This window comes from Hippopotamus amphibius, chromosome 6 (genome assembly GCF_030028045.1).
Source record: "Hippopotamus amphibius kiboko isolate mHipAmp2 chromosome 6, mHipAmp2.hap2, whole genome shotgun sequence".
NCBI lineage: Eukaryota > Metazoa > Chordata > Mammalia > Artiodactyla > Hippopotamidae > Hippopotamus > Hippopotamus amphibius.
Window position 1 is genome coordinate 9,904,150 of NC_080191.1, and position 103,351 is coordinate 10,007,500.

A 103,351-nucleotide genomic window follows, 5' to 3' on the forward strand; every position below is an offset into this window, starting at 1 on the left:
TTATGGTATGAAGCTTTCATTGACCAGTAAAGTGTTCTATTATGTTGATATATTTCTATCTGAAATTAAAACGTATGAATACACAGCTCTGACCCCAGCTGTGAGCCAGGAGCCTTGGTGAGATGTCAGACTCCATGGTGAATGGTATTGCCACAGGTGGCAGGTGCACTCTGTGGGGGCAGCATTGCACCAGGTGCTGTGAAGAGCATGGTGATAGGCCCTTGGCCTCCAGGGATGGACAGAAATCATTTATGTGCATGAAGTGAGAAAACTATATAAACCATCATTTAGTCAGTGCCTGCTGGCACTGCGGCACAGGTAATCGGTGGTGAAGGAGTGGAGAGAAGGGAGCGATCAGTATGCGGTGAAGGGAAGGTCTCTGAAGCAGGAGGGCTTGGGGCACCTTGGAGAGTGGTTGAATTTTAGATAGATGCCAAGGCACATCCTAATTGCTTCACATACAGACCTAAGCAGGCTGGGGAGCCATGGTAATTAGGATGTGTACGAGGCTGCTGGCAAAAGAATGACACTAGAGACTCTGGCTTAGGGTGAATTCAACATGGTGCCCCAGAACGAGAGAAAATAGGATTCCAGTTGTATTTTTTTTAACATTAATTTTTATTGGCGTATAGTTGCTTTACAATATTGTATTAGTTTCTGCTATATACCAAAGTAATTAGCTATATGTATACATATATCCCCTCTTTTTTAGATTTCCTTCTCGTTTAGGTCACCACAGAGCATTGAGTAGAGTTCCCTGAGCTATACAGTAGGTTCTCATTAGTTATCTATTTTATACATAGTAGTGTGTAAATAGCAGTCAGTCCCAATCTCCAAATTCATCCTACCCACGCCCCCCTTGGTATCCGTAAGTTTGTTCTCTATAGCTGTGTCTCTATTTCTGCTTTGCAAGTAAGTTAATCTGTACCATTTTTCTAGATTCCACACGTAAGTGATATTATATGATATTTGTTTTTCTCTTTCTGACTTACTTTGCTCTGTATGGCAGTCTCTAGGTCTATCCACGCCTCTGTAAATGGCACTATTTCATTCTTTTTTATGGCTAAGTAATATTTCATTCTATATCTGTACCACATCTTCTTTATCCATTCCTGTTGATGGACATTTAGGTTGCTTCCATTGTAAGTAGTGCTGCGATGAACGCTGGGGTGCACGTATCTTTTTGAATTATGGTCTTCTCCAGATATATGCCCAGAAGCGGGATTGCTAGGTCATATGGTAATTCTAATTTTAGTTTTTTGAGGAGCCTCCATACTGTTCTCCATAGTGGATGTACCAATTTACATTCCCACCAACAGTGTAGGAGGGTTCCCTTTTCTCCACATCCTCTCCAGCATTTATTGTTTGTAGATTTTTTGATGATGGCCATTCTGACCAGTGTGAGGTGATAACTGATTGCAGTTTTAATTTGCATTGCTTTCCTAATTAGTAATGTTGAGCATCCTTTCATGTGTTTGTTGGCCATCTGTATGTCTTCTCTGGAGAAATGTCTATTTAGGTGTCTGCTCATTTTTTCATTGGGTTGTTTGTTTTTTTTTGATATTGAGCTGAGTGAGCTGTTTGTATATTTTGGAGATTAATCCCTTGTGGGTTGCTTCATTTGCAAATATTTTCTCTCATTCTAAGGGTTGTCTTCCAGTTGTACTTCTAAAATGACAGTGAGAAAGAGCATGACATCAAGGTCAGGAACCCATCCCATGCAGTGAATAGAAGGAAATAATTTTGAGTCCATTACGAGGCTAGAGAGCCTTGTAACTACCACCTCTTGATTCTTTTAGAAACAACAGAAAGCCATTGGTGCTGCCTCCAGTCTGGCTGGCCCGTGCCTTCTCCATGCACCTTCAAACATGCCTGCTTGTACCTGCTCTGTTGCTAGCTCTGTGCGTTTAGCTTGCTCTGCCTGGAAAATCCTAGCTCTGATGTCACCTTTTTGTGCTTCTTCTTCCTCCACTCTTTCCAACCCTGTTAAAAGAAATGATTTCTTTTCTCCTTGACGTTCTCATAGTATTTCATAGGAAACCTTTGTTATACCATCTACCTCACATATTATTGCCTCCTTAGTTGTGTGCTTATCTTAGGAGATGTGTCTTATTTATTCTCATCTGTAATCCAAGTGCCTATGCACAATACTCGACACACTGCATATTCAACAGATATTTGTTGGATGTATTAATAAATGAAAGAGTGAATGATTGAATGGATACATGAGCACTGCCTCAGGATTGAATTAGGTGACTCAATGGCCCCATGGTATTGGTGTATGCTTTGAATTTGGTAATTCCTTGTTCTTTACCTTGATGAAGCACCATTAGCCAGGATCTTGATTTATATCTATTAGATCTGCAAGGCAAACAGGTAAACTGTCATCCCCAAGTTCATGGACCAGATCTTAGTTTTTCTTGGTTTCAGCTATAGTAATTCTAGCCAAGCCTTTTTTTGATAAGAAGAGGGAGGCTTAGGAAACCAGCTGCAAATCACTTGATTTAACATGCTGTCAGGATTTGACAACCACTTAAAGGTTATAACTTGGAGATGTATAGACTTGAATGTTAGGTTGTTCTAAGGACACGATCTTTTAATGTTTACTAAAGCTCTTTGCTCTAAGATGGCTTCCAATTCTGAAGTGAATTGACACAGTCTGTATTCACCGAAGTCCACAATTGAAAGCAGAGAAATTCAGAGGTACCATAAATATCTTGGGATTTTGATAGTTCTCAAATGATTTATATAGTTGGTTGTATCAAATTATGTGTCCATGGCTAGGATGTCCTTGGGGAGCACTTGAGGTCTTTGAAGGTCTTTGGAGATGAGTGGAAATCTTTGAGGGAAGGGCAATAACCCAGCTGCCAATTGTGTGGAAGAGCCTGCAAGGAGGTGGTATCAAGGTGGGTAAAGGTGGTGATCTGGTTCTCTCAGGGGCCCAGGCAAGCACCCCTGTCCACCATCTGCTTATGGACATTCTTCTTAGCTCTGAAACAACCTTCTCCATATTATTGGTTATAAAGTCTTTTTGCCTTTTTGTTACAATTTATTTGAGATGTTAAAGCAGTGGCCAGTGAAGTCTGTGACTCAGGAGCCAAAACCATTAGAAAACAAGAAAACAAAAGGCCATCTAAAGAAGCACAAATTTGTAATAGAAACTTCCAGAGAGTGAGAATTATTCCCTCATTGTTTATTTTCCCTTTATACTATTTTTCTACCTATGGTTTAAAAATTCAAATAATGCAAAATGGTACAAAGAAGAAAGCAAAATCATCTTGCAATATTTTTCTGCCCAAAGACAACTACATCTGCCTTTTTTAAAAAAATTAATTTCTTTTTATTGGCTGTGTTGGGTCTTTGTTGGTGCACATGGGCTTTCTCTACTTGTAGCAAGTGGGGGCTACTCTTCATTGTGGTGTGTGGGCTTCTCACTGTGGTGGCTTCTCTTGTTGCAGAACATGGGCTCTAGGCACTCGGGCTTCAGTAATTGTGGCATGTGGCCTCAGTAGTTGTGGCACATGGGCTTAGTTGCTCTGTGGCATGTGGGATCCTCCTGGAGCAGGGATCGAACCCGTGTCCCCTGCATTGGCAGGCGGATTCTTAACCACCGCACCACCAGGGAAGTCCCACCATCTGCCTTTTTGATGATTATCTTTCTCAGACCTCTTTCTATGCTTAAGCATATGCAGATTTATCTCTACCTGTATATATAAAAGAGATATGAATAGAACCATACTATAAATGCTATTTTGCAATCTTTACGCATGTATGTATGTATGTATATACACACAAATTACAAAGTATTCAATTTTTTTTATAGGTTTATTTTATCATTTATGTATTTATTTATTTATTTTTGGCTGTGTTGGGTCTTCATCGCTCTGCACAGGCTTTCTCTAGTTGTGATGAGAGGGGGCTACTCTTCATTGTGGTGTGCCGGTTTCTCACTGCAGTGGCTTCTCTTGCTGTGGAGCACGGGCTCTAGGAGCACAGGCTTCAGTAGTTGAGGTGTGTAGGCTCAGCAGTTGTAGTGACGGGCTCAATTGCTCTGTGGCATGTGGGATCTTCCCAGCCCAGGGATCAAAGCTGTGTCCCCTGTGTTGGCAGGTGGACTCCCAACCATCGCGCCACCAGGGAAGTCCCATGTATTCCGTTTTATGAATGTGAAATAATTTAGTAAATGAAGACTGCTCTGAGAGGGGCATTTTGATTGCTTTCAGTGTTTTACTATTATAAACAATGTTTGAAGAATATCCTTGGCCATCTATCTTTGTGTTCTTCCCAGATTATCTTCTTAGGATAAATCCTTAGGAGTGATACAGCTAGATTAGGTAGTGTGCATGTGTAAAGTTTGTAAGTGATTTTCAAATTGTCCTCCAGAAAATTTAGCCAATTTCTACCTCAACCAACACTAAATGGGAATTTCCTCTACCCCCTTACCAACATGGAGTATTGTCAGGGTTATTCACATTTATCAATCTGATGTGTCAAATGATATCTCAGTTTACTTTTTGGGAGGTTACCAGTGGAGTTACTAGAAGTTTAGAATCTTTTCTTGTAATAATTGATCATTTATTTTCTCCTCTCTCTTCCTCCCTCCCTCCGTCCCTCCCTTCCTTCCTTTTCTTTTTTCTTTTTTTCTTTCTTGTCTTCTCCAGCACACCCCCTGCCTTTTGTGAATTGTCTGTGCCCTTTGCCCATTTTTCTATTGGAGTGTTAATTTTTATTTTAATAATTTGAAGGAGTTCTTTGTATTAAACTTCTGTTGGTTCCATATGTAGCAAATAGTTTCCTCAGATTTTCATTTACTTTCTACCTTATTCATGATTTTATTTTTGCTGCATGAAAGCATTTATGGTCATGTCTATCAGTCTTTCCATGTCCGTTTCCTGAGTTTTCCATCATACTTAGAAAGTCCATCTCCATCTCAAGAGTCTAAAAATGTTGACATATATTCTCTAGTATGTCTTAATGTTTCCTTTTGTATATTTTAGTCTTAGATATCTCTAGGATTTTTTTGCTGAAGTATAATTAAAACTTTATTGATTTCTTATTGCTGGTTGTCCACAAATTATTTACTGAGCTATCTGCATTGATATGAAATGATCCTAAATTTCAAACAAATGGAAACTTAATATATGTTTAATTTCTGGACTAACTTTTCCATTGATCTGATTGCTTATTTCTGTACCATACAACTGCCCTTGTTATAGTTTTATAACACATTTTAAGAACCAGGAGGGCAAGTCTGTCCTGCTGGCCTTTATTTTGTCTTTCTTTTCTTAAAATCAGTTTGGATTTTTAATGTGATTACGCTTAATTTATAGAATAATTTAGGTGAAAATTATAACCTTAAAATATCCATCTGTCCAATGATAGATTAATCTTTTTGTTTACTCAAGTCTTATTTTAGGGCATAAGTAGAATTTATTTATTTATTTACTTACTTACTTATTTTTGGCTGCGTTGGGTCTTCCTTGCTGCATGCGGGCTTTCTCTAGTTGTGGCGAGTGGGGGCTACTCTTCATTGTGATGCGCAGGCTTCTCATTGCTATGGCTTCTCTTATTGCGGAGCACAGGCTCTAGGTGTGAGGGCTTCAGTAGTTGTGGCTTGCGGGCTCTAGAGCACAGGCTCAGTAGTTGTGGCACACAGGCTTTGTTGCTCCGAGGCATGTGGGATCTTCCCGGAGTAGGGATAGAACCTGTGTCCCCTGCAGGTGGATTCTTAGCCACTGCGCCACCAGGGAAGTCCCACTAGAATTTCAAAAACTATTATTTTCTTCAAGTGAGTCCTTCCACTTCTTATTAAGTCTATATGAAGAACAGAGAAGGGTCTGAAGCTTTATCCTCGGCAAGCAAACAAGTTTAGCCTATCCTGGTGTCGTGGATGCTGGCAGAAGAAAGATGACTGCTAGGTGAGAGGCACAGCAGGTGGTATTCACATTCCCATCTGCTCCTCTTGCCCAAGTTCCATTGTGGATGCTTTGCATGCAGTAGTCACAGCTGAGGAGCTCTAAGCTTGGGAAACCTAATGAGAACTCAGGGTGAGTTTCCTTGAGCTAACTAATGAAGAATGAGGGAAATAAGCCAGAGCAGGAGGAAAGAACATTGTAGGCAAAGGCCCTGTGATGTGAGAAAGTGTGGCAACTATAAATATCTGGAAAAATGGCCACCATAGTGATTCCATTATCTTCTGGCTAACAGTGCTGAAGACAGCTAGCCTGTTTATTTTTCTTATTGTAAATGACCAGTTTGTTCTGACTAAATGCTTAATAGATATTTTTCCCTTTGTTTTTGAATGTATAATTTTTTTTTTTTTAGGATTCTTTTTGTAGATGTTTTCCTCCAGGAACAAAAGAATCCAGCTTAAAGATGACTGTTTTTCTTAGGAAATTATTTCTGGCATAATAGAAACTTGGGGATAGTGAAATGTAATTTTGAGTGATACAAATTCTTAGGATAATGTGCTAGTTTGTTACCCTTGCTTTACTCTTCAAAACCTATTCAACAAGAAGAGTTTTATGAGGGAATGTCTCAGTAGAGTATCCCAACTCACCAGGGAAGGAGTGCTGCTAATGGACTCTTCCAGAGGACTCACATTTTCATTAGAGCAAAGAAATTCAGTGCTTTCTCTGATGATGGATTTTATCTTGTTGACGTTTGATGCTGTTAAATACATTGCTGACCTTCTCACTAGAGGAAAGTAGACGGGTAGAGAAACATGGCCTAGACTAGCAAAATTCCTGTTTCCAAAGTCTATAAAGATAAACTAATAATGAAGCAGAAATTTGATCATGTTAGTTCAAAATGGGACTCAGATAAAGTTTCACATAGCAAAAATCTTACTGAATAATTTTTTGTGGTGTTTCAGTGTTTTTAAAAACCTCTCTTTTGAAAATCAATATTTGGGTATTTTTTGGCACTGTAGAGTAGTGACACTAAGTCTAGAAATAATCTAGATGTTTACATATTTGTTTACATACAGGTTTATCTACATTGACTGTAATTCCTTGATTCTAAGATGTCTTTAAATATATCACACATCATTATTTAATGTACCACTAAGAAAGAAAAAATGCTCCCTATGGAATTCTAAAATGCTTACAGTGCTTTAGGGTGCATCCTGATTTCAAAGATGTTAATAGGTGAGAAAATATGCATCTTAGAATGGATGAGATATAGTATTTTTCTTAATCTGACAAAAACAGGGAAAATTGATATCCTTAATAACTTGTCCATCTATCTGAAATATTTAACAATACAGTCAATATATTTATGCTTTAAAATTCTATTTACTAGGTATGATATTTCCAAGGACAATCAAGATTATTGATAGAATACCATTAATATTCAGAGAATTGACCAAGTGACCTTACATCTATAGATGATCCACCCCAAATTTCCCCTGTCATGTTTTTAAGAATTCCCACAATTTGATATTTTCCTTCCTGAGCAAAGCTATCTGGTCCCCACAGTGCTGCCCAGACCAGGGTGTAGGGATTGCTTCTATTGTCTCTCCCAACTCTTTCTGCAGCCTTTTGAGAAAGAGCCTCTCATTTCCACACTTAGGTACCACTAATGCTCAGAAATGAATTTTATCACCTGACATCACCCCTGAATTAAAGTCTAAAGTTCTTTCCCACTTGCCACATTCCTGAACATTCCAGGAATGTGATCCTTGAGCTCATAATACAGCTGTGTTCTCTGGGTTGGGGTTGATCAACTACCTCTTGTTGCAAGATTTAGCCAACTTTACCTGAGAAGCTTATTAGAAGTATTTTTAATGCTAATCATATTATAGTCCAAGGGGGAAAGGATTTGTATGTGGTGGACAATTACCCATAGTCCCACTGTCTTTGCCATTGGCAGCATTTTAGCACGTTTCCTTTCACTTTTGCGCCACGTAAATTTTTGCGAGTTGAAATAACTTTTATGAGCAATTCATGTGATGCTTTTTCACTCAAACTCATGTTATTAAAAAGAGTGTTGTTAAAGGCTTATAACTACTTGATTGCTGACTGTTTTATTCTATAGATATAGTAACCATTCCCCTATTGCTTATTATTGGGCTCTATCCATTTTAGTTTTGCAATTCTGAATCTCGTCAAAATGCGCATCTCTGTATGCAAATCTCTGTCCAGATTTTTTTTTCTTTTTTTTTGGGGGGGGGGTACACCAAGTTCAATCATCTGTTTTTATACACATATCCCCGTATTCCCTCCCTTCCTTGTGTCCAGATTTTGATAGAAGGACATAATCAACTTTAGTACAATTGATTTGTATTGTTAAATTTCTTTCATAGGAAAAAAAAAGTCATAACAATTTGTCACCCAACGAAAGGGTGGGAGTGAATATGAGGAAATGGTTGTGTTTATTTAATACTATTGTTATTTCAGTTCAAAGTTGAACTAACTGGGAAACTGAGACACGTAGATAAAGTTGTCTCCTTGCTGGTGACACTATCAGTTGTGCTTGTTGCTGGGACTCTGTTGTCCTCTCCAGCTAGCCAGTATCTGCCCTATTTCACTATAGTCCCATGGAAATTCACTATCCTTGAAATTATATCAGGAGCCCAACAGCACTTTAAAAGCTCCTACTGGTGCCTGGCTCTCTCATATTTGGTCTTTCCCTCCCTTAAGGGGTAGGTATGGCCAAAATCACCAAACGAGCTCCATGTTTGCCTTGCAAACCAAACAAACACTTCTGTTTTTGTTTTGCTTTGTGTCTGGACTAATTCTTAGCACCTCTTCTGCCTGTGAGCGATTTGTCACTTCCTTCTGTAAGACTGGCACCAGCAGAAATGCAGTCTCAGAGGATCCCGGGGAGAAAGCGAGGCCGACCCCCACTTCACTCGACACCTATGAAGATGGCAGTTCATAACCTTTATTCTGCTTCAGCTGGTGCTTTACCAGCAGTGAAGATCCCAAAGAAAAGAGGGCGGAAACCCGGGTACAAGGTATGGCTCCATCATCTCCTTTCTCCAAAGTGGGATTGGGCTGGGGCATGGTGTTTGGGCAGAACTCCAATGAAAAAATGTGATGAGAGATTGGAAGCTGGGTAAAGACAGGATGAGAAATAAGTTTCTCTCAATGAAGCATGTGAGAGACGAGGCTTCATTGTTGCAACATGGCACACAATACATGCTGTCGCTGTCATGTGCATTTTTACAAGTGGAGCAAGCAAATTACACCAGATGGGGAAAGTTGTAAGGCGAGCAGATTTTAGGGTCAGAGCTAAACACACATTATTAAGCCTCGCATCTCAATTAGCGTTTCAGACACTGAGCTTTCCCCTGACTGTTCTTATGAGGGCGGCTCTGGAAGCCACTTTCCAGAACTCATTAATTTTAGTAGAAGCAGATGATGTTCTTGAGACATTTAAATTAATAATGCGAGCAAGCTAGTGTCAAAGGAGCCTAACAGAGTTTTCCCTAACAGAGCCTCAATCAGGGGACTCATCATGAAAATTCAGGGTGTTAATTCATAGTTTCCTGCTTACAAAAGGCGCTGACGTCAAGTTTGGCTACAAAGAGGCATAACAGGCAAAATGAAAATCCTGTTACTCTTTCAAGAATTAATGATTTGGCGAGGCTGGGGGGTGGAGAATAAATTCTCTGATGTAACTGAAATCATATAAAACAACCCAAACCCGAGGGAGAGCTTCTCCTCTAAGATGTTTTTGAAGAGTCTGCTGGAGAAGAAAGGCCATTGAGTTGTTTTCCATGAGCCTTTCGGGCATTAGAAAATGAGCTTCAGAAGGTTTCCTTCATCTATTTTTCTTGAAATAAAGAGCTTATGTTTCCATCTTGAGATCCGAATACTCAAACCAAAATGCAAATTGGCAATTAACTTCCATATATTTAGGAAAATGTATGGAAATTACTTCAGGTCAGCAGAGTGACAAAGCTTCTGGAGGAACTGGTACTGAATTCAACTCCTATCCCTTTGATTCTCCACAGTTCTTCCAACTGCTGGAAAATAGACACAGTAGGTAGGGGGACGGTGACTCAAAGTTATTTGGGGGTCACTGGTTTTAGTGAAAGAAGCTTTTACTCAGCCAGCTCTTAAAGCAAAGTCTTCTGTCACTGGTTATTTTTTCTAACAAAGAGAGCATCCTTTTTCTCATGGGTGCACCGGTTTCAGAACTGTGTTTCTGAAGCTGGCCCAGGGCAGGTCTCTGTGCTCATCTACCTGTGCAGTTGCTGGGGTCTGGGGATTGCATCTGAAAGGCTGGAGCAGGGCAGCCCTTCTGTTTATAGAGCCAGGGAGCAAATCCAGCATCTGAAGAAACACACTGAAAACTTTTTCTCTCCTATTTGGCCTTTCTCCTGCTCCCCTGGGAGCTGTGACCCAAGAATGAAAATTACCGACAGACACAGCATTTCTGGGGCCAGGAAAAATGGAAATTCACTCTGTGGAATGAACCCAACTTTGCAATTTTCCTGTCTCTTGAAAAGGGCAGTTTTTAGTGCTCCTAACACTCAGAGACAGCTCAGGGCAGGAAGAAAGTTTTGGGGATGGTTAGCTTACATACGGACCCTGCACGTGGCAGGTGGATCTTATTCCCATGCCTCCCAGGGTCTCTTTTCTGGGAACAACGGGCCACAGCTCTTCCTTCAGTCCACCTCCCGTATATTTGAGGAAATTGTGGGAATTATTTCAGACCAGCAGCTCCCAGATAGCTCCCTAAGCCATGGGCTTTTTACTCAAGAAAAACAGCTCCAAACCAGGTGTCAGTCTGCATGATGTCCTGACCTGCTCATGGTGACAGGAGAAAAACATTTGAAAGTCTTTGCTAAGCTAAAATGATTCCACCTAAAGGACCGCCCTTAATTCTGAAATATCTGCTTCCTGCTATTTTGGTGTTAAAGTTTATTAAGTATCATATGTTGTGAAGGTTTGGTAATCTTAAAAAAATGTCCTTATTTGGCAAAATAAAGTTAGCAACCTATTAAGTCTCTCCGGTTTTGTTTTGACAATTTCTTAGACCCTGAAGCCCCATTTTACTATTAATGAAATGCTTTTAATTGTGGAGAAGCCAGCAAGGATACTGTACTGTTTGATTGTATTTACCAAAAGGCCACTCATTTGGCAACTTTAACTATCTGGGAGCCAGAGTTCTTCAAAAAAAAATCCTGAGCACGTGAAATAAGATATTACTTGATCTACTCTTAAAGATCTTGTATTTTATTACTAAGAAAATGCTTCCAAACCCTCCCTCAGAGTCTGTTTACCTTTATTGTAGACACATTCCTTACAAGCTTATCACAGTTTAATAGCCTTCGATTTGAAGGGGAAAATATTTTGGGGAGAAGATTGCACACACAGCTGGATACTGAAAGTATAATATGTGTATGATATCATATTAATAATTTAGAACAGTAAAATGTACATTAATATTATCAATGTTATAAAAGAAAAATAACATAACTTTATGTCAGTACGTTATTATTATATATTTATATTAATAATATTATCATAATCAAAATTATAATAACCATATCAGTGGTAAGTGTTGAGACTTTGGCAGGCTCCTCCCCAGGAGATTCTAAGGATGCCTGGTTGTACTGACTGTAATCACAGGTTTGTGCTGGTTGACGTTTGTCATTTGTTGCCTGGTGCTGTCCCAAGCTGCTCTGTTAATCACTTCTGTGTCCCCGCACATGTGGAGACGCTCTCTGGTCCAAGTATGGATACAAGCCTCTCCTTTTAAGACCCAAGCACAGCTAACACAGGCAGTGATATTTAACCCCTTCTCTGAATCTTGACAATAACATGAGCAAGTTCCAGGCCGGAAAGGAAGAGTTAAACTGGCAGTCAGATGTCATTGCTCCAGAGTTCATGGGTCATCCCTCCTCCCAGGGCCCATCTGGCCACGCCTCTTGGCCCCGGTCAGCAGCCACTTTGTGGGGGGCATGCCTGCTGCTCTCAGAGCATTGTTTTATGGCCTTACTGCCCCCTTCTCGCCCCAGTTAAAGGAAGGAAGAACCTCTTAATGTCATATTTTCTCCAAAGAGCCATACTCTGACTGCCATGAAAACAGCCTTCTTCATTATCAAACAGAACTTTTACATCTCAGTTTGAAGAATCTGCTGTTGATTTAGGTTCTCAGTTCAGAGACTCCCTAAGGTCAACAGGTAGATTTTCCTTACATTTCATGACTACAAAAGACCATCGAGGGCTTTTTAAAAAGATAGAGAGGGTCTGCACCAGGGACAAACCCTAGCTTCCATTCTGTAGACGTAGCTGATTATAATGGCTCCAAATAACGAGATTTTCAGCTTCTGTGTCTTTATGATTTAAGCAGGAAGAAAAAAGTGCTGGTTTTTTAAGATAGCCATCTGTCCCCAATATACAATAATAATACTAATAGCAATAATAGTTATAAGTAACACTTACTGAGCACTTCTACATTTGAGTCTCTGGGCCTAAGCACTTTCCATATATATATATTTCTTATATATCCTTGCTAATTTGATAGTGAGAGGAGTCAGAAAAACTGTAGGAATTGGGCATGAATTAACCACACCCCACAGCCCGAGGCCACATACTGGCGGGCCAGCAGCCCTCTCCACCTCAGCAGTCTCTTTGCATTATTGTTCGGAGTAGTATTTACGTTTCCTAATTCAAAAAAGAGTAGATTACTTTCTGTCTGCTCTGTTTAACGAGCTAAGAAAAGTGTAACATGCTCTAGAAAGAATACCATCCCTGAAATATTAAAAGCAAATCATTTAAATGTTCTAAAATGTTAATAATGGTGTCATTCAGCATACAAATTCAGCTGCTGTAACAAAGGACAAAGAACAGTGGCTTAAAGAAGATAGAAACTGACTTCTCTCTCATGTTACTGTCTGGAAAGGCCATCTGGGGCCAATCTGATGGCTCCACGGTATTGAGGACCCAGACTTTTATTTTATTTTATTTTATTTTTTTGAAGCAATTTCTCTCTCTCTTTTAATGTTAGCTTTATTATGGTGCACAAACATACGAGCTTCCAGGGTTTCTCTTTTTTCGTTAACAGATCTCTTTTTCTTCCACTGTCACTTTTTTTTTTTTTGGCTGCGCCTGGAGGCATGTGGGATCTTAGCTCTTGACCAGGGATGCAACCCGTGCTCTCTGCATTGGAAGCTCAGAGTCTTAACCTCTAGACTGCCAGGGGAGTCCCCCAGGTTCCTTTATATTGTTGCTCTGCTATCTTAACACACAGTCTCTACCTGGTGCTCAAAGATGGCTCCTCCAGGTCCCACGATCCCTCAAGTTCAGCAAGCAGAATGGGTAGAGATGGTGGAGGGCACGTTGTTCCCCTTTAAGGATGAAACCTTTAAAGTTGCACACACCCTCACACTTGCAGCCCACTGGCCAGAACTGAGTCACTTGGCCACTCTTAGCTCCACTGGAGGTGAGAAAATGTAGTGCTGAGTCACCAAGTGATGGGCTAGAATTCAGGGATTCCACTGATATATGAAGAAAGGAGCGTGGGTATTTGGGAAGAACCAGCAATCTCTGCGAAGAATTTAAAGGACTGTCTTCCATTAACTGGAAAATTAACTTTATAAAGAAAGTAATTTTCTAAAGAACATGGGTAAATGCCACATTTTGTTTTGTTTCTCCTTTCTTATTGTCATCCTTCCCCCCCGCCCCGAAAAAGTATGTGTTCTTGGCACTGTGTAACAAGGACGTCAAGTTCACAAAAATCTCAATTAAGAGAATGTTCAAATTTAAAGTAGAAAGGGTTTTGTTTGTTTGTTTCAACATTTGTTTAAAGCCTCTTTCTAAAATGTGTTTTCACTATAACTGTTGAATTGGCTTCAGTGCTTTGATTATCCAGATCTTGCATTGCCTTGAGTCACAGTTATGAACAAAATGTAGCCTAACAGTATGGAAGGGAAGAATTGATATCTAACCCTTCCTGTGCCTATTTTCAAGAAGCCCCTTCACAGGTGTGAAGTACCACCTGTGGCCCTGGAGGCAAATGACTACACAGGCACAAGGCAGGGACCATTTCCTTGGGCTGAACAGTATGCAACACCTAGGGTGGGGACTGTTTCTCCTGGGGTTTTCTGTGACCCCTCCCCCACTGGCCATCACCCCAAGGGCTGGAGAAATGGTAAGGGGTGAGGCTCAGCAGTGGGTCTGGGGCAGTGGTATCTGGTGAATGTTTCTGAGCAGCATTCTGAGCATAACTCAGACATGCATGTTTAGTTGGTATTTTCACTTACGTTAAGGAGTAAGAGAAATGGAAACAGCAAAGTTGTATGTTGGAATTTCGCTCATTTGTCAAGGATGTGATTGACTTCTTTGCTGAATTGGATAATAGCTTGTGAAAACAAAAAATACTTGTTTTTTCATGCTATTCATTGTGTAACGGCTACAGACAAGACACACATTTAAGTTTAATTTGCATTTTTAATATTTTCTCCATCACTCTCTTAAGCCTATAAGTCAACAAAACGATATATCTAGCCCTATTTGTAGCATTTGCCAATTTCCAAGGAATAAATATTCCCAGCATGGCCTATTTCAAGGCACCAATGTGACATTCTCAAATGTGGAGTTGGTAAAAGATGTGCTGCAGTATCACTCTTGTAACCATATTTCTACACAGATACAACAGTGAAATAATTAGAAAGTGGTGAGTTTTGAGTATCTATTACCTTTTTAATATATTTTATTTAATTTTATTTAAAAATTTATTTTAAAACTTACTCTGTAAGTGTATGCACTTTAATTTTTAATAATTACTATGTTTAACAAACAACAACATTGCTGAAAATTTAACAATCATCTCTTGTGAACAGATATAAGCCGCGCCATCTCCCCACCACTCTGAGCTCCGCTATGCACAGAATACCCGTTGCATGTTTCCCCTCTCATCTGCAGGGCTGACCCCACGCCTGCTGATGCATAGAACTTGGCTCCCTCGCCAGTTTCTGTAAGGAATTCAATCACAGCAAGCTTTCCTTGAAATGTGCGGTCTCTACTAAAGGTTGTTGGGGTCACAGGGCAGAATGGACATTCCATTAAATACTTCACATGGATGAATCTGTTTTTCTGAATTCCACTTTGTCCAATGATGGTTGTTTTTGTTTTCCTTTTTCTTCCTTCTGTCTCCTGGTACTTATGGAGTACTGACTTCATTGTCTCCTCTCTTGACTCTCCTCAGCCAGGAGGAAATTAAGCCATTCTTCTCAGCCCCACCCAGGCAGAATAGTAGCACCACCACCACCTCCTCCCACACCCCCTGCCCCACTGCACTTCACCACTTTCACCACTTCTCTAGGCCCAGAGGATAATCTGAACCCAACAGAGTTGGTAGGAGAAAGCTCCAGCATCCTCATACTACCCCACCCCATTTGCTCCTCTGAAAAGCACAAGAGAGCTGGACCATCACCCTCCCATCTGCAAGCATCCCCTTCTGTCTTCATTTATTATGCAGGCAGTATATTGTATTGGGGTAATTTTATTTTCCTTGAGAAGTTTTAGTGCAAAGATCATTTAACTGGGATTTCAGATTTGACTAAAAGGCATGTTGCCAAAGCCGGCCTCAAGGCCAAAGGATAATGGCCCTTCCATCCCTTGCATGTTTAATTCCTCCCAGGGGAAAGGAGAAAAAGGTGTGGATAGATCCAGAAATAGGCTGACTCCTCAGAATGGAATTAGGTCATTGGCCACAAACTTCTTGTTGTTGGAGCTGATTTGCATTTCCAACAGGCAAGTTTTTTAGACTAAAGTCTGAGGTTAAAAACAGTGAGGTATTCAATTTTCCCTAACCCTGCTCCCTGCGTCTCCACAGAACCCTGAGGGAGTTTTGTGTGAAGAAAGAGAGTGAGCCTGAAGGAGCACTGTGCCCCCAGGGAAAGCTATGGGCAAGGACGTGGACAAAGCTATCCTCGAATGGGGTGGGAGAGGAAGGAAGGGAGGGAAAACATGATTTTAAAAAAATAGAATCTGGTATATTAGTTTCCTAGAGCTGCTGTAACAAAATACAACAAACTGGTTGGCTTAAAAAATACAAATTTTTAAAAAAATTTATTCATTTTTAACTGAAATATAGTTGATTTACAATGTGTTAGTTTCAGGTATATAGCAAAGTGAATCAGTGCTATATATATATTCTTTTATATATAAGAATATATATTCTATATTATATAATTATATAAAATATAGAATATATATATATTCTTTTTCAGATTGTTTTCCATTATAAGTTATTGAATATAGTTCCCTGTGCTGTATAGTAGGTCCTTGTTGTTTATCTATTTTGTATGTAGTAGTGTGTATCTGTTAATCTCAAATTCCTAATTTATCCCCTGCCCCTTTCCCCTGTGGGAACCATAAGTTTGTTTTCTATGTCTGTGAGTTTATTTCTGTTTTGTGTATAAATTCATTTGTATCATTTTTTTAGATTCCACATAGAAGTGATATCATAAGATATTTGTCTTTCTCTGTCTGACTTACTTCACTGAGTGTGATAATTTCTAGGTCCATCCATGTTGCTGCAAAAGGCATTATTTCATTCCTTTTTTATGGCTGAGTAATATTCCATTGTGTATATACCACATCTTCTTTATCTAGTCATCCATTTATGGAACAATAGAAATTTATTGTCTCACAGTTCTGCAGGCTGGAAATCTGAGATCAAAGTCAGCCAGGTTGGTTCCTTCTGAGGGCTGGGAGGCAGGATCTGTTGCAGGCCTCTCTTCTAACCTCTGGGGGCCCCAGGTGTTCTTTGGCTTGGGGATGGCATTCTCCCTGGATCTTCACATTGTCTTCCCTCTGTATATGTTTGTCTCTGTGTCCAAATTTCTCCTTTTAATAGGGACACAGTCATTTTGGATTAGGGCCCACTCTAATGAGCTCATCTTAACTTGATCATCTGCAAAGACCCTATTTCCCAATAAGGTCACATTCACAGGTACTGGGGGTTAGGACTTCAACATCTTTTGGTGGGGGGGACACATTTTAATCCATAGCATCCACTATAATAATCTTTATCTTTTAACTAGACATTTGGTCCATTTTTATTTAAAGCAATTATTGATAAATTTGGGCTTAAATCTGTATCTTATTTTATATTTTCTGTTTGTCCCACTGATTCTATATTCCTTTTACTTGTCTTTCCTGCCTTCTTCTGGATTTTTAAGTATGTAATTCTTTTCTACTCCTTGAAAGTTAAGCACTATGCCTTCTATTGTATTACTAATTGCTCTAGAAATTACATCATGCCTACATACTAGAGTTTTCTAAAGTTAACCTTACCTTTGCTTCTTCCTAGATAATAAAAGTACCTTAGGACACTTTAACTTCATTTATCTCCCCATTTAAATATCATTGTCATCACACATATTAATTCTTTTTTGCTTTTTTTAATCCCTCAAGACAATTATTTTTGTTATGTACAGTCATTTTAATTTAGATTCACCTCCTTATTTACCACTTAAAAAAAGTCTTCATTCCTTTTTACATATCATACATTCCACCTGAAATTACTTTCCATTTACCTGCAGTACATCTTTTAGAAGTCCCTTTAATGTAGATCCTCTAGTGATGAATTCTCTTAGCTTCTGTTGTCTGGAAGTATCTTTATTTCATCTTCACTTTTGGAAAAAATATTTTTGCTGGGTGTAGAATTCTAGGTTGTTATTTTCCTTGCAGCACATTGAAGGTATTATTCCATTTATCTTCTGGGGCCCATTGTTGTAAAGAACTCAGCTATCCATCTGACTTATTTTAGTGTTCCCTGGAAGGTTTTGTATTTTTAAGCTGATTTTAAGACTTTTTTCCTTTGCCTTTGGTGTTCTACAATTTCATCTTATTGTGTCTACCTATGGATTTCTTTTTTATGCATCTTATTTAGAATTTGTTGGGCTTCCTGAATCTGTGGATTAAAATTTTCATCAGCTCTGGAAAATTCTCAGCCATTATCTTTTCAAATATAACCTCTGTCCCATTCTTTCTGAAACCCTAATGTTAGAACTTCTCATATCTTTTAACCTTCCCACCATAGTTTTTATCTATTTGTCTCTATGCTACTTTTTGGTGAATTTCTTCTGACATAGTATCATAGTTGTTTTTACAATCTAACTCTGATAATTGAAATTTCTTAAGTATTTCTGGGGTTTTTTGTTTTGTTTTGTTTTGTTTTGCTGTGTTTTTATTGCCAATTCTTGCTTTAGTTGCTTGCTTCCTTGTGTATTTAGGCTGTGTTATTCATTGTCTTTGAAAAATTATTTTGGAGACTTCTTTGAGACCTTTCTCTAGAGATGATTTGTGTTTGTTTTTCCAGGTAACCTGGGAACACTGACAGATTGGGTAATTTTTAAACTAACTTCACAGCCTGAAGTTTTCTTGGTTGCCCAGATTCTGTGAATTTGGGCTGCAAATCTATGTGAGCTCTGGCTTGTGGCAATATCTTCCCAGGGATTCTGCACACCCCCTCCCTGGTGTCAAGGCAACTTTCCTTAGAGTCAGGTGTGGGTGGGGTAGGGCAAGACAAGTTTACAGCTGGTTTGCCCTTACCCTGAGGTTGTAACCTTTGGGGCGAGCCCTTGGATCTATGGCAATTCCAAGGCCTAGATTTCACCTATATTTGGGCTCAATTATTCTTTATATTATATATTGTTACCTCCTCCATGCTTTTACGAATCTTACATTTTATCCATTGTTGGTAGTTGTTTTCAATTGATCCAAATAACATAGTTTTTTATATTCCCAGAAACAAAACTCCAAAGAAATTTAGGATGCCACATAATTCTCCTAATCAACATTCAAAATATGACACTGATACTGGTTTTATCTCAAACTGTTTAATGTTTTCAAAAGTAGCCTAATTAAAGATATAGACACAACATTACAAATTGAAAGAGAACTTAGAAACAAACAACCTGGGACTTCCCTGGTGGTCCAGTGGTTAAGACTCTGTGCTCCCACTGCAGGGGTTCAATCCTTAATCGGGGAACTAAGATCCCACATGCTGCAAGGTGAAGCCAAAAAGAAAAAAAGAAAGAGACCAACAATCCTACCACCACTTAATGGCTTTGGAAGATGAAGCCCAGAGGCAGTGAGTGGGTCATTCAGAATCCCTTGTTAGTAGGGGACAGAACCAGGACTAGAACCCCAGCCCTCTCTGAGTGCTATGTTCTCACCACTCCCCTGCAGCTCACTGGGCAATGTGAAATCATGTCACGTCTCAGTGTCCATTTCCCAGATGAGGAAATGTGGATGCTCAACTTCTTTTTCACTTCCTCTCCCAGAAGCTCTGCCTAGAACCTTTCCTGGTTCCAAGGTTTATTGCTTGAGTATTAAAGGAGGAATGTTTTGAATCTTATAGACAAGCCAGTATTATGGCTTCCCCAAAGTTAACTAAATGAACAACAAGTAAAATGCTGATGTTTTAAACTAATGTAATAAAAATGTACTATCAAAACAAAGTTTGTGTGAATAAATCTAGAAGTTATCTTTGGGTTTGCACTTTGTCTCTCCCATCACCTTAATTTCACCTCCAAAGTACACCTGAATCCAACCAATTCTTTCCGTCGTCACTACTTTCACCCTAGTTCAGCCACCAATGCCTCTTGCCTGGACCATATGATAACCTCCTCACTAGTGTTCTGTTCTCTATTTTGACTCCCTCCAACCATTCTCTGTGTAGAAGCCATACTTAACTGTATAAAATAGAAACTGGGTTGTGTCTTTCCTTGCTTAAAATTCTCTAATTGTTTCCATAACTCAGAATAAAATCCAAACTTTTTAGTCTGACTATATTTATTTACCAGGGCTGCTATAACAAAGTACCACAAACTGGATGTCTTAAAACAACAGTTCTGGAGGCTAGAAGTCCAAAACCAAGGTGTTGTCATGAAGACTAAACAACACTCTACTAAATAACCAAGAGATCACTGATGAAATCAAAGAGTAAATAAAAAAAATACCTAGAAACAAATGACAATGAAAATACGATGACCCAAAACCTATGGGATGCAGCAAAACCAGTTCTAAGAGGGAAGTTCATTGCAACACAATCCTACGTCAAGAAACAAGAAAAATCTCAAATAAACAACCTAACCCTACATCTAAAGCAATTAGAGAAAGAAGAGCAAAAAGAATCCCAAAGTTAGCAGAAGAAAAGAAATTATAAAGATCAGATCAGAGATAAATGAAAAAGAAATCAAGGACACAAAATCAAGGTGTTGGCAGAGCCATGCTCCCTCTGAAGTTTCTTGGGTAGGATCCTTCCTTGACTCTTCCTATATTCTAGGGGTTGCCTACAATCCTTGATGTCCCTTGTTTGTAGACATATCACTCCAATCTCTTCCATTGTCACATGGCTTTCTCCCTGTGTGTCTGTGTCTGTGTCTGTGTCCGGATTTCTCTCTTCTTATAGGGCTATCAGTCATTGGCATTAGGGCCCACTCTAATCCAGTATGGCCTCATCTTAACTTGATTACATCTGCAAATATCCTATTTTTGAGTCAAGTCCAATTCACAGGTACTGGGGGTTAGGACTTGAACACTGACTTAGAAAGCTCTTGATTGGGCTTTGACCTCCTGGCTAACCTCAACTTGCATCATTCTGCCTCTTGCTTACATTTCGAGCCACCCTGGCGTCCTGGTTCTTTGAAGAAGCCAAGCTTTAAGAGGCTTACACTGACCACTCTGTCTGCTTGGAAACTTCTTTCCCCAGGCTCCCTCTTGTCATTCAGATCTTGATGTAGGTGTCACCTCCTTATCAGCCTACCCTGGTCACCTGGTCCCTTTTTGTCACATCACCATATTTTACTCCTCAGAGTAGTACTTATCACAGTTTGACATTTTTGTTGTGTCTTGTTTCCTCCTACTATGATATTAGCTCATCAAAAACAATGACCTTTTCTCCCCCATTCACAGCAGTATCCTCAGCACCTAGAACAGTTTCCTGCACACAGTAGGTTCTCAATAAATATTTGTTGCGTAAATGACTGCCTCATGGAATGAATTTTTTCCCCTTTTTTAGACTTAGCTTAAATGATGAAACTTGGAAAGGGCAGCCCCTGCCTCAACAATACTTAGGGACCATTGCAAAATGTATTGGGAACATGTTTCTTAAAGGGGATCATGTGCAAGGTATAAGGTAGGAGGTGGGTCTTCAAAGGTTTGTGAAGATGTGATCCTAAGTGGCTAAATATAGGAAATGTAGATGGGTACTAGGATAAAAATGGGCAATTTCCCTTTCCTGCCATGACTACATGAACAAGAAATTTGGATCTCATTTGTATTTCTGGAATTTCTAATAAACTTATAATACTAGCAGTAATAATGGTAATAAACATTTACTGAGTTCTCACTTTGCACTAGCCCTATGCTAAATGTTTACACTTCATTCTTGCAACATCCTTGTGAGAAGGTATTATTATCCTTGCCTTACAGGTGAGGATAGGCAGGCTCCTAAAGGCTAAGTAACAAGACTTAGGACACAAGCTGAGCTGGGCTTTGAACCCAGACCCAAAAGCTAGTGCTCCATTGTATGTGCCTAGTGCTACCCTGAACTTATTTTTGTTTTGCTTCATTGCTTCAACCTCTGCTGATATGCAGGCAGGCTCTATACAACTTTATACTCCCCCAACCGCATTCTATATCTTTCAGTTACCAACCTCTTGTTAATCTAACAAATACTGTTTAGTTAGTACTTCTGTTTCTGCCACACTTGCATATTTCTAGAAAAATACTTGGATTTTACATCAGCTGACCCCTTCTTCTTTAGTGTGCCCTGGCCACACATTTCAGTTTGCAAACAAATCCTCTCCTAATTCTTTGCAGTGATTTTCTAGCAAATGTCTTAGAGAAGATCTTCCCCTGAAGACAGCGGGAGCAAGAAACTCTCCAGGCCCTTATTTTGGATCTGTGAATGGAAAAGAAAGATGAGCTGATTCCAGATTCCCCAGCCCCTTTGGTGGAGACTCCAGCTGGCAGGGGCAGCCTCTACCCTTCTGCCTCATCCTACTACGATACTTTAATAAGGCAGAGCACAGCCATTGGCAGCCATGCCCTGGATGAGGAGTCGCCACACCCGTTTGATTGAGGTTTTGAATTTCAGGTAAAGGTGCCAAATTTGCCAGCATCTGTACGGGGCTGTTGGCTTTGAAGGCCAAGGATTAGCTCCTGTATGTAGAGCAAGGCATCCTGGGCAGCAAATCTTCTTCCAGTCTCATGCTGCCAAGAAAGAGGCCTCTCTTCCCTCCTTCTTCTTTATTTTACCCAGTTTATTCTGCCAGATTCTGTTTTTAATATTTTTAAAATAAACTATATTTTAGAACAGTTTTAGAGTTAGAGAAGAGTTGCAAACATACAGAGGATTCTCATATATCCAACGCCTAGTTTCCCCTGTTGTTAACATCTGACATTATTATGGTACATTTGTCACAGCTAGTGAACCAATAATAATAAATTATTGTTAAATAAGGTCCATATTTTATTAAGATTCATTAGTTTTTCCCTATTCTGTTCCAGAATCCATCCAGGTTACCTCATCACATTTAGTCATCATGTCTCTCCTTAGGCTCTTCTGGGCTGTGAAAGTTTCTTAGACTCTTCTTGTTTTTGATGACATTGGCAGTTTTGAGAAGTATTGGTCAAGTATTCTGTAAAATGTTCTGCAGTTTGGGTTTGTTTGAAGTTTATCCCATAACTAAACTGGGGTAATGGATTTTTTGGAAAGAAGATCTCAGAGGTAGGGTGCCATTCCCGCCACATCATGCCCAGGGTGTGTACTGTTGACATGGTTTATCACTGCCGATGGCGATCTGGAGCCCCTGGCTGAGGTGGTGCTTGACCGCTTCATCCACTGTAAAGTTACTTTTTCCGCTGTTCCCATCCTGTCCTCTTTGGAAGGAAGTCACTATGTGTGGCCCACACTTAAGGAGTGAGGAGTTATGCTCTACAATAAAATATTTGGAATTTTTATACATGGGAGCTTTGTCTGTTCTCCCCATGTATTTACTTAGTCAGTCATTCATTTATGTAAGTAGGGAGTCCTGGATATTCACTGTATACTTTGAATTATAATCCATCACTACATTCTTTATTTGATGCTCATGTTGCTCTAGGTTTGGCCATTGAAAGCTCTTTTAGTTGACTCCTGTGTCCCTATGAGCAACCCCCTTCATTGTGTGTGTGTAGGTGGTTTTTTAATTTAGTACTTTCTTACTTTTTGGCACAATTAGATAATCCAGGTTCATCTTGTATTTTTCCTGCCCTAGTCCTAGAATCAGCCATTTCTCCAAGGATACCTGGTTTTTTTTTAATTGAAGAATGGTATTAGAAATCAAGATAGCTGCATTCTATTTTATTTTGTCCATTAAAACAAAAGAAGACAAAACAATTTTTTTAAAAACCCAGTAATGAAAAGATAAATGCCTTGCCAGAGAGTAGCTTGGATGAGTTGAGGCACACAGGGAGCTCCTCACTGCACACATGGGAGAGGCACTGACACACAGGGCCCCACATCACAGCAAAGGAGTGTTTCCAGCCAGTGGGCTCATATCTATTTTAGGATCTTTCTAAAATCATGGGTGACTCCCTTTTCTAGGCTAGGTTACTTTTGATTCTTTATATTGAGCAATGAGATAGAAATTTCAGAATGCGCAGTCACAGGATATTCCTACTGATGATTTATCCTCTTACCAGGATAGCTGTTAAAAGTCATATACCACCCACAGTTGCATGAGAGTCCTTCTTTGTCCAAAAGCCCCATAAGGTGTTTTACAGGTTGAATGACTATGTAAGGTTTTTTCTGCAACCAGCTGATTTATTCTAATCCCTTTATTTGCTTCACCTGGGCAGAAATTATGGGCAGAGCTAACAGCTAACTGTATTATTTCATTGGAGGTGGGTTCAATGGACAGATCCCTCTCTAACAAATATCAAAAGAGTGAGCAACTATTAAAGTCAGGGTCATTATGAAGTTTACACGAACAGTAAACAGGTCTGCTCTCTAAGTCTCAGCTGCCATCACCGTCATCCTCATCACCATCCATCCCGTCATCCTTGTTGCCATTTTTCTCAGGAAGGATCACATAGATCTTTGTGTAATTTACTTAAATGCTACAGGGGGGAAAATGACAATTTACTAATCCTGTTTTTTCCCCCACCAACATTGTTATTTGTATGCTGGGCATGGGAGGGCTTTAAGCCTGTAAAGGAGGATTTAGCCAAGGCTTTTCCACAGCCTGCTGCCCACAGTCCTTGGGGACTGTCACCACCAGCCCCTCCATCACAAGCTGTGCCTGCCTATAGATACCATTCCTAGAGAGACCACCAGGGGAGCTCTTGGTGCATGACCTGGGAGAATGGGCAGGGTGGCCACAGCCCTCTTCATACTTGGCGGGTGAGGAAACCCTGACAAAGTCATGGTGACTGAGTCACAGGAGGTTTCCCATCTACTCTGTTCCACCACTAAGTTTCTTTTAAATTATTTTTATAATATTTAGTAGAGTATTGCTACATGATGAGCCTTTAATTTTTTCAAATGCTAAACTCAAATTAAGATGAAGTATCTGTTGTTAATCGCTGCTTCTGATTAATACAGGATCTCTTGTAAGAGCCCCAGACTCTGCACCTATACAGCCCTGTGCAGCCAACGTGCTCACTTCTGGCCTGTCTCCTTTTAAATTCATTTCAGTAATTTAAATTCACTTCCACACATCCCACTGTGCCCTCAGTGCTGCTCAGCAGCCACATTCCATTCCCTCCCACCCTCCTAGTTCATTAACACAACTTCCTCTACCCTCACACGCAGTTTCCAGCATCACCGAGAAATTAGAAGCCATTGGAAAAGGCCTTCTGTAAGCTCCCACCTCCACATCCACCCAGATCCAGACTCTCAAATTCCTCCTTCCTTCCTATTGAAGTAGATGAAAAGTCCTTTTTTCTCTCTAAGGCCATAGCCCAGTTCATTAATTCTCATCCTCTCTTACCTTTTCAGAGTCTTGATGCCAGCAGTTCTCCACATACTCCCCTGTATCATCAGTTTTCCTCTCTCTACTGGGTCATTTCCAGCAGCATTAGAACATATTTCTCCCTTCTTAAAAACAAAACAACAAAAAAACTTTTAAAAATTAAAAAAAATAATTGTGATAAAAACCACGACATAAAATTTATCATCATAACCATTTCTAAGTGTACAGTACAGTAGTTTAAGTATATTCACGTCGCTGTGCATCCAATCTCCAGGACGTCTTCACCTTGCAAAACTAAATTCTGTGCTCATTAAACAGAGGCCCTCCATTTCCCCCTCCCTCCATCCCCCGGCAGCCACCATTCCACTTTCTGTTTAAATGCATTTGACTACTCTAGGTCCCTCACATAAGTGAAATCATACTGTAGTTGTCTTTTTGTGACTGGCTAATTTCACTTAGCATAATGTCCTCAAGTTTCATCCATGTTGTACCATGTGTCAGAGTTTTCTTCCTTTTTAAGGCTGAATGATATTTCCTTGTATGTATCTACCACAGTTTGTTTATCCATTCAACTGCTCATGGACATTTATAGTTGCTTCCACAAGGACTATTATGAATAATACTGCTATGGACATGAGTGTACAAATATCTCTTGGAGACACTGCTTTCAATTCTTTTAGAAGTGGGATTTCTGGGAAATTCTATTTTTAATTTTTTGAGGAATGCACCATTTTACATTCCCACCAATAGTGCACAAGCGTTGCAGTTTCTCCACATCCTTGTCAACACTTATTTTTAATTTAAATCTTATTTTTTTTATAGTAGCCATCCTAATGGGTGTGAGGTGATATTTCATTGTGGGGCAAAAACCTTTCAGTCCTATTTTTCCTCTGCTATGACTAATTGGCCACTCCCCTTTAAGACAAGAATCCTTGAAAGAGTTGACTTTATTTCCTGATCCCAGTGCCTCTCTTCCCATTATTTCTTGAGCTTATTCCCATCAGGTTCTCATCCCACTCATTGCACCACAACCTCTCTTGTTGAAGTTGCTACGTGGCCACTGCTAATCTTCCTTGGCTGATCAGAGCCTTTGACACGGTTAATCACTCTCTTGTCCGTGAAACACTTTCTCCATTTTGCTCCTGCCACGCCACACTCTCCCAGTTTTCTTTCTACCTCACTGGATATCTTCCTTGGTTTCTTTTGCTTTTACTCCTCTCTCTCCAACTTCTTCATGTTGGAGTCTTGCACGTTCAATGCTTGGGTCCTCCTCTTCTGCAACTACACTCAGTTCTCTGATGAGCTCATTCATTATCATGGCCTTAAATATTAACTCGCTATTGATGATTCCAAAATTAAATCTCCTTTTAGACTTTCCTCCAGAACTCCACAGTCCAGTATACACACCTGCCTACTTACCATCTCCTCTTGGATCTAAGCATCTTAAACTTGATAGGTCCAAAATCAACCCCTGATCTTCCCTGGTTCTCTCCACTCTCCCCTCCTCCTTCCTCCACCTGCAGACTCCCTGGCCCAAACCCTTGGAGTCATCTTTGACTTCTTTCTTTCTCTCACACATTACATCCAGTGTGTCAGAAAGTCCTGCTGGTTCCACCTTCAAAATTTGTGCAGAATCTGTCCCCTTCTCACCACCTCCACTGCTCTCACCCTGATCCAACCTACCATCATCACTCATCTACTCTAAATTAGCGGTCTTCTCACTTTTGCTCCTTTAATCTCTTCTCAGCACAACAGTCAGAAAGATTGTTAAAAATGTCAGTTTAGATTCTGTAGTTTCTCTGCTCAAAAGAGCTCAGAGCAAAAGCCACAGAACTTACAGTGTCTTACAGAGCCCAGTGGCTTTACCACCTCTCCAGTCTTACTCTTACCTCCTTAAAGTTGCATAAACACTCCTGGCATGCTCCCGCCTCAGGACCTTTGCACTTGATATTCTCGTTCACTGGAATGTTTTTCTCTTAAGCACTGGTATGAGTTGCTCCCTCACCTCCTTGCAACCTTTATGAAATATCACCCAAGAAGTGCCTTAACTGTCCTCTTTTAAAATTTCATCCTGAAGTATAACTCTTCAGCTTTCCATGTTCCTGCCCTCTTTTTTTTCATCCTCAGCTTTTACCATCTGTTAACATATTATATCATTTTATTGTTTTATTCTGTTTATCATCTTTCCCCCCAGTAGAAAGTCAGTCCCATGAGGACAAAGATGTTTCTCTGCTTTATTCCCTATTGTGTCCCCAGCAATGGGAATAGTGTCTGGCTTGCAGTGTGCACTCAGTACATATTTGTTGAACGAATAAATGAACGAATGTAGAATGGTTGGATAACTAGCAGTAAGAATACTATTTCTCCATGACTACTATTATTATTACATCCTAAAAATCCAGGAAGCAAGTTAGGATATGGATGGGGACTGCATATATATCAACAACAGAATGTACTATCTTGCTACTCAAAGTGTGGTCCATGGACCAGCAGCATCAGCACTGCCTGGGAGCTTGTTAGAAATGCAGAATCTCAGGCTTAACCCCAGACCTCCTAAATCAGAATCTGCATTTTAATGAGACACCCCCCCCCCCCAGGTGATTGATTGTACTTTAAAGTTGAACAGCACTGGTGTTGAGCAGAGGTCCTTCATCTTAACTATGTATTGGAATCGTCTGAATATCTTTAAAAACTCCTGATACCTGGGTCCCACTCCCAGAGATTGACGTACGTGGTTCGGAGCGGGATTGAGACACAGGTCAGTGGTGGAGAGGTGAAGTGACTGACCTTATTTTAGGGTGGAGAGCTGAGGTTAGAAACTTGTCTGTCAAACCTTGGTACAGAGAGTAACTTGCTGGTACTGACATTTGTGATTTCAAGTGAGTGACCTTCAAGGCAGCTGCTTGCCACTGCAAGAGAAGGCGCTCATGTCCACTCTCAGGCTGCCTTTGGTGGTCTCCACTGAAGGAAATAAACCCTGAGAAGCACGTCACCCCTTGAAAGAATGGCTCCTGCTGTCTTTCCCAGCAGGACCCAGTGATCTTTGTGAGCAGAGAGCTCAGCAGAGTGAGCAGAGCTCCAGGGTTGGTCACTGGGTGGCTGTCGGGAAGGCCCTGTCCACAGGAACCTCAGGAGCACGGGGGCTCAGACTGGCAACTGTTCCCCGCCCCCCCTCCCCCCCCCCCCCGCATCCTGCACTCAAGAGGCTTATAGGCTTCAACTCCTCACACCTCTGTGTGTCCCACACCCACTGACTGACACAGTCATTTCCTGGGTGGCTCCACTGTAAGGACGGGGTACAGAGCTGACCTCTGGGTGTGACTCAAACTTGAATCTTGATCGTGAACTTGAATCTGAAGTTCAGCCCCCAAAGTTGCGCAATAGAAAGGTGTGGAAGGATGACAGAGTAGCAGTGGTTAACTGAGCCCAGGAGAGATCGTGGGAAAGTGTAGAGAGTATCTTCAGATTTTCATTGACTCCCTGGGTTCTCTCTTGCAGCTCAAGTCTCGGGGTCTCATGACTCCTTTAGCCCTCTCACCCCCGCGGAGCACGCCGGAGCCCGACCTCAGCTCCATCCCTCAGGATGCAGCCACCATACCCAGCTTGGCAGCTCCACAGGCTCTCACAGGTAGGTGAGGTGAATGAACTCCACGGCTCTGATGGCCTGCCCACCAGTGAGTTACTTTGTGAACTAGAGAGCTGCCACTGAGGTCACTTAAGTGAAGGATTTGGAGTGTTAGTTGGACAGTAGATAGGATGACCAAGTTCTCTGAGAACAGGAGTTTAAGTGTCTCACGGCTTTGATTATTTAAAGTTAGTTTTCAATGCATCTTGGGTTCAGCTTGTGGCTATGGGTGGGTGGGGGAATAGAAAGAGTGATTGCTGGCCCAATTTTTTTATCTTCAGAGCCAGATTTACCTTGCACCAAAGTTGAGCCTACTCACCTTGAAGAGTTTCTATCCCTGTGTTTGTGCTTCCAGATCTCCTAAGAATCCTAACGCCCCTCAATCCCACCCAGGGCCTCCCAGTCCAGGTAGGGTAGAGCTTGGCCCAGTCTCTCTCGTGGGGCATCCACCAACCAACAGTTCAGTCCTAAGAGTAACAGCAGTCGGATGTGCACTCACTCTCTCTCTCTCTCACACACACACACACACATACACATACACACCCATAGTTCCCCCTTATCATAAACCACCCCCAGCCCCATCCCACTTAAACCCCTCAGTGCCTTCCTAATGCTGTAGAGTGAAGACCAGATTTTGTAGTGTGGCCAGCAGGGCCCTGCTCTAGTCTTTAGGGCCCACCATAGGATTGTAGCATGTTCTCTTTTCTCCTTCTGGAATGATCTTTCCTCTGATCAACCTATTCCTCCCTTGTACTCGGCTCAGGTACCTCCCTCCAGAAAGCCCTCACTGACTTTCCTGCCAAGGGTCCCAGGACGGGCTCTCCTAGCACCTCCCTAATGTTTCTCTCAGCCAAGGTCCTGCGTCACTTCCTGTGATTCTCTGAGTAGATCTGTCTCCCCTTTTGGGCCCTAAGCGCTTTGAAGCCAGGGATCGTGTAGACTTGATTCACCATTTTCTCTGTAGGGCCTAGCACACTGCCTAGCATGAAGGTCCCTTATCAATTAGATCTTCCTTAATCATCTGGAATTAGTAGAAGAAGGAAGCCTAGTGGCATGAAAAGAGGACAGGCCATGATATCAGAAAGACGTTATTTTGAATCCCTGTTGCACCATAATTACACTTTCTGAGCAGCCACCTAACCACTTTTAACCTCAGTTTCTTCTTTAGTAGAATTAATAATATTTATCAGGCTTATCTTGAGAATCAAACAAGATAAAGTATATACAGTGCCTGGAATATAGTAGGTGCTCAATAAAAACTAATTTTCTTCAACTTTGTTGTTACTGTTTAATCCTTCCAAAATTCTATTGGTCTCCTCTTAAAGTCCCTCTTCAACACTCCTCTGCACAAGTGACCCCCAAGGTAAGATGTTCATACCTGAGGTGGCGGCAGAGGGAAACATAAGAGGAGTCATTAATGTGTGGAAGAAAATATGACACCTGCAATTAATATTTCTCTTTATTTCATCCTTTAAAGTTTTCTGTTTTTTTTTTTTGGTTATGTTTGTAAAATGTAGGCAATACATTAATATGGTTGAGAATGTATATAACCTACAAATAAATAAACACATGTTGGGGCATATGCTCAAAACGTTTTTCCTGGTGGGGTATATTACTTTAAAAGTGCAGGGACCATAGGGTGGCCTCACCTAAATGGACTGCTGAGTGTTCATTATCCCTGAGGTTGTAACTAGAATTCTCTTTAGAACTTCATCAAATATATAGTCTTTGGAGTGATTAGCTTCATGTTGATTTTTTTTTTTTTTTAATTTACTGAAGGTTAACAAAAAATGGCAAACATTGATAACTTTTGGGAGGAGAAGGGAAGATTTTGTGTATATTCCCAGCACATAAATACACGTATACACATGGTCCACAATTGTCCATAATTGTCTACAGTTCAGACTTGAGTGCATCAGAGGGGACACACCTATTTATTTCTTCCCAACCAGGAGGCCCTCTTGAGAGCAAGCCTTGGCAGCTGGAGGTGATTGCCTCTATTGCCTCTTTCAGTTGGGAAGAACGTGTCCCACTTTGGCCTTTGCTTTCCCAAGGCCAGGGCCAAGGAGACATGGCTGAGGCATCCCCCATGCACACGGGAGCCACCCCTGGCCTGATGTGCTTCGATGCTGAGGGCTTTGTGGGTCTGTTTCCACAGTCTGTCTCTACATCAACAAGCAAGCCAATGCGGGGCCATACCTGGAGAGGAGGAAGGTACAGCAGCTCCCCGAGCACTTTGGGCCTGAGAGACCATCAGCGGTCCTGCAGCAGGCCGTGCAAGCGTGCATCGACTGTGCCCACCAGCAGAAGCTGGTCTTCTCCCTGGTCAAGCAGGGCTATGGTGGCGAGATGGTGTCAGGTAAGGCCCTGGGGCAGGCTGTACGAGGAGGGCCGTGGGTGTGTCTCCAAAGAGGAAAGCGTCTGTAATCAGGCTTGAGGGACTGTGGCCAGGGTCTGTCTCCATCTTCTGGGCTCCAGCGTCCTTAAATGAGCCTGTGTGCCGAAGGCGTCTCTTGGGGCTTGAGGAAAAGATGCTTCCAGACCTGGATAAGAAGACTGCACACCTGAATCCTCTCCCTTGGCTTGTCTCTTTCTCTCACCTCCCACGTCCAACCCATCAATTCATCCTATTGCTCTAACTTCAAAATATATCCAGAATCCTTTCATGATTCTGGTTCTTTCAAAATCTAAGTCAGATAACGTCCCCCCCTGCTCCAAACCCTCAGTGGCTCCCATGTCACTCCAAGAAACAGCCCACATCCTTACAAGGGCCCCCAGGCCCTATGTGACCTGGTCCTGGGTACTTCCTTGATCTCCTGGTCACTTCTACTGAGTCCCCACTCTGCTCTGGCCACAGTGGCTTCATTCCTGTGTCCTCCAACCATGCTCCTCCTGCCTCAGGGTATTTGCACCTACTGTTTTCTCTTTCTGGAGTGCTCTTTCCCCAACCGTCCATGTGACTTGCTCCTGGACTTCCTTCAGGTTTCTACTCAAATGCCAGCTTATCAAAAAGCCCTTTCCTGATACCCTAACATATCAGCCCTTGTCACTATTTATTCTCCCTTTCTCTGCTTCATTCCTTTTTCATAGCACTTATCACCATGCAGGGAAGAGGGGAGAGCTTATGGTCTCAACCCCATCTCACAGGATATGTTTGTTTTTTTTTAACAAGAACCTTCAGGGTCAGGCCCATCTCCCACTGTTACTACCCTCCTCCAGTTTCCACCCTGATCCAACAGCATCCAGAGAGAGTGGAAATTGTCACCACAAGTCAGAGGCAGAATTGGAGCTCTGCTCCCTTCAAATGTTTCCCCACAGAGGTTCTGTCTCTCTTACCCGAGGCTCTCCGCATGCACAATGGTTGTCACCACCTGTCCTTAAGTCCTGGAGCTACAGGCCTTTGCAAGATGCTTTAACTCCAAAGGGACACCCTGGTGTCTTCTCTGGCCCAGCATCATGGACACAGCCTCCATATCACCGGGGAAAAGGAATACGATTCCCCAGCCACAGGCCAGCACGGGTGACCCTGCTGGCTGGCTAACAGAGGGTCGGAGAGAGGAGCCTTTAATGTGGCTGTGTCCTGAAAAACCAAAGCATAAGTGTTTTATTTAACTCCAGATCGACCCCAAGGGCTTGCAGATGGGGAGATGTTCCAGCACAGCTTCACCAGCTCTGATTGAGTCAGCCCTCCTCTGGAGTTCCCTCTGAGTAGAGGAAGCTGGGTCTGATTTGCTGGTAATTGATTAAAATAGAACTTGGCAAGGTCTGGGTGCATGTGTCTGACCCAAGGTGACTTTTAAGAGACTTCAGCAGATGTGGGCAGAGACTGGACGAAGAAGTACTGTACCAAGAGGGGCCAGGAGGAGAGTCCTGCTGTCAGGCCTCTGAGAGCTCCTTGGCTGTTCTTCTCCTGGTTTCTGTCTGAGAGCCAGCGTCTCAATCCTGGACTGCCCTCTGAGGTTGAAGGCCTTGTCCTTTTCCTTGCTAAATAGCAGGGCTCAAGACACAGACCAAGTGCTAAGAGGAATCTCCTCCTGTATCATGTGCCCCTGCTCTTGAGTGAATCCCATCTGAGTTCTTCGTGGCCCCCGCCCACTGAGCCAGGAGAACTGACCCCATTCTCCCCGCTCTCCTGCTCAGCCTTTCTGTGCCCTCAGGGGCCTTGGAGCTGGGGAGGAGGCTCTGCAGTGCCTGGTACCAACACACGAGCGGGCAGAGCCCTGCCAACTTTCCCTTGGCCGAGGGATTCCCAGGAGGGCCAGAGCTGAGTACTTGGTCTTGGAGAATGCAGTGGCGCTGAGGGGCCTCCTCGTGTGGCCTCCTTGAGGTTGTGAAGTGGCAAGGTGGTCTTTCATGTTTCTGATGGTGTTGTGGAAGCCCAGCAAAGTGGTGATAGCTCCAAGGTGGTTTAGGGAGGGACTCAAGGAGAAGTAGCCAGCCTCTCCCACTTTCCATCTAGAACCTGATCCTTAGGGCACTGCTTTCTAAACATCCCCATGGCACAATGTGTAGAAAATGGTGAGCCTGGTGCTGGCACCATGGGCTAAAGGAACTTAAACTGCTGTGGATGGGCCTCGGGCCACCCCAGAGGCTAAGGGGGAGCAGCAGCGCAGTACCCACCACCCGCTCCTAGCACACCTGCTGCGATGCCCTGCCTTGGTCACACTCTCCCAGAGGGACAGATTTTGTAACCTCACAAATTCCACGTCTGTTTTCAGGAGGTGGAATTTTCCTATTATGTGACCTTCCAGGCACCTCTGGGAATGTATACACACTGACATGGCACAGGCCTGATGCCCCAGACCCTCCTTCTGTGGGTTCAGTTTCCATCACACCTAGTCTTTTAAGGAGGCAAGCAGCAGTGCCCCCTGAGAGGGAATTTCCAGAGTGTTTGAGTGGCCAGGATGACCCCTGTACTGAGATCTAGGCAGCTCTTTGCTGGCTTTCCCAATCAGAGTCACCTGGAGCAGTAAAGTGACAGGCAACTGCTACTTAGAGGCTCCATGAGCTGGAAAAAACCACTCCGGGCCTTCTCCTCAGTTTCCTCATCTGTATTATGGGATCATAACCTTTTCTCCACTGTCCTCACAGGATGGTCAGAAGGCCTAAACAAGGTGAAAGATAAGTTGTCAAACTAGAAAAAACTACGCAAATGAGATAGATTCTTTTGATTTCTAATTTAAATGGGTATGGGGTTTTTTATTGTTTGTTTTTTAGCTCTGAAATCATAATTAGCTGTGTTCTCCCTGCCCCAGCCTTTGCAGTGTGCCAGCCTTTGGGAGATATAGTATAAAAATCCAGGCTGCCCTCCAGGTGTTGGTGCTGAGGGCAGAGCCCAGGTGGGAGCAGAATGTTCTTCTGGGGACCTTCTTGTGTGTTCCCCACACTGGAGCTGGTGTGCGAGCTTCATGGGGCAGCAAAGGGCAGTGTGGAGGATTACAGAAAGAAACACGCTCTGGGCTGGAAGAAACTGGTGTTTCTTCTAAATTCTGGGAACCCGAGAGAAATTGAGTTTCATCTAGAATTACTATGGAGAGATTATTGTTCTTTTATAAAGACTCCTCCCCAGAAGGCTGAAGGAACCCTGAACGCTGTGGTGCTGGGTTCGTTGAAGACCTCAGTATGAACTCAGGTTCATTTGAATATACCTATATATCTAGATCTAGACGTATCCTTCTAGACCTACCTATTGACCTAGATCTGTCTATCTAGAGTTGCTTAAAAAAATGAGGGTATGTCATGGGGGACACAGGAGTCCATCCAAAGGCTCCCAAAGACAAAAATTGGAATAATTTAGCAAGATGAATAACATATTGGACAACTCACAGTACAAAATACATATGTTGAGTCTGCACTGATATTAACGAATAAACAAATCAATAAATGGAAGATGGGACAATTCTTCCTCATAGAAGAATTCCAAATGATGTAGAGAGTCTTCCCTCTCCAAGAGAAGAGCTTAACCCCCTCCACTGCCCTTCAGTGTGGGTAGGACCTTGTGACTTATTTCCCAGGAAGAGAATACAAAGAACACAGTGGAGAAATGTGGCAAACACTGTCTTGGCCAGGAGATGAAGGTTAACAGCCCAGTGATGTCATGTGGCTGTCATGTACACCCCCGCCACCCGCCACCCCCCACCCCGATGCAATTAGAAGGGCACTTCGCCTCTGTGGTCTTCCTCCTCAAAAACCCATACCCCCAGTCAAATCATGTGAAAGACATCACACAAACCAAACTGAGAGACATTTTACAAAATACCTGACCAGTACTCTTCAAGACTGTCAAAATCATGGAACGCAAGAAAAGACTGTGAAACAGTCACAAACCCGAAGAGACTGGGTCCACGCAACGGCTACACCCGGTGTGGTCTCCTGGATGAGACGCTGGAACTGAAATAGGACATTAGTGAAAAAACAGGTGGAATCCAAATAAAACTGAGTTAAAAACGACATAAAACGGAACAAACCAAAGCCTCTTCCCCGGGGCTGACCGGCTCGGCTTTCTCCGGAGTCCCGTCCTGAGTTGGTGTCTGTGCTTTTCCAGTCTCCGCATCCTTTGACGGGAAGCAGCACCTGCGGAGTCTGCCCGTGGTGAACAGCATTGGGTACGTCCTCCGCTTTCTTGCCAAGCTGTGCCGAAGCCTCCTGTGTGACGACCTCTTCAGCCATCAGCCCTTCCCCAGGGGCGCCAGCGCCTCCGAGGATGCCCCCGAGAGCCAGGAAGGCAGGATGGAGTCAGGTAGGCTTTGCCCATCTGTCCTCTGGGGCCTGCATGTGTCTCCACCCTCCCAGGGCAGGGGAGGCTGCCGCTGAGGGGGCTCCTGGGAGCTCTGCTGCTGGAGGCTCACAGGCTGTCCCTGTGGCACCCAGGGAACAGTCAGGGCCAACCAGGACCAAGGACACCCCGATGGTCCCCACTCAGGCTGCAGTGGGAAGAGATGGCTCCAGCTACTGAGAGCTGACATTATAGCTTTTAGGCCTGTGTTATTAGAATTTAGACCAGGAGACCGCATCATATGTAATGAGTGATTTTTTTCCTCTCTTCTAATAAAAGACTCTTGGGCATTTAGTCATCATTGCTGAGTAACTGAAGGACTACTAACCTAAAGAACAAAGAAATCCTGAAGAAACAAGGGCTAACGAATCGATTACAGTGGTCCTGTCTGGGGGGTCTCAGACTCCTATCCATGTCAATAAACTGTGTAGCAGAGTGTCTATCACAGCAGGAATTTGACCCGGCCATAAATCACGTACGTCCTCCAGTGAGAGTTAGTGTTACTCTCTCATCACAGGGTGGAAAGTGACCCGGGGGCTGAATGCCTTTTGTATCACCAGCCCCAGAATAGCTCAGCCTAGGGAAGTGGCCAGTGGGAAGGGCAGCATGGCAGCAAGGCCACGTGGGCGGACTTGCCCAATGGGCTAGACGCCAACGGGAGCTGCTCCTTCCCCACTTGGCAGCCCTGAGTTATGGATTTGAAAGGAGTTGAACATGAGTCCAGGTTCTAGATTCCAGGTTCCCAAGGATGAACAGATACGTCGCCTTTTTACTTTCTCTGGAAGCATTGTTGTTGATAACATAAAGAACAGACAGTGAAACTGGAATCTAGCCATTATGTCATTCTCCAGACATTTGGTGAACCCTTTTCTATTCCAAGCACCACGCGAGACCCCGCTATGGAATAAGGCAAATACATGTGTGAACTGAGGGAAGTTTTTGAGGTATTGAGTGACCAGTGTGACTAATGAAAATCTGACAGGTATGTGCTCACAGACAGGCTTAGTGCATTCAACGAAAGGATACTTATAATAAGAGTGGCTATGTTTAAGCCTAGGAGGACCTCAGGGCAGGATAAACTTAGATTCTTAGCATAGGTTTTCTCATATACTGTCAAGAACCTTGTCTACAGTTTTCGTTTAAACTCTGAGATCTGAGAAACAGGAAGAAATCTGGCCTTTACAAAGAAAGTTCCCTAATTAAATATAGTCTGTGTGAGCAGATGCTACATACGTCTGTGTTTTTCTTGATGTCTCAATATGTGTGAGCTTGGGAAAGTCTTCTCATGTCTCTGGGCCTCAGTTTCCTGTGTGAAATGAGGGGCTGAGTTGCTCATGTATAATGTTCTGCTTCTGACAGTCTATGAATCTGGCCTCTCCTGTAAACCTTAGTTGACTCAGAAACATTGTAAAGCTAACATATCTTCCAGTGAATCTTGCAGTGAGAATAGCAGATGATGATCTGATTTCACTTTCCAAACCCTTGTGTCATTGTTACATTGAACAAGCAATGACCCATGGGACTTAATCATAAAGCCACATAATTCGTGTCTCCCATTCTCCTTTACATGAATGCCTCCTCTGAGACCACTTCTTCCCGGTCCATGGATGGAATTTAGGGCACATCCGGTGACTTTTCTGGCTCCTTTCAGGTAACAAAACGTTCTCTAGTGAATCATTGATATGTCCAGGTCAGTGTGATCATGAAACTTTAAATTTCACTCAAAGATTTAACTACTTCCCATTCCCAGCTCAGCTCTGCGTCAGGCCCGTTGCCTGCAGCAGTAAAAGAGGGCATGGTTGGCTTCTCTCCACCTCCTGCCCAACCATAGGTTTTTGCACCTTCCTTGTCTAGCTAATTGTGATTCCAAATCCTTCCTGATCAGAGTGAAGGAAGAATGAGAGGCAAGAGGTAGGCGAGTTTTTACTTGACTAATCCTGCTTTGAGCTGGCATCAGGCTCCCTGGTTCTGGCAGGTGTTTCAAGCTGATTCTTCATCCTGTGGGCTCTTGCATGGGTCCTTTGGTGATCCTACCATCTCTCATCTGCATGTTTCTTGACATGGACAAAGACGATTCTTCTCTGGCTGGTCACTTGCCATTCTTCCCATAGCCACAAGGCGTCTGCAGGTAAATCTCTAGCTTCTTTCTGCTGAGGCCCCCTTGTGCCTCCAGACAGTCCTATGGAAAGGATCTAAGATAATCTCACTTCAGATCTCTCCCCTGATGGCCCGCATCTGGTCCCTTAAAAACATCCTTTGCCCAAACAAACTCAGGGCATGCAGGCTGATCTCTGCAGGCACCTCTCCTTTGTTCTGCCATCACTGCAGCCAGACATTTTTGGTTTCTCATGAGAATCAAAAATAATCCATTGTGTCTCTCGAGCCCCAGGGACAGATATCAAGCTATTCACACGGCCACAATGAAGCCCTTGGAACATATGGGACAGTTCTCTCCACAATTCATCTTACAGTCAACCTGCTTTTCAGCCTCTACAGTTTCTTTTGCAGGCCGCATACGGGTGGTCATCTACAGGTGTAAAATTGGTTTCCCACCACCTCTTTTTGCTAGATCTCCACATCTCACTCTGGAATGGAGAGTCTATTGTCTTGCAGCTTCAGCCAAAACTGAAACTAAAATAGTTTCATTTTAACATCCTGTCCCAGGAAGCCCCCTTCAGCTTTCCTTAAGTGATCATTGGGGAAACCCTTGCCTTGGTTTCCACCTTATTCTCTCTCCTTCCGAGCACCCCATGCTGAATGAGGTTCCTTTCTTTTCCATGGAGAAAGTGTAGTGTACCAGCTTCACTTCTTCCCTTGACTGAGGCCAGTATTTCTACCTGAAAGCTGGTTTCTTTCCTGGTTGGCTTGGCTTTGGAAGTAATGACTCCAGTGGTCTTCGTGAGCCCTTCTCTAGCCCATGGCTGCTTTGAAAACATGAATTGCTCCAGGTTAACCGACCATGTGGAAATTGTTCCTCATGCCCTGGGTGTTACAGAACCAAGCAAGCGCTGTGGCTTCTTGTGTCTGGGGGCCTCAGGGAGGGTGGAGGAAGCAGCTACAGCACGGTGAGCCCTGAGCAGCCCCCGGCATACCTCTCTCCTACCCATCTGCCATGAAGCCTAGGAAGACACCGTTACAGAGTTTGCCTTTAGACTAAGACATTGCCTCTTTAGGATTGCTTCATCAAAATTCCCTTAAAGGATAACATATCAAGTTGTTATTACCTTGGATAAGGAATTAGTTTATTATCCACTTTCCCATGATTGTGACAAGAAAGGCAGGTGTATTTATAAGGGAAGGGATGGAAGTCTTTATTGACTTTAGGCTTCATACCCATCCATAGGGCCACGTCGTTCCTAAATAAGGTCGTACAGGCTTGAACTCATTTGAACCAGGTCCTGCTCTGCCCCAAGGTTGTTCAGTCAAAGCTGGAGTGTTTCCAGGTTTGGTGCCACACAGTTAGAGGGTTTGTCAACACTCACTAGGGCATTTCCAGAAGACAGTTAATCAGACAATAAGAAAATGCAAAGCCATGACACATAAGGAACTATAAAAAAATAAATGGAAGATTTGGGGAAAACATGATTTTCTGTCCCAGGGTATGAGAGCAGGTCACGTGGATTTGTTCTCTGTGGCCCTGAAGATAGATTTAATTAACCTTAAGCCTTCCCACTCAAACTCTGGTCAGGAGCATTGTCATCACCTGAGAAAGGAAAAGCTCAGCGGCCAGCCCTCCCTCCTTCACAATAGATCCCAGGTGTTTTGAAGACACATGAAAGTTTGAGAAGCCTAGGTTTAGGGAATACTCTCCCAGGTAGAGCACTTGGCACCCAGATAACCAGGTGGAACTCTCAGAAGACAGCTCCCTCAGGAGTCAGGTGGGGTTGGCATTGTAAAGAACTTTGAAAAGTCAAAGCCATTCAGAAGTAGAAAGAGCTGCTGGATGGAGTGATCTCCTCATTATTGGTGACAAGTGTGCAGAGGTCCACTTGCCAGGGCCATTAGGGCGAACTCTGGCAACCTAGTGGAGGACAAGCAAGATGTCCTCTCTGGTCCCTTCCGAGCTGAGAGTCATGTCTAGGGGTGGCAGAGGATGGCCGTGGACAGCAGGAGGTGAGGACCCCAGAAGCCTTGGGGAGGGGTCCCCCAGAGGGTAAGATGAGGACACCGAGACAGAAGGTCTCACATTAGAGCAGAGAGAGGGCTTCTTCCAAATCTCTTCCTCAGGTCGTTGAAATATAAACTCTCAACAAATGATCTTTCTTCTGTGTTCAGGGAAAACCAGGCTTCAGACCCACTCAGCTGCCTGAATTCAGTCTGGAAGTTAGAGTTCTTGGCTTGAAACCAAGAACTTCAGTCATTTTCCTCCAGCTCTATTAACGGACAGCCAAACGTTCATGTTTTCAGAAGAGCAGTTCTCTGGAAGCTTTAGGAGAATGGAAGCAAAATCATGGATTTGATAACATTTGTGGTTCTGGCAGAAGTCCTGAGATGATCATGGGGAAATTCTACCTTATCTATGAATGTTGGAAAAAAAAAAAAAGATGTCAATCATAAGTAAGCTTTAGCCAGTGCTTCTCAAACTTTAACGTGCCCTGGAACTGCCCGGGCACCTTGATAAAATGTGGATTCTGGCTCCGGAGGGCTGGAGTGGGGCCCGAGAGTCTGCATGTCTAACAGGCTCCCAGGTGATGTCTGCGCGGCTGCTGACTGGGGACCACACTTTGAATGAGAAAGTGTGCGCTGACGGAGTCCTGCTCACAGAGGGAAATTTATTTCAGGTTTTCAGTAAAATAAGTCTCTCCACGCGCACTAGGATGCGCCACGTCTGTAAAAGCGTTGCTGCTGAGGGTGATCTGGTGCCCCATGGAGGTGTCTGTGGGCTGAAGAAGAGAGGGGTATGAGGGGGCAGAGTGGTCAGGCAAGGGAGCACTGGTGCAAATCCAGAGGAGAAGGAGGAGGTCTGCAGTGCTGGGGAAGAGAGTGAAAGAAAGGAAAGAATGATGACAAGTAAATGTCTCAGAGTGGCCTGACCGCCACTGGCAGCGGGGTCGCTGTTGCCCTCTAAGCTTCCCCGAGTCCCTAGAAGGCCCTAGCCATCTGTTCTCTCAGACCCCTCCCTGGCACTTAATTCTGCCTTATACTGCTAGAACCTGGGTCCAGACCTCGTCTCCCTGCTAGGTGGACTTGAGGGCAGGGACATACAGTCCCCAGCAGAGCCCGAGACATAACAAGTCCACAGTAAATATTTACCGACTCAAATTCTATGCGACACAACAGAACAAACTGTCTGCTCACCAAGCGTTGGGGAGATCTTCTTTGGAAACCACAAATGTGTTAGCTGAACTCGTTTGCAAGATCTAGTTTAGTGATTGGTTTCCTGCCTTTTGAAGGTTTGACGTGATGGGAACAAATTGTTTACTTTTTGTTGAGTAGCTTTTTTGATACACAGGTGGTGGGGGTGGGAGATGAGAAAGGACATTTATTCTTGAGACTTGATGTTTTCTTCCTTGGCTGGTGGTCTTGGAGCCAGGCACCAGGAAACTATTGGAGTAACAGACACGCAGGTACCTTCCACTATTGTTGAACCTTTACGCCCAGCATCTAGAAATCAAATCTGCTTCTTGTTGAACTGCAGATTTGTCTAATGTAATAGCTCTACAGAGAATGACTGTCCAGAGAATCTCTCTCTTTCCAAAAGGTTATTTCTAAAAGGAAATAGAGCCTATCAAGTGGCATGAATTCCATTATACAGAAATATCCATATGGTCAGTCGGCAAACATTTGCTGAGTTCCCTCTACTTGTAAAACCTGCAGAGCTGAGGCCACACAGACAGGGCAGAAGCTGAGCCTAAGTCTTTCCTTCCCTGGCCCTTCCCAAGCCTATCGGTAGGGCCCCATTAGCCAACACTTGCTGGGTGGGGTGCGTGTCCTGTTTCCTGGCTCTGGAGTGGATGTTCACAGGTGTCTCGTGGTGCCCCATGCCACGTCTTCTAGCAAAGGTGTAAAAGAACAAAACAAACATCCATGCCCACTTAGCAAAATCTAGGCAGAAATGGCACTCCAGGTAGATCAATTATCTTTCCTCCTTCTGGGTTATTATCTTGGCCGCAAGGAGTGTCTCATCTTTATCCTCCTGCCCTATCTGCGTCGTTGCTGGATGACATCCACAGGACAGGCAGAGCCTATCATCCTAGACACCAGGAGAACTTTCTCATCCCTACAAAACCCACACAAAGTGGCCTGCTCCACCGACACTAGGCATGGTTTGACCTGGTATTTTTAAATAATATGTGAAATGATGGGGGGAGAAAAGAAATGAAGGAAGGCGTGTGCAGGCCAGTGATTAGGATATTGCAGAGCTCTGTTCGTCCTGTGCTAGCCACCGGCCACGGGAACTAAATGAGCTGCCTGGTTCTCAAGCCACGCATCGGAAAGGGGGTCGTTTGGAAGGAGAACAAAGTATCAGTGTCAAGCTCAGTTCTTAAGAATCTTTGCAGAAACTGTTGATGGGAAGGTGGAAAGAAGAATGTCTACAAGTTCTGCAGCAAATATAAAGGCCTGCCTATATTTTCAGACAGAGAGGTCCAGGAGAAGCCCAGCCAGAGCCCTTACGGCGTGGAGCAGGGAGTATTTGCCAGTGTAGAATTCCTGTTCCGCTGTGTGCCAATGTGAGTTCATTTAGGAAAAGCTATTTATTATATTTTTAATGATATCATTCATTAAAGTATAATATCTGTACCTGTTTTAAAACATTGAGCTAAAAGGGGAAAATGTAACCACTAGGGAAAACCCTGGGTTTTGTAGAATTTGAAATAGATTTTTACAATGCTCAGTAATTTATTGAGTCCTTTTGCATTGTAAGGCTTAGGTTCTCTTTTGAATCTTATAGACATTGAGGAAGCACAAGGACTCAATAATTATTGGCTAAATGAATGAATGAATGAATGAATGTTCAAATTAAGTTTTTGGAACCTCCCAAGGTATTTTAAATCTGGGATAAACAGCCCAATATTGAATCATGTTGACCAGTTTGGCAATATTTTAATAGCAAGCATATACATTAAAATGAAACAAAAAGAAATGACGGTAATGCTCCTCTTGTCCAAGGTCAAAAATAAAGTCATTTTGTGGATTAAAGATGCCAACAACCAAGACCTGAGGAGCGGAATGATGATGGTGGTAAATCCCAAGTAGGCTTTCTGCTGTTTGGGAGAGCTCCTTCTAGGAAGGAGGATGGAGGAGAAAACAGGCGGTATAAACTCTTTCTTCCTACAAGGCTGGTCTCAGGAATTCTCTGAAAGGCACTCCTACCCCTGTCCCATGCCTCTCTTCAAACAAACAAATCTACTGGAATTTTCACCTTTGTTCCATGAAGTTAACTGTCCTTCATGTGACACCCCTACACATCAATCCCCCATGAGCCACTCTCGAACTGGGGACGATGCTGGGGACAGCTGGGTCAGGTGCAGAAGGCCTTCTGTATCTCTGGCAGGCCTGTCCAAAGAGACTCCTGCCTGTGGTGGAAGAGTAGATGTAGGGAATCGGCACGGTCTCTAAGGAGATCCAAGGAGATGGTGACCAAGGTCTCTGATTTTTACATCACAACACAGAAAGCACAAGAACTGATGGAAACAGAGGATCAAGTATGTGAGATGTGGCCATGCCCAAGCCTCCAGGGTCCACAGTAGCTGTAAGTGGAGATGCTATCCTTTGGGCTGCTCCTCTGGACCTATACGCTGAGCCCCTGTGGTGGGTCCTAAGGTAATATCTTCAGGGTACCCATACCAGTATCTACCGACCACGCATCAGAACTGGGATTAAAATGGCAAACCATGCCGAGAGGAACTGAAGCAACTATGGAAACCAGTAGGCTTCTAAGATAAATTCCATGAACTTTCTCCTATTAGTGGGTAGTTTCTGGGTCTCAGACATAAGTAGCAAACCCTTTGATTTGGGGAAAAAAAAAAAGAATCCTGTAAACTTCCTGACAGAGAATTAGATATTCTATAGCAGATACATCCTAGCTGCTACCAAATTATTACAACTTCCAGCCTAGATATGCAGAGGCAAGAGGAATGAAGCAAATTCCCCTTTCCCCGCTGTGTTATTTACCTATTGCTGTGTGACAAACTGCCCCAAAACTTAGTGGCTGAAAATAACATTTATTATCTCACAGTTTCTGTGACTCAGGAATTCAGGTCAGCTTAACTGGGTCCCCTGGCTGTGGGTCTCTCACAAGCCTGCAAGCATCTCAGAGCTCAGCTGGGGCAGGACCCACTTCCTAGCTCATTCATGTGGTTGTTGGCACGACTCTGTTTCCCACGAGCCATTGGTTCCTTGCCACTCAGGCCTCGCCACAGAGCTTCTCACAACATGGCAGCCTGCTTCACTGAGAATTACTGGAAAGCCTCCCTAAAAATTAGGATGTCCACTTAGAACCAAAATTTATATGGTGTCCTCTATTCCAGGGATGGCAACATTTTCCTGATTAAGGGTCACTTTAAATTTCCCCAGAGTTCTATGAAAGACTAAAAAGTGTGGGGGCAATTGCGGAAACAGAGCTGGACTACGCAGGGTCCGCCACTCCCACCCTCCGCCACCTCCTGGGAATTCCCATAAGCCTTGGCATAGAGGCTTGGCAGAGCTGCAGAGAAGAGACCGCAGAGAGGGTGTTCAGGGAAGCTGCTCTCCTCTGGAGACTGAAAGGGCATTCACGACTCTCAAATGGCTGACGTTGGGCAAAATAGCCTTTGGGCAAAACTTCTGCAAGAGGAAATCTTAAATCTTAAATAACAAAGTCTCAGGCAAAGCAGCAACATTGGAAAGGATTAAAGAAGTTCAGGTGTCAGGCATTAAAATTATGGTTGGTTTCTGTACATCTCACCGGGAAAGAAAATATAAATGTACGTAAATGGACCCAAGGGGAGTCATAACGTTAATTCTGAGGGCTGAGTGATCTGAACTTAGAGACAAGCTTGACGAGAAAAATCTATACTGGCCAGAGACCAAGTTAATGGAAAATTTAATTGAAGCGAATGAAAGGCTAAACTTCATAGGTGGTGTGGCCTGGTGCCCTTTGAACCAGGAAGGCTGGGACAAGAGGCCACAGAGGGCCCTGAGGGAAAACGTGATGGGCTTATCTGAGCAAGAACAAGGGGCGGGACCGAGCCGGAGTAAAGGAAACCTGCAAACGTCCACAAGAACCTCAGTGAAAGGCAGCAGGAGGGCAGAGGGGAAATCTGCTGGTTTCTGACACCCAGACGTCCCTGAGAGGGCCTCCTTGCCTCCCACAGCACTGAGCACATGCTGGGCACCGGGGCGGTGCTGGAGAGGAGCGTGCAGGAGGCTGCCTGGTGGCAGAGACCCAGCCACTCAAGGTAGGAAATGAGGCCCAGGTGGTGGGCTCTGAGCAAGAGAGGGGCAGCTCTGCCGGGACCTGCTGCTGTGTCCTGGCCCTTCTCCTTCCTGCCCCCCTTGCTCTTTCTGCTTCTCTCCTTGCAGGTCTCTTTCCCTGCATCCCACAGCTTCCTGGCTGTGCTCCTTAAGTGGTGGCACCTGGTTAAGCAGAGGGGAATAGTTATTCCACAGTTATTCAAGTGGCGGTGTTATCAGACCGACTGTATTACTTCCTTTTCTAATCTGGGGTTCAAGGCCAGGGATCCGTGGCGCTGCTGTCTCTTTAAACAGCAGAGCCAAGGCCTTACGCACGGAGTCCTCTGGACACTGGTCCAGTGGTCTGACCTTCTTGCCAGCCTGGGCAGGGTCATGTGGCCTGCTGGCCTGGGCAGACCCACTGGCAATCAGTCCCAAAAGAGGCAATGGCTTTCAGCCTGGGGGGAAGGTAGCAGAGCTGACTGTAGAAAGGGTTCACTCTATGTAGCTGCTCCTTCAACTCGGAAGTTTTGACTGATGTGGGGAAACAGGTGGGGAGTGGAGGGTGTGTGTGTGTGTGTGTGTGTGTGTGTGTGTGAGAGAGAGAGAGAGAGAGACAGAGAGAGAGAGAACTGTTTAGCGCTGGGAAAAACAACGTCTCAGACTGGGACATAGGGTTATTATTTGCGTGCAGAGGGACTGAGAATAATTTTGTAGATGGGGGTGCTGCTACTTTCCAGGGCTTCATTTGGTTAGAGAACCCAGATGAAGTGCCATTAGAATTCTTTAAATAAATTAAATCATCCAAGCTCACTTCACTTGAGCAGCTGGGTCTTGCGTCCCACCTGAAAAGGGGCCAACACCCCTGCGCTAAACCTCGGTCAGCAGTGTCTGGAGTCTCACCCACGTGGGCCCCTCTTTCCTCCCAGGGCCCCTCGCGCTGCTTTGGGAGCTTCTCTTTCTCTCTCAGGCTCCTGGCTTTCTCCGTCCTGTCCCTCTGCCCCTTCCTGATTCTCTTTGGAGGTTCTCTGCTTTCCAGGTGCTCAGCTGACCCTCCAGAACTGCAGCAGGATGGGCGGCGCAGAGCCTCCCGGGGGCCGAGGCTGCAGCGGGATCCCCTAGGCCTCTGCGGGGGTGCCGAGGGAGGGGGGGAGTCCACACACTCCTGACTCAGACCCTAGAGCTTTGTTCCCCAAGCAAGGAGGCGTCGACCTGGTTCAGAGTCAGGAGCAAAGAGGTATCCTTTGAGGCTTGAGTGGGTTTGAACTCTTCTAGGGGGTTCGTTGGCCTAAGAGGCAGGCTTTATATATAGCAGCTGAGTGAAACCATGTTCCACAAACAGATTAGCCATGGTGAAAACGGCACACCAGCCTCTCCTGAACGTTCCCAAGACACTAAACCCTGAAAACGCGGCAGGCTTCTTTGAACGTGCCACTTGTGCCTGTGCCTTTCCGTTTACGCGTGCTCTTGTGATCGTATGAAAGCAGGTTATTCCTTCTTTTGGAGGAAAGCTTTCATGATTTACAAGTGGCATGCTTAGTGTTTTGGATAGAGGCGGGGGTTATGGAAGAGAAGTACATAAAGTGCCTCTTGTTTACCCTGCTTTGCTGAGCGATGAAACGGCCTTAAATAGAGGCTGGGTTGGATCTTCTTGTTTAATGAGAGGTGCCAGGGTGACAAGGCGGCTCATTTCAGACAAGAAGGGATTTTCTAAGAATCCAGGAGAAAGGGACCAGGGACATCTTAACCTGTCAGCCCTGTGGCTTGCCGCGAGTGTGTGTGTGGAAGTTGGATCCACGCTGGGCTCGGGCTCCGGATAATCCTAGGTCTGCTGGCCCCATCTGGTGTTCCGCTTGAAAAGTAGTTCTCTCTCCAAGGATGGATTTAGTCTTCCTTTCTTTTTTTTTTTAAGCCAAATTTAATGAGTGGTTTTAGGTAACAGACAATTCACGAACCACACTTTATTAAATCCCTAAACGACTAGAAGTCTCCATACTTATAATTCATCTTACCTGTATGTTGGATGACTTAATGGTTTTAATAGTATAAAGGGTATGTATCCAGCCGCCATCTTTTTAACCAAAGCAGGAGGGATTGGAGTTGGATGTAAGGAAGGAGTTTCAGGCAGTGAGGTGTGTGGCACAATGACCTAACTGTGAGGAGACTGTAAAATCTCTTTTCGGAAGCTTTTAAATAAGAGGTTCATTTATTTACTTTATTTTCCTCTCCAGATACTACCCTGCCTGAAAAGAGGATTTGGGGCAAGCTCAAGTCATTCTACTCTTAATTTACCACCTTCATAATTTTTGCTATAGAAGTGTTTACTCAATATATTCCTTTAAAGGGGTTCATTTCTTTTAACCATAGCCTTCAGTCGTCTTAAGCAGTCATACCTTATCAGTGAAAGCATAGTTTGATGGGCTAATTATATTTTATTGCCGTACACTAAAATATATGACTATAAAAATAACGTTCACCTGTTTTTATGTCTTCCAAAAAGACGCATGTTCAAGTCCTAACCGCAGGGACTGTGAAAGGGACCTCCTTTGGGAATAAGGCCTTTGCAGAGGTGATAAGATGGGGTCACACTGGATTATGGGCGCTAATCCGATGACTGTGTCCTTATAAGAGGGAAATTTGAACACAGGCACAGACACACAGGGAGAATGGCATGTGACAACAGAGGCAGAGGTTGGAGTGGTGTGCCAGCAACCAGGGAACACCACAGATCATTGGCCATCCCACAAGCAGGGAGAGACAAAAAAGGATCTTCTTCTAGAGCCTGCAGAGAGCATGGCCCTGCCTACACCTTGATTTCAGACTTGTAGCCTCCAGAACTGGGAGAAGATAGATTCCCGTTAAGTCACCAAATTTGTGGTAATTTCTGCAGCCTTAGGAAACTAATACACCAAGTACCACCAAGAATCATCTCCTGGTGGGCCAGTGGGACACATTTTGATGCTCGGGGAAATGCTGGGCCAGGTGCTCTGTGAAGGTCCTTTTCCGTCGTGTGGTTGAATGATGATGGCCTTCATTGTATCAGTCATTTTTACACCCAGGTATGATGTAAGCGTCAGCACCCCTATTTATAAAGGTGAGGAAAAGGCTGTGTTAATTGGGTTTGAGCAGATGCATCTTGTCAGTTCTGAACAGCACCCTGATGTGTGTACCTGAACGTGCTAATCACTCCCAGGCTTCCTGGGAGCTACAGGCTGTGTAGGACCAGGGCTGGGCCTTAGCGATGCGTCTCCGTGGCCGTCCACCTGGCTGCCTTTGGAATCGCTGGCATGCTGGGTAGACGGCTATTGCTCGACGCTCTCTGAAGTCGGTTTTACTTGCTGATGAATTCATTTGGATTGTAGCCCAGAAGCTGGCTTTTATTACCTTTGATCTCACCCATGGTTGTCAGCAGTTTTTAAACCAATAAGGTCCATATTCCCTTGTTCCCGATTTCCACACATTGTCATAGGAGAGCAATGTTCCGTCTGCATCTGTATTTTCCAGCTACAGTACAGATTGGTGAATTATCTGCATTCTCTACCTTAAACTATGAGAATTCCACAGGCATATTCAATTTGGATTTAAAATATTTAATAAACAGAATAAATGTTTTAGATATTTTCATTGTTTATCATGCATCTACTTGAAGAATTTATATTTAGTTCTTTATAATCTGAATTTTAATGCATCTTCCGTGCAATGACAGCCTTACTGCCCAAATGTCTACTTAATATTTATTGAGCACCTTCTTGAATGCCAAGCACCACACCAGACACTGAGGACACAAAAAGCATTCGTATCCCCGACTATGAAAACTTTCCAATGGAGGGAATGTAGTGGCACCCTTCCTGCTCGCCGGCTTGGAGTGTGCTGGCCCATAGCAGGTGCTCAAAAATGATAGTTCTCTTCTTCACTCCATTCAAGAAGCTGCCTAGGACACAGCTCCACAGCCAGGTCCTTCCTGCCGATGTCTTCTGACCAGGAGGGAAGATGCAGCAGAGCTCATCCAGGCGAAGGTGCAGAGTTCCGGGCTCCTGGAGACATCTTGCAGCCCCGCAGCAGCCACAAAGCAGGAGCCCAGAGCACGCCCACCCTTTGCCGCTCAGCTTCCCTGGGTCCTAGTGGCCACAGCAATGTCAGACTTGACTGCGCAACACTCCCAAGACTGTGTGCGCAGCCAAACACTGGGCCTCTGCAATGGGTTTCGAGAAACAGCTTTATTGGGATATAATTCATGTATCATACAATGCGCCCATTTAAAGCGTATAATTCAACACTTTTTAGTATATTCACAGATTTATTGCAGCTATCACCCCAGTCACCTGTGAAAGGTTTTCAACACCTCAAACCCCACACACTCTTTAGCTAGCACCCCTGATCCCCCCAACCCCCACGTCCTAAGCAACCACTAACCTACTTTTGTCTCTATAGATTTGCCTATCCTGGACATTTCATGCGAACGGAATCATTCAATAGGTGGTCTTTTGTGGCCTGGTTTCTTTACTTAGCATAACATTTCAAGGCTCATTCACACTGTAGCATGGATCAGAACCTCATTCCTTTTTTATGGCTGAATAATGTTTCATTGTATGCATATGCCATGTTTTGTTTATCCATTCATAAGTTGATAGCATTTTGGGTTGTTTCCACATTGTGGCTCTTAAGAGTAGTGCTTCTATAAACATTCATGTATAAATTTTTGTGTGGAAATTTCATTTCTCTTGGAAAAAAAAAATACACACACACACACACACACACACACACACCCCTAGGAGTAGAATTGCTGGGTCATGTGGTGAATTTATTTTTAACCATTTGAGGAAGAGCCAGACTGTTTTCCAAAGAGGCTGCACCATTTTACATTCCCACCAGCAGGGTTGGGGTTCCAGTTTCTCTGCAGCATCACTAACGCTTGCTATTATCTGACTTTTTGATTATAACCATCCTAGTGGTGTGAAGTGGTACCTCACTGTGGTTTTGATTTGCACTCCCCAATGACTAATGATTTGAACAAGTTTTCGTGTGCTGATTGGCCATCTGTATATCTTCTTTGGGGAAATGTCTATTCAAGTCCTTTGGCCATTTTAAAATTGGTTGTCTTTTGATTGTGGAGTTGTAAGAGTTTTTTCTAATATACTCTGAATATGAATTCTTTATCAGAGATATGATTTGCAAGTAATTTCTCCCATTCTGTGGGAAATTTCACTTTCTTGATAGTGTCTTTCTAAATACAAAAGTTTTAAATTTTGATAAATCCAATTTGTCTGTTTTTTCTTTTGTTGCTCATGCATTTGATGTCAAATATAATAATACCTTGTCGAAGCCAAGATCATAAAGATTTACCCCTATGCTTCCTTCTAAGAGCTTTACAAGTTTTTGCTCTTTTGATCCATTTCAAGTTAATTCTTTGTGTATGGTATAAAGTAAGGGTCCAACTTCATTGTTTTACATGTGGATATCCAGTTGTCCCAGCACCAGTTTTTGAAAAGACTGTTCTTTTCCTATTGAATGATCTTGGCACCTTTGTAGAAAGTCAGTTGAACATGACACATAGGTTTATTTCTGGACTCTCAACTCTATTTCATTGTTCTGTACATCTCTCCTTAAGTCAGTACCACACTGTCTTTGTTACCATTGCTTGGTAGTAAATTTTGAAACTGGGAAGTGTGACTACTCTATTTTTTTTTTTTTCATGATTGTTTTGGCTATTTATGGTTCCTTGAAAATCCATATGAGTTTTATTGGGTTGGCCAAAGAGTTTGTTCAAGTTTAAAAAAAGCATCAGCTTGTCAGTTTCTACAAAGAAGTCAGCTGAGATTCTGACCAAAATTGCGTTGAATCCACAGATGAATTTAGGGTGTGTTGCCATCTTAATAATATTAAGTCTTCTGATTCATAAACATGGAATTTTTTTCCAATTAAGTATTTAGATCTTTAATTTCTTTTGATAATGTTTTGTAGTTTTTATAGCATGTTTTATACTTCTTTTGTTAAATTTATTCCTCAGTATTTTATTCTGTTTAATACTATTATAAATTGAATTCTTTCCCCAATTTCATTTTCAGATTGTTTAATGCAAGTGTATAAAATGCGAATGACATTTGAATGTTAATTTTGTATCCTGTTCACCATAACAAATATAATAACAATGAAAAAGTTTGGGATATGGTGAAAATTGCCAAAATGTGACACAGAGACACAAAGTGAGCAAATGTTGTTAGAAACATGGTGCCAATAGACTAGCTTCATTTTCACAAAACTTCAATTAGTAAAAAATGCAGTATCTGCTAAATGCAATAAAGTGAAGCATAATAAAACAAGGTATGCCCGAAGAAAAAAAAATTTGTATCCTGTAACTTTACTGAATTCATTTATTAATTTCAGTAGTTTTTTTTGGATTCCTTGGAATTTTCTACATACAAGAGATATCTAATTTCCTTCCCAAATTAGATGCCTTTTCTTTTTCTTACCTAATCACTCTTGCTGGAGCCTCCAATACAATGTTGAATAGAAGTAGCAAGAATAGAGACATCTTTGTGTTGTTCCTGATTTTAGGAAGAAGAGAATCCAGTCTTTCACCATTAACTATGGTAAGTGTAGGGTTTATTTATTATTTTTTTCTTTCTTTCTTTTTTTTTTTTTAAGTGTAGATTTTTTGTGGATGCTTTTGAGGAAGTTCCCCTCTATTCCTAGTGTGTTGAGTGTTTTTCTCATGAAACAATGTTGGATTTTTGTCAAATGCTTTTTCTGCATCTATCAAGATAATCGCATGATCTTTGTTTTTTGTTCTATTGATATCACATATTACGTTAATTGATTTTCAGATTTTCAGAAACCAACCCTGCCTTCCTGAAACAAATCCTACTTGATCATGATATATGTCATTTTGTATGTTATGGATTTGTTTTGCTAGTATATTGTTGAAAAATTTTGCATCCATATTAATGAGACATTGACCTGTAGTTTTCTTGTGATGTCTTTGTCTAGTTTGGGTCTCAGGGTATTAGTGTTCTCATAGAATGAGCTGGGAAGTAGTCCCTCCTTATATTAGTTTGCCTGGCTGCCATAACAGAATACCACATACTAGGTGGCTTTAACAACAGAATTTATTTTCTCACAGTTCTAGAGGCTAAAAGTCTGAGATCAAGGTGTCATCAGGGTGAGTTTCTGGTGATAGCTCTCTTCCTGGCTAGTGGACAGCCACTTTCGCTCTGTGTCTTCACATTGCCTCTTCTCTGTGCATGTGTGCGTAGAGGGAGAGAGCTCTCTCAAGTCTCTTCCTCTTCTTGTTAGTACTTTCTTTTTAACCAGTCCTATCAGGGTGAGGTCCTACCCTTAAGAGCTTACTTAACCTCTGTTTCCTCCTTATGGACCCCTGTCTCCAAATATAGTTGCAATGAGAGCTAGGGCTTCAGCATATGAACATTTGAGGGGGACACAATTCAGTTCATGACACTCCTTTTTGACTTTTTGGAAGAATTTGTGAAGAATTGGCTTTAATTCTTCTTTAAATTCTTGGTAGAATTCATCTATGAAGCCATCTGAGCCTGGGATTTCTTTGTTTTTTGATTACTAATTTAATGTCTTTAACTGTTATAGGTCTATTCAGATTGTCTATTTCTTTTTGTCAGTTTTGGTAGTTTGTCCATTTCTTCTAAGTTACCTAATTGACTGTCATATAATTGTAATATTTCTTAATAATCCATTTTATTTCTGTGAGATTGATGATAATGTCATCTCTTTCATTTCTGATTCTAGTAATTTGAGTCTTCTCTCTTTTTTCTTGGCCAATCTAGCTAAAAGTTTGTCAATTTTGTTGATCTTTTCAAAGAGCCAGCTTTTGGGTTCTTTGATTTTCTCTATTTTTCTATTGTCTATTTAATTAATTTCTGCTCTAATCTTTATTATTTTCTTCCTTCCACTTGCTTTAGGTTTAATTTGCCCTCCCCCCTGCCCCCCAGTATCTTAATGAGGAAGATTAGGTTATTAATTTGAGAGTTTTCTTCTTTTTAAATGTAAGTATTTATAGCTATAAATTTGCTCTAGGCACTGCTTTACCTGCATTCCATATGCAATGGTTTTTATTTCCAGGCAAGCTCCATATGTATCCCTACCTGTGAGAAGACCTGCTAGTTCCCCTAATAAAATCAATTCTTAATCTTTCAGTATCTATATTGTGGGAGGAATCCATTCATGAAGAAGACATCTGGATCTTGTGGCCCCAAATGTGTTTACTCATTGCCAAGCTTGGAGGATCCATTGGTTTTTGTTATTCTAGTGTCTTTGGGGATATCTATATCTGTTTTGATCATGTGTAGTATATAGATGATTATTGATGAGGCTAGAGAGATATATGATCTTGTCAGGGATGGGAGGGACTGAAGAAAAGGAATTACCAGAATATTTTTCTTCCTCTTTCTATTCCTGTAATTCCTCTGGACTTAGTCCTTCAAAATAAAATAAAGCAAATCACACCACACCATTTGGCCACAGGTATACCTCACAGAGTTCAACAGGGTGCAAGAATGAGCTTTAAAAGTGTACAAAGTCTTGATCTACTTGGGTGGGGGAACTGATAATAAGGTTGGCAGACTCTTCAGGTCCTCTACTCTCTTTAGGTTGGCTCTTTCTCTCTCATCTGCAGGGTTCAAGGAGGACCATGGGGCCATCCAGATCAGCATTTGTGTCCCAAGTTTGTTAGCTTTGGTGGAAGGTTAGTGCCCTCGTGTGTATTGGGACTAAACGTGTGGGGAGGAAGCACTATCACACCTGTGTCAGAACCCAGGCTGAAGTGGTTTCTCCTAACTCTGGGACACTGTGACTCTGGCTTGATCTCCCCCAGGAATCCTGGGCCAAGTGAGGGAGGCAGTGGTGATGGGCAAGAGGAGGGAGCAGGGAGATTCTGACAAGCTGGCAGTGACTCCTGGAGGAGCAGAGCCCTGGAGGGACAAAGACCTTTGTTTGAATTTTATTTACAAGCCATCAATAACCAAGATAATCACATTTTCCTCGGAACATGGAGGGTCACATGTCCCAATTCCTACTAAAATATGCTTCATTGGGGAGGCAGCTGTCAATCTGCTGAGAGGTGAGCTATTGGGGATTGTGCCGTGGGGTCATGCCTTCTCATCTGCCATCCCCATAGACAGTGGCACCCGTGCTGCTGGGGAAAGGTTTCCCAAGACTCAGCACCAGGCGACCTCTTGAACTGCTCTCTGATCTCTGCTTCTCTGCCCTGCCTTCCTGCTTAGCAAAAACAGTCACCACTGAGGAGTGCCTGGTGAACCCTGCAAACATGAACCGCTACAGCCTGGACCCCTCCACCTCCACCTGTAGCCACCGGGGCTCCCTGCCCATCTCCTCTTCGTTGTACTGCAAGAGGCAGAACTCTGGAGACGGCCACCTTGGGGGAGGCTCAGCCACCGCAGTTGGTGGTCCCCGCACCAGCCCCATGTCCTCCGGAGGCCCCTCAGCACCTGGGCTGAGGCCCCCTGGTTCCAGCCCCAAGAGAAACGGGACCTCTCTTGAAGGAAACAGACGTGGTAACGTAATGCATGCGCTGGCTTCCCCATGACCTAACCTCCTCTGCCCTTGCCCTGGGACCACCGAACGTAGGGAGACCAGGGGACTATGGCTATTTGAATATGGCAACACTGGGAAATTAGAAGTTTCTACAAATCCCTTCTTGGATTTTTGTTGTTCTTGAAGGCAGCTGACTTCAGCCTTTGACCACAAGCAAAGCAAATGGTGTATTAGAGTCAGCTAGGCTATAGGAATAAGCAGAATCCAAAATGTACAGTGGCTCAAACACAATAGAAGTTTTTTTATTCAGGAGTCCAAAGTGGGTGTTCCTAATTGGTGTGTGTATCCCAACTCAGGGACCCAGGATCTGTCCATTTTGTGGCTCTTCTGTCCTCTACGGCCTCCATGCCCCATGCATTTAGCGATAGAAAGGGAAAGGGCGAATGCATTTCCCTAGAGCCTGAAAGTGATGCCCATTTTACCACACTTAACTCTGGGGGAGTCTGAGACGTGTAGACTAGCTCTGTGCCAGGAAAAAGAAGAACGAGATGTTGGTATAGAGTTTCCTCTTGCAGAGTGGGGTGACGCTTGCAGGATACAAATGCATGGGCAGAACCAGAGTTCAGTACCATCCCCACAATGCTGGTTATGATGCTACCTCTGACTCACGCATTAAAGTCAGCTTGTTGGGATGCTGTGTGTGAAAGTACTGTCATTCTAGGGATAGCTTGATGTCCATTTTGATTTATGTTATTTAAAAAATCATTTTCAGGTTCAGTATTTCGTTAGTGAGTAGAGCATAGTGGCTACCCACATGGCCTGTGGAGCCAGACGGCCTGGGCTGGAATCCTGGATCTGCCATTTTCTGACTGTGTGACCTTTTGCAAGTCTGAACTGCTCTGTGTCTCAGTTTCCTCACCTGTGAAATGGGAATAATAATAATAATAGCACCTGCTTCATAAGTTTGTTGGGAGGATTAAATAAGTTCATCTGTATTTAGTACAAGACCTAGGACCCTTAGTAAGAGCTGAACAAGTGTTAGCAGTCACAGATCACGTGAACACTCCCCTCAATGCACAGCCCATCATCTCCACACCTGAGACCTGCTGAAGAAAGGAGGCCCCAGGCCAAGGAGTCAGGGAGTCTTCCTCTTGCCCCTCTGGCGCCTCCCGTGGGCTGCTGTTGTCTTTGGCATTTCTGCTCTGAGCCTTGGATCTCTCCACTGGTAGCCGCTACAGCCACAGAGACGAGCTGTTGTGTATGATCCGAGATCCTCCACACGCTCCCCTCAAAGAGCCTCACTGTCCCAGACGAGCCTCTGCCGGCCGAGGAGGGGAGGTAGTTGTGAGGGGCAAGGCACCGTTCCCTCAGCCATGGCGGCTCTTGCCGAATGTGGAGGCACCCTGCAGACTGCTCCCCAGCGTCATCCTGCAGGGCCATCGGCCAGGCAGCTTTGAGTGGGCAGATCCCATCTTCCAAAGAGGAGAGACATTGTTCCATCTGGTTTCTAAGAACAAAGAGAAGGGAACAAAAGCTGCCACAAACCAACATGATGACGTAAATGCGGGCGGCAGGTATCTCCCAGGTTTATCCCTGGAGTTAGTGTAACACCAGACATATAGAAGGTATTCAGTAAACTTCACTCTCTCTCCGCCTCTGCACCCCCAGTTGTCAAAGCCCTCATCCTGGGGTCCCTCTGCCCTTCACACATCTCCGTCTCTCAACCTCTTCTCCTCACCACAATTTCCATCTGCTCACGGTGGTGATCACAGGACACCAGGCTGATTGAATTGACTCATAAACCTAGGAGTACTGCTTTTAAAAAAGAGATATTTACTCTCCCATTCAAGTTGGTGAAATCTTAGACGCCGTGTCTTAAGCGTGGGATTTCAAGCAGGAAGGGGAAGACAAGATATGAATGGAGAGAACTGCTGTCCCTCCATCTCTCACCGCAGCGTTGTCTGCCCCCATCGCAGCCCACCTGGTGCCCCTGGATGAGGGGGATCCAGGACCCTTCAAAGGGGTCTCAAGGTATTTATCTCCCCGCCCCCATTCTCTTTCTGCCTCCTTCCCGCAGAGCCCTGGGATGAACTTCCAACCCAGCTCCAACAACCCTCCTGTGCTTCATTTTCCTCTCACTCCTGCCCTTTGCTCTCCTGAATTAGATCCTGACCTACCGTCTGAGTAATCTAAGCAAAGGGAAGGCCAGAGTTGCTCAGAACCAGCTCTGAGAAAGCCCTCTCTGTCAGAGCCCTAGTTGCAGCCCAGGGGAGCCCCACTAGCTCAGGACTTCTGCCTCTCAGGATCTTGGGTGAGACCAGAGAAATGGAGCCCACCAGGGCCTACTGCCTTCCTCTCCAGACAGACCACTGACTGTGGCCAGAAAGATGTACGCGGAAGTGGAAAAAAAGATTGGGTCAGCAACTGGCGGTTTCAGCCGCTGCTGGTTAGAAATGTTCCTTCCCTCCTGTTTCCTCCTGCGGCACTTTGTCTCCTCATCTCTAGTACTTCCTCTCTCCCGTCGCATAGTAGGAACCAGACTCCCAGCGTCATGAGGTCTCGCACGCATATTTGAACCCTCTGCCGCCCCAGAAAAGGGGCCTGTTTGAGGCATATCCTAAAGAGCTATTTATTGAGCACCTACCATGGGCCAGATACTTTCCACACATTATTTATAACTTATTATAAGCTATATCTTATGATTTACTATTATAGCAGGTGTATATTATTACTGTAGGTATTATTATATTCAGTTTACACATAAAGCAAGTGACGATCAAGGGAAGGCCCGTCAAATGTTGAGCCAGGATTTGACTTAAACTGGCTTCAAAGCTGGTTTTAAAAACTACCCGAGGGATTTTCAAACCATGCTCAGTGAGCTTCAGGGGGTCCCTCTGCGGTTCTGGGGGGTAGAAGAGAGGGGGTGGGAGCAGACAGGACTCCAACACCGCCCTCTTTAACCAGTGCCTCTTTACTTTTGCAGAATGGGGTTCTACATTTGTGTAGCTTGAACAAAGTTTGCACAGTAAAACACATTTGGAAATCATGGAGATACACCATGCTGAATTGAGTGGCAGTACATTAAAACAGGAGAGCCAACCCCTGGCCTCCTTACCCATTTGTCACCTAACTGCCAGTCCAGGTGCCGGCTGCGGGCCCTCGGGAGGGCTGTTAAGTTTTCCCTCCGCCCAAAGAAGTGCTCAGAATTGCTGTCAAATTGCATCCCAAGTGAAGGCAGTTGATGTTAAGAAACCATATCTCTTTAAGAGGGTTTGACCAAAGTCATAAACCTGGAAGGGACCTAGAAATGGATTTTTCCCCATGGTCCTAATCAAAATGGTTTAAAACCGCAGAAGCCAGAAAATGGCACGAGGCTGCACAGGACAGTTGGTATCGATGACATGAGAAACCTCTCAGGCCTCTCTCTCCTGTGAATACCTACCCCGGCCTCCTGCTGTCTTGATATATCATGCCTATCGCCTCTGCCAGTGGACTCTGAAGGAGTGTACTCACAGGACATGTTTCCCTGTTTTTTGCTGATACTCAGATGAAAATCAGAGAGCTCTCCTCTGTCTCTCATCCAAGATATAATCACTAAGAACTATAAAGAGGTTTTGGATAACAGACGCTTCCTGACTCTTGCATTAGCGGGACGTGCTGTAGAAGTCCCAACCGTGAGTGTATCCAAGCTTCCGAGCTCAAGTGGCTCTACCTTGTTATTAACACTCACGTGCTTTCCACAGGTTGGAGCTTGATTCCGTAGGGTGTGGCCTTGGCTGACGGAGAGAGAAGGGTTCAGCCGGAAAAAGAAAGGGGACAGAGCGCCACGCGAGGGAGGTGGAGTGAGTGAAGGGGTGGCAGGGCTTATCATTCTGAGGAAAGAGCAGCGTTTGCGCAGGGACACCAAGGGAGATCATGCTGCGAAACTGGGGTTCGAGGCAAGCAGATGATTGGGCTTTTTTTGCTGAACAGAGAAGTGAGCTGATGGCCGCAGAATTTAGGAAGACAAATCTATTGGCCATTATGGCACCACATATAAGAAGAAGAAGAGTAGAAGCTACCTTTTGATTAATTCTTACTGTTTCATGCTTCGCATCATCCCATTTAATCCTCACAACATGGCAGGTGTTGGACGGGTGAAGCAGCTAAGACTCAGATGTTGGTTGGTCCTGGCCAGCAGACGCTTGTGGAGCACAGTATGCCAGGGGCTCCTCTAAGGTCTAAGGATGGAGCTGAGAGCTGGTCACGCGTGGGCCCTGCTTTCTGGCAGCATCCAGTTCCAGAGAGACGAACGTTAGCCAACAACACCGAGGGGCCCCTGTGGGAAACTGATGGGCGTCCCTTCAAGATACTTCTTGTCAGGCTCCAGCCCAAAGCACAGATTCACTTGATTCTTACTTTTGAGAAACAAGATGAAGAATCTGAGGCCCTCAGGGAATAGAATGATCGGGTCCCGGAAGGGGCTCAAAACCTGGCCATTGGCTCTGCATTCACTGTGCTTTGCACACGGACACACTGAGAGGCTTCAGGCGTATGAGAAGGTAGCTTCCTTGTGTTGCCTGGGACAGCCTGTGGTGTGAAGGGACGTTGGAGATCCTTCCCAACTCCTTATTTCATATCGGAGAAGCACAGAGACGCTCGCGTAGTGGGTGGGTGGTAGGGGCTTCTGACTCCTGGCTTATTGTTCCTGCCGTTCTTTCACCTGACTCTATCGTTAGCTGAAAAGTTCCCTTTGAATTATGAATGAGCAAAAGGAAATTGTGCATGTGCTTTGTGGGTCTATGTGAGACAGAGAGCAACTCACAGGCAGCAGCACGGGGCCCTGGGCTGTGAGGATGTCCAGGGTTGCTTTAGCTAGATTCACAGTCATTCTATTCCTGGTGAATGTGTGCAGCATTAGAAACAGCCACCACCATCTTTCATTCTACGTCCATTCACAGCTGGGTTTCACTGTACACACGTCTCCGACAGTGCCCAGGGAACAGGCCTGACCGCACACGAACTTCTCGGGGCTGGAGAATGCTGCCTCCCATAAAGGCCGTTGGCAGGCGTGCTTTGGATGCTCTGTTCCTTTAGGAGCAAGGTTTTTTCGCCTCCATCACGTCTGAGCACTGTCCAGTCACATCGGCCTGGCGTGGCTGCGTCAGGCCAGACCCATCTGTCTTCCCGGCACCTTCGCAGCAGCTGGAGGGGCTGGTGTACTCATTGTCCTTGTGTGCACATGGGCCAGCACAGAGGCGCTACAGACCTGCCACGGGAAAGGCCCCTCTTCCTCCTAGAGCTAGTTCTTGTGCTTTGGCTCCTGAGCAGGCCCTGAGGTGTGACAGCTTCCTGCTGCTCTCTGTCTGGTATGCTACAAGGTCCCTCAGAGAGGAAAAGTGAAAATGCCCTCCGCTAGTACCAGGTGCCAGGAGCAGAGCCACTTTCCCTCCACATTCACCACCTGGAGAGCCTCCCCCTAAAGACAAGCCAGACCCCCTTCCTCAGCCCCATGGCCATGGCTCACAGGGGAAGTATTTCCCTGGCCTTGCTCAAAGGACCTGAGAATCCCATGGATGATGTTGTGAGTCAGTCTGGTGTTTTTCCTTCCTGTCAAACACAGGAGATTAGATTTGACCTCTGCTCTGATCACTCTAAAATCATTCTTGGCACTGAAGACTTCCCGCCTTTGTAATCAGAGCATCTATTATCACCCTGATTACCGCCGACACTCTGATGGGGCAGGCTCCAAAGGCAAATGCGATTTCCGTGGTTCCTCCTTCCCATGTTGAGTGCAGATGTCTTTAAATGCAGTGAAATCATCTCTAATAAGCATGCATCAGCATTCAGATGGCCCCAGGGTGCATTAATAGTTTCCCGGCAAAATGCACCCCCCCCCCAATGCCAAATCACCTTAGGGGACCCTTCCAGGTCCAACAAGGAAAAGGCAGGGAAGATCTCAAATCCAATTCTCAAGCAAACCCTCATGTATTTAGGACAGACTTGGAAATGTGATGCTATGCTTTTCTCAGCACTACTGGAGAACTGTGCGCTTCTCAAGCACATGAAAAGAGGAGGGAAAAAAGAGACAGCAGAAAACCACTCCACCCTGAGATTAAAGAAGGGAAATGGAAGTGAAGGCTTCTCAACGTCTAACTTAGAATTATTCTGTGGGGAAGCTGCTTCATTGTTCAGAGCCTAAAAATAGGATTAAGGATTATTCACACAAAGCCTTTGTGTAAGTTACTTACACTGTTTCTGTAAAGTGTATTGATTCATTTTACATTCATTAAACCCATATTACAAATCTATTTGCTTGGAGCTGTGGAGAAGTCAATGATAATAAACCCTGTAATGAGAGGATCCCATTTTTCACCAAACACTTTGCTCAGGACCTGGTGCAGAAGAGATGCTCAATAGGTGTCTGTGGATGAATAGGGGGGAGATAAAAAAAAGATCATCCTCAAGAAATTTAAAAACTGGAGGTTCCAGACAAGCACATGCATAATGGCAATACAAGGCAGAATGTGGAGAGAGCATCTTTAAGAGAAGAACGAACAAAGATTTGGGGGTTAAAGGTGACATCCAGATGGCAGGACACGGAAATGCTACCTGTGAAGGGATCTACCTGGGCTTTGATGGCAGATAGAACTTCTTTGGAAAGGAGGGAGGGTAAACACCTTCTAGACAGAAGCAAAAGCACCAGGTAAGGTGGAGATTGGAAGCTGGAGGAACATTTGGTCACAACCAGTGTGTCCAGATGGGGGGTGTGCAGGACAGCAGGGAGGTAGGAGGGTGCCTCCTTCCCTCCGTGGACCACCTGATGCAGGTTGGCCATAGGGCCAGTGCTGATTCCCATTTCCAACCTCACACCTGCCTTTCCGAGGGGAGAGCGTTGTCATTTTACAGCTAGTGACAGGCAGCGCCAGGATTTGTCCCTAGGTCTCTCTGGCACCAAAGCTCTTCCCCTTCATCCTGGCAGGAAAGATATTGAGACCAAAGAGAGCCCTTGACCTTGTGCTAGAGTGCAGATGCAGTGCACAGGCGAGGGGCATCCACAAGGGGCATGGGAGCTGGAACTAGGGAGAGCGTGAGGTGGTGGCAGTTTTGCTCTAGAAGGAAGAGAGCATGGGGTGAGGCGACCTGTTAGGAAACCTTTGTAGGGGATTGGGCACGAAGTTCTCAGATCGGGGCAGCAGGGATGGAAGAGAGACCAGCATGAGAGGCATCCTTCTAGGAGCTTCAGAGTAATTGAATTTGGGGCACAAATGAGGGGCAGGAGGTAGAGATATCACTGAGGTTTCAGGAACATGAGAGATAGGAGGAGATGCTGGTTCTAGGGAGAGAGGATGAATTAGTTTGGGACATACAAAAAAGTCACCCCTTAAATATTACCTAAATATTGATTCCCTACTCTCTTCCTCCTTCATTTGTCCTGCACCTTTTAATCTGCCATGCGGGAAAAGCATTTATGCAACAATGCAACTCATGCTACCGTCACTGACCAGGCACCAGCCACGAACCAGGCACAGGAGTAGGCGCCTGTTGCCAAGGAATCCCCCCTCTAGTGGGGAGGTTGGAGTGAGTGCTTTGATAGACCCGAGGGCTGGGGAGGCGCTCCACGTGGGCGGTGAGTCTTCTTTCTGCACACGTGGAGCAGGGCACAGGCCTCTCGTAGACAGGGCTTCTGAGATGGTGGAGCATAGAGACCCAGGAAAAGCACCAAGGTGTTCCTCCATTCTGCCGCGTCCTTATTGTATCAGGGTGACGCCAGTGGAGGCAGAAAGGACCTGAAGTCTTTCTGGCATCACATACTACAGAGGCCTCATGTAGCAAGCGTTCTCTGGTCGCCAAGTACCCGCTTACAGGAGGCCCGGGTCCCACTGAGACAGAACTGAGCAGGAGGGGTCTTTAAAACTCTAGCAGGGCAGCATTTCAGCCTGCTGGAGGAGATCCATTTTCTAAAGCTCTGCTCCCTGGGAGGGCAGAGAACCTCTCTACAGATGGGGAGGCCGCTGTCCCCCGGAGTGGCCATGGTGCTCCAGGCTCCTGACAAGAGCAGGCACTCCTAGCCTTTCTTAGTGACAGGAGGCCCCTCAGGCAGCCGCCTTGGACTCGAGGGCCAGGTGGGGGCAGGCAGCACCAGGTAGGTGCTGAGGCCTGAGGCCCGCTGTCTCAGGGCCTCCCTCTCTGTGCTCTATCTTCCAGCCTCAAGCCCGTCTCCGGACGGGCAGGACGCCCGGCGGCCAAGGAGCAGGAACCCCTCCACTTGGTCCGTGGAGGATGTGGTCTGGTTCGTGAAAGACGCAGACCCACAGGCTCTGGGCCCCCACGTGGAGCTCTTCCGGAAGCATGTATGCGCAGTGGTGGGCCTGGGGGGTAGGGGGTCAGGGAGCTGTGGGGGTTGGGGGGGTTCTGCACGATGCCCTGGGGTCACCACTCAAGGAGGCCAGGTGGAACCACAGGTTCCTCAGAGCAGAACAACTACCTCGCTTTGTTTTTAAGGGATGTTTGTCCCATCTGTTCCCTCACTTTGGCCTTTATCAGGAGTGCTGGTTTTCCTGCCCATCCATCCGTCTGTCTGTGCACTCAACAGACATTTCCAGCACACCTACAACATGCCAGCAAACGAACAGTGCCTGTTCCTAAGCTGCTTTGAGGATTAAATGAGAAAATGCACATAAAGTGTTCCGCACAGTGCCTGGCTCGTAGATTAGCAGGTATTTGTATAATTATTTAGGAGATTCTAAAATATATGAAGATGGTACATTTTTTGGAAAAGGTCATTATTAGTGCTTTACCTGCCAAGCTTACTGTGTCAGTTCTCAATTGTTCCTGTAACCAGTTACCACAAACATAGTAGCTTAAAACCACAAGTTTATTATCTTACAGTTCCATGGGTCGGAAGTCTGACGGGGGTCTCACTGGGCTAAGACCAAGGTGTTGGTAGGGCTGACATTCTTTCTGGAAGCTCTACGGAGAATTCATTTCCTTGCCTTTGCAGCACTGAGATCCACCCTTATTCTTGGCTCCCACCTCCCTATCCTCATCCTCAAAGCCGACACCATCAAGCTGGGTCCCTCTCAGGCTGCCAGCTCTCTGGTTCTTCTGGTTTCTTCTTCCACTCCTAAGGACCCTGTGATTGCATCGTCTCCCTCCCTCCCCAATAATCCAGGACACTCTTCCTATTTTAAAGGCAGCCGGTTAGTAGCCTTAATTCCATCTGCAGCCTTAATTCCCCTTTGCCAGGGAACCTAACATAGTCACAGGTTTCAGGGATTAGGATGTAGACATCTCGTGGGGAGGAGAGGGAGCATTCTTCTGTCTGCCAGAGTTACCATTATTTTTTCCTCCCTGTCCTTCATTTTATTTGAACTAAAGATCATAGAGATCATACACTGAGACCTGGGGAGGACCATCATATAACCCAACTCTCATATTTTAGTAGGGATATACTTGACCTCAGCTACCAGTGGGGCCTTGAGAGCAAGGACCACAGAGGGGTTACATTTAGACAGATCTGAGTGGGAGGACTCTGGCTCCCTTCCAGCATGACAGGAGGCAGCGGAAGTCCAGGAGGTGGGGTAAAGAGAGAACATTCAGCAGTGAGCCCCCTGGGAGGGCCCACAGATGAGCTTTGCCCACTCCACCATTTTACCAAGGACGTGGAGAGTGAGGGGCATGGAGTAGGTGCTTCCTCAGTGCTGGCCGGGTAGCCGGCTGGATGGAGGAAGGAGTCCTGTACTGTGCCTCCTCTCCCTACCTCAGCACCCAAAGTCTCTACCTTTGTCTCTAGTAATCTGAAAATAGCACTATAGGAGAAGGAGGAAACCCAGCCTTACTAAGTTTGTGAATTCAACATGCAATCTGAAGGGTTACCATTTTCAGAGACAAATGAGAGCAATATCAGGACTTCGAAGGATTGGCATTCCCTTAGTAATCATTTGTGCTAAACCCTCGGATGAAGCAGGTGCATTATTTAGTGATATGCCACCTAGCATTATTGACAGGGCCAAAAAACACCTGAAATCCCTTATAGAGTGTCATTAGCAATTTGGAAGTCAGCTAAAGGCAGGTGAGCTTCCCAAGAAAGGAAACCAGAGATTAGGATGATGGATGGAAGTCAGGGCCTTATACCAGCACCTGGAATGAAAAGGTAACCACTAGTTTCAGGCTCTAATGGGATGATACTTTATCTCAGTCACTCCAAGCTGCTGTAACAAAGTACCATAGACTGACTGGCTTATGAACAACAGTAATTTATTTCTCAGTTCTGGAGGCTGGAAGTCCAAGATCAGGTTGCCATCAAGGTCGGCTTTTGGTGAGAGCCCTTTTCCAGGTTGCGGGCTGCCATCTTCTCATTGCATGAGGACACTAATTCCATTCACGAGGGCTCCACCCTCATGACCTAATTACTTCCCAAAGTCCCACCTCCAAATACCATCTCTTGGGGGTTAGGATTGCAACATAGGAATTTGGGGAGGGGGGAGGGGAGGGGACACATTTAGTCCGTGGAACACTTCTTGCTCCTTTAGCCCTAGATTGGATAAAGAGATAAACATATGTGGGATATTGGGAATATGGCAGGGATTATGTTAGATTCCTTCAGTCAGGAGAGAGCAGGAATATGAAAGTTCCAGTGCATCACATGACCCCAGGGAGACTATGGGAAGAGGAGCACATAGTATTTGTAGGCTGTCATTTATTTTTTTTTAAGATCTTGCCTTGGGACTAAGAGAATGTGCATCTGAGTAAATCCATATCCCTTACTTTATTCCCTGACCATACTCTAACCCTGGCCTCTATTTGATTACTTTGACCACCTTCTGGGTTTTCTTTTTTCTGATCCTTTTCCACCAGGAGATTGATGGCAATGCCCTCTTGTTGCTGAAGAGTGACATGATCATGAAATACTTGGGCCTGAAGCTGGGACCTGCGCTGAAACTCTGCTACCATATTGATAAACTGAAGCAAGCCAAGTTCTGAAGGTGTTTAAAAGATAGAAGCAAAATCCAGGCAACAGATCTCCAGATCATTGTCTGCCTTATCAACATTAGTCACCATCACAAAGGTTTTCTTCTGAAAATGAACAGCCACAAAGACTTGGTCTTTTTATAAAAGTCATGCATCTTGACCTTTTAAAAAATTTAACATGGTCCCTTTGAAAGGTTCTTCTGTGTTAATGATTTGCCAAAAAATTACAAAAAAAGCCTATTATTGTTAACGTTCCTGGTAGGTTGGTTGCTCTTAGGGTAGGTACTGTTTGTATAATGAGAGTGTGGGGAACTGAATGCTGTCACCCTAGGAGGACCCTGGAGACTTCCAAGGATGTGAAAAGAACTTTTGTCTCTGCAGGCTCTGCAGGGACACCCACTGTAGCACCACCTGTTTTTAACGCTGATCATTGTGAGCCTTGCTTAATTCAGCTCTGGAAGCTGTCTTCTGAGGAGAAATGCCTCACCTTGCACTATCTGGAAAACTTGAATTCTTTTGCTCTCCAAAAGAGAAGAAAAAAAAAATTTTTTTTTCTATTCCTAGTTAGCTGAAGTACTGTGTTGCCCCACTAGAGGGCAGACTGCTAATGTAATTTCAGGCCCCTGACCGCAGGAGCCTGACACTGAGTACCCAGCGGATGGATTAGGGCTTCTGTGACCAAGATTTAGCCTACGCAGACACAGGGAATTTATTCCACAGTCAGTACCACAGATTGCAACTTGGGAAGAAACCGTCTTTTAGAAGGTGCTAGTTCACATCCAATCATTATTGACTGACTGAAATGCACAAGCAGCAAAGGCAAGAATTTGGAAGCACGTTCTTCCCAGATGGGGCTGTGGCGTTCCTTCCCTTCCAGAGTCCTTACTGAGGTGTCGATGTATTGGCACGCGAGAGTCTTAGTGACGTTTAGCCACGGTGTTCCTTTAAAAAAGCAGAAAGATGTCTCAACTAAGCTTTGAAATGGGAGAGTGCTGACTTCTAGTTACATCGTGGGATTACATAGTTGTGTCTTTGGCTAATTTTAATAATAATAGCATGTACACAGACATGCTATTATTGGGTTTAAGTTAATTTACAAATAGGTTTTCCTTTCTCATCACGGAGAAATAGAAAAAAATTGACTTCTACCCCTTTGCAGCTCTGTCCAGGGAAGGACAGTGAATCCACAACTCACAAGGCAGAAGGGCAGCCTTGTCTCCATTCTTCTTTTTATCCTTTTCCTTTCTCTCTTTCCCTGTCTCTTTTTTTCTTCCTCTCTCACCGAATAGGAAACATATCTTCAAAATGACTTTGTCTTTGCCTCAGGCATATCCACTTCCTTAAAAAGCATCCGTAGTGTTGGCCATGAGGAGGTAAATACTAGACTTCGTGATCTGTGGGGAGGGGGCGTGATCAATGGCAACTTGGGGCCTCCCTTGGCCCAAACGCAAATCAGAAAAGGCACACACTGTCTTTGGGATGCAGCCTGGACGGGGGTCCTGGCCGGGGAGGGGAGCAGGGCGGGGTTGCAGCCTTCTCACCCCTCCATCAGGAGCCGATGTGCAGGACGAGACCTGTACAAGGGCAGCCCTGAGTAGGTTTGGGTACTGATCCTCTATAAATCAGTTAGAACTTGGATGAGGCTCATAAGAAACATTCCAGGCCATGCTCTCAGACCCACTTTGTTGAGTGGTATTTGAGAAAGCACATCAGAGCAAAATCCTTTTTAGACACACAAATGGTGGCTGACTTAAAGCGTGACAGAGAAGGGATGGAGCAGAATGTCTTAAAACTGCCCACGAAACCAAGCTTGAGTTGCCAGGCTGTGGAAGAGCTGAATGTCTGTTGGTCCCGGCACCTGACAAAACTACCCTGAATCGGGCCTTGGGACAGCATCTTCAAGATTTTGAAGCAATAAATTGACTTTGTCCCCCAAAGTTTGTTAATCATGAAGTGCTCACTGTTGGTCTGGGGTTAGAAAGTCTCCCCCCAGAATCCGTGGATAGTGTATATATTCAGAATGGCCAGGGTGAAAACGGTGAGATCCAGAAAATCCCACAACAACCCATGTTCCTCACTCCACCATTTTTGCTCAGTCCTCTGAAACTTGTGGTGCCTCTTCCATCAACCTACACCTCATCTATAGAGACTTTCAAAATTTTCTACTGTTCTCAGTAGTGCCTCCCTCGATCTGAAAACATCAATGTTGGTGCCACCAAATCAAAATCATCTGCAAACAATGTCAAGGAGATATTGGGAGTAGTTTTTAGGGGAGAGAGATTTTCCCATCTCAAGTCTAGTAGAAAACTGGATCCATGTGCATGTGGAACTGCTCTCACAGAGGTGCTATCTTATTTTGCATTAAACTTTAAGCAGGACAGATTGCTGAAGCCATGATATTTAAGGTTTGACTTTTTAAAAGTCTCATTACTCTTAAAATGAATGCTGCCACACCAGAGAATAACCCAGGGAGGGGATTCTTCCTTGCTGTTTTTGCACTGAAATGCAATTAGCCGACCCAATTATTGTCGCAATACTGCAATTATAATTAATTTTCACCCCTTTCAAAAATCTTGTCAAACCAGGCAGCTAAATAGCTTAGCAAATGTAAAACATGCCAGGCCATCTCCTCGAAACGGACCTTACAGAGTCAGGCCATGTGTGTCACTCTTGTCCAAATGGCAGCTTATTTGGGGTCCTTGAGCTTATACAGATGTGGCACTTGTCATTCCATGGCAGCAGCTCTGCTTCGGGTTGTGGTGAATAATGATATAGTTTTGCATAATTTCGAATTCGAGTGTGTGTGTGTGTGTGTGTGTGTGTTCATGTTCCAAACATTTCCCATTACACTTGTCTGTTGAACACTTAAAAAAAAGTCTAGAGACAGTTCTCTTGCCTGAGGCCTTTTAAATATTTTATGAGGCACATAATTCCCCTTGTGAAGACTTCAGGTAAAAGGTGTGTCTTTCTTCTGTGTGTGTGTGTGTGTGTGTGTGTGTGTGTGTGTGTGTGTGTTTCCTGACACAATAGTGGGAAGAGCCTTTGACAGTGGCTGGGAGTGTGTATGCTTTTGCATTTGCTTGGTTTCTGATGCCTTCCCAGCTCTGTAGCACTGAGGCCGAACACACTCTAGGCTGTCACTGCCAGGCATCCCCTCTAAGGCCAGCAGGGCGCGCCCTGGAGGCAGCTGGGGTTCTGGGCCTGGCCCGTCAGCGCTGACGGGAAGCGCCAGGCCAGCCCAGGCTCTGCTCTGCGCCACTGAGGGGACAGGCCTCGCCAGGGAGCCCACTGGTCAGGGAACACTGTCTTGAGCACCTGGTACAGCGCCCGCCGGAGCTGCGCACACTCCCATCACTTCCCTTCAGCAGGGCCACCTTGTTTTTTTCTTTACAGCAGGATAAAGGAGTGGGGAGCTCCGCAGGAGAACCAAATAGGATATTCAGATACACTGGGGAGGAATACTGAGCTGAGGTTGGTGTGCGTGGAAAGGAAACAGTGAGGAAGCGAAGACAAAAATAATTGTCTTAGGAAGACGATAAGAGAGTACCTCTTCTAACAGGCCCAGTCCCTTTAAGCTACAATAGCCTATTTTTGTATTTATGTGCTATATGGAATATTTCTTTTTTTTTTTAATTAAAATTGTTTGTTATTACTTTCTGAGATTGTTTTAAAAGAATTGTGTCATAGCTCTGAAGATGATTGGAAATGCCCCGAAGTGACCAGGGACTGGGATTTAGTCATTGTCAGAAGGTCTTGAAAGTCAGAGATACTCTGCTTTCTTTCTAAAGAACGAGCCAGGTTGCCACATGCGAGAGCAGGAGGTGAGTGCTGTGTGACGTTTGCTCTGCCTTGGTGCTTTTTCAGCGCTTCTCCGATGGGCTTAGAGGAGGAAGAAGAGATGGGACTCATTTTTTTTTCCCTTAAACCCAGATAAGACAGGCGATTGGGAAGGAGGAGATGATTTTCAAAACCGTGGTGTTTTGCTAAGGAGAGGGGTGAACACCTGTCAGTGGGCGCGGTTTATTTTTTGCTACAAACACACTCCAAGAACTGGGTAGCCGCCCAGCCCTGCTGTGGTCTCGGCAAGTGCCATCATCCCTGTGGCAGGAGAAGACGATGCTGAGGAGCCCGGCCGAGAGCCCAGCAGACGGGCAGCCGTCTAGAGGCACAAACAGTCCGGTTCTTCTCTTGCCGTGTCGCCTCAGTGGCTACTGTCACAGGACTCCCGGCCGTGTTGCCCTGGGAAGAGGGCCGGGAGCCTCAGCTTCCAGGGTGCCCTTCCTTCCAACCGTTATCCTCATCGAAGATGATTCCTTCACGGACCATTGGAAGCTGGATTTTGGGAAATCTAGCATTTACTTGAAAGAGAATCGTCCTTATTTATTGCCACCAGTTAAATATTATGGAAACATGTCTGCTAACAATTTGCTTTCTGTAATTTGTTCTCATGCTAATAAGCAACAGCTGGGACACTTCCTGTGGTACATTCCTTGGTGGTTACAGTGGTATTATCACACATGGACGTCACCAAATCGCTGTACTGGAGAAGAACGCTTGCTCCGGCTCTCCCCGGCTGCAGGAAATTCCCCTAACTCAGAGGCAGTTCTGGGCAAAAGCATGTTTTTGGAGGAAGATTTGCTTTCCTTTGCTCCCTGCTTTCCTGGAGCCCCAGACATGCGCTCTTCAATCCCACCTAGAGAGTCGGGGACTCTCATGCTCAGCATCGAGCTTGACTTCCTCCAGAGGAAAAACAGCAAGCGGAGCTGAAGAATGACACCTTCCTCCAGGCCAGCGCGCTGCACCCAGAGTTGATATGGGGCGTAAGAGGGGTGGAGGTGCACCTGAGAGCCAAGAGCTGCTCCGCAGTCCAGTAAGTAATGACAGCACACAGGGTGAGCATCTTTCCGTCCGAAGGCTCTAAGTGTACCACTCAGACTGGTTCTGGGCTGCCAGCCACCCTTCTCTGCTCTGTAGCTTGACTGCATGACCTAAACTCTCACGCTGATTCCACGTATGAGATGCTTGTTGTAAACACCGACACAGACGTCTTCTGTTGGATCCTACTTTGGAACACAACCAAAGCCTTGCTTCTCCAAACAGCTCTCTATGAAACGGCAGACCCTCACTGGGTGTCATTTAACAGTAAGCATGTGTGACCGGAGGCTACCTCCATCATAAACGTAGCATCCTCAAACCTCAGGCGGGCTCTACCTCCCCATCCAGAGCTGGAACGCCTTCCCCACAGCCCTGAGAAATGGCTCTGCCTGACCACTTCCCATTAGGGGGAGTTGACTCCCATAGGAAGTGGCTTATTTCTCTGTTGGACAGCTCTGGTGGTGAAAATGTTATTTCTCAGGGAGACGCAGATGTCTGTGAATCAGACACAGACGTTTGAGATGAAGCCAACTCTGCAATCTTTCTCTTTTTTAACAGAGCTTGTCCATGCAGTAACCACACCTATAATACAAATTGACATCGGCACTACATTAGCGTAGAGGAGCAGACAAGGTATACGAGTGTGGGACTCAGGTCACGGCCGTCAGATTCATCAGCCTTGTCATGAAAAACGATCAAAATTCTTGTGGCCTCACACACACACACAAAAAGCGTGTCCTGGGAGAATCTTTAGTGTAGTTGTAAATCTGGCTGTGGTCACACATGTGAGTTACGAAAGCTTGCATGAAGAAATCTGTAAGTCCACGTGCCTCATTAACTGGAAAAGACGCTACGAGACGTGGAGGCCCTGTCTCTTAACTGTACTCACTGGTAATATAATAAACTAAGCAAGCCTTAGTTTAGACAAAAACAAGTTATAATTGATGGTAGAAAAGTAAACATGGTCTGTTGTGAATTTATGCAAGAGGTATACAGCTTATGAGGCCAAGCCCAAGCAGATTTCGTGCTTGTGTGTACATGCCCCCAGTGAGTGTGTGTTTGTGAGTTAGTGTGATAAGAGGTGGGAATCGGGGAAGGTTTGAGAAGGGGTTGCAAAGGGAGCTTTTGCTTTCTAGAGCATTCTTATTTAGAAGAACTATCTAGCAATGGTTTAGAAATCAGATCCCAGAGTAAACATAACATGGAGTTTATGTAGTTTGCTTAGATACAATTCTGGATTATGGGGCACATTCTCTAGGAAAATAGTTAAATCCTGGTCCTGGGAAAAAGTGGCTACTCATATCCAGCAGCTTGCACAGCAACCCCTGCCAAACATGGTAAAAGGCACCTCATTAATATTCATGGGCTGAATGAATGAATGTTTAACGAGTTCCTGTATTTTATTCAAAAAGCCACTAGTTTCTTTTCAGACCCCATATCTTGACTGAAAGGAGAAGCGCCGAAGGGACAGGCCAAAAGAAGAGATGAGGCCTTTCGTTTCCTCTGCTTCCCCTGCAGAGCTCAAGGAGGTCAACCCCCCAGACACCGATTTGCATTTCATTCCCCTTTTTGTCTTAGGAGCTCACGTTCTGATTGGCCTCGTGTTCCACTGCAAGCACCAGAGAATAACAATAGATCCGTTACAGCTTTACTTCTAAGACATCTTTTCCATTTCCTTCTCAATCCACGATGCCTCTCAGCAGTGAGTAGGGTTTCCGTGGGCTGGTTAAGCGCTCACGGACAGTTAGAGCCTCCAGGAGGCAGAGAGCATCTCCCCTGAGCCGTGCATTCCCAGTACCTTGCTCAGCTTGGAGAGGGCAGGTCAGTGGAGCCGGGCCTTCCCCACGAGGCACTCTGCCATCCTACTGGCGGTGCTCCAGGCGGGAGGGTGCAGCCCACAGGACAAGGGCAGGAGACAACCTTCTTTTCACCCTTTCCCCATCTCTACCCTTGAGAGCACGTTTGGAGCCATCGGGGGCTTCTCCTTTTTTCCCGAAAGGTTACATAGGAGCATTGAGAATAGAATGATGTGACTGATTTTTTTTTCCACAACCACACCAAAACTTAGAGTGTTTCACCTTCAAAGAAAAATCACCTCAAAAGCCTAAACACGTGTTCCGAGGATGTTGTCATCGCTCAGAATACCTCTAGTGCATCTCCTTTGGGGTCATCTTTAGAAGCCAGAACGCGTTCTTTTCAAAGTGGAAAGCCCATCATCACCACTTGAGGGTGGATTCCTTTTTTCTTTTTTGGGGGGCGGGGGAAGTCAAAGGCACTGGGGTCATGTCTGGTGTGCAGCACAAGTAATCTACTTGAGATGTAAAACGATGTGTCTTCACACGCATGAGTCTGTCTTTTCCTTGTGTGTTTCCTTTCTGGGTGCAGATGGGTTGAGCAATAACAGCCACCGTTCGCTGGAATAGATTAGGCAAGTGTCAGTATAAGAGGCTGCAATGCAGACACTGGTTTGAAGGGCAACGTCACTTGGAGGAACATCCAACGTGCTCATTTTAAAGCTCATTTACAGTTTGTTGCTGTATCTTTAGGCATCGTAAGCTGAGGATATTGTGAGTGTACCTAGAACCCTAGAAGAGCAGAGGAATTGGGAGGAAGGAGCCTTAGGGGACAGCTGGACAGCTCACCTCGGGGGTAAAACCTTCTCCACACCACTTCCCACTGGTTACACACCATTTGGCGGCAGAGTATGGTGCAGTGCAAAGAAACAAGCTCCGGGAGTTACCGCCCCACCCCCAACTCCTCATCTGGAAACGGAGGGGCATCCAGATAACTTTCAAAGGCACTTATAGCTCAGTTCCTTTCAGCAAAGGCCGGTGGGGCTGTTGACTCCTTGGTCTTCTGTTCTATGATTTCTAGCTTCTGTCTCTCCTCCTGTCTGACCTCGTCTAGATGTTTCCTTATCCTCTTCTCTTACTGGCCCGTAGCTCCTCCTCAAAGCCACGGAAGCATCACTTTGCTATCCTTTCTCATTCTTTCTTCCTGCCTCTGTGTTTCTTTCGTTTGCTCTTTTCCGTTTTTCTCCATTCCATGAGCTCCAATGCCTTGTAGAAAGGAGAGGGGGTGGAGAGAGAGATAAAGGATTAGCAGCCTCCCATCGTTCCCTGCCGACAGCATTCCTAGGCTCTGTCATGCTTCCGGCCCGATCTCCGCTTGTTCGTTCCATTCCTCCAGGTCCCGCCCTCTCAGTCCGTCCTTGAGTTCAGGAACAAGAGTCCTGTCCCTTTTGATTGCTTCATTCTGTGACTGGCTCTGATGTCTCGCTCCTAGGCCTCATCAACCTTCCACAAGCGAAGGCCTCAATGCTCACGCCACCAGGTGTCCCTCCTCACTCGAGCCCAAAGGTCAAGAGTCCGGTGACCTGGAGCCGATGTGACATACCTCTTCAGAAGCAGGAGTTGTTTCTCCCAGCCGTGCCGGCTCCTGCAATCTGCATGGGGTCACTCTGCCCTCCAGTAGCAATTCTGATCATTCCACAGTTTTTGGTTTTTCTTTTCTTTTCTTTGTAAACTGGTTTTATTAATTTAAATTCTTTTGTTTATAATTATTTTTTTATCGGCATACGGTTGATTTACAATCTTGTGTTTGTTTCAGGTGTACAGCACAGTGAGTCAGTTAACACATATCCACTCTTCCTTAGGTTCTATTCCCATATAAGTCATTACAGGGTATTGAGTAGACTTCCCTGTGCTATACAGTTGGTTTTTCTTAGTTATCTGTTTTATTTGTAGCAGTGTGTCCATGGTTCTTTACCGAACATGTAGCTTTGTCCAGATCCGCTGAGCACTGACTATGCCTCTCAGTGACCAAGCCAGACCAGTGTCTCAGTTTAAACAAAGAGGGCCCACTGGGGTCAAAGATGAGGCACCACGGCCCACATCAGAAGCACTTCTGGGGTGAGGGTTTGTCTTTAGGCATTTACAAGTCTGCTGAGATGTTTGCAATATTAAGCGGCTTGTGTCTGGGTCGGGGAAGGTGAAGACATAGTTCCCAAAGGAAAATGTGGTTTAGAGGAGGGCGAAAGGCAGCAGAGTTCTGGAACGAGGATGCTAGGTTCCCGGCCTTTATTCAGCACCATCGCACCCCCTCAAGGTCTTTCTAGAAGTCAAACTTGCTTCCTCCACAGGAACTGAAAGTGTTTCTGCCCAAGTGCGAGAGAGTTTGGAGGACTTGGATTTCTTTCATTCTCCACTGTGTTCTAAGCCACAATACTTAATTTTCTCTCATCTTCCAGCTATATCTTTGATCACATCAGGATTCAAAAAATGAACACGTCTCATCCTCCAGAAATTTTGGAACAGCCATTGTTTTATACAGCATATATTTTCATTTTATTGTTATTGGTTGATTAGATTGTTTCTCTCCTGTATATATGTAGCAGTGATTTTATTAATATAAAGATTTTATACTATAACTACATTTGTAGACAAATTTACTTTTTATTCTATACACACCGGAAAATTAAATAGATGAAATAAAGTCATTTCATCATAATTGTATTCTGTTGCGATTTTTTCTTCACATTAACGGTGAAAATTGTTCGGTGCCATTGTAACATCATGAAGTATCATGAGGCCAAAAGGTTTGTGTTTTACTGGCTATGGTGGGCTGTGATTATCTGACAAGGCTCTCGCTAAGTAAGGAGGAATTCTGAGTATGTGGAAATCCATGTGTGCTAAGCTCCAGAGGTTTAATGGTGATAACTGAAATATTGTGCCTTTTGTTTTATAAGTTGAGGGGTTTATCTTCAGATTCTTTCTTTCAACTCAGCCTTAATTTCATGTTTCCACCTCTTTATTCTACGTCTTGACCCCAATATGCCCACACAGGAGACTCTGCTGTCTCTCCACCTGGGAGGCTGGCAGCCGCGCGCTTTCCCTGGTTACGTTCTGTCTTTAAGGTACGTCATTGCCTCATCTCGGTAAGAGAGAAAGAGGGTTGACTACATCCCTTTTCTCTACCTAGACGTTCTCCCCTCCCTTCAAATGAGAGATTGTAAAAGGCTGCAGGTGCACACGTATTCACGTGTGTGCTTATGATCAGGTGTGGGGACTTGAGACAAAGATCCTCCAGTGAAAGTCTTTGTCTCATTTGCTTGTGCTGAAGCACGTGAGCAAGAAGGGTCCAGTGTGTGTGCTGCAGATACTGCACTTCCTTGACAATCCATTGTGCTCTCACTTTTTATGGACAGAAGGTAACTCTGGAACATCTCTTCAGCTCCCTGCTTGATTTAGAAGTGCTCAAGGAACGTGGAGCTTCGATTAGGAACTGTGTAGTTTTGGGGTCTGACTTTTATTTTTTTAAATACTAATGAATCTAATTTTGCAGACCAGAAATCAGTGAATAGGACTCATTGTAATGGGGAACAGCATTTACATCGAGGAGAAAGCAGTAAACTCTGTCACCTGGGGAAGGAGCCGCTCCTTAATTTTTGCTCTTTGCTGGCGTGATGCAATCCGTGTTTCCTGACGTTTGGGACAATCCTCTCACCTCAAAGTATTCCTATGTAATTGTGTCGCATAATGGAAAATGGTAATAGGCAATTTGGTCCTGTAATTCAGTTTGCAAGGCATGCAAACATGAGATAACCAGGTTAAATGCAAATAGGCATTACACTAAGGTGCAAAAACAGGTGGGGAGAAAAGATGCTGTGTCCATAACTTAGAAACAACATGAATTTTATTTCTCATGTACCTCAAAGTGTAGTGCTTATTAAAGTTATTTACCCTCTAGTTTAATTTCATCACATACGGTTCATACAGATGCAGTATCTGTATTTTGTTGTTGTTGTTGCACATATTTACAACTTATCTCTTATTTGTAATAAGTAGGCTCCAGTGAAGCACGTTCAGGAGTGAGTTGATGTGCTCCTTTTTTACAATGTACAGTGCAAACAGACTATTAACAAATAGACTATTATATATGACACCATATCAAAATGTGCTTTAAATTTTTCAAAGCCTTTTGGTTATTGTCTGTAACTTTTTCCTTTGAGCTAATTCTTTCATTATTTAGAAGTCTGTTTTTAATATAGTCCCTTAAACAGTGGCTGTAGGTACACTATAGTCAGATATGTACAGTTTCATTAAATAAACACTACTGGCCTTAATGATTTTAATACTTTCAGGTGCTTTTTTCCATTTTTGATGCAGTATTTTTTTTCTAGTACAGTGTATCATGGACCCGGGACTGATTCAATAAAATTTCTAAATCCTAAGATTCCAAGACAATGCAGTATTTTCTGTTCATGCTGTAAAAAGCATTTCTGTATTTTTAATAAAGAATGGAATCTATATAAGCCTCTGTATATTTTATCTGATCAACTTTTTAATGTTCATTTTTATTTCATTAGGACTAGTTCCTATAAGTAGATAACAAGGAAAAGTCTTTCGAGTCAAGTCTTTTGACAGCCAAAACCCCAAAGGCCTGATTCACGGCTGCCTGGGAGGCCCCTCCCACCAGCTGCCTGCAGCCCAGCCCCTCGGGCACCGGCCCAGCCCCACGATAACCCAGGAAGGACTTGTTACAGGAGCCCAGGGGTCTCTACTGACTACACTTTGTGTCTCCCTGACCTTCCTATTCCAGCCTGTGACTACAAAGGCACAGCTCCAGGGCAGGGAAGGAATACGAGATTTGATCAGCGCCCCCAGGTGAGGGTCCACCCAGCAGTCATCTTGGACCCGGATCTCCTTCCAGGTCAGTAATCAGGGACAAGAGGGCTGCCTCCCGTGTAGTCAGCAGGATTAAAATAAATTGCAGTGCTTGGAAAGCTCCTCAAACTGTGTCCTTTGAATGTGGAATTATTGTTCCAGGCTGTTTACTCCCATCGGTTGGTTGTAACTCTAGCTGTTTGGGGGTCATGACTGCTCCTGGTTGTTGATCAAGCCCTCACCCTGACCTGTCAATTCCCTGCTCAGAGGCCTCCACCCCATCCCCAGTGCTTTGCGATGCTCCCTGACAAGGGCAACATGGTTCTCAACGAAACCATCCAGGTCGGGGATCCTCTCATGCCAGCGTTCTCTGGGCTGGGTAAGGCCAGCAAGAAAGGCTTGGGGACAGCTCTTGGGGAGAGTTGGGGTACAGACCTCCAAGGCCTTCTCTCACTATCTGCCCTCGATTTGCTTAAAACTTAATAGCCTCAGAAAATATTAGCCTTACTGCTTGCCCTGCCTCAAACACAACCATTTCTGAGCTCATCTCTCCCCTCTCTCCTCCAGCACAGGTCCAAACTAGGTGGCGTTTCTCACATGTCCTTGAGCCCCTGGGCCTCCCCCAAGAAAACCCAAGCACCGAGGTCCTAAGGATCCCTGCTGAACCTGCTCTTCTCCAATAGTTAGGAAAAAGCTTTGAAAACCCAGCTTCCATTACTAGTTTTTTCTCACTTTGTACCAACTGTAGTATCCTAATTATAAAAGGTCCAAGTAGGGATGATATCCTGTAGTAAATGTTACATGTTTTCTTGTATTTTTTTTTTTTTTTTGGTCAAATCTGAGCACAGATTTGGGCCACCTGAACACGTGCAGACCTAGAAAGGAAGGCGGGACCTCCATGATGAAGGGATGCATCTTGCCCTGGATTATAGCAACTCCATGGTATACAGACATGGCTGAAGGGCACGAAGAGTGCGGCAGGAAGAGTGCAGCAAGCGTGCATGGTTTGAAGCTGACATATAGGTGTGCAAACCCCTGAACACGTATACACATGTGCACAGCCCCTGCCTCACTCCCTGTTTCTCAAGAGCCAGAAGATCGTGTCAAGGAAAAAATTAATAGTCAATCTAAGAAAGCAATGGAATATCTTATTCAAGCCAACCTGAGTATTATAGTCCAGGAGACAATCTTTCAGAAAGCTCTGAAGACTGTTACACCTATCAGAGGTCAAAGCAGTTATAAGTTTTTGAGACAAAGGATTATGGGGCAAGTGACGTATTGACAGTTTATACAATCCAGGGCGGCAGGTACGAAGCAGGTAGTGGGTCATGGTGACCCTTTACGAGACTGAGGAATGTGATGCCCTAAAGAGGTCTAGGTGTGTTAGCAGGTGTACAAAACACACTAAAGGGGAGGGAGGAGGCCCAAACCCGCAGAGAAAATTTTTGTTTAAATTTTCGTCTTGCCATAAAAATATGAATTTGATTGCATCAATAGATTGGACCAGAAGCCACGCCCAGCCTGGGTTTTAGTCTTGACTTTCCCACTGACCAGCTGCGGGTGTTGGACAAATGGCCTCACCTTTCTAGACCCCAGGGTGCTGGACTAGCCGAGGTCCACATTCCCCCCGCCATCCTGTTCGCTGCAGCCACCGTGGGCCTGCAGCTTAGCCGCAGAAAGGCCATTTGTGCCTAGACTCTCCTGTTGTGATCTTGAGAGTCCTGAGCTGGTAGGACCCATGGGACCCGGTAGAGAAGAGAGGAACTTATGTAGCTGAGACCAAGATGACCACCTATGTCAGGGGTGTCTCCCTAAGGATCTACAAAGGAAAGTTATTCTTAAGAACAGAATGGGGTTGATTTTCTCAGGCAAGTTACCAGGAAAGAGGATCTCCTACATACTACGTGAATCACTGTGATTGAGGTAGTGAAAGAGGTATTACTCCGCTGTAGGAATGTAAAGCTCCGTCACACACACTGAGCACAGACACATCTTGCCTTCTGATCTCTAAGAACTTCCACTCATTTTAGTGCTCAATGAACTTGCACATTTCCCATTACCCCTTTCATAAAAAAATCATTTTTTAAGCAGAATTATTTTTCTCCTTGAACTCTTCACCAAGGTTGATTCAATACCCGTCTAGGAGTAGCTCCTAACTTATTGTTAATCTATTAGTGAAAGCAATAAAAAAAAAAAACTGCTGAAAGGCAAGGGCTATTTAAATGAGAAATAGTTCTGTAAAATCCCCCGGGACTGGGAGGTGAAGGAAAAGTGGATCTGACAGTCGCTCTGTTGCCGGTTTCAGACTAACAGGTCTGGCAACGATGTTTTGTTAGCGACGGTTAATCCGCGAATCCCATGACTTAATAAGGTTATTACTCTTAGCAAAAGCTGCAAATTACAATTTCTTTCTCTCCAGGCTGAAGATAACATCCTTAAAATTTTGCACCTACAAGTAGTGGCTCCTTAGCGGAAACCGGGTACCCAGAAGCACACTGAAAATGCCATTTGTGTGCAAATCGGGCTGACGTTTTTATCCAAATATTTTACCGTCATGCTAGCCTGCCACTCCCCTGCTCCCCCATTGTTTGGTGCCGGTGCGGACTGTAAATCAGAAAGAGGTAGGGAGCTGCTCCTTCTTTCATCACCAGCTGAAGGAAACACACGCCAGTGTCCACCGAGAGTAAATTCACAGCCTTGTAAAAGCCTCGCTAGGTCAATGCCCATTCCAGGTCCGTCTGCTCATCAGCCTTGGAGGAGACTTTCCAGTGACTCAGTGCTCCAGGACAGCCACTTTCCTTCAACAAAACCGCCTCCACTAACCCCCCTCGGCTCTCACTTTGAATCTCTCGTCCAGGGCTCTTAGAGTAGCTCTGAGCTCTGCCTCCCCATCCTCTCACACCTCCCCACCCTTGGCTCTTGCCGGTATTTAAATCCCATAGCTTCATCTGCCAAATTTCCTCTGCGTGAGTTCATACACGCTCACCCACCCCTTTCCCCGTGGGTCCTGGGAACCTCAAAGAAGGACCAGGTGGTGCTAAACATGTGGGCGTCTGCTTTGACCTCCTACCAAGGTGGCGTCATGTCCCCTGTGGAAGGGGAGGAGATGTAATGGTGAGTGTGTCATGCAGCCGGCGGGAAGTGCTATGGGAGCCCCTCAGAGACGAAGGCAAGGGAAGCCAATCCCTCCATGCAAAATGCAGGACGGAAGGCGCTGGGCCAAAGGCGTTGGGAGCCAGAAAAGGCAGTGGAGGCCTTCTTTCAGCCTCACCTCCAGAGGGGCAGGGCTGGGTCTGAGCACCTCCCGACACTCACGGATGTAACCCAGCAGACCTGCTATTCCCGCTCCACACTGCTCCACTTTCCAGTTCAGCTGCTTTGTTTGTTTGGTTTTTTCCTCTTGTCTCAAAAAGCCCCAGAGGGGATGAATTTGAGAATTTTACTGGTGTATGGTGTGTGTACACACAGAGTCTCTCTGCCTGGTTCCAGTAGCGGGTGACATTTTCTCTCCTGCCCTTTCTTCTCTCGCCCACCCCGTCCCACGCATCCTCTGGTCCCTAGCCTTTCTTGGAGCTGCGTATGATCTCCCCCAGGAGGGACTTTGTGTTTTCTGGCTGAATAATTCTTTATGCGTCTCCAGTCCAACACGTTCCCCTTCTGGTTGCACCTCTGCATCCTTCCTCCACTTGGCTCTTGAAGCATTTTTTCTTGGTGTTTTATTTCCTCCTCTGCATCCTCCACCCCCACCCCAGTGAGACCATCTCTGCGCACGTCTCAGAGCCTTACATTTTCCACCCGCAAACACTCTTTCAAGGGCCTCAGTGACTTGTGAAAATTCCTTCCAAACTTGTCTCCTGGAAACAGGATGGCAGATGAAAGATTTCTTCATTAAAATTAGACACTTTAAAGAGGCATCCAGTAAAAGCTCCGAGAGTCCCCAGTGGGCCTCCGTCTGCACGGAGCTGGCGGGGGGGCCAGGAGGAGGCCTGGGCTGGAGGAAAGGCCAGGACCAAGCGCACTGGGCTTCTACCCCCTCCCCGCTGCTGACACAGACCCCCTCCCCCACCCGGGCAGGGAGGTTTTGAGATTTGGGGTGGTTGCCTCGCTTCCTACCCACTGCTCGCACTGTGACTGCTGCTGAAACAGTATGTGCGCGCGCGCGTGCGTGCGCGCGCGTGCGGTGCCCCGAGGTCCCGAGGGCCCGCGGTTCTCAGAGAACGGATGATGGTGTATGACTTGAGACGCTGGTCGAGGCTCTGGATGTAATTCCAAGCTGTGATTTCTCACGTGGGCTCCTCATGTTTGATTATGCAGCTGGGCGATGGCCCCACTAAGAGGCCAGTTCCCAGCTGGGGGTTTGAACTGGCCCAGCCGCGTGCAAGCCAAGCCCCGCAGCACACTCCCGGGCAGGGCAGTAGGAAACGCAGGCCCGCGACAGCGGCTGTGGAGCTCCGGCTGCAGCAGGCGGGGTGGCGGCCCCGAGCTGGTTCCTCCTCCGAGCCAGGAGCCGGGCTTGGCACCGGGTGCTTCGCGCACAACAAACATCTCACTGATTCCTCCATCACCCTTGCTGCATGGGCCAGGTGAGTACATGGAGGAGCCTGTCCTCTGTGAGGCCTTTGGTTCTCCATGAGGACTGAGGCCGGGTCATGTGGTCCCGTGAGTAGGGCCTCTGTCCCAGGCAGGAACAGCTCGCAGGCCCAGTCCTCACTCTAGGTGGACCTTACCCCTCTTTCAGTGACTCTGGAGATAAGCCTCTCAAAAGCTACTGAGACACCACACACAAAAATGGATGGAGAATTTGGGTTTTGTCCCCTGGCCCACCCGAAGGAAGCCAAGGATAAATCCCCTTCTCAGTAGGAGCACACACTTGCCCACACTCACACCCTCATGTACACTCACAACCCTCTCTCCCACTTACGCACTCATACACACAGCACTCACAGCAGATGTGCCCCATCCTTTCCCGTAGACCCTTGCTGCATATAACTTCCAAGCAAACCCTTAGGACCCACATCCCCGCCAGCATACCGCATCCCGCGGCACCGGTGATGAGCCCTGTCCATCAAGTCCTCCTTGTCCGCCCTCGTCAGTCCAGCCTCTGCAGACTCACGGTCACGTGTGCACATGTTGCTCCTGCCAGCAGACAGTTGCCTGGTCCCGGATGCCAGTGGCGTGGGAGCACATCCTCCTGAAGCGGTGTCTGCGTGTCCTCACTGAGCTCTGCTGAGACCTGCCCCTGGCGATCCACCTGGAGGCACCAAGGACTTGGGTGCAGGTCAGGGGGCAGATCCCAAAGATGTGCAGTGGCGGCACTGACGGACCAGCGGACCAGCACGAGAGGCTTCAAAGGAAGTCTTTACATTGTCTCCAGGCAAAGGGAAGCTGTTTTCCTCTGTGCACTGAGAGGGGCCTGCTTCTGCTGGCCTGGAGAACTAAGGAGAACTGGGGGCTGAAGATTCGCAAGTGCTTCCAATCAGTGTCCCTAACCCAAGTCTCAGGGTCCCACTCTGTCGCTCTCAGTGCCATGCATTTGTCGCAGGAGACCTAAGGCTGCACATTCAGCGTCCTTCGAAGCTCCGCCTCTATTATTATCAGATCTCGAGGCTGATTTTCAGCACAGTTTGTGGCATGGATGCAGAAAATGAGAGTTAAAGGCTGACACAGAGGCCCCTTGGCTTTTCCAGTGGGCTCTAAGTTTGCAGTAAACTGTCCCAAACATTTTTTTTAATCAACCATTGCAATGCCATCAAAAGCAGCCAGCACCTCCCTCAATCCTTACCATTGTAATTACCCCATTTTGCCAATCGAGAGCCACAGCTCATGCATATTCCAGTGGTTCCCAAATTTTGGTGCATACAAGAAGCACCTGGTAAACTTTAAAAACTGCTGACACCTGGCTTCCACCTAGAGACAGTTTGATTTCATTGGTATGGGGTGGGGCCCAAGCTGGGGTTATTTGAAAGCTCCCTACGTAATTTTAATGTGCAGCAGTTTGGAAACTACTGGCACATCCCAGTGGCCTCGACTTATACCTCCACTGCTGCGCTGGTGACAGCATCAGTGCCACCGCTGCACATCAGGGGGTTCCCAGTCCACTTACCATCAGCAGTGGGGGCCCGATGCCTTCAAAGCAGTAGGCAATGCAACCAATCCAAATCCTACCCTGAGGATCTGCTTTCTAGGACCACACTTAGAACTGTCTCCGCCCAGAATCCCTAGAAAACAGAGGCTGAGCGAAAGGTTATATGCTAAGTCTTTATTGAGAAATGAGATTCCAGGGAAGCAGAATTGAAGATGAGAGAGAGTTGGGGGAAGAAAGAGGGCAAACACAGGAGGTGCACGGCCAGGCTGGTCACGGCTCCACGAGAAACTGGTTGCTTGGTCCTGCAGCACAGCCGCAGAGAGACCACGTGACATGACCCATCCTCAGACAGTCCCTCCCAGGGGAAAAAGAAAGATGGATTGACCCCCCCGGCCGCATCTTCCATTGGTCCTGGCGTGCCAGTTGCCATTTCCGGGTGTGTCTATATGGGAACCAGTGGGTCTCATGGTATCCTGCATCTCAGAAGGTGAGAGGCAGGAGACATGTGACATGGCGTGTGGGAGAGGCACGGACAGGTGACTACCGCTGTGGAACACACCATCCTAAAGCTCAGTGACTTCAAACAACCACCATTTCATGTGCTCGCAATACTGCAGGTAAGCATCTTGGGCTGGGAGCAGCAGAGCGGTTCTTCTGTTGGTCTTGCCAGGGGTTACTCCATAACCACATGTGTTGGCTCACCTGGGGCTGAATGGTCCGAGACCGCTACACTCACACGCCTGGCTGCTTGCCGATGGCAGGGCCTCCTCTGTGCAAGGGGGCCAGGCTGGGCTTCCTGACCTGGCAGGATCGTGCTCTAACATGGGCAGACATAAGGCTATAAGATCTCTTAGGGCTGAGGCTCAGAAGTCACACAGGTCCTTCCTACACATGTTATGAGTCAGAGAAGCCGCAAGGGCAGCCCAGATTCAAGGAGAAGATAGGCCTCTTGATGGGAGGGACAGCACAGGCACATAGCAGTGGGCGTGCACAGAGCAGTGGAAGGGATCACTGCAGCCCTCTTCACAAAGAGTGCACCTCAGGCATTGTCGCTTCACGCCTGCGAGCCAGCCCCAAGTACAGGACAATGGTGGGGGTGGCGGCAGCCACCCGGCTCCAGAACAGCACAAGTTAGAGTCCAGCTCCAACTCCAGCCCAAGTCCAAGCACAAGCATGGATCTGGATAGCTAGTACCTGAATCTCTTAGAGCGCCATGTGACAACAACTAATAAAACGGAAGATGTGCCTACACTACAACACCAAACTTCTACTTCTAGAAATTCTCACAGGTGTTCACAAGGAGGCTGAATATAGTCACAGTAACACGACTTGAAATAGCAAAACAGAACAACCTAAAGAGAACGGATAAATGAACTCTGCTATATTCATTCAGTGGGATACTATACAGTAACGAAAATGACATAGATGTGTCAACACAAATAAATGCCAGAAATACAATGGTGAATGCAAAAAAGAAAGTTGGAGTGTTGATACAATTTGTGCAAATCTTTAAAAATACAAAAATGGTACCTTATATTGTTTAAGTATGCAAATGTACATAGAAAAATAGAAAAACACACGTGGAAAGATACTCTCAGCCTCAGGAAAGTGGTTACGGCAGGAGTGAGGAAGCGGATGGAGGGTGGGGAGGGTGTTAAAACCCTGCCACATTGTGTTTATTAGAACAAAAGGCATCTGAAGCACATGTATAAACACAAACTTTTGTTAAATATGGGCCTTGGATTCATGGACTTCTATACTACTTTCTATATTTATTGTGTATTTGAAATATATCATAATAAATAAAAGCAAATATTCTTAAAAAGCACCAAGAGACCTCAATTCTGGTCTGGGTTCAACTTCTAAACGTGCTCTTTGATAGAAATAAATCTGAAGATTACACACTGAAATGTAAATGGTGCTTTTCTCTGGGTGATGGGATTTTAGATTATCTTTATTTCCTTAATTTTCATTGTTTTTTAGTATTATTTGTATTTTTTATTATCAGAAAAAGGTAAGATATTTTCAAAAACTTCGTTCTTCGGCCTTAGACAAATCACTCAACTTTCAAGCTGCATTATACATCACAAGAAAAATGGAGGGGCATACTACAAAACACCTAACCAGTGTTCAAAACCACCAAGGTCTTGAAAAAGAAAGAAAAGTGGGAAACTGACATAGACCAGAGGAGACTAAGAAGGCATAAGAACCAAACACAATGTGGTTTCCTGCCTCGGATTCTGGGACAGAAAAAGGACACCAGTGGAAGAACTCGTGAAATATGATAAAGTCTGGAATTTAGTTAACATCGATGTGCCAGTGTTGGTCTCCCAGTTTTGACATGGGCACCATGGTTATGTAAGATGTTAACAGTGGGAGAAACTGGGTGAAGGGTATACAAGGACTTTGTGTACTGTCTTTGAAACTTACTTGTAAATCCAAAATTGTACCACAATAAAACGTGTATGCAAAAAACTATTTCCTTTCAAGTCAAGAAGAGTGGTAGGATGACCTCAGAATGCTAATCAGCACTGGAAGAAAACAAAAAGAAATAAAACATGTTAGGATCAAAAAGACAAACCTAAAGCTAGTATTCTTTGATATGATTGTTTACAAAAAAAATTCAAAACAGGCAAACTATTAGGACTAATAAGGCTTCAGTCAACTGTTATCAACACACACACAGACACACACATAAATAATTAGAAAAAGTAGATGTTCTTAAAGATACCATTACAATAGCAATAAAAGCTATAATTTATCTAGGAATAAATCTAAAATACAATGTGCAATAGCTTTATAAAGAAATACAATTTTATATTGAAAGATACAAAGGAGAAATGGAATAAATGGAAAGATGCACCATGTTCATGGAAGGAAAAATGTTATATCAAGATGCCACTTTCCGACAAATTAATGTATAACAATAAAATTATCATCAAAATCCCATCAGAGTTTTTCATGGGATATTTCTTGAGTAATTCATTTCCACTGGGGAATGGGCCAGAGCAAAAGCTCCACAGAGCAATGACCAGTGACAACAGCCTAATCTCTTCTTTGCCACCATCCCAGGGCGATGAGGTCTGGGTCTCAGTCCCCATTCACCCCAATAAGGTGACGAGCAGGGGAGTCTCGAGTTGAATCTATGCCGGGAGTGTATTTCAACACGGCTGAGCTCTGTGTTTTTGAAAGAGAAGCAATGGAGAAAATTGGTTCCTGCTATTTCTATTGCTCAGGAACCAAAGTTGCTTCAACCCTCGGATCTGGCCAGCTAGGACATAATAAATAACCCCACCACTGGAAAAAAACGCCTTCGTTTCATTCCATGCGTTTATAAATCAGTATGTTACTCAGTTATCCCCTGACTTCATCTAATATTTTTCTCCTTCACTCCACCATTGGGGATAGCGTCCTGCAGGAAAAACTTACATTCTGAAATGTGCATTTCATCTTCTTCCAATATGGAAAAGCAGGGTCAGTGGAGGAAGAAGGAACAGCCACTGCCAGCTTTCTGCTTGGAAACACGCCACGGAAAGGCGTCCAGCAAGGATCTCGTCGGAAGATGACTCCGTCGGGCCAGACCCGGACTTCACGACCCGCCGCTCACGCAGGAGACCCCAGCGACCCTCTAGGGGAGGAGCGGGCCCCTTCCCCTGCCAGTGAGGAAGCTCTGTGACACGGCTCCGGTCAAAAGGTGAACCCCAACAACTACGCCCCTGTGTGTCTGGGACCTCATATTTTGCGCACCATCGTGTCTCCTTTGATCCACAGAACAACCCTGTGACGACTGCCGTTTGGAGAATGAGGAATGTGGCACTTTACAGACGGGGAAGCAGACCCAGAACTCAAATTCACAGCTCGTGAGCAAACAAGCCAGAACGCATGCCCAGATTTAAAAACAACAACAACAACAACAAAACAACTGTCCTTACTCTGCTGTCCCCACACCCCGGGCATCATTGCTTTCGGGGCGCTTTCCTCCGGATCCGCACCTGCCTTGACCCCTTCAAGCTGCGGTTTGGTCAAGATGCCCGAAAGCGGCCGTTTTACTCCTCTGAAGGCAGAGAGAGGCCTGTGGCTAGTCCACAGGCAACACCGAGGGAGGGGCTTTGGTAACGCAATCGCCGTGCCTCTACGAGTGAGTAAGAAACGCAGTTTCTGTAAAGAAGGAATTTTAAAGGGCAGCCCACGACACCTTCTCCGCGTGCGGCGCGCAGAGCCGGCACCTGGCCAGCCCGCTGCTGCCACCTCGTGGCCGCGAAGCAGAGCGCCCGCCCATTCCTCCTCGGAATCGCATCAAAGAAAGGAAGCTGAGTTCTAGGGCTCTACCCATCTCCTTTTGTCCTTTGCCCACTCCCCTGGCGAACCCCTCCTCTGAACCCACGGCGCCAGGGCTGCTTCGGAGCTGGTGTAACCCTCGGTGGGTGGCTGCAGGGCCTCCTCAGGCCTCGGGCTGCACAGCTCCTAGCAAGCCACGGTGGCCGTCCCAGGGCCCTCTAGGTGGCACCTGCTGCCCAAGGCAGTAACCAGCATGCGTGGCACTCGCCAAACGACTGACAGATTAAACAAGGATTTGCTCGTAAAAATAGGCCTGAACCGGACACCTGAACACCGGGTCTGCTCCGGGCTCTGTGTCTGCTGCCGCAAGCTGTGGGCATCAAAAGGCGGGCAGAGGACACTCTGCTGGAAATAGAGCTCATGGCAGACGACCTCTGGTGACAGCCACCGAGGCCAGCTTAGAGGCGGAAGTCAGCAGGAGCACCGTTCCCACGTCAGCAAGAAAACAGCTCAGGTTCTCAGGAGACACTGATAGACAGTGGGGCGGGGAGGGGGGGGGAGGGGAGGGTGCCTCGTGATACCTGTTTGCACACGCTTCTGGTGGAGGCATCTAAACCGTAGTCTATCGCTGTTTTAAGATGTGGTGTTCAATGACTTCACTTCCAGGTTGTTTGCTTTAATTTTCCTAACAGTAATCATCCGTGTGGCTGTGATTTGCTTACTAAGAAATCAAGACTGTTCTATCTCAGAGCCCCATGGTGTCCTGTTACCCTCTGTAGCTGAGGGTCCCGAAGCAGATCATTTCATCTCTAGCCCTCTGTTTCTCCACCTATAAAATGAAAAGATTGAACAAATCTGTATTTCTTAAAATGCGGTTGTGAACATATGTGCGTGAGAATCACGTGGTCTTATTAAAGACCCAGATTTCAAAATCGCTGCTCTGGGGTCTTGGGATCTGCATTCTAATCCATTCTTCAGGTAGTTCTTATGCACGGGTGTTTGCGAATCACTAAACAAGGCGATGTGGGGGTCTAAGATTCATTGAGACCTACGTGCACCAGGCACTGACAAGAGATGATCCTGTCCCTTAAAAGTCCACAGACCTGTTGGGAACAGACACAAGTGAACAAAATGTACAGCAAATGACAACAAATGCCGAGTTCGAAAGAGGAGCGAGTGGGTGACTGCCTGGGGCATCGTCCCTGAGGGCTTCATGGGGGAGGTGACACTGGAGTGGTTTGGAAAGATGGGGTCGCCAGGTGCACAGAGGGTGCTGCCGACCGAGGTCAGGAGGGGCACGGCAGGCCTCGTGTCCAGCATGTGACTTTCCTCCCCCTCCTAGGACTGGGACGGGTGAAGATCCGCCGCCCCGCCCCTGCGGCATCTGTAAGAGGAGAGGAACACGCTAAGGATTAGTGTGACGTTTTCATTTCATCCAAAAATGGATCCAAAGCTCTGGTAATCTCATCCTCTCCTTCCAAAGCAGTAAGAGGTCAGGTCCTCACCGAGGAAATGCCCTGGGCGGGGCCGGCACCGTGTCCATCACGGCGCACACGTGGGAGGGCCGTGGGAGCGTCCACAAAAGCAGGCCTAGGGCTCTGTGTCAGCACATTATTCTTAATAAAGGATATTTAAAAAACAATAATCCTTTTTCTCCTTATTTCTCTTTCTCCTGTCCCCCAATTTCCTTGATTATCTAACATTTAAAACTTTACTTTCTGTAGCTTTTGGAAAGATGTGTAAAAAGTCAACCCCACCTTTACTTACCTGCTACATGGGATCCGGTCCATGTTCTTAAATCTTCCCTCTACGCCTCAGCATGAGTTCCATCCAGGCCATCTTACCCAGGTAGCCAGTGTCCTGGTCCCCTCAGCCCGGTGGCCTTGGGCATACCACGACAGGAGCAAAGCACCTTCCCATCCATACTCTGCTAGCTGTGCTGGAGGCTGCCCCTGTGGGCTCACCAGAGCTGATATTCAATTTTCAGGAATTTTATGAGCAGTTGTTAAATACGGACATAATTAAAAATTAAATTACACACATTACAGTTAAATACATTAAAAACAAAAATAATCAGTGCTCAAAACTTATCACTCCCCAATTATTTTACCACCTTATACTATTATCTACGCTCGTGGGGTTATTTACACCTTCATATCTGAATAGTGGAAATACTGTATGATGAGCAGCCACTGCACGTGTCCTGCCAGCTCTGAGCTCAGTGACATCACACTGCTAGCTTGAGACTGACCATGGTGAAAATGTTTATGCCACAGAAATCAGCATATGCTAGACACCAGGGCTTGATGGATTGTTTTGCTGATCGTCTAAACTTAAGAAGGTGATGGAAAATGTTGATAGTAAGTATTAAACTCAAAAGCATGTCCTTTCTATATGGCTGTTACATGGCAAGTAGCACAAGAACTTGAGGGAATACTCTCTCCATATTTGAAGGCGGCTACTGTCTGACTCGGGGGGGAAATTCATTGCTGTCATTGACCAAAAATCAAAGTTCCAACCTGTCTTGGCAGCTTTGCTTTTGTCTTATTTGCTAGCATAAAAGAAAGTATCACTGAACACTCCTTCAGCCCTTGCAGCTAGGTAGAGGGACAAGAATTCAGCTGAAATCAACAAAAACCACCCGTGAGAATCAACTGGCTAGGGACTTTGTAACAAGTGTTGCATATTTTATTATTATGTGTAACTTGTGTGCTACACATCCTTTATATCAGCAAAATTTATAACACGCTTGTGTACATGTGTATCTGCACACGTTGTATTTTCCATGGGGTCCATGGGTAAACACTTACCAGGGCACCATTACTCTTCTCTGAGCGTCACAGCTCGCGTGCATCAAGGCAACAAAAGCTTTGGTTGGTTTTAATCGCCGTGGCGGCGGCTGGAAGGAGCACTGGATGGAGGTCCCTGAAGACCCAGGTTCTCACCTTGACACTGCTCCTCACTAGCTACCTGCCGTTGGCCAAGCCACTCAGCCTATGTCCACACACGTCTCAGTTCCCTCGGGTGCAAAACTAGGTGCACTGAACAGTATGAACAGTGAAGTCCACCCCAGCTCTAAACTGCCAAGGTTTATGACTGTGTGAGAAAGGGATGAGTCTGAAATTGCAGGGCTGCAGTCAGGCAGATGTTGGTAATACGAACCTAAGGGTTCCCAGCTCTCCGCTTGGGAGCACAGTGTCATTTGTGACGTCACAGGTGTGTGTCAGGTGCCCCCATGTTGTTTGGTTCCTATACTGTCATGACATGAAAGCCAGCCAAAGGGGAGGAGAGACGTCTTACCCATAAAGAATGTCTTTCTAGGCCTGTCCGTTTGAGGTGAAATAGCATAAATCTGCCTGTGGAGATGGGAGTGAGAAAAATGCATTAAATATGCTCCACTGCTGTCCGAACTGTCCGTCTCCCCACATAGCACAGGTAGCTCGGGACCCAAAGAGTGACGACCCACAAAATACAGTCATCAAAGAGCACCCCATAGCGCCCCCTCCGCCCTCGCAGCCTTCACGATGCTGGGCAGGAAACGGTTAAGTAGGGACTGTCCTGAGCTGGGCAGCCACCGCAGGGGAGGGGCTCTGATTAGATTAATAACACTGCGCAGGAAATCGGACCTCCTTCTCTCTGCCCAGTGGGGAAATCCGCTTTCAATTCTGACCTCAATGAGGAAGTTGCTCTTCCTGCCAAAAGGAGTAGAGTGCAAGCGTCCCCATCCCCGCAGCACAGCAGAACCAGACGACAGAAGGCAGGAGGACAGAAACAGCACCAAGGGTAGAGCAAACCTAGGAGAGACAGAGCAGGGGGTGGATGGACACACCCCCCCCTTCGTAGTACAAGGATGAGACGACCCTTGACGCTCACTCACTGAAGCAGAGAACAAGGCTGGGATGTGAGCAAAGGCTCCCAAGTGTGGGACAGGAATAGCGGGAGACTCAGGAGAAGGTCAGCAGAACATAGAATTGTCTAGACACACCAGACTATATCGCCTATAGGTGCCTTAGCGAGAGTAAATGGAAGGCAGACCAGAAGTCCACTGGTTATTTTTATTATAGTATATATTTTAAACTAATGCATGATTTAAAAAAAAAAACAAAAAAAACCTGTATAGGCCTTATCCCATTTTTCTGTCTTTATAAAATCCCAAGTTGAAGAACCCCTCTGGAAATTGTTTCTGATTGACCGCTGGCCCAGGCAGATCCTGACTTCATGGTTAAAGTCCAGGATCTGATGCTTAGGGTGAGAAGAACCAGGTCAGCATCCCTGTTCCCTTGCACTTCGTGGAACGAGATCTTCAGGACGTCTGTTTCCATCGAGGTGTGCAGTACGTTTACATGTTCACATGATCTATCGGCTAAGGTGCAACCAGGAAAATGGAAAGCGCCTCAGCACTTAGATTCACATGCAAGGGAATTCAGTGAAGGGGACCAGCTGCACAGGTGATGGTGATGGTGAGCTGAGCAGCTGGACAGGGGACAGTGAGGTCACCCCGGGGCTGAGCGACAACGGGAGGGGGCCCGTACAGGAGCCGCGATACCAAGGGCTGTCCAGAGGGGCCTGGAGGCTTGGCAGAGAGGAAGCTGCTGCTGGAGAAGCTGCCTGAGGCAGAGAGATGGGAAAGGAAATACCTTCCCCCATGTTCCCATTGGCTGAACTCAGCCAGGGTCTGGTCCCCTCCCATACAGGGCAGAACAGGGAAAGCAAAGGAACAGGCTGAGCTAGCACACGTAGGATCATTTCATCCTGGAAGTAACCCCAGCAGTAGGTATTACACTCTCCATATCATGGATGGAGAAACCAAATCTCAGAGACAATAAAAACCAGCGCAGCCAAGAGCAGTGTAACTGGTGGAGCTGAGACAGAAACATAGATCTTCCATCTGTCCCCCCACACTCTGTCCATTCTCCTTAGTTGGTCCTGCAGTGGTGTGGGGGCAGGGCCACATGGCACTTCCGAGTTCCCGACGGTAGTGGTCCTCCACCTCCAGCTCGTTCCTGGGCCCGGAGCCACAGTCAGGGCACCACATGGTGCTCTGGCATGAGGGGAGACCACGGTGGGCCAGGACTGCCATCCAGGGAGGGGGACTCATGGAGGGTCTTGCCCAACCTCCCCAAGCCTCCATGAAAGGACTCTGTGTGCTCTCAGAAGGCAGAGCAAGGGCGCAGCACGTGGGCTGTGCCAGCTCATTACCTAGCCCTCCTTCTGCTCCCTGGAAGCCCAGGCCCGGCTGGACGGGTGGGCGTTCTGTGTTTCTGATGTCAGATGGCCTGGTTCCACCTCTCACTGGGGCTGGTATTTGGTTGATCCTTCAGGCTCCCATTTGGCTCATAAAACACAAACATCTGCTGAGGTTCTGGTTGGCCCGTGGCAGACTTCAGAGTGGAGAGGGATGGAGAAAAGGTGAGGAAGGGAGAAGGGGCTGGGGGAGGGGGAACGAGAGCAGCCTTTCCAGAGGAGTTCATTAGCTACTGTGTGATGGACAGGCTTTATCACGCCAGAGCCATGATCAGCCCCCGAAGAAGGGAAAGGCAGAAGAGAAGATGAATTTTCATGGATTTTCACTGGAAAGCCTGGGGTAGAGTCTGTGCAGCTTTTCCTCCATTGCTTTGCTTCCTCCAACTGTTCCTTTTCTCACCAGTTGGCTATTATTTTCTAACGCATTTTGATAATTACTTTATCAATCAAGAAAGATAAACAAAAGCCTAAAAATACATCTGAGGGAATCAGCTCCTAGAGCCAACCAATCTTCAGTACTATGATTTTTTTTTTTTTTTTTTTTTAAACAGACGTGCTTGGGAAACAGTTTAAGGGCTTAGTGCCTCATTCATTGGTGGTTCTATAGGAGATATTAGCCACCCTCTGCCCTCCTGGCACTGTCCAGGGGGCCAAAGAAATTCAGTGAGTTAAGGAAATGCTATCCAAGCAAAATAAACACCCTAAAAAGACTCACCTACAGTCTTATCCTTATGAGAATGACTCTTTGCCTTTGATTGGTTTTTTACATCAACAGAGTACTGGATCAAGAGAGAGAGCACATCACAAGCCACTTCTAAAAGGTAAAAGGCAGGGAGTTTGTATCATTACAACTGTTTAGGAAGAAAAAAAGTGCCAGTTACTCAATGAATAAAACTCATGTTTCAGAAGCCAAAATGTTGTCTAGATGTACCCTGTAAGTGACTGGATGTAAACCCAGTGCATCAGCCTCAAGTGTATATCACGGAGTATCCCAGCCGGGCCTGGCTTATGGAGAGCCCTGGGAGAAGCCCAGGAGCCCCTCACTGGAGCGGGGAGTGGAGGAGGGGGACACTTAACTTCCACCTCCATCCTAAATCCATGACTTTGGAATGAAAAAGTCATTGGGATAGCCAGTGGGAAGTTGCTGTATAACAAAGGAAGTTCAACTCGAGGATGGATGATGCCTTAAAGGACTGGGACAGGGAGGGTGGGGGGGAGTCGAGGGAGGGAGGGAATACGGGGATATGTGTATAAATACAGATGATTGAACTTGGTGTACCTCAAAAATAAATAAATAAATAAAATGAGAAAAAAAAAGTCGCTGGGGCAAAGCACGTTTGTGACCATTCGGAAAGGCTTGCATGGCCTGCCCTGTCCCCCGCCTCGCCCCCACGCTGTCCTGAACGTTGTGCCCCACCAGGCTGGGGCTCAGGTTTTCTCTATCAAGAACAGCACAGGACTCACGTCTTTGGTGATTACTCCCGACACTCCTTAGCTGGTACCCTAGGGGTATCAGACCTGAAGGAAACCATCCAATTTATAGCTGCTCACGTAAAAGCCACAGGGGCATCGTCAAACGATTCTCCATATGGTGCCCTAAAGCGTCCAAAAACTATACGAGAAAGGGGCTTGGAAGGGATTCTTTCCTTTTCGGAGACAAGAAGGGTGGAAGCCAAGCATCTGTGGCAACCTGGGAAAGGCACTCCTCCCCGACACCCACCCCCACAGCGTCCCCAGGGGCGGCCTGGAAGATCGTGTGTGACTCGGCCCCGCACCCGGGGTCCCCAGCATCGGCTCGTTGGGCTTTTCCATTCACCAAGCTTATGTCTTCTCGTGTAAATGAACTCTACAGTTACATCATGTGGAAGCTTCGGGACATGGTTTGCCAAATGGAAAAACATTTGGAGGTTGGGAAAATATCTTGCACATAAATTACTGAAGGCACAGAGAATCTAAAAGAGGGATGAAATCAGAAGCCAAGGAAAAGCCGGGAAGGTGCCAAAGTAAAAAACGGAGAGGCAGAGACAGGGAAAGCGATGTGATGATTTCTCTTAATGACCTGCCTTCAGACCGAAGAGGCAAATTTCTAAGCCGTGTTTGAGACTCATAAAAGCCGTGTGCCTGCGCATTGGGAAATATCCTTTAAATGGCAAGATCAAGCCCCCATTTTTCATCCTCTCTGAGCGGAGCTCTCCATTGATTATGTTAAGTGCTGGCCACCGGGAAGAAACACAAAAAGCTCATTGTCTCCGACTGTGGCAAAGGCCAGTTACACACTTGTTAATTTCCTGATGTATGACGCTGAAGCGATGGAACCAAGGGCGATGCTTCCCCAGTCTCTCCCGCTCTCTGTCTCTGTCTCTCTCCGTCCTTGTTTCTCTCTCTGTCTCTCTCACTGTCTCTCTTTTGGTGGTGGTGGTGGTGGTGGAAACTATTAAAACAGAGGCAGATCAGGAAGTTTGTGATAAAGAGAAGCCAGGCTCTCGTCTGACATACAATCTCTCTTGGCTTAAGTAAACTTGCTCCTTCAAGGCCTGCCATCAACAGAGTCGGGCTCACGTTTCACCACTAAATCTGAGTCAACAATCTCTAATCTGGACACTGGGTTCGGAATCCAGGCTCAGGTTGCACTTGGAAGCTGACAGCAGGGACGAGAAGGGAGAAAAATACGGCCTTTGTTTCTGGCTTGCTCGTCCCCACTGAGCTGAGCTGAGGTCATGTGTCATTTTCTGTCATCAACGAGATAAAAGTTTGCACCTCTCTGGCCCTGAAATGGCTCTCCTGCCACTTATATTAAGGCCAAGAAGCTCTCTGCCCCAGGATCGGAGGGCCGAGTTTGTGGAGAGCTGAGATTTGGAGTCCTTTTCATCTTTCTGACATGCGACACCGTGACATAGGCAGCTCATGCTGGGTTGCTATGCAGATATACAATTTCTGAAAAGTTACACCCGGAAAATGAAAACCCAGGGCTGGATTAGCATTTCACAAAGAACAGGGATAAAATGTGTAGCAGTTAGGCTAAAAAGCTGGAAAAAAAAAGTGAATTAAAGTTTCATGAAAACAAACTCTTTTTTAAAGGATCAATACGTATAAAAGTATCTTATTGCATTCCTGGCCTTTGGGCCTGAGCCCTAGTCCAGCCAGCATCCATGAAGCAGATACCTGAGGCACACGGCCGAGCCCGGGAAGGGAGGTCTTGCTGTAGGCTGAGGCTTGGGTGCTGGGAGCACGCAATCCAAAGGACCCCTCGTGGGTGCTGTTGTTTTACAAAATTCTTCTCTCTCTGCCTATAATTGTTTTCATTGTTTTTATGTTGTGATCATCTTTCCCTCTTGTTTAAATAAACCTAGAAAGAAGCAGAAAAGAATACCCCATAGTCTAAAGCTTGCGGCTAAATGTGCTTCGGCATTGACCTTCCCTTTCTTGATCAAGGTCAAAAGGCGTGCTTTCCAGAGCTCACTCACTCCAACACCAGCCTTTCCTAAACAGAAATGTTTTCCAAGTATTTCCAATACCAGAAATTATCTTAGTCGGAACATATAAATGAAATGTGAGGTGTCTGCATGAGAAGCACGAGAGGGGAAATGACGAGGGTTTTCTTAGTTCTCCTTGACCAGCTGAGGCTCCCTGAGCCGGCCTTATCCACACAGCTGGGCAGGTGGTGGTCCCTCAGTGCTGCTCAGATGCTCTGGAGGGGGGCCCAGAGCAGGAAATGGGGAAGGGGTTTTCGAAGACACGGAGGCTGTGGAGGAGATTCAAGGGACTCAACAGATCCTGCTCCCCGCTGAGGGAGGCACAGCGGCCGGGATCCACACCCCCAACAGCTCAGTCCTTCGACGCTGAGTGCGCGCCAGGTGCGCGAAGGGAATGCAAAGAAGAATTAGCCCTGGTCCTTGCTCCCAGGCTGTTAGAGGAAAGCACATGGGTGGAAATAAGCACCGCAAAGAGCTTTGGAGTGAATCCCCTTGAGCAGTCCTATTTGTTGCATTTTGAGGCAGGCAGGGTTTGCAAAGAAAGGTTCTCATTCAGGACAGGAACTGATGGGAGGTTAGGTGAAGAAGATACGGATAACTGACTTTTTCTATAACTCAGGAGATGGGAACCACGTCTGTGCTCGTCCACGTCACTTCCAGGCTTGATGCTCCAGTCACGCTCAACGATGAGATGACATAGGTGAAGGTGTAAGATTTGGCCTCACTCAAGGTCCTCGATTCAATGCTCTTCTGTTCATGCATTCAGGCATCGCTCCGCCCACAGGAAGGAGGCCAGAACGAGAGTGTGCTGGTGAGGCGAGGGCGGGGTATCCGACCGCCCAGATGCAGCGGCAGGCTCTGCCCTTACTGAGCCTCTGTGTGCTCAGCATCCTCATCTGTAAAATGGGAATAATCATAGTAATCACCGCACAGGATTGTTGTGAGGTGTAAATAAAATAATGCAACCAAAATGGCATTGAGTACACACGGGATAAATGTCCTTTAAAATAAGCAATGGTCTTCATTCCCTCTTGGAGGGCTTCACGTCTGCTGGTGTGGCCGCACCCTGAAGGTGAGGAGTGGGAGAGGAAAGAGAGCCTGTTCTGTTCCCAGAGGTCTGGAAGCAGGCTGGAATGACATCATCAGGCACGTGTCTCATTGGATCATTCAAATTCACATTGGGCTGTGACCTGAGTCGAGGCTGGTATTTCTGCAGCTGTGGTGCCTTCAAAGAGCATTGCACGCGGGGGCCTAGGTCCAAATCTTGGCTTTCTTACTTATTAGCTGAGTGACCTGAGCTTAGCCTTCCCGGACTGTATCTTCCTCATCCAGAAATGAGGATCGTACGACCTATGAAGCACGTGGCTGAAGAAGAATTGTCTGAGACCGTCTGAGTGACTGCCCGGTGTGGAGTCTGGCATGCGGGGACTTTCAGCATCTCCGTCCATTCATTTGCTCAGCTAGTTGACCCCAGATCCAGGGGTCCAAAGTGACTGCGAGGCTTGGCTTTAGTCCCCTGCCCTCTGGGCAAAGGGATGCTGTCCTACGTGGCCCTGGGAGCCCCCCTGCTGCTCTTGTTTGACACCCCTCCACCCATCCACACGAGTGCCACGGGAGCAAGCCAAGCTTACCGCTCCCCAAGTCAGAGTAATGGGAGAAGGAAAACAGCCCCTGGCCCACAAGTGCCCTTTCTTCCTGCCCCGGGAAATCTAACTCGGGACCAGGGTGCCTCTCTCTCTTCTCCTCTTCTCTCCTCTGAGCTGCCGGCACAGGGCGCATTCCCACCTGGCTCGAACCTTCCCTACGGACCCACTGACAGTTGCGTTATTGGTGATGTTCAAAGCCAGGCACCAAGAGAAGTACAATAGATTATTTTTTCCTCTCCAAACGCAATATAGAGGTCAAAGGTGTCTCCATCTCATGGTTTAGGCACCAAGTAAACGACCTGAACTCTGCCTAAACCACCAGGTATCCCGGGCCCTGCTGAGGCTGCCCAGGACGGCCACGGAGAGCACGGCCACTGCGGCCACGGGGAGCACAGCCACTGCGGCCACAGGGAGCACAGCCACAGGGAGCACGGCCACTGCGGCCATGGCCAGGTGCTGCCTCTGTTTGTGGACAGAAACGCTCTTCATCATCATGCCTCAGTGGTTTCTGACTATAAAATGGGGATGAGGGTTATACTAGTGCCTCCTTCACAGGGTTGTTCTGAGAATTAAATAAGTGAATGTGTGCAAAGCTGGGGCCGTGCACAGAGGAAGCACCGAGATGTGAACCAGCGGAGGCCTCTCTTTTCATGAGAAGAACTCCATACACTAGTGGCGACTGTTCATTCCACCCACCGTTGAGAAGATAGAATAAGAGGCCCTTTCCATCTATAAGTATGTCCAAGGGGTAAGGAATGATCTCTAAGGCTCTTCTTCGGGGTAAAAGGAACAACGGTTTTGAGGTCTGGAGTCGCCGCACAGCACAGAAGCCCCAGGGCAGCGCCGCCTCTTCTCCCCTTGTGTTGCTCCACGCTTTCAAAAGCAGCCCGAAGATGTGCTGAACCGGGGATGCCACTGGCACCTCCTCCCTTGAGCACCAGAAACAAAATGAAACTCTGAGTGCAGCCTTCCTGTGTCTGCTGCATGGTGGCTCTGCTTTCCAGGAGTCCCTGTCCTCTTCTCCCGTTAGGCTGGGAGGAGAAAAGTGCCTCAACTTGGCCAACACTTTCTGTTCCAAGGGTGGAGAATAGCGCTTCAAGGATGCACCGTTAGGAAGCCCATGGTGTGAGAAGTGGCCCGGGTCCATTTAAACAAGAGCTGTGGGATCCGGAGGGAGAAGCGATGAATTACCGCTCCGGGAAGACAGGCTTGACTTCTCGGAGAGGTGGCATGTCAACTGAGCTTTGAAGGGGATGGCTTGTTCCTTGTGTTAAGGATAATATAACGAGAGCTTCCCGTGTGCCGGGCCGAGGAGATACAGGCAGATAAGGCAGGATCCCCATCCTCAAGGATTCTGCAGATTAGTAAAGGGCGGGGCCAGGCGAGCCGCTGCACAAGCCGAGTGTGATGTGCGTGAGGCGGGGGTGGGCTTGGAGGGGAGGGGCGGGGAGGGGAGCAAGTGGTGCCTGCAGGCTCCCCGGGAGAGAAGCACCAGAGTCGCTGCCTGAGTCTTGAAGGACTGCAGAAATTGCCCAGGGAAGACAGGGAAAGACATTCAAGGCCGAGGCAGCTCCCTGTGCAAAGATATAGGAGAGGGAGAGAGAGCAAGGATGTCAGGACACAGCTCCTAATTCAGCAGGTGGGGTGCAGGTGAGGCTGGAGGGCAGGGAGCAATGCGGGCTGGAAAAGCCAGCTGGGGCCAAAGCGGGGAGGCCTTTGGGTGCCACCCTGTAGGTCACAGGGAACCACTGAAGAGCTGTAAGCGGGGTGTGATATGTCCCCCAGAGGGACCCTGTTGAAGCTTGTCAAGGAAGCTAAGGCTCAGCTCTGGGGTAGAGGAGCCGAGGAGGGGAGGGAGAGGGTGTGAGCCGAGCGCCTTTCACCCGAGCCCCAGCCCTGGCCTTTGGCTGTGCTTTGTGGGCAGCACCCGCGGGCACCGATAGGCCTGCCTGCCGCTCAGATTGCCCTTCCCGTGTCGAGGGAACACCTGCATAGAGAGTGGCTTTGCAAAGCTGTGGATCCAGGCTCCAGACGTGCACTCACATAAACTCTGGAAACCTACAGAGAGCTCCTGCTGAGACCCAGAAGTGGTCCGCCTCTTCCACAGCCCCACCTTCCCACGACACGTAAGCCCCTGGGGTGGGGGCTGTGAGCTTTGTTCTTTTCCAGTCTCCCCTTAGCATCCCCCGTGGGGCCTGGCATTCAGCAGGGATCTGAAAACCAGCAGGGAATTTACCATCTAACTTCTCGGAAAGCAGAATGGCCTCAGCACCTCCACACACCCATTAAGGTGTGGAGGGCAGTAACCGTGAACACTTAGCTCTCTGACTTAGTTTAAAATGAGGGCCACGTTAGAACAAAACTGAATCACTGCCAGAAACTTACAAAACTGAATTACTGCCACAAAATTGACAATTGATGAAGATGTCAACCGTTTTTCTGCCGATTGGACGTGCAGCCTGGGCTCAGGCGCCAAACCCCCGGGTTCGAATCCCATTCTGCAACCCACTGGCTGTGTGATCTCGGGCGATTACTAAACTCACCAGGCTTTCCGTTCCTCACATGCAATAAAGGGGAACTATTAGGACCTCCCATGAGTAAACGAGGCTAATGTACGTGGACTCAACAGGTGCTCGCGACTATTGGCAATAGTATTTTTATTTCTCGCTATACGGTTTTGATAGCCCAAGAGGATCCTGTATTTCTGGGAACACTGAGATTAAGAGAAGGAAGAGAAAGAGGAAAAGGTGTGCTGTCTTGATGAGACGCCACAGAATCTTTTCTTGTTGGAACAAAGGGACCTTTTGTTTCCTGAAGGGTCAACATGTTTGCTGGACAGTCTTGGACTACAGACAAAAGCAAAATCAATATCCTGCGTGATTGCGTCTATGGCCAAGCTCAGCCAAACAACGCTATCAGGGACTTTACACCAGACAGCCCCAGCTGGCTGCCCGGCCCCGCACGGCCTCAGCTGGGGCGGAGGAGTTCCCACAGAGTCCTAACCACAACCCCACACCCGAGCCCCCGAGACCCCTCAGGCTCTGCAAGAGAAAGAAACCAGATCGCCAGAAGCCACTCCTGGGATGGTTATATAGAGAAGATTGCTGATGGTGCCTAAGTTTTTAATGAACATTTGGTTTTTAACAAGCTGAACCAACTCAGTGGAGACTCTGAATGGGTCAATTCACCTTTCTAGGCTTCAGGTTTTTTATATGTAGAACAAGAAGATTAGGCTAGATCTTCATTGACTAGAACTAGGTATAAATGTACTTCCCATCTTAGAAACTTTCTGATGTTTAACTCAGGTACCAAAGCAAAACCACGTTGACCCCTCCCGTCCACGGAAGCACCCCCGATCTACACGTGAGACGATGTACCGAGGGGAGCAGAGTCCACTGCGGAGGTTGAGCCTGCAACCAGAACCCTTGGAGCTGAAAAACGTCAGGACCTGGAGAGCACTTGGGAAGGGACACCCCAGTCTACAGGCACAAGAGCTCACTCCATGAGCGTTGCGTTGTCAAGAATGGACCCAGCGGGGAAGCAGACCCTCGCACAGGCCAGGTGGGCTCGTATGCAGCGATGCAGGTTGGGAAGGGCCCAGCATCACCCTTGCATTTCAACATCTTTTCAAACTTCCTAGCTTTATTTTAAAAAAATTTTTCCCTGGGGGAAAGAAATGAACACCTTCTGTAACAAGGAAAATAACAGTAGTCATAATAATGAGAAAAGCAAAATAAGCACATGTAAGTGCATCTTTCTTTCTTAGAGATTTATTTTTGTTTGATGAATCGGACACCGGTCAGGGAGAGAGGAGCACGTTGGGGGCCCGCAGGGAAAGGGGCACCCAGAGGTGGGGCTGTGGCATCCTGCGGGGACAGGTTTGGTGCTGGGGTCGGTTGGTTTGTTGAATCGGTTGCTGGAAGTTTTCCTTTTGTTCACTTTTATAAATCTCTCCCCGGGCTCGCGAGCGTCCCCTACCCCCCCGCCCCCTTCCCCTGTCCCACAATTTCAGTTTTAAAAAGCGAGCTCGCTCGCCAGGTGTGTCCCCCAAGCTCTCACAGCTCTAATAAATAAGGAGCACCTGTAAAACAGTAGCTTGACGTAAGTGACTCTGTACAAAGGAGGATATAGAAATACAGTATGTACACCGCATCCACGGGCCCCGTGGTGCTGCAAGGCCAGCGGGACACCATCCCGGCCTCGCCCACCCGCCCCCCTCCTGCTGCCTGCTCAGCGGCCTGAGGGCAGGGGCACCTGGACCCCTCCAGAGGGAACAATTGCTTTATTGGAGTTAGTAAACAGATACACTGAATCACAAGGTGATTTGATTTTTTTTTTTTTAGTTTTCTTCTTTTTTTGATTTTTTTCTTATTTTTTCTTTTTTTTTTTTCTGTACTCATCAGAATGGGATACTCCACGACTGTCTCACCAACTCAGTGCCAGTACACATGCTCTAGAGGACTTCTGGACTCGCAGCTACAACTGTACAAGTGCACACAAGAAAATCTACCCTGTTATCCTCCACCCACTGATTGAGGATCGAATTGCACATTTCTCTTAACCATGACAGGAGAAAGCAAACAGTGAAACAGAATCATGGGCGAGCTTTCTCACTTTCCCTCCTGTTTTCATTGGTTTGTCCATACCATTCTAATTATCATGAAAGGGCTCTGCATATAGAGAGATTGCTTCACCGACTTCCTGGATCACCGAAAACCATCAGGGTTGAAATTTCATCCAAGTCTTTCGTGACGCCCAGCAAATATTCCCCCTCGGATTATTTTACACCTTGAGGGCATTTTGGTCTTCAGTTCAACACTCTTGCTCTGTTCCCAAATGGGGCGCTATTTAGGGGAATTTAAAGAGAAAGCTGAGAAGAATAAACATTTACCGAGTTCTCTTGGCATTCAGTCTCTGAAAAACCACAGTATAAACTATTCATGCTGCTTCTTACATCTGTCAAATCGAAAATTAAAAGCCATAAAAGTGTAACACTGAAAATATGGCATTAAAAAGGATAAAGGTGGCCTTTGTAAAAATAACAAGAAAAGTATATTAGCCAATAAAATATTCTAACTCTTCATTTAAAAGTGCATCCTGGGCAGGACAGAGATGAACCTGAAGCACTGGGACTCCAGTATGATCCCTCTCCGCCGTCGAAACGTGAACAGTATAACAGGTCCAAACCGTACAATGCAAATCACAATTCTTCGTGTAGCAGCAAAACCACAGCAGTTTTTAAAAAGATTAAAAAAAGATTTCTGTTTTCAAATCCGTATCATCTTCCAGCCTCACCCTCTGAGCTTTGAAGATGGGGCGGGGAGAATACCTACATTGGTCCTTGTGGCTTGTTGGTGTGTTGTTTCGTTTTCTGTTTTTTAAACCGTGGGCAAAATCCCTAAGTTCCTCTGGGGAGAAGCAGAGATGGTGGCAGCAGGAAGGTTGAGCCCGCTTGGTGGGTCCAAGACGTGCCGACTTCTCTGGGCTAGAGGCCACCGAGGGAGGGCTGCTTCCTCTGAGATGCTTAATGACAGGAAGCGGCTTTATTTGCTTGAGTTTTAGCCAGAGGGGGTGGTGAGCTGACCAGCTGGTGTCATTGGATGGCGAGACATGGTTTGCTCTGCGCCCTCTCTCCATGCAAGGTACCCTGTGAGTGAGCATTCCTAGAAAAAGAGAAGAGGTGTGTTAGCATCCACTGGACCAGACCATCCCCCACCCCCCCCAAGCTGGGGAGAACCCCGGCGTGAGTCAGAGAAGCACACTCTCCAGCCATCAGGTCAGACTCAAGACGAGGCCCCAGAGCTGGGGCGGTATAGCCTGATTTCCACACGACTTTCATTCACGGTTCTGCGCAGGGTCAGCCCTGCCAGCTTTGTGTGAGGAAAGGAAACTCAAGCCGCT

General features: G+C 45.8%; 2 protein-coding genes across 6 annotated transcripts in view; one reads left to right on the top strand and one right to left on the bottom strand.

Moving 5' to 3' along the window:
* Window positions 1-8,803: 8,803 nt before the first annotated feature.
* Window positions 8,804-74,520, top strand: SCML4 (Scm polycomb group protein like 4). Of its 5 annotated transcripts, XM_057739640.1 has the most exons (7): window positions 8,804-8,959; window positions 28,433-28,562; window positions 30,718-30,918; window positions 35,104-35,298; window positions 53,961-54,251; window positions 62,419-62,564; window positions 65,071-74,520. In XM_057739640.1, the coding sequence occupies exons 1-7, from the start codon at window positions 8,804-8,806 to the stop codon at window positions 65,194-65,196; spliced, it is 1,245 nt and encodes a 414-aa protein (XP_057595623.1). In that variant the 3' UTR covers window positions 65,197-74,520. The 5 variants fall into 5 exon arrangements, with proteins under 5 accessions (XP_057595623.1, XP_057595626.1, XP_057595627.1 ...); XM_057739643.1 differs by lacking the exons at window positions 8,804-8,959; window positions 28,433-28,562; window positions 30,718-30,918; window positions 35,104-35,298 and adding exons at window positions 44,573-44,714; window positions 53,354-53,422; XM_057739644.1 differs by lacking the exons at window positions 8,804-8,959; window positions 28,433-28,562; window positions 30,718-30,918; window positions 35,104-35,298 and adding an exon at window positions 44,573-44,714.
* Window positions 74,521-101,497: 26,977 nt separating this feature from the next.
* SOBP (sine oculis binding protein homolog) overlaps window positions 101,498-103,351 on the bottom strand; it is a 158,674-nt gene continuing 156,820 nt past the window's right edge. Inside the window, exon 7 of the mRNA XM_057740222.1 lies at window positions 101,498-103,113. The gene's annotated coding sequence lies outside the window, so the exon portion shown is untranslated. The remainder of the gene's footprint in view (window positions 103,114-103,351) is intronic.

Excerpts from the sequence above, each read along its gene's own strand:
- SCML4 (XM_057739640.1), top strand. The coding sequence starts at position 8,804 with ATGCAGTCTCAGAGGATCCCGGGGAGAAAGCGAGGCCGACCCCCACTT. Across the intron at positions 8,960-28,432 it reads GGCGGAAACCCGGGTACAAG|CTCAAGTCTCGGGGTCTCAT; the intron begins GTATGGCTCCAT and ends TCTCTCTTGCAG. Across the intron at positions 30,919-35,103 it reads TGGTGGCGAGATGGTGTCAG|TCTCCGCATCCTTTGACGGG; the intron begins GTAAGGCCCTGG and ends GTGCTTTTCCAG.